A 119349-nucleotide genomic window follows, 5' to 3' on the forward strand; every position below is an offset into this window, starting at 1 on the left:
TGTGTACCAATATTCTCTTGCTTATCCCTAAAACCAACTCTGAATATTAAACAGGGTCTGTCTCATAGGGTATCTGTGAGACCAGAGCCCAGGCTCTGATTGCTGTCCCCGTATGACTCAATGGCATTATATGCAGCCAGCTCCCTAGCAGGACCTGGTGGTTTATTTCCTGCAAACAGGTATCAAAAGATCAGAAGCAGAAACCTGAGAGAGGGACCCACACATTCATCCTTGTAGGAAAACTTCTGAAAAGTGGCGGTCTTTACCCTAGCAAAAGAGCATCTGACAGATAATATGGGATAACTACTATAAATATGTATTGAGATGTCAGGAAGAACATGGGAATCAATGACATCAAATATTCAAAGAGGAAAGAAAATAATAAGGAACTTACAATAATTAAATAGGAGAAAAGCCCCCAGTTCCAAATTGACAATAGGAGATGGTTAAGAAATTAGTCAATCAACAGTGAACTAAGGAAAAAAAACATATGATACCTGTTTTTACCCCATATACTCCTCCTCCCACATGCTTCTTCCTATGTTGACCATCATTAAAATTATTTATATGTAAGCAAGAACTCTGAAAATTCAGACCATACAGTGGTTATCCTGTAATGAGACAATGCTCCCAAGATAATTTCTTAGCTAGATGGGCAAATTTGGATGTAACTTGTAAATTTACAGTAATACTGTCCAAAAGGTTTTAGTACAGCTTCATTGGAAAGTACCTCTAAATTAGAATCTGGCTGCATCTTAGAAATTCAGGGGTGCCTGCAGATAATTATTTCTGGTTCTCATTCAAGGATGGTTTCCACATGTATTTTCATACAGTTCAGGCATACTTGGTTAAAGATCGCACCAAAAATAGAATTTTGCCATTTTGGTAATCTGTGTGTGTGTAAATAACAATCTGCCCTTCTTGCAGCACCCAAATGATCTGAATCCATTGCTGTACATTTTATGCACATAGGTAAAGGTCAGCACTGGAAATGTTTTGCTACTTCTTAGGGACCCTCTCTGTAGATATCTCCAGCCCTGCAGGAATCTGATTGGGAAATCCTGGAGGAGTTTCATACCTTGCAGCTACCAAACGACCCAGTTTCTAATCTACCATCAATGACCCATTCCTTCAGACCACCCCTAGTTTGGTTTTTTTCCCCTTTTAGCTGTATGTCCCTTTGCATGTTGTGCTACTACAGCCATTTAATGGTACAGCTGTAATTATCTTTACTACTCATCAGCCTTTCAATATGTCACCTTCAGCATAGGTAGATAATGAATGCTCATGAATTTTACTCATTATGCAGCCAAGTCTGCCTGTATCTCCCAAAAATAAAATGCATGATGGCCTCTTGTCATCTGCTGCTGCACAAACTACTTTTAAGAGAAAAAAAACCCTTTTTGATATGAAGAAATCACAACTTTATGGTTAGGTAAATAGTGAAAAAGGGTAATAACAACTACTGACTTGTGACCATAAGTGTGCTGTTTCTCAGAGAAAGGCAATTAAATGATGTGACCAAATATCAGAGGCAAACTAGAAAGATGTGTAAATTAAGGCAATGGGGGGGTTTTTTTGAAAGACCACCAGTTTAACATCAGGGGAAGAGACAACTAACCAAGAAAAGCTGTATATTATGATGAATTATGTGAATAGGTTTCATAGCCCTGCTTGGTCTCACTAATTCCATTTAATGTACAGAATCATAGAATGTTTTGCATTGGAATGGACATTAAAGAGCATTTAGTTCCAATCTGCCATGGGCAGGGACACCACCCATTAAACCAGGCTGCTCAAAGCCCCATCCAGCCTGGCCTTGAACACTGAACATCCCTGGCCAGGGATGGGGAATCCACAATTTCTCTGGGCAACCTGTTCATGTGCTTCATCACCCTCAGAATAAAGCACTTTCTTCTGCATATCTAACCTAAATTTCCCCTCTTTCAGTTTGAAGCCATTACCCTGTGTCCTACCACTAGAGTTCCTGATGAAGGGCTCTTCTTCAGCCTCCTTGTAGGCCTACCCTTCAGTAGGGATTATCCTGTATTTATTAACCTATAAACACACAGGTTTTAAAAAGAAGTAGAAAGACATCTGAGGAGATAAATTGTATTTGAAGCCAAGACTGCCCTGGTTTTTTAAGATGTTTTGATGACAGCACATGGTGTTTTGCTCTTTGGAAAGCACCAGGTTTTGATGTTCCCACCCTTTCCAAGAGCAAAACCATCTCAAGGCAGGTGTCTGAGCAGATTCAATACAACATTTGAGGAGAACACTGTGGTTTTCCATGTAGAAAGTATCTCATCTTTGCTTCTTGATTTCAGACCCCTAAAGTCAATTTTCCCAGCCTGTAGCGCAGCCTAAATCCAAGCACCTGCAGGTAAAGCCCCAGTCACTGAAACCTAGCAGCCCTCTCCTCCAAAAACTCACCTTCCTCTCCAACCCAATCAGACAAAACCAAATGGAAAAAGGAGACAGCTATGATCCCAGGCTCCATAAATGACTCAGGATCCTGAGAGTTTTGCCAAGAGCAGTCAGCTCACTGTGCTGGCAGAGCCAGGGATGCTCTTGGTCATAGCTGTTCCTTTGGTCACAGTCAGATATTGTTGCTTAAAAACATCAGTCCTGGTCTTTCTGCTGTGCCATGTAGCACTGCATTACCATCCAACAGGGACAAACAGAAATTAAAAACATATCATTCTGACAAACAACAGAATAGCCCCACATTGGTCTCTCCCACTAGAAGGCTTTATTGACCAGGTAACTCATTACCAAAATACCAAGTGCTGAAGGACCCTGCCCTGCCTGCTCCATGGGCACTGAGCTTGTAGCCCCTGTACAAAGCCTTACATGACCTCATCCAGATCCCAAACAGAGGATTTGAGAGGCACCAGGTAGGCATGGACATCACACTTGGCAAGAGGGGGCATAGGCTGCCACAGGCCGCTCCTCTGGGTTCAGGTCCTGTAGGAAGTCTCCTCCTGGCAGATCTAAAAACAGTAGCCAAGTACATCCTCTGGGCTACTCATCTCTGGGGATCTGTCCCGTGTCCTTATCTTCAGCTTGCATGGAGTCAACATCTGAATAGGTGAGCCAGAAATTGCCTCTCTCTACTGCTGCCCCATTCTCTCCAGAGTTCCCCTCTCACTGTTTTTTCCTCTTAACCTCTTGGCAGGTCTCCTGCATGCTAATCAGACAGCACTGGGTGCTTACCTAGCCAGCCACTGTCTCACTTTTCATTCAGATTTCGGATATCCCATGCAGAATCTCTGTCTGATTGCTGGATTTCTGACTTGCCAGATACATAAAGTCTGGGGACTGGGGAAAATAAGCATGCAACACAGTCCTGGTATGAGAAACCACTGGCTCTGAAAGGTATTCCTTCTTGATTTCATCCCTTTGTTACCTCTAGATCTAAAGAGAAAGCAGGCAGACATTTTTGATCCTAATCTCTAGCATTAAAAAAAGTAATAAAAAAATAATAGTAGCACAATAAGTGTTTTCAGGCAGAAGAAAGTGAATAGCAACATTGTCTAAACTGTGTTAGGTAAGAGTGAAACAAGTAGATTTTATGGTCTTCAAATGCCACTGTAGTGGGCTGAGTATAAGTGATAAAATGGCTTCATGCCTCCTATGGCAAAATTGAAGCTAGAAACATGTATAAATAAAATTATTCCCAGTTTCCTAATAAAAGACAAACCTATTTTATATAAATAAGTTAAATGGTGACAATCTAAATAGATTTCAGAAAGTTCCCTGTCTTCCTTTGAACTATTAAATAAATGCAGCTTTGTCCCTTTGGAGCTCTAATGAAAATCCCATCAAAATCCAATTTACAGAATGCTGAGACGTAGGCAAGTTAGGAGTGTTAAACTAATTGTTTTACCTTAAAGAGTTATTGAGACTGGATTTGTCAGTCACATTTGGACGTGAAAGTCTGTTGTGTTTTAGCAGGAAGATGCTCCTTCTCTCACAGCACTTCAGGCTAGCCACAGTAATTTCTTTGGTAATCTCCCCATGTGCCCCTGGATGAGCTGAAGACACGGCCACACATCTCTGCAGGGAGGCTGTGGGGCACTCACCCTGCAATGAACCTCCCCCTGCCTGCCCACTGGCTCTGGCACTTGCTGCTGGGACAGCTGGGGAGGACATTTCTTCCAGCTCTCCTCTGCTCCTGTCCTGGAGAAGGAAGCTCCCAAGCAGGAATGATAGTATGTGTAAAACCAGCAATGGTATGTGGGATCTCAAGCCAGGCTTCAGGTGGAGCCAAGCCCACAAGGTACATCTGACTCTCCTCCTCTCCCCTGCTAACACAAGTCTGGGCTGTGGAATTCTTCCCCCTCCTGCTTTCCACCTGGGATGCAAGATATCACTTTCTCTAGTTACATCTGAACTGCAAGATTAAATCAAACTCCAGATTTTGCCAAAAAAAGTGAAATAAAATTCTGTAAGTAGTGTTATTGGCCTAACGAAAAAAAAAAAATTAAAAATTACGCATTGTTTGTGTCAAATTCAGCAGTGGGTTTGAAATAAGAATTGTCAGGTGAACTACAGCCAAAAAATGGAGGAGAAAGAGACAGCTTGCTATATATTTAGACTAAAGTAGATGAGAAGAGCTGGCTCAGTTTCCTGTCACCTATGAAGGGGTAAGATAAGACAGCCAGAGCTCCCTGTATTCTGAGAATGTGCTCTAAACACTGTGCTGTACCACATTCCCAAGCAAGCTGCCCTTCTCTCCTGGTAGCCTTATTTGAAGTTTTGTAGAAGAGGAATGGGGTAAGAGAAGTTGACTATCAGTGAAGGGCACCCAGGATTCGAATCAGTCCTTGAATTTAGTCTTCCTTTCCACCATCCTGGTTTGCCTGATGATGACAAACTGGAAGTGAAAACTGTTGTTTGAGCCTCAAAGGAAGGGCTTCATTCAAATAAAAAAACACATGTTATCAATATTATTACTTAGTTACTTCTAATACGTCTGGAGTGAAGACAGACCCACTTAAAATGGATTTGAGCTGAGAGCAGAAGAGTGCATTCAGTGCAAGGAACACACCTGAAGATGGACACAACTTTATAGTCATTACCCTTCAACAGATCAGAGTTCAAACCTTTTCTGCTTCCTCAGCTTCCCCAGAGACTTCATGTAATTCATTTATGTCCTCTCTGCACAGACTCTCCTTCTTTTGATGGGAACCCTTCATCTCCTACACCTCTGCCACTCTTGTCACTCTAGACTGCAATTTGTGTTCTTAAAGCTGGAGAGACCTCTCATGGCATCACAGCCATGTTTTCAAGACATACAGCACCAAGAATGACCACTCTTGGGCTTTATATGGAAGCTTGGACAAGAAAAAAAGAAGTATTAAATGCATCTTTGATGAACATAAGCCCTTTCCCCCAGGAACAGCACTGAGTTTTCCAGAGGATGCTCCCCAGTGTGCTGGGAGCACAGCAGAAAGTCCCAGCTTGCTGGGAGATGCAGTGGTCACTTATGGGCTTCCCTGAGTTTTCCTTCAATGCTTGCCTTTCCCCTTTATGCAAGTCTTTGATTGTATGATGGGAGCTGCAGAGAAGCTCCTTTTCCTCTGTCACTGACCACTCTTTAATATTCTCTGTGCAGTTCTTCCTCAGACAGCAATATTATTCCATCTCTTTTTCGTAACAAGGTTAAAACAGAAATTAATAGAGGCTTGTCAAGGTGCATAAATGCTTAGAAGATCATGTGGCTTTGCTGTCACTGAGAATGGACACCAAAATATGCATGTACACAAGGCAAGACAGTGGCAAACAGGAAAGCTGTAGTGACCATTTGTTTTTGGTGTGACAGCTTTTTTCTGCCAAGGAAGACTCGTACAGAACTGATGCTTCACACAGGAAATACATCAACTGAGGGCATTTCACAGTACTCCTCAGACACCCTACTTCTGGTAACTTTTAAATACCTCTTCACATAGCTTCTGGAAAAGAAACTAAATATGTTTTTCAATCCACTGGGAGGGAGAAGGGGCCTAATTATTTTTCAGTTTTATTTAGAAATATAATTACAATGAGCAGCATGAAACCCAAACTTATTAGCCACGGTAGGAAATAGGATTTAATACAGAAGTAAAAATAGCTCAGCTCTACTTACCCTAATGCAACAAGCATTAAGAGATGCAAACTCCTAAAACAGGCAGAGTTCTTTTTAATTTTGCTTTATTTAGGCCTGTCTTCTAAACATCTGTGCACTGATGTGAGATGAATATCTAAAACAGAAATAACTGCAGCTAGGTCTCACATGAAATGATTCATACCTATCATTACCTAGTGCTTTTTGCCCCAAAAGGATTGCACAGAATTTACAATCTATGGCTGGGATATAGAACATAAAAATGAAGTGCTTCATCCCTCACTGATAGGAACTGGTTCAGGTATGAAATGTGATAGGAGCTTAACGGCAACAACACATCAGAGTTAAAGACAAGAAGATGTCAAATCCTGTTACTGATGTTTGGGTAGGCAGAATGTCATCAAAAGAAAACTTTCCTATATTTTCCTGTTCTCAAAAGGCAAATAAACAGCTGAAAGAGTGACATAAATGCTCAAGAGCTCAATTAAAATTTTAACCTGAGAATCTAAACTTCTAAAAATCAAGTAGAATTATGCTGAGAGCTGTAGCACATTGTATCTGTGGTGCTTAAAAGGCCTGCGTTGAGTTTGTTTCTAATCACTTCTGAGCATTTCCCATTCTCTTTATGGAGGATGCTAGCCAAGTGTGGGGACATGGGAAGAGGTCAAAAATTCCTCCCAATTCCCAAAATGCTTCCAAAGGCAACAAATGTTTTCCAAGCCGGAAATATTTAGAAACTGAATTTGAGGGGCTATCACATAACACACATATGTCCTACAAGCTGAACACATGCTTTCTAGCAAAAGTGGAGCCAAGGATCCACAAAAGGGAAATATGAAAATGAGTCAGCTTTAAATTTATTTTCTTGACTTGAAAGCATTCTTCTGGATCTCTTGGTACCTGCATGACACTACTTTATACATCATAATATTGGAGATCACCAACAATGTACACCTAGCAGAGTGCGTGCTGAGCACTCAGCATGTAGTAGAGGCTCTGCTTTCTATCCACTCTAACTTATTTACATAAAATTGCCTCTAAATCAACTTTGGCATGGCTTAAACTTTATTAGGAGATGCTGTTCCTGGCGAGCTGAGTTCAGTTGCTCTTTTCAAATTAGGTGAGACTTCATGGAGTGTAAAGACAGTGGGTTTGGCTAAACTCAACCTCAGCCTCTCCAAATCAAGTTTGAAGTAAAAAACACAAACATACATGCAGTCCTGTCCCAGTCCCACACTGGACTCACATAATGTTTCACCTACAGGAAGCTTTTCTTACCTGAATGCTGACCAGAGACAGCCCTGGACTTAACTCCAGCACACTTTTAACTGAAGAAGAGATGTTTGAGGGACAACACGTAAAAAGGTAATCTCAGACTGCTTTCCTGGTGCTTTTAGGCACAGACCATTTTTCCTTTCTCCCAGGATGTCTCCTGGGTCTGATCTGACATAGATTCCTGCATCTCGTTTGAGCTAGCAATGGCAAATGACGGCGTGACCATGGATAAACTGATAGAGAGGCAGTGCTCATGAATTCTGCACCAGTTGACACTGGCCTGAGAGAAGAGGATGCTATCTACATCCCAGTCTCTTCAGTCTTCCCTTCTCCTTCACTAGCATAAATGCTGGCATAATAATTATCTTTGGTTCTTCTGCCAAGCTCGTACACATGGGCCCATCCTATAAAATCACTGCCTGGCAGCCAAGCTGCCTTAATGCACCTGTGAATGTTTCCAGCCTTTATCAGGAGGGTAACATATGATAATACATGGACTTTCAGTTTTCCATGAGGATAAGATAGGCCCTGAGGCTGGTGCCTGCAGCACAGCTCTAACTCCTCATGTAGGGCTGTGTGGCCACTTGGGACATGTCTGTGAGCTGGGTGTGGGCAGAGTCCAGTTGAATTAAAGTTCTCATTGGTTTAGTTCAGCCAACAACACAGGGCAAGCAGCAGAGCTGGTGCCTGAGAGCTGGTTTATGTGTAACACAATTAATTTGATGCAAGTGGAAATTGATATTATTTTAAATTGATGATGTGATCCTGTACACACACGTGCCTTTGTAAATCTATTTGAATTCAGAGTGTGATCTTGACTGGCAGTTTAGTGAAGTCTGTCCTGAGGAGCTGAAGTAATCCTGCATTTTAAACTAACTACACAGATAGCAGTCATAGACATCCCAAATGTCTTTGAGATACGGGAAGAGATTCCTAAGAAATAGAGGTTTCAGACATGATTGGCATGCCAGTCAATTGCCTTCCTGACCAAAAGAGGAAAAATATCAGTTCTGATCGAAGTTTGCTTCCTTTATCATTACAGACACTTGCAGATCTGGGATCATGAATGTATATACAGTACAGAAGATCTGCCTCTAGCAATTATATTACACTGTGCTGCAATGCCACTTGCAATTAGGACTGCTCCTCCAACACATCAGACAGGTGTACTTCTTGCCCAGAATTATTTTTCATCTGACAGCACTGTGAAGGAAAGTGGAAAAGACAAGTAGAGAAAGCAGCTAAAGCAAATGGGGGCATTCCCAGCCAGTGCCTGGGGAAGTGGAGAACCTGAAGGAAAAGCATGTAAGGTGCAGGAGGAGAAAGATCCCAAATCCAAACCTCAAAAAACTCAGACTAGCTTTCCAGAATGCAATTGAGGGCAAATAAAGGCTATGTTACTCCAGCATAGGTATATGTTCAGAGATGTTGCTATGAGATGCCAAACATTTCCCCCAATGGGAGAGAGGTAGAGAAAGCCAAGTTGTGGTGGGGACAACTTCCTGCAGACTGCTTTGAGGTTACATTCAGCTCAGTCTCCCCTGCACTTCAGGCTCCCTGGGTTTCTGCTACCTTTGCACTCCTCTTCTTGCAAACAACTTCCCTGCTCTCCTTGCTGGGCTGTTTGTGCTTTTGGGAATCCACATCAGCAATATTTGGTGCTTGTGTGGCATTTTTCAGAGGCAAAGCTTAGAAAGCTTAGTGCCCTGTCAGTCTCAGCAGTGCTCCTGTGGAAGCTGCCAAGCCAAATGGGGCCGTGGAGGGTTAGGGGAAGAAAAGCTCTGTCTCCAGAGATCAGAGGAATGGGATTGAGTATGCTAATGAGAAAAAATTGATGTCACTATATAGCTATCAGTATTTTGCAGACTTCAGGTGGTATCAGCAAACTTTTGATCAGGTTTATAAAGCTTCTTTTTCCAAATGGAAAAAACACAGATCAAAAGTTAAACCTCTCTGAATTTGGAACAGCACAGGCTGTTCTGCAGCCAGGTTCCTTGACTGCTCTATGGGCTGTTCCCCTTCTCCTCTTTGATACAGCCAGAAAGTTGTGAATCTTTCCCGCCTCACTCACATAACTGGGAATGGGACCCTGAGCATGTGTGCAGAGATGGTTGACTTTAAAGACCAATTCAAGTGATCTTTGACCTGGCCAGGGTTTGCCATTTTCAGAGAAGAAATAAGATAAATGTTCAGCTGCCTAGGAGATACCTCTCTTCCTCCCTTCAAACATCTTAAATACCAGCGGTGCAATGCAAGATGTGAAGTGCAAAGTGAAAATAAATACCTCATCTGTGATTTTAATTGTTAAAATAATCATCTCTTCCCTTTGCATGAGAATGTGTGAATTCACGCATTTAAATGCCATGTATTTGACAAATAGACCTAAAGAGCAAACCATCTGGCATTGAAAAAATATTGTGACAAATCTGACACCGTTTTCACATTTCTATGAATTGTTTCCCACAACACAAGCAAACAGATTAAAGGTCACTGAAAAGGGAAAATGTGTATTTGTGAGTGGTTTGCTTCCTTATGCTTTAAGTTGCTCTGTGAATGTGATATATTTTACCCTTTCTTTAGGGAAGGAGGGCAAAGAGGAGGCTGTGGGAGGACAGAGGGGCCTTTGCCTTAGAAACCGAAGGCAAATTGTTCAGCCTTCCCTGGGGACCTTGACTAATCAGGCAATCAGCATAAGCCATGAGTATGAAACCTGGCTCACTGAGAGAAGACCTGGTTTTTATTCAGCCTATTATTTATTTTAGCTAATATCCATTAAACTTCAACCTTTTTTTTTTTTTTTAAGTGTCAGCAGTTTCCATTCCACATGGAGACCTCACTGCCATCCTGAAAAGAATCTATATTGATGCTAGCATAAAGGACTGTTTTAAAGTTAGAGGCTGGAACTTGTATAACTACAGCGGGAGACGCCTTTCCTCCTTATTTCAAGTAGATAAAAGTAAAGGTACAAATATTTTTAGGCGTCTTAAGTGCCTTTTCCTGTGGAAGCCACCTCCTTTACAGAGGAGCTGTTGGTTGAGGTTGATCACTGCTGTGTGGAAATGAGGGTGTGTCCCCGATGAAGCCTACAACTCCCAAAGTTTCCTCAGACACTTTAAAAGACGCTATAAAAAGATAATCTGAAATCTCTCTGCATCGCTGTGTCTTTCCAGAGGTTAATGACTGTGTTGACCAGACTCTAATGGTTGAATACAGGCCCTTGAGATCAAGCACCACCAGCTGAATTTTAAAGCCTATCTTATGTCAAACCAGCACCAGGCCTTACTACAACAGGTAATTGATTAATTTTATCAACCCAGAACCTCCACAGAAACTTTGCTATCAGTTTAGGAGTTTTGCATATATTTTCACCAGCTACACGCAGTGAAAGGCATTTACAGATCCAAGACTCATAGAGCATAAAACCCATAAAGCCCAGGCTCAAGTCCTGGCTTTATAAAGTTTTTGACTGAGTTCTCATGGATGGTGATGATGATATAAGCAAGTTTTTATGCATGGTCCATACACACATTTATCTGTATTGATGTAGGTTACATCACCTTGTTTGTGAACTCGTTTTTACTCAGAAACACTGGCACTGAAATGCTCAAAAATAGCAGCTGCTAGTTAACAAATTTCTCCTGCAAAGCCTCACCAGGAAATAAAATTGTTCTAGAGTGTACTTTGCTGTAACAGAATAAAAATTTTAAAAATACCTTTGCAAATAGATAAATTAACTAGAGTATAATTGCTTGAGGCATTTCCTATCTTTACTTGTCAGAGGACAGATAATAAATTGGGCAGCAGTGTGTTTTAATTAACGTTTCCTGGGTTCCATTTACAAGATCTGTTTAGGCCTTTAAAATACCTAGATTTTCCATTAAAAATTCAACTTCCAAATGCTGAGGGAAATAACTAAGTGGTACATACTTAATTGCCAAGTACAGAAGCAACTACTCCCATCTGAGTTAAATCTGCAGAAATGGCACTTAGTGACCGAGGTGTGTGCATTCTGCCAGCAAGGACACAGACCTCCTGGTGACAAAGTCATTCAGGAATATGAGTAGTTGCACTCTCTCCTGTGTTTAGGAAAAAACCTAGGTTTCCATGTTCCGCTACATGCTGCATTATGTAAGAAAAACTAAAATAAACCAAACCAAAATAATATTCTTTCAATCTTGCGGCCTCTCTCCCTTTCAAACATGAGCAAGTGAATTGGTTATTTGGGCCAAGAGATTTGGCAAAAAGATGCCTTCTGCAGACCAAAGGAAAGCCTTTAGGTTAATGGTCTATTTAAACTCCTTAAATGAAAACAACAAAAGCATCTTTGGAAGCTACAGATCATGTCGGCAGCAAAGAAGTCTATCAGGACTGAATCTTACCTACATCCTGTCCAGCACAGTGTTTTGCTGTGTCCTGCCTCCTTCTGAAGATCCAGGATTCTGTCACTTTTATACTCAAGATATATTTATATAACATATTATATATAAAAATAATTTATATAATTATAATATATATAATTATAATATATATAATTATAATATATATAACATATATGTTTAAATAACATGCTATAGCATGTTATTCCAATGAGACACTTTTAAAAATGAATTTGAGAACTGGTGCCTTGAGCTACTCATTCTTCCATTTAAAGCAGCAAAAATGGGTAGAGTGATGTGGTTGTATGCACTGATAAGGCAAATCCCCTCGTCCCTTACAGAGAGATTTTAAGTATGACCAAAACACAGCCAATTTAAACACTTGCATTTGAGCAGGGGTCCAGACAGCTTTCCCATCACCAGAGGGGAAAAAAGAGATAAAGAGTGATTTTCAGCTTCAAAACTGAGGGGCAGCCTGCAGATACCCCAGTACTGGTCCTCTGTGAGTGTCCTACTTAACAGAGCCACTGTTCCTGCTGCAGCTGCAGTACTGATTTCTGAAAGCCTTCACTTCATCTCATCTCTTCAGCAAGGCAAGGAACACAGATGTACCTCAAAGAATGGTGAATATCTCAGGAATTTCTCTGCTGAACAAATGACCCACTGAGGTTTTATCCCCCAATACCAAACTAAAACCCAATGAGAAAATCTCAGAGTGGGAAAAAAGTTCATTTCACTGCAGAGGAGAACTTCTGGCTGCAAAAATAGATTAATGCAATGGTCTGTGTAGTTTGAACTATCTATGGAGATGTCATTCATCAATAGATAATGCAATTTATTCCTCAGACATTTGCCAGTATCTCTAAAGTGTTGATAAAAAGATCTGTACTGCTAGGATCTAACTGAGTTTAAAGTTTGCCTGCTTAGTAGAAGTCTTTATAACAAGAAGAGTTTGGTTCATGTTTCTGATTTGAGAAACCTTTGCTAAACACTACCAATAAAATAGTGGAATTGATGATGATAGACCTAGAAGGGTGGAATGGTCACAAAGAGAATTTGCTGCCCATTTCTAACATTTTTCTATCCCCAAAAGGTTGTACCAATAAATTTCTGTGAGGATTTTATCTTCTGTATGCACCCTGGAAAAAACTTTCTGGATTTTACTTGTCCATGTGCTCTCCCTAGAGCAACCAACAGAAGTGATCATATGGCAGCCAGTCTGCCCAACCATATGAAGGAGAGCAAAGAGAAATACAAAGGAGAAAATTAAATGAGAGCTTTCCATTTTGGAGAGAAATATAAATTACTGTGCAATAAAGGAGTGAAAATGACAAGGATTTGATATTGCTTGCTAGATTTCATCAAATCCACAAGAAAGTCTAGCCAACAGTCAAGCACTCCACATCTACATCTCACCATCAAAATCTAAGGTCAAAACAGCACAAGAGAATTTTACAGAGTCAATCCAAAGCACCTCAAATCACAGATTTTCCACACAAAGAACAGCATTTTTTTTTTTTTTTTTTTTACTCAGACAGAAATTAGGATAGAGTTGCTGAACTAGTGAAGCCACACACATAGCTGAAAAATAGAAACCCCAAAGTGCTGGACGGTGTTATGTCCTCTTGGGTATACTTGGATTTCCAAGTATTTGGATCTGGCATACCATGCTGAGGTCTACTTCGTTACTCAATCCCATGACTGGAAGTTGATCTGGTGTGATCTTTGATGTGCAAAGTACTAGGGCAACTAAAATAATGAGCAAAGGCAAAAGTCATGTTGCAATGATAGCTTTGTAGGCTAACTACTGCCACTTTCTTTTCTATGAAATATAAATTTCTATAAAATACACACACGCATGGTTTGTAAGGCTGGGCCTTAAGAGCTTTTTCATTCCTTTTTCATTGTTCTACAAAAGCATGGCTAACAGAAGAGTTTGATAGAGTGCAGGATTGTTTTGGGAGGCAGCCGAGCCAGTGAGCTAATGAAATGTAATTTAATTTGTGGTGGCTACAGAACATGCAGTCTTGGCCCAGTATAAGGATTTTCAAACTCAGAAAAATTAAACAGAGCTTTCAAAAAGTGTTTTTGAAAATCGGTCAGTAGTGGAGGGAAAGAAGATGGAACAGCTACTGTCCCATTGTGCTAGAGAGTTCCTGAAACACTCATGCAGCAAAATAGTTCTGCTGCCGGCCAAATAGAAATACAAAGCATGTAGCACAACTTGGCTGGTGCTTCAGCACAGATGATCACAAGAATAAAAGAATTGAAATGAGGCTTCAGTGAAGTCCATGTTCGAAAGTATGTTGGAACTATTTGAATTGGGAGGTACTGGAATTGTGATACAAGAAGAGCCCTTTTCTGACATGTCATCTTGACCCCTTCAGAGACAGAGACTCCAGAAAAACATGTTTCCACACAGTGTGTTGTTGATGTGAAGCTCTCCAGCTGTACTCATTGCACTGTATGGTGTCACTTGATAACCACGGAAAAGACATTTCAAATATCTCAAGAGCAAACTAGGTTTTATTGAGGAAAGGAAAGAAATAAAGGATGTAGAGCCTTGCTGTTTAAATGAGATTCCTTCTGGCAGCATTTATTAAAGTACAGTCCTCTACTTTGGAAATGTCTTCATTTTATTCTGAAGAATATTTTGATCCATTGCATCAGAGACAGTGAATTGCAAGACTATTATACTTCAGGGAGTCAAACCCAGACCCAATGAATCCTGTTTTGTAATTTATCACTCAGAGAACTGCAGTTCCTGTGGCATTTTACAACCAGTCCTTTTATTAATTATTTGCATTGCAGCAATGAGAGATCAAGAGAGAATAAAGTGGGACAAACTGACCCAGACATTGTATATTTCAAATTTATAAGAAGAAATAATTATTGCCCCAAATATCTCAAAGTTCTGCAAACCTATGCAGAGGGTTTCCTGGGAAATTGTGTTAAATAGAAGAAAATATGATTCTTGCAGCAAAATTGTCATTGCAACCCAGATCAATTGGTCCATGCAAAATAAGCAAGGAAGCAGCCCAGTATCTGGCAGGGCTTTTACCTCATGCCCCAGGGGAAGTTCTCCAGCTCAACTCCCCTCTCAGTGCTGCAATTCTGCATTGCACCCAAGAATGCAGAAACCTGTGGTAAATCTGATCCTGTAGGAGAGAATACTGATTGTCCACCCACACAGTGGTTTTGGCCAAGAGTGGAGTGTCATCCATTTAGTCCTGTCACCTGCATCCATCAGTGCAGTGAATTTCTTCCCAGTCCTTTAATCTATATTAAAGGATAAAACCACTCTTACAAGGAGCCAGTTCAGCTGAGATAATGATTCCTACATGGCACAGTTTAGTATTTAATAGACATACCACCATCTGTTCTAGCTTTAAACAATAAAACCTGAGACAACAGAACCAGAAGCTGCATTCATTAAAAAAAAAACAAAACCAAATAAAACAGCCAGAGGCAGAGGAAGGAGGTGAGTGAATACATGCAGTACATGCATAAAAAATGATTGTAGGAGAAACTTTCTCAAGGTACTCTGCAAGAGAGAGCTTGTTGCTGCCTTCTGTATTCTGCACAGCATGTATCTATATTTTGTCTTATGTTTTAGAAGCAAACCAGTGGGGGACAGAAGGGAATAGAGAGCTACCCTGAAACAGTGAATCCCCATCAGTGCCAATTTCTTCACAGCAAATGGGGATTTACAGGTCTTTTTCTTATACTGGAGAGATGACTAGACGAAATGCAATGGGGAAGACAACATTTTTCTCTCTGGGCTGCAGACAGGTCCGAGGTGGACCTAGGGTTTATTTCCTGCTAAATCCAGGGTCTGCATTTTCTACAAGACGTGTCGTTGCCAGCATTGCAGCACCAAGGGGCAGTGATGTTTCTGGAACCAAGAACAACACATTGAACAGGTGCAAGATTATGTTCCTTCTCTGCATCTTTTCTAGACACCTCTGCCAGTGACTAAAGCAACAATTTGACTATTTTCACCAACCCTCACCCAGAGTGTGTCTTGTCAGATAGTTGTAGCTTTAAGTAGATATTTAGTAGTGCTTGAAAAGGTAAAATTACATTTCACGCTATTTTTTCTATAGAAAAATTTAAAGCAGAATAAAAATCAACCAAATATCAATGTTCATGAGTGTGAATAAGAATATGACTGCAAAAAATTCTGTAAGGATATGAAGCAGAAGAACAAAGACTTTGGATCTGATTTTAAGCTTGTGTCATCTCTTTATGTTACTCCAAGGACATGTGTCAAAATCAAGAACATAGCTACCATCAGGAGAGTTGAACCCATGCTATAAAAACACAGCTGGAATCCGTCCCAGTGTCTTGATGTCTCACACATTCAGTGTACTCCTATATAAAAACAAACAAAAAAATCCTGCTCTGAACAGAAATCTTTGCCAAGGGTTTCAGAAGAATACCATGAGAGTAACACGAGGAAAAGGATATCAAGATCCCCTCTTGTCTTTACAAGGAGCTGTGAACAATATTTGGTGAAATACTTGGAAAGAAAAGCAATGAGCCATCTGAACAGCTGCCCTTTGTATGCACTACACCAAGAAATAAACTGCAAATAAATAGTTACTATACAGCCCTCAATACAGTGCAGAGACTTTGTAATAAAGTCTTATTCTACAGTTAAATAAGTCTAGCAATACTGAAAGCCCTGCAGCCAAGCCTGTTTGTACTACTTTAAGAACAGCTGAGTGTCAACCTTCATTTTATTAATAAATCAATCTAAAACAGTAGTGAAATTTCAGTTGAAGATTCTCTCGACTTGGCTCTCAAACAGTCACCTTAAGGATTTTTCTAAATCCCTCTGCACTTTCTCCTGGCAGTCCTCCCTGCCTCCTTGCTTGAAACCTGTTTTAGTGAAGAGTGTCTTGGGTCACCCCACTTGCCTAGAAGAGGTGATCATAAATCATATCCTATGACTACATCACAGAGAAATTTGAAGACCAGAAAAGATGAGTGAATACTTGCCCTATGCTGTCACTGTAAGTTATCTAGTGCAAAGACAGGTGCCCAAATCATATTCTGACAAGATGGTCCAGACATATATTTTACTTGCCTGCCAAACACTTTCTCCAATGAAGCTGTAAATTTTTTTTCACTATGTCTCTTATCTTGAAGGTTTTTCTAAATTCTTTGTTTGGTGTTCTTTGGAAACCTGAAGGGGAAGCCTCCAGCTGGAGTCAGCTTCAGCAAAATATGCTGTGGGACTCTGTAACTGACAGGATTGTGTGGAAACAACTGAGCAACAAAATTAATTAGGATATGAGCAATATAATGTAAAAAACTATGAAAGATGAGCTAATGTATCAAAACCTACATTTAAGGATGGCAAATTTTGGAAAAATTAATATAAAGTTAGAGCTGTGGCTTTTAAGATGGCAAAAGCTCAGCTGGACAGATTTATTTCACTGTTTCAACATAGTTTTTGTAGACTGAATAACCTTACCCTGTGAAGAGCTTGTCTAAGACAGATGCCAAGCTAAAACTTGGATAGCAAGTACTGGTTTTGTTTGGACATCTGCTGCTACTGCTCCTATTTACATGTTTTTGGTGAACGTTTGACTTGCTTGCAATAAACATGATTGTTACTGAAGGTCTGAAGCATATGCGTCATGTCTGTGGAACTAAGTGGTGAAGAACTTCAAGCTTGTTGGGTGTACTTTCAAGCAAGCAATGAAATCAGCTATTTCAATTCTGGATATTGCCAAAAACATTATTTTAGTGAAATAATATGTAGTCTTTTCAGGCCTTTTCAGGCACAAAAGAATAATCAGTGTATATAAACTATTTTCATTTGCTTGTTTCCTTTATGCAGTTTTAACAGGACAGATGGAAGACTTGCACTGATTAACCAAGATAAAGCCATTGATATGCTCCTGGAGGGACTTGTTATTCTGTCATGTGGAAAAGAAAATATGCCTCTGAAGCATGTTTTCTTGCCTTGTGTTGTTAAATCATTAATAAATTCTTGCCATTAATACTGACTAGATCAAGACAATGTGGTATTTAAATAGCCTTAAAATGCCACACTAGATAAATCTTATTCTGGTATTTAAATAATAACATAAATTTAGAAAGAAAATCTCTCCTCTGAGCTGCACTTGACTTGGGACAGTACTGGCAGACATGTGAGGACCATGAATGGTAGAGGAAAGATATCCCACCCTGTGGATGGGAATGTCTGTGGAACCAGACACTGAAGAGCTACCACCCCATGGCACAGAGAATGAGCAGAGTACATCCAGCATCCCAGTTCAACAACAGGTACCAGCACCAGCTCCTCTGTGCCACAGCTAACACCTAGCAGGACATAGGGAAGCATCACTGCTGACAGAAAGGAGCAGCACCTCCCCCAGGACTATCTAACCTAACCAGGCTGACATGCCTGACACGCACAAAGAGCAGACAAACCCTCTACCTAGCTACTCTTGTCTTAGGCTAAACTGTGAGTAAACATGTGAGGAGTTATCTCATCTGTCTGGGGATATCCACAAAAATTGGCAAGGTTAATAATAACCTTTAATGTTTCAAGGGGAGGGAACCTCTGTGGCTCCCTCTCTGCCCCAGTCAGTGAAGGAAGAGGAGCTCCTTTCCAAAATGGGACCAGGTCCTTCTGTTGACAATTTCAATAAACTTTTAAGGAAGGCTCCTCCCATGAGGAGAAAACCACTTTTCACAATCTTTAAAAGAAGAAAAGAAAAACAACCTGTGTACTTGATGAAAAACCTTAACTACTCTTCATAAGGGGTCAAGAAAGAATAAATGCAATATATGTAATGCACATTGAGTACAGACAAATTGTATCAAATTATGTGCTGAATAATGAATCAAATGCAATAAACTCAGAAGCTTCACTTAACAGTCTGTAGAGAGCTGGAGTTGTGTACAGAAGAGAACCTGCATGTGCACCAATGAAAAAGATATGAAAACTTCACCCTCTAGTGGGGCTGTTTTTTTATCTGTGCTCCTGTGCTCGTTTTACCAGGGGTAGACTTAATTTTCTTCACAGCAGCCATTACGAGGCTGTGTGTTGGATCTGTGCTGAACACAGGGTGGATAATGTAGAGACATTTTTGCTGTTGCTGAGCAGGGCTTACACAGAGCCAAGGCCTTTTCTGCTTTCCACACTGCCTGGGAAGTTGGGGGTGCACAGGAGGCTGGGAGGAGACACAGCCAGAACAGGTGACCCAAACTGATCAAAGGGACATTCCAGACCATGGCATCATGCTCAGTGTATAATAAAGTGGGAGGAAAAAGGAGGAAAAGGGGATGTTTGGAGTGATGGCATTTGTCTTCCCAAGTCATCGTTGTGTGTGATGGGGTCCTGCTTTCCTGGAGATGGCTGAACACCTGCCTGCCCATGGGAAGTGGTGAATCCATCCCTTGTTTTGCTTTGTTTGCATGGACAGCTTTTGCTTTCTCTATTAAACTGACTTGATCTCAGCCCATGAGTTTTCTGGGTTTTGCTCTCCTGATTCTTTCCCCAGTCCTGCTGAGGGAGGGAGTGAGTGGCTGTGTGACGCTTGGCTGCTGGCTGGGGTTAAACCATGACACCTACTAAAATAAAGCTACTCTATCACATATAAAGAAGCCTACCTGTTTGGTTATTTGTGATCAGGCTCATTTCAGCTGCCCATGTTTCTAGGAAATCTCTGGCTCAGTCTGTTGGTTCTGTGTTGCCCTTATTGTATTTTGCTATGACCTCAGTTTGGCTCTCTAATGTCAAGGTAAGACCAATGTGGTCTGTACATTCATCACGCAGACTGATAAATATATTTCTCAAAAAAGTGTGACTGTATTTGAACTCTGCTGTTGCATAAAAGGGCTAGAGGCTGGTCTGTAATACACTGACTTGCCCTCTGAAGAGCCCTCTTCTACTGCCATGACTCTATCAAAGCCCAGAAATGGAAACAAAGACAAGTTCAGACAGATACATCAAAGCTGTAGGTAGATAAACTCAGAGGATACAAACTCTGTCCACAATGTCCTGCAACTGCCTTAGAGTACCTGTCACACACTGAGGTAAACTGAGTCACCTGCTCATGACTCAGTCACTGGAGGGGTAGGTAAACTTATTCCTGATATGTAGAGATTCTCTTTGACTAGTACATAAAATACATAAAACTTCAGTGTAAAATCAAAAATGTATGCATCATGAACTAGAAAAGTTTGTCATTAAGAATGCAATTACTTATTCTAAGCTAATCCTCAGTAAAGGTCAAATAGCTAAAAAACCCCCACAGACACAGAAGTCTTCAAGAAGCAGTGCTAGATTCTGCCAAGTAACGTGGTGTCAGTAGCTGGAATTTCAGAGCATAAATTTGACAAGTGGGAATAAAACTGAGAACTCAGGGCTCAGAGATTCAATAAAGCATTGTATCTGCAGGCAAAAATAAGAAGTGGAGAACTGTTCATAACAGTAAGTGAACCTGGAAAGCAGAAGGGAAGATAATTTAAAACTAATAACTTCATGATGAATAGCCTGATCAAAAAGTGCAAAGCAGATAAAGACTGGCTCTCCAAGACTGGCTTGGAGATATGTCAAAAAGTGATGCTTGAACAACTTCCAAAATGCTTTTATGGTCGTAAAAGGCATGGTATCAGGAGAAACAAACAAACCAAAATTAAATCTGTAAACTTGGAAAAATACTCCAGGAACCTGTGAGGAAATATTTGGCAATCTTTGAGGAAAAGCAAGAAGTGCAAAGCAAGAGTGATAGAACTTTTCAGCAAAGCATAAGTGAAAGCTAATAAGAGGTTTCCTCGATCACAGAATCATTAAGGTTGGAAAAGACCTTAGACCTGAGTCCAGCCTTAGATCACCATCTTGTCAACTGGACCACAGCTTTAAGTGCCATATCAGTTGTTTCTCGAACACCTTCAGGGACAGTAGTGGTGTTTCACCTCCTCCTTGGACAGTCTGTTCCAATGCCTGACCACTCTTCCAGTGAAGAAATTCCTCCTGGTGTCCAACCTGAACCTCCCCCAGCACAGCTTGAGGCTATGTCCTCTTGTCATGTCTCTGGCTGCCTGGGAGAAGAAGTTGACCTCCATCTGGCTGCAATCTCCTTTCAGGTGGTTGTAAAGAGTGATGAAATCACCCCTGAGCCTCCTTTTCTCCAGGCTAAACACCCCGAGCTCCCTCAGTTGCTCCTTATGGGATTTATTCTGCAAACCCTTCTCCAGCTCCGCTGCCCTCTCTGGACACACTCAGCACCTCAATGTCTTTTTTGGCTGTGAAGGGCCCAGAAGTGGACACAGCACTTGAGGTGTGGCCTCACCAGTACAGGGGGACAATCACTGCCCTGCTCCTGCTGGCCACACTACTGCTTGACACAGGCCTGGATGCCATGGGCTTTCTTGGCCTCCTGGACACTCCCTGGCTCATGCTCAGCAGCTGTCAACCAGCTGGTCCCTTTCCACTGTTCAGATTTCCAGACACCCTTCCCCCAGCCCATAGTGCTACTTTGGGTTGTTGTGGTTGAAGAGCAGGACCTGGCACCTGCCCTTCATGAGCCTCTTGCAATTTGCTTCAGCCCATTGATCCAGATAATGGAAGGTAATATATGTCTGCACTTGTGTTAAGGAGAGACTGAAACACTTCCTCCCTTGGTAAAAGACTTTATAAGACAGAAAGCACAAACATCCAGCATTTTGCCGCCTCTTAGTGACTCTACTGGAAGGAGAGAAAACACAATAAAATTTGACACCAGGGAACAGTTAGCAATAAACCTTTAAGAGGACAGAAAAGCCTGGAAAGACATGGGAAACTATCTTTTTGTATGAGCTATCCCTTCTAAGAGAGCATGGACAAGGAGCTACCATGCAGGGGCACAGACATAGGAGGGAAGCTGCTGGGGAATAGCGATTTGAAACAGTTTTTACTTCTGCAATAGTCACATGTAAAATGGGGGCACTGCAGCAAGAGAAAATGCTGCTGGCAACAGCTCTGCCAGAAGAGAGGAGTGGATAGTCTCAAGTCAAATACACCCATATTCTCCCATTCCTGGGGAAGGAAGGATGGAGTGGAGGAGATGAAGCTGCCTGTTGCTAGCCCTACCCAAGTGCTCACACAATTTCACCTCAGAGGAGTCTATGCCCGCTCTCTCACAGTGCTGGATTCCCATCACTCTCACCTCACAGCACTCCAGACAGGAGCTGCTCTCCAGGAGGCAGAATAACATCTGCTTAAATTGCCAGCGTTTTACTGAGCTTGTAACACAGCAGGCAGGAGTGCAAGGGGAGGTGGCGTTTCAGTCAGAGGATTTGCTGGTTGCTGGGACAGGGCTTGGCAGGGAGCACACACACACCTTGCTGAGGAAGAGACAGGGGCAGGAAGGACACATGTCCAGGCACCAGGCTATCCTTTGCCAGGGAGATGCAGCAAAATCATTGTGGGTGCTACAGTGGGGCACATCTGGCAGATATCAAACACAGACCTGAAATACTCTGAAACTAGGATTTAAGGCTATTTGATCCTCTTTTCCAGCAGAAACTTTTGCTTTTGTATGAGTACAAAAATACTCCTAAGAGAAATTGCAACCCAGAGGCATCAATTTTGATCTGAATTTCTCAGTGTTGAAGTGAGCCCAGATTTTGTGTTCATTATAAAATTCTTGCATTTTCTTGTGTTTGCCTCCATAAGTTCCATGCAGCAAATTTCATCTTATGAAGAAAAGCAAATAGGACACAGAATAGAACACTAGAATTAATAGTTTTGTATGCCTCGAATTTGCAGGTACCAAAGTCTGAAATATCTTAAAAGGTAAATGAATGATTTTAAGAAACAGTTTTAGTGTGTCCTTTCTAGAAATCAGATTTCTTCACAGGTTTTGAAAATTAGAATAAAAAAATCATTCAAAGTTCTTTAAATTCTCGTTTTTAATGTCAACTCTGTGAAGAATAGCCTCAGTTAGCAGGTCTTTGAAACTGCAGTTTCAGTCAAAGCAAAAGTTGTTTTTTTTTTTTTTCACATTTCTGGATATTCAGTTACACTGATGTCACAAAAACTCTGTCCTGCAGACAAAAGGACTAGACCCAGGGCTGTAACCCAGGCTCCCACAGATATGTAGACAACTTTCCTGTGACTGAACTGATGACAAACCCTATCTACAGTGGTGGAACTGAGGATATCTGAGCCAAACCCACAGATTTTAGGGACCAACAGGTGCCAAAATGATGAAGTTTTTGTCTGAAGACTTCATGCAGCTTTCAGCAACCACTGTCACTACTTTGAAAACAAAGATTAGACCAGCAGTAGTGGAATAGCAGACTTAAGGCAATTACAAGATGTTGCTGATCTGGAGTAGTTCTAAAAAGCATTCAAACAGGAATGTAATGCAAGCTGCCTTTGTGCAAAATTTCATTTCAAGTGAACATAATGCTTTTGCTTCATAGCATCCTGCAGTCATACGCCCTTTCAAGCCAAGGGGCATTGGCTTTGTTTTCAGGAGACTCCAGAGGGAAAAAAAGAGGGGAAAAAAGCTTTTAAGCCTTCAATTTCACATTTTCCAGCCTCCTTTATGCATTGCATTTCACTTTGACACAGCATCAGCGATGACAAGGGACTGGCTCTCACTCTTGCTGCATGCCCAGTTCTCTGCACAGTGATGACAGTAAATATTCTGGGCTTTCCTTCCCTTCCTCCAGCAGCCCAAAACTCTGAGATCAAGAGAAAATCTGTTTCCCAAACGGTGATAAGAAATGATTTTCAATAAGGTTGCTATCTCTGAAGCAGATCCATCTCTGACAGCGTCATACAGCATTTCAAACAGAATGCGAACTAAAGTTGCTGTCAAGAGTAACCCAAAAATGGCTCTGCCTGAACCAAAATGAGAATGAGAAATGGGGCAGGAACCAGTCTCTAGACATGGTCAACACACCCCATCCAAATTCCAAGCAATCAGTGCTCAGCAGCCCTGGACAGCCAGCATCAAACTGGCCAGTTATCTGTCAGTTTAGGAGCTTAGGGTCAGTTTAATTTGACTTTACAGTTCACACATGGGCATGTCCCCATGACCAGAAGGGCCAGGCATTTGACAAGTGTTAATGTCATCCAAAGAAGAACAGAGGATCTTTCATTAGTTATCAGCAATCCCCCATCCCAATAAAAGTCCTGTGAGTAGGACATTTATCCCTGATCATGGAAACACTTAAAAAATGCAGCCAGCATATCAGAATTTTCAAATCAGGGGTGAAAATAACAGCCCCGTTTCTCTAAAGGCCTGTGAATCTAGGCTAGGGATATGCAAAACAAGAGATTCAATTGCAATACAGGATTAAATAAATACATGAAGTTCAATGTTCCAAGACAAAACTACAGTGAATGAAAATAGAATCACATCACCAAATTGCCCTAATCTGACAAATTCAACAAGTCATGCAGGCCTCAGTTAATGCTATTGCCTCTCCAAAATTAGCACGATGATATTTCACAACTCCAGAAGCCTCAAGTTAGTCTAACCACTGTTGCTACTGAGCTCCAGGAGCCTTGCCAAAAAAGCTGCGACCTTTTGTTTACTCATCACTATTGACGTGATTGATGTCATCACAGAATTGGTCTCATTTCCTGCCCTCAACAAGAGACGTTTGGCTCTTTACTGTACCCTCTGACACCTGGCATGGAAAACAACCATCTACATGCAGTGCTTCACGATAACTCCGGCTGACATAATTGCCAGGTAGTTAGAGTGACACCTTCTGCCAAGGAACTGGAGCACCTGTGAAGATCAAGTCCTGCTGTTAGGCTGGGCATGACAGTGAAGACTGTGCTTTGTGCACGACTCCCCTTGGAGGTGGGTGTCTGAATGTGAGAGCTGACAGACAGCAGAAGACGTGGGCACTGAGCCAGCAAGAGCTGATGCTCTTTTCAAGTTGGGTTTGGCACCTAATGAAGGGTTTGTGAAAGATCCACTTGGAGGAAGAAGTCTGGGATGGAGAAATCCTGAGCTGTTTCTCTTTAAAGAATCCAACAGAGAGATGGGAATCTCTTACAAAGGCACGTGTGGAAAAATAAGGAGATCTTCTGGAAATGCAAGTCCACTGAACTGAAAAGCTTGGAGCCTTTGGAATGCTAAAGGATTTCCCTATATCCAAGGGAAAAAGAAGTACTCTTTGAAGTTTCCACATGAAGCCAGGGAAGAAGCCTGTGAGAAAGCATTCCCAGAGGGAAGGAAGACAGATCATTTGGCCTGCTAAAACCAAGGATGGGATACAATGGGATAGGATTTAGAGGCTGAAAACATTAAGGAATATCTAGATTCCATCCAAAATCTAAGTTGAGATGGTTTTGTCCTTTTCCAGACAATAACGTTAAAGAGGCAAAGGCAGCAAAGTGACCTCCATCACTGGGATTTGTGCAGCAATAAGTGGGGGGAGAGCAAACACAGTTTTGATTTTTTTAAGAAAGAGATGAACAGAACTTCGAGAGCATCCTTGAGGTATAACAATCTGGTCTCACCAGCAAGTGTTCAGAAGAAAGCGGAGAAGAAAAGAGTCATTAAAGATAAAAAAGGGAGTAACATTTAGTATATACTTAGCAATTCCAGTTATGTCAGACTAGATTTTTGTTTTTCTTTGATGGAAAAGACACATTTTCTAGATGAAAGAAAATGTGGTAAATTGCATTCATTGGAACTTTGTTAAACCTCTAGGGAGTATTATGAGCTAACACAGGAAATTTCAAGTGATTAAAGTGACTGCAACCAGCTGGGCTGGAGAAAGGTTTCATCAGGCCAGAGGAAGATTATAAACAGAATTCATTAGTGATCAATCTTTTCAATTTTTTTTCTATTCATATTCATTAGTGTTTTCATTGCTTACATTGTGCAATCAGCACATTTCTTACTAAGATTTCAAAGTGAGAACTCATAGTTAGTAAAGATGACAATTTGAAAATTGTCTAAGAAAAACTAGAGAACCCTGTAGGGAGAAACAATGGAAATTTAATTATAAAAAGTACTGGATTGTGCTCTTAAATGCCATAGTGAATTAGATGCTTCTCAGCTGGATGCTGAGAAGAGTAGGAAAGAGGATGCTGGTTTACAATTGCCATCTAAAGCTTGGCTTGTTCTGTTCTAGCTGTGAGACAGGACAGAGTGGACACACAGCTGCCCTCTGTAAAGAGGGGTTGGAAGCACAGAGCTTAGTATAACAACACACGAGTATAAACTGACCAGGAATAAATGTAACTAGGGGACTAGAGCATTCTGGAATTAAAGCAGCAGCCAAAATTAGTAAAATAAGCCAAATTATTTGGACTACCATATTTTCAAATTTACAACTTTTACATGATCTATGAATATTCTATAAATCAGCAGCTGTGGGGGCTGCAACCATGCCCAGCTTGGAGTAGAGCACTGTAGTTATCTGCACCCTCTGATTTCCCCATTGAGTTGTTGGAGTTTTCCTCTGGAATTTACTGTATCTTTGCACAAGTAATCCAAACTGCCTGAAAAACAATACTGCTCTAAAGTGGAATTTGGATCCATTGATAGTGGGAATTATTCAATGTGGTAGTTTGCAGCAGTAAAGGCTCAGGCCTGTGGCTGTAGAGATGTGTTTTACATGCTAACTCAGTCTGCCAGTGTTTGTCCCCATATCTGTAGGTCAGGAAATGAAAGACATAGGAATGGCTGTGCAGGGTGGGGCCAAAGTTGACCCAGCTCATCCCAGAGGGTTTTTGCTATAAGAAGTGCCCAAGGCAGAGTGCAGAAATAGGGCAAGTCCATGGAAATGCTTCACTGCACGCTCTCCTGGGAAGCAGGGACTGAGGCAGTCTATAAAGGTGGTAAGACATGAAAGATTATCACTTTATAGAAGGTGATAATATCCTGCCCTCACTGGAGTCACTGCCTTGTCTATCAACTAAGCTGAAAAAATGCTATTGAGCACATTCTGTGTGTTAGAAAAGAGCAAATACATTTGTGACTTATAGTCACAGGATGTTGCACTGTGACTTCCCACATAATTTATTTCCCCTGTTCCTGAGGCTTTTTCCTCACAGATGCTGTTAGTAGAAATTAGAGAAACTCCTACCCTAAAACTGTGCTACTACATGGTATATAGTCACTTGAATTTCTCCATATTATTTTTTGGTAAGAAAAATATGAATAAGTGAAAACCAGTTGACTTCCTTGATAGGATACTATCAGCTTTGCCCGACCCCTGATTTTGTTAAAAATGCAAAGGGTATTTTAGATTTCGGACAGTCCTAAATACGTAATTGTATTGGGTTTGAGTAGCAAGGCCTTGGTGGTGGGAGGCTTCTGAATGACTTGTGTGAGAAGCCACTGGAAGTTTCTCCACGCCCAGTAGAGCCAGTGGCAGATGTCTGAAAGATGGACATGCCACTGCCCTTATCTCAACCCACAAGACTTTTGGTATGTTTTCTCTCCCCTGTCCAGTGGAGGAGGGGAGCAATAGAGTAGATTTGATGTGCACCTGGCATCAGGCCACAGTCAACCCACCACAAAGACAAATTCACATAGTTCTGCATTAAGATCCCATGCAGATATGAAGGAATGAGCCCTCTGCACCCTGAGCATATTTCTTTTTCCCCTGTAGGACTGCAGTGGAGCAAACTACTGCAGTCCATTCTGAAAACACATAATTCTATTTCCATAGTGATAAATGCTGCACTATGCAAATCTGAAGCATATATCCAGTGCTATTATTCTACCAGGTATGTTGGTGTTGTTCTGTAATAAAGGGGATTATTTGAAGTGCTGGCTTCCCAGGCCAACACACCCCAGTATCCTTGACTGTCCTGCCTGGTTCACCTGTTATCTTTGCTCCATTCCCTGAAGAAATTTAGATGGCAATTTCTCTAATTCACAGCAATGAAGTGGCAAGCTTAGTAGCAGCTTCTGTCAGTAGCAGGGATAGAAATCATATTGATTTAGACACAGATTTTAGATTTATAACACAGCTTTCCAGCGTGCAGGCAGCAGGAATGCAGCATGTAAGAGGAAAATCAAAGCTGATGGCCCCCAGGAATGATGCCTGCTCCAGCAACTGGCTCATTGCCAACCATCAAGACAAAGCAGAGGGGAGATCTTCAGTAAAATAAAGTATAAGGGATGCTGCAAAAGTGTATTAGAGCAAGCCAGGCTCATATTCATCATGTACACAGTAAACAGGCTCAATAACAGGAATTTCTATGAATTTCAAGTAGGTGCAAAGGTTCATCAGTGAATGACTGGAGTAACAGGGTTCATCCATCAAAGCCTCAATTACTCCCAGTTATCTGGGAGGGGGTATGGCTTAAATACAGACCAGCACTGGTTTCACGTCAGCTTTATGCCTTCTGTGTCAGAGGGTTTGTTTTTCTGGCAAGCTTGACATCTCCTGTAACATCAGAAAAACATGCTCTCCAAATAGTGTAGATGGGGGACATGTCAGTGAGGCTGTTCTGTGGCCTCACTGTCAAGGTCAGCACATCAGGAAGACCTGAGGAGGCTCAGAGGAAGCTGGAAACAAGCACATGTCCATAAAAAAAACACCAACAAACAAAGAAATAAACAAGCCAAACAAAAAAAAAACCAAAACCAATACAAAAAATAAAAAAACCAAAACAAAAAAAAACAAAAAAAGAAAACTACTCTTGATGGAAAACTAAATAAAAAATCTGAAAAATATCTGAATATATCTGAATATTCCTAGATGTGCTTTCAAAATTGGAGGGGGGGAGGGAGGGAGGAATTTTGAAATCTCTCTATCCTGTCCCTTCTAGTTTTGCAACATAGGGAGACATCTCTATCCACGCTGTTGAGGGATCCCTGTACTCTGGAGGAGAATAAGTACAATAAAACAGCTTGGTACACAGTTGTGAGACAGGATCAGACTGAGTCTGCTAAAGTCCCTTCAGTGGGATATTTATCCTTGTCCTGTTCCTCAGAAAGAGAACACCAAGATCTCCAGGAGATACTCAGCCCAGGTAGACACAGGGAACTGGAAGAAGGTGGAGATCTGCCTTTAAAGAGCTCCATCTTCTTCCAGACTGGTGGTGGTGTATTTTCTAAAATGACAAAAATTATTGTGGCTCATGATTTTCATGGCTGGTGCATCCTAATTACAGATGCCTGTTCATTTTGTATGCTCATTATACTGAATTACATCTTAGATGGAAAGTTACCATTTAATTGTCAAAAAAAAAACCAAAAAAAAAACCAGAACAAAACCCCAAATTTTTTATTTTTATTTTTTTAAATCAATTAGTTTTCCACATGTTTGAAATTTCTCAATGGTCCCTTTCTGGAAATTTAAGTAATTGTTGAAAAACAGTCTAAATCACTAAGAGCAACTGGAGATATTTCAGCTTGCAGCCCTGCTAGATGAAGGTAGATAATGAATGTGAACTCCTGACTATGAAACCAGATGTTGGAAGGGTCACCAGAGCTCTGCCCCTACAAGAAAGAAAGTGCAGGCAGAATACATTTCCCTTCAGTGAGACTGGGATGATGAATCAGTAGGAATATTCATCTTCCTTATTAAATAATCCCACTAATAAAGATAGTAAGCTAAAAACCCCCAAAATATAACCCCCCATAAAAGGGCTTCTGCTTCTAGTCACTCATCTAGAAAAAACAGATTTCTAGAGTTGTTTTGCCAGCCCAAATAAGATAGACAATTTAAAGTCATTGCTGACTTTATAAGGCTTCTAAAGATTCTCCTGATACAGATTTTCACCAGCTCAGGTGTTGTTGGCTCATGCCATGTGAAAGCTTATCTCACAGAGTTCCATCAGCCTTCAGCAGGCTGTGCAGCAGAGGAGGCCACAGCTGTCTCTGAGACACATTAATTACTTAAAACTATGACTAAAAAAGCCAGCTTGAATTTAAACTCCAATTTGCAGGCTTTGCCATTTTGTGAATTGTGTGAATTCCCCCCCAACCCTGACAAATAATTGGAGAGCAGTATATGTGATACTATACTCAATATCTCTATCACCTGCACAGTCTAAGGCCATTTTTATGGCCTTAATGTTTTGAAGATAACAAACAAACAATTTGTCAAATGTACAAAGCTTATATTTGAGCTTAACAAATTTCACAAGTTGGAAACTAACTCTCGATAGATTCACTGCCAGCCTCGTACAATTGTAGATGCCACATAAACAGTCAGACCAATCTGCAGTAAATCTGTAGAGTAAAAACCATGATGGGACTAAGACACTGAGCAGCAGCTCATATAAGGTATGTATGCATGCCCAGGCAAAGCCTTGGGAAAACAACCAGTTGTAAAATGTGTGATGATCCCATATGCTGCCATTTCCAGTGGTCTCCCTATCATAACACCCGCATCTGCACTGATACAATGATCAAATCATGTCTGCTTGGGACTCCAAGCCTTGATATCTGCCTTCCTCAAACTTCCTGTGGACAAAATAATATAGAAACAATAAAATCTATTCTCACTTTGAAAAAAAATACATTGAGAGTGTAAATGACCTCTGTGTGTGATATTGCCATCTGACAAAAAACAAAACCAAACAAAACAACCAGTATAAACAAGCTGATTATGATGGGAAGGGAAAGAAATCACTTTTTTTTTCTGAGTATTTTGGTGTTTGTTCTCAGGTTGTTGATATATTTTGTAAACTGCAGAGATTAAATAGATCCCTGGGGTTCCCAGGTGTGAAAGATCAGCACTACTGAAAGTAGCTGAGGGAGGGAATGTTCACTAACTATATCCTGTCATCATTAAATCATTTTGCTGAATACATCAAAATGCTAAACACAAATATTTACATATAAATCAATTCATCTATCTATTCATGTTGCTAACACAAATATGCAAAACATATGCAGAAATTTAACAGGTCCCTCCAAGGGCTTTCTCCCCCCCAAAAAAATAACAAAAAAGGAAATTCACAATGAGAAAAAGCTACCTCATAACCTGAGCTGTCACACCAGCAGCTTGAGTTTGTAAACAAGCAAACCCAGCAGTTCAGAGCAGCATGAATCACCTCTGCTCATCTCAGTGGGGCATTAGTGTTGTTCCCAGTAACGAGCCTCTAACGCAGTAACACCAGGAATTATTTCACTGCTGGCCAAAGTGTGCAACGGGTGGGAGCGAAAAAGAAACCTGCATGATGTGCTTGGAGCAATACCTTATTTTGGCACCATGGTGATGGAGAAGTGCCAGCTCCAGGCACATGAAGGAGCCACGTCCACAGCTCTGGGGAGTTGTGCCAGGGAGGAGCCTGGCTCAGCTATTCCCAGACAGAGTTTCCTTTCTCCATAGGGAGGGATTCAGAACTTCAGAACTGTAGGTAATTATCATAACCACCTGGCTCAAACTCAGAAACCCCTACAATATTTACATTGTGGTCTGTCTACACAGTCTTTACTGCTGCCAGCAATCTTGACCAGTTCTGGTAACCTTGCTGGAATTTTGGTTACCATTCCTTGCAGCACAGACTTTGCTCCCCTCAAATAAAGGCAAGGGTTACAGAATTAGGCCTTGAGCATGGCAGGATAAAGGCTCCATCTATTTAAATTAAGGTATGGCATTAATTCATCCCCACACAGGGCCCATGGTGGGCAGGAAACAGCACAGAGCACCCACAGAGATTTTGTTTTCTTGCAGAACCCATCATGTCCCCTCTCATAAAACCTACATGACAAAAGGGGACCAAACTCCAAACACACAGTGAAGGTTTTAGGCAATTATTGATTTTGCTATTCAAGTAGAAAGAGCAGTTCCCATGGCAACGAGCCCATCACTCCCTACCTATGGCATCGCTTCCTCTCATAATTCAAGCTCTTTATTTAAAGAAATATGTACATTCACAGAGCTGCCCCTCAGAGACTGATTTCCTTTCATTTCACCCTGGCATAAGCGATGAACCACTCTGTGTCTGGCTGCTTGAAACCACACTGCCAGCTCTTCCCACATTCCACAGTTCCCACAGGGAGAGCAATGGTTGCGGCCTGGGGGTGACCACCCAGAGGAGCTGGGGCTGATGCTGCCCCAAAGCACTTCCAGGTGAGCTGTGTCAGGGAGCAGCCCCTTGTGCTGCTGACTGGGTGCACAGTGAAACCCTACTCCTTTTGCATCAACACCAAGCAAGGACAGAGGTGCAGCCCCAATTTTTCTTAGTTGAGTTACAGTGAACCTGGCATTGGTGGGAAGAAGATTTACCTTCATTGTATTTCCTCAACAAAATAAAACAAGTAAATAAGTTAATTAATTAAAAGAGATATCACATCATGACAGAAAATTATGGCAATTCTGATTAGGAAAAGTCAAGCACTTTTGATGCTTTCATCATTTAAAATAATGCACCAGCAGGACAGGCTGGCTCCTTGGGAGGTGCAAATCAGCACAGCTACCTGCAGTTTTAAAAGCAGTCAGGTGGCACAGGCTGATGAGCAGGCTCCACGTCACAGAAAGAGAAACACTGCTCAGAAAGAGGGGACACAGCAAGCCATCTTGGGGTGGTTGGCACGGCAGCACTTGGGGAAAGCAGGTCACACCACAACCCCTGGGCTCACAGCAGGTCTTTATGTTCATAACATGGCCCTCTCTGTGCTGGGAAATGGGAGGAAAAGGTCCCACTTGCATCTGTGAGCAGCACCATGGCTGGGCATGTTGCCCCATGCAGCCACCAGGGAAAGCATTTGGGCTCGAACAAGAAATGTGAGAAGCAGCAGTGGCACTGGTTCACCTGGAAAGTTAAAGGCAAAGTCTAGTCCAGGTAAAAGATTTGCTTTCTAAAAATTAGCCATTGAAAGAGAGGAAGTGGAGATTGACAGGTTTGAGAAAAGCTGTGGCTGGGATGAAAAAGCAGCTCACTTTGCTTCTGATTACACATGGGAGGAAAACACTTACAGACCCAGAAGCTTGTGAGCAGGGTCTTTCAGGTGAAGTCCAATCTCCTGGCAAAATTTTATGAAACATAAGCTATTCCCAAACTCTTTTCTCACACATCCCCAGAGCCCTTAACTACATAACTGAGCACCCTGGCTAGAGCTACCAGTGCCTATGTGAGCAGGATGCTGGCCCTGGCTGCATTTCCAGATTGTGATACCTAACAGATTTGCAGCAAGATGCCTTGGTGGCTTTGCAGATGAAGATCAAGCCCATCCACTCATCTGAGCTACAGACAGTGGGGTGGCATTGCAAGAGGTGCCAGGAGCCTGGACAGGGGGACCCCAAACCAGGCACAGAGGAAAGAGGTGAAGATACCCGTTTTGGGAGGTGATAGGGGAAATTGTGGAGAGAATTACAGTGAGGGAGATCAGACAAGTCTTGGCTTAGAAGAAGCAAAGGCGTTAGATCTGAAAAAACAGTGGCTAGACTGAGCAGAAGAATAAATACTAAAAACAACAGCTGAAGGATATAGATCAACTGGAATAGCTGGAAGTGAAAAGGTACAAGAACATCAGATGTATTATAGTGCAGATCCTCTAGAAATACAACAAAGATTGATGAGACATTAATGGATTTTAAAAAAAAAATTAATAAAGTCCCCAAGAAATATGGATACAAGAAAAGATGAGGTAAGGAATTTTTTTTTGCTTTTCTATGCTAGTGTCCAGGTCTGTAAAATTCCACTCAATGCAAGGGAACATCTATTTCACAATTACAACTGGTTCAAGAGCATTAGCAAGCATGAGGTAAACCAAAGGGTTATAGAGGGTAGGACTTGTACTTTATCAGCCCAATAATTCAGCAAACAAAGAAAAAACTGGTTTCCCACTACTAATTTTCATTTTAGTCAGTTAATACAGCTGAAAATACAGTCCTAGGATATGATAGAATGATTAAAAATAAGACAGGAAAGAAAGTCACTGATGTCTTATATCATACACTGCTTATCTAATGCCACTGATTAATAGCAAAACTGCTTGTTTACCCTCAAGGCATAGAAGCTTAAGATTCTTGCTATTCTGCTTCCTTTCCTCTTTCCAATTTTCCACTGATTTTCATGGTGTTGAAGGCACTGTATCACATCTAAGGATCAGCCTATAGAGAGGCATTAAAAAGGGATGAGAGAATTATTTCCTTTTTTACAGCAGGATGCTTTTATAGGAATTATCAAATCTTCTTCAGTATTTGTTTTTGCACCTGCATAGAATGGCTGATGAGGAATCAGAAAGAAATTCTCTGGGAGTAACTGTGGGCATCAAGGTATTCCATACAGAGCCCCATCGCAGCACAGCCAGCTGTTGCCTACTGTAATGGAAAGGGAGCTGTGCAAGACAGATAGCCATCTACCTGAGAATTGCCATCAATTTGATGCAGCTAGTGTAGGAATAACAGAAGGCTTCTCCCTGCAAATATGATTCCTGCACTATTCACAGCAGAAAAAGCTGTGGCATGAGGGTTTGTCTTTTTTACTTCATTGCTGAGCGAGCCTGGGATAGAATAGAAAAGATGACCTTGACATCTCTTACAAAGGCACATAAACAATAATAAGCCTCTTCTTGATGTCCATTGCCTTATTCATGCCTTTATAGTGCAGAATTGAGAAAAACTTCTTTACGTATAAAGATGAGTAAATACATCTGATTCACAATCACAGCCATTAGGATAGAAAGAAAAGGATTAAAAAGTAGACTTTCCTGATATTTAATCTTAGGAGAATGGATGGCTCTTTCTCTGTCCACATAGCATTATTCCATGAATTAGTCATGATGGTTCAATTATGTTCAAATATGTAAAGCACAACCTTCTAAGTAGACTAATTTACAAGCTAGCTTCATAGCTTCTGCTTCGATTTACCACTTAGTCCTAGATTAAAGGACAATTTACCTTGGTGAGGTGGCATGAAGGATGTGACAGCAGTAATATTTGACTCTTTCCTCCTGCGGGAGCAGGGTGCTTCTTTCGTGTGTCATGGGATCAGAAAACTTGACTGCTTTTTCCATAGCACAGCTCAAAAAGAACACAATTGTCTCCTGTGTTGTCAGAGAATGAGAGAGACATGGCAGGGGGTTAAAATTTGCAAGTTTTCATCTTCTGCAAAGCTGCTCTGAGTTTAATCCATTGTTGAACAGCAGCCCCAAGCATCAGTGCCCTGTGGGGATGTTACGATTCATGTGGTGGGCAGTTTGGTCACCTAGAGGTACCCACCTGAACCAGGTCATGGTTAGCAAAAGCACTGCAGGGTTTATGTTCAAAGGCAAACCCAAGACTAAATGCACAGGTGTTTGCAAGGACCAGGGAACTGTGGAGCCATAAAGTGCTCTTGTGCTAGAGAACATCCCCAGGATGTTTCAGTGCCTCAAAGCCCAGCTCAGGCTGCCACAGCCACAGAACCTTCCCTGTGCTGCACCTTGTGCAGGGGGGGACTCCCATGCTCCTTTCCATCACAAAGCACCCGACTCGAAGGGGCCAGCAAAGTTGTGAAGAAGGTGGGAAATAATGCACTTAAAAAGACAGCAAAGGCATGTCTGGGACAGGAAAGAAGGAACACCCCAAGTTGAAATAAGCTGCAAACATTTCTATATGTACCAATGAAAGAGGCTGTAAAACAGGATGCTTCTGGATGTATTTAACAGGATACTGCTTCTGCACACATTTGAAATATGTTTTTGTTAATTGGCAAAAGCTCAGAAAATAATAATTTTTGAACTGTCAATTAGTACCTTAAATCTTTTGATGAATGCAGTTCAATCTAGAACTTTATCTGCACCTGATTTAGTAAGAATCCACTTGGCCTTACAAAGAAAAACACACATACATTTACAGATGAACCCAAACCATCAGGTAATTGAAATAAATATATTCATAACAACAAGATACATCCCAAGTAAAGTCTAAAAAGAAGGTGGAAGTTTTTTCTACAATGATTGATGGAATAAGGTGGCTTGAAATGTGCTGGATCCTAGCTGTGCAAAGTCTTTAGCTTTTCAGGAAAGAGATGCTTTAATCCAGCTAAAAATTTAGGCATTCACTAATAAGTAAAATGAAATTACTTGACCCACGTGACAGGGAAATCCAGACTGAAGGTTCATGATTGTTTGCCCAGCATTTAACTGGACTGTTGCCTGTCTTGCTGATAGTCAGGATTAGTATCTCTGCCAGAAAAAATTCTTCAGGGATGGGAGGTCCTCAGGCTCTAGCTGCAGTGGAAAACCCCCTGAATAGGGCTACAATAGGATTTTAGATTTCTTAGCACCTTCCCATTCACAGACATTAATTTACAGCATCACAATTGTAAAAACTTGTTCCCCCTTAATCATCTGGGAGCTACCTAAAGTCAGGATTTCTACCATTCCCACAGGCAAGACTTCTAAAAGCCTTCCTATGATAGGTTTATGCAGGTTTCTACAGACACATTAATTTTTTTTTCAGTCCATATATAAGTCTTCTTGTTGGAGTAGGAAACCAGATAGAAACTGATTAATAGATATTAACTGTTTCAAAGACAAGTAATGAAAATGAAGCCAGGTGTCTGTACTGTGAATGCCCCAATAAATGAACTTTTAATCATTGATCAGAAAATAAGACACCTTCTGAGACTTTCCCGAAGGCAGAGGTCAGACTACAAGAAGCAACACAGAAATTCCAAGACTGAAGAGCAGTTTCTGACACAAACTGCAAAAGCAAGAGGATAATGGGGATGGACACGCCTCTCTGGGCTCTTTGGTTCCTTCGGGATATTTGATACTGCACTTCAGGACTAAGCAACAGATTGCCACAAAGGTGCAGAAGTACAGCCCAAGACAAATTAACAGATGCTCTCTCCTTTTTCTGAGTCCCTTGGGGCAGGCAACTTTGGATTTAACTGCTGAAAACGCACTTAACCATAATCTGTTGCCGGATGTTTAAGAATTGAATGGGATTCTCGGGAAAGGGCTCCCATGGAGGACGATCAGCACACAGCTTTGTGAGTGATGTGCCAGTCAGCAGGGTAGCAGCCTCCTCCTGGGATACAGGAATTGAAGGTGGTGGGGCAGGAAGGAGGAGGCTTCTGCTAACTTCAGTCAAGAACGTCGATTAAAAAAGGAAAAAAAACCAAACCAACACATTAAGTAAAAGCATTGCTTCCTTTACATTGCAAAACACACGGGAACAGCACAGAGGGACAGTAAGAGGAACAAAAAAAATCATCTACAACTGGAAGTCAGGAGGCCAGCCAAAAACATGGTTTGTGTTTGCAGAGCTTCTTTAAATCCACGAGTCTTCCCATATTTTAAATCCACAGGGATTTTCCCTTCCCAGGGAGCTAATTAAACTACACAGCATGTTTTGTTAGCTAACAAGGAGCTTAGATCCTTTATGGGACTATGAAAAACACCAAGAAAGTCAAGCCATCACAAGCAATCACTGCACACAGAGGACTGATGTTGCCAGTGCTGTGTAATGCCAAACTCATCAGCATTTCTCAAACACTTTTCAGGCTTTCAGAGTTGCTTTTTTTCCCCACTATTTCCTGGTTTCTATCCATTTCCACCTGATGCTGACTTTTTAATTTTCCACCCAGATGACCAGTTACAGGCATAGCCAATGTTGCTCCACACACCAGGGATGTTGCCACTCCAGGAGTATTTGCGCAAAAACCAAGAGAAATAATTATGGATCTCATCTGCTTAAATGCAGGTAGAACCAGAGGAGATGGGTCTGAAGTTTGGGAGTATGAAAAATTCAGAGGGACTTCTGTCTGCCTCCTTCATTGGGGGAAAATGATGCAGTCTTGTTCCAGCAGCATCACGTGCCCAGTCCCTTGAGCTGGGTGAGCTCCCTGCAGACCATCACTCTCCAACGTCAGGAGATAACACTTAATTCACACTATTGTTTTCCTTGGCAATTTTGTCCCTCTGCATGGTCAATGTTGCATTTCAAAATCTGCACCACTTGCTTTGCTGTGCATGACCTTGGATGTTTCATCACAAGCAGCCCACATCTTGGCCCTGAGCTCAGCATCCAGACAAAGACCAGGATACAGGCAGTGCCCATGGGAAATCTGTGTGTTACAGACGAGCAGCCTGAAATCTTTACTCTATGTCCCTGCAGCCATGGGGCAGATCCTGCCCTTGTGCACCTCAGCCTGAACCGATGGCAGCAGCGGAGGCTTCACAGAGATGTTTAGATCAGACTGTGCAGTCTGTACGGCTGAGATAAGAAGGATGAAGTGGGATTTTTAAGAAATCTAGCCTTTCCAAGGTGTAGTGAAGGACCAATATACAAGGAACAGAAAAATAGCTGGTGGCTGAAAGAAGTCTTGGCTTAGGTTAATTTTGTTTCTCAGAAATCTTGTCTCTCATTTTGACCATTCTTTCTAATTAGAGATCAGAGGGCCTGGACATTAAGAGTGGTAGTAATTTTTCAAACACTGGGGGAGAGAAAGAAAGAAAACCAGCATGCAGAAGGAGTCTTCAATAATTTCATCTTTTCTTTTTCTAACCCTCAAGTTCCACATAGAAACTTCTTCTGAGAAAGAGATGTGCCTGCATTAAATGCACTGAACTATGATCAGAGGTTTGTTTTTTCTCTATTGAGAATAAGGAAGTGCCTCACAAGCCATTCTAGACAGCATGTATTTTGAAATACTGGATACTGTAATTATTTCTATCCCATTTTAAGAATAACACATCAATAGTCAAGCAGCAAATACTCCCTCCACAGTAAACTGAAGGAAGAGCCAGATAGGCTTCTTTAAAATTCAACACATCAGCCAGAAAAAGTGCAGCCAGAGAGAAAACCTTGTGTGCATTTCTGCTGTCTTGAAAGAAGACAGAAGTCAGACACAGGCCACATCAGAGGTGACAGCAGTGACCCAGAGTGAATTCTGCCCAGCCAGCTTGCAGAATCCCACATCCTCACTGCCAAGGCCCAGCCTGCCTGCACCTCATCCTGTACCACAGTGCAGTTAAGGCAGCAAACAAATACATCATCAGCTTTCCTTTCTTCTGCGAATGAAGGGACTTCCCTGCTTCACATGGTGCTGGGAAATTAATTTATTGATACTTGTAAGTGTGCTTAAAAAGAGAACTAACGCCTCCACTTTTCCAGACCATGTCCAGAGCTGATTCTTTTTGTGTTACCCCATATTTAAATTCCATCTGGGAAGCTTGACCATAGCTTTCCCTAATGCTGACAAAATGGCCTAGCTGAACTATGGACTTGAACATATGACAGCGATTCATTAATGACATCCAAAAACACTAACTGCACTCAAACCAGCATTTACTCTAACCCTGCTTTGGCCAGCACTTCTAAACTAGACATGTCTGGGGAAGTGCACAGCTAACAGAGGCAGCAGGGGTGTCTTTGGATACAGATCTGGCCAGGTTTCTAACACTGAATAGGAATGATAACAATCTTCTGCTCTTCAGTACAGCAAGATGATTTATACTTTCTGAACCTCTAGGCATCACTGAGGTTCTCATCCTTATATATGAATCACAACCTTATTTCCACATGAATGAAATATTTATATATATATGTATATACACACACAGACACACATATATATGTATATATTCACAGAGCAAGGAATCTGCAAGAACTCAGAAGAATAACCTTTCTGTTTTGCAGTTTTGTGATTCTTGAGAAGAATTTCCAAAGCATTTCACATCACAGCAAGTTGATTGAACATGTACCAGAACTCGTGATAAGAAGCTCAGGAAGAAATAAATTCAGATAAAAAGAAAATGTGTCCCACCACTATGAAACCCAAAATTTAAAATGCCCAGAGGTTTCTGGCCAGCCCACAGGACATCCTTGCATCCCTAGTACTGTACACATCCCTGTTAGTGCTCATGCTTCACATTGCAGATTTCTGAGCACTTTGTGCTCACTGTTCACTGCAGCACTCCCTGTGATGATGCACTTTCCCTGACTGCTTTCACTCCAGCATAACATTTTAATTGAGAGCAAATTAACAAAACAATACTCCAGAATATCCTTATTTCCTCCAGGTAGTACTGAGAAGCCAATAGGTGCCCCAGCATATTCTTGCCTGTACTCCAGTACAGCAGCATGATGCACAGGCTTTTGTAGCATGGGGATTGTAAATTGTAATTGGTTATTGATGGATTTGCTCATGATCAAAAACTGCCATTGATGGCTAGGGGGTGGTTCTTCATCTTCTATGATGAAGATCACAGCATATACTAGCCTTTTTCTGCTTCAGTCTTACATTAAAATTCTGGCTTGTGTTAGGCAATATAAGAATATGCATATATGCCATTTACCGTCTATTAAAACATGATGGCTTACAGATTCCTCAAGTCAAGAGTCCTATTTCCTCAAAGCAATCTTCTCTTCATCCTGCCCTGCATCTTTCAAAAAACTGACATTTAGAAACAGATTCTTTTCAAAATTTAATTTCACAGATCATCTACAAGAATCTGTTCTGATTTCACACAGGATCTCTATAGTGTATTTCAACCTCTGCTACCAATTTCCACACTTGCAATTTTTGTTTGTGAAATCACTTTGGTAAAACCATGCACAAACAGTGCTTGTGTGCCTCAAAACTGAGAGAGGTATAAAAAAAATAAAAAATCCAGCAAGTTAAACTTGTAAGAAACTCAGAGAGTGAAGAAGAGCAGCTTGAATTCCATCCTGACAGCTGTTGGTGGTGATAAACACAGCAAGGAATTTTGCTATGTGAAGAAAAGGTTGGATTTTATCAGCAGGGACCCGGGAGGGCCCTTTTGACAGGCAGACCAAGATGCTTTTTAAGGTGTGAATCTATTCAAGCAACTTTGGAGAGGCCTGAAGATTTGAAAACAAATATCTTCCTTTTATCTGGCAAATATCACAGTTTATCTTCCTTTTATCTTGTCTGAAAACTTACTCGTCTGTTAATGATACCCTAATTTTCCTTTAAAAATGCCTTGGCTGTTTGACTTCTATAGATTGATCACTACATAAGTCTGCTGTTGTAATCATTCACTCTCCTCTGCATTTATAGCCTTGCATCCATTAGATTTGCATATATATATATTCAAATAGGCACTTGAATCTCTGAGTTTCTTGACAGAGCAATCTAATTTTTATAATTTATATATTTTATTATAATAGCAACATCTCATTCCCAGTAAATTACCAAGTTGTTTTCAGTGAGTGCAGCAACACAACACTATTTCTCTGAGAAAGCAGTAAGAATCCTCCCAATGTAACAAAACCCACTTGAGACAGCATCAATTTGCAGCATCTGGGAGAGGCAGGGGTCCAAAGTGAAACCCCAGTGAAGCGGTACACTGCCATCAATGATAAGCATTTCTCAGATCCATACATCATAGTCAATATCATCTTAATTATAGCAGAATAAATTGGCTCAAATAAGCACACAGAATTAGGTTTTGTTTCATCTAGGTCTGTCTTGGTTGAAAAAGCAGTAGCTTGCCCTCCTGGGTCACTGTTTAAGCTGTGGAAATCATCAAATACCTCATGTGCCCAAGGACAGCGAGGGATCTATTGGCTGTTACTCATCTGCCCCTGCACTCAGCCCACCCAAGATACAGTCAGGAGTGACAACATGCCCCAGGCATTTGCATTTTTAGTTCACTCTACCATAACATCTCCTTTTGGTCAGCACTGTTCTCACAGAAGATGCTGCCCCTCAAAAAAGGTGCTGGGAGCCAGTGGAGTTCCTGGCCCCAAGATGATGCTTCCACATCCACTTTTCCAGATGCCTCTATGGCCACGGTCAGATACTGATAATACTGTGTTTCCAAATGAAATTTTTGCTCTACCTGGTTTGCATTCTCACCCCTGTTAACTCAGCAGGGAAATGTCTTAATCCTGGTTTTAGGAATTGAATTTTAATAAAAACAGGAATTAGGTTCTACTTGGAAACCTCTAGCAGGAGGAACAGGTGTTTGCATCACAAAGGTGAGATACAAAACCTGCAAGTAAATGTGGGTAAAAGACAAATCTGGGAATTAGAAGACCAAAGCTGAAGACCTTAATTAATGTTCTGGAATTCATAGTCTAACACCCTTCAGGCTCAGTTCCCTATAGCAAAACAAGAATTAAGCTAGATTTTTCCTGGAGCAAATTTTACTGATATTTTTCTATAGAAATACAAAATATATGAGCAGCAGTATTCTGGTAACTTTAAATGCCACACACTGAAAATTATTTCAGCATAACTTAACAGGATAAAGATTCGAGTCTTAGGCAAACCCCAGAAGGATTCCGAGTTTTGCGGGTCAAAAATGAAGGCCTTTCACATCTTTTTCATATTCATAAAGGCATGAGGTTTAAACAAAACTCTTCAAATTCCTATAAAGCCAAGAAAACAAATAGTCTGGTGTTCTGGGGAAACAGGAATAAGTTTCAGGCTGGAAGCAGCTAGTGTAACCAGCATTTCTCTCTGTCACTCAGACAGAACCCTAGCATCCTTTTTGCAAGGAAAAGGAGGGATTAAGAACTCTAGCCCAAAGTAAAGGTTTACATTATACAATCTAGGTTACACAATCTAGATTAGCAGCCCTTCCTATGCCCTACAGGGCAGTTCCCATTAGCTCACAAGTGCATGATATTTTAAAGTAAGATCATTCAGGCTGAAAGGACACCTCAGGATATCCCAAGTTCAACCCCTTGCTCAAAGAGGAGCTCAGACTAGGTTTCTTAGGACTTTGTCCATTTGGTCTTGATAGATACAGTTTGATCTCTCCCTTCAATGGCTAGAGCAAGTTAATACAGATTTTGACAAGAGTCCTGCAGTCATAGCAAGCAGCCACAAACCAGAAGGCAGGTTATTAAGGCAAAAGCATGGCTGTGTAGTGACACTGTAAATGAGCACTTGCTAGCAAATTGCCTCAGCAGCAGGCCAATGCAGTAAAAGCAAAAACAAAAACCAAAATCCATTCTGCACTCCACACAAGGGATTAATAGTTTAATCAAAAGGGTTTTGTCTTGTTTAAATAACCTATCTTTCAAATCCACTCATTTGCATCTTCATGGCAATGTAGTTCACCTGATCTCAATCTCACTCAAGGGCGACTTAACAAATAAAATAATAAGTGTCTCTGATCAGAGAAGCACAAAAAAAACTGAGCCAGTGACTATGTACTTGATAAAATTTAAAGCATCAGGCTAAATTTCCCTTTGTTACACTACCACGTGAGCCAAGTTTAGCAGCAGTGGATCAGCAGTAACATTCAGGCTGATCTGCCCAGGGAACAACAAAATATTTCTTAGGAGTTTGCCAGAAAATCTTTTCTCAGCCTGTTTCATCTTTTAGAAGATCATGAACTGCCCCAAATGGTAACACAGACCAAGATGATGGAAAAAGTTGCTTGTACACACCTGCATTCAATATTTATTTTAAAGCTTCACAAAAAAACCAGTTTCATTGTGAGTCTGGAAGCCTCAGCCACACCAGCTCAGTTTTAGTTTTAACATTTGACTTATACAACTCAAAACCTGAATCTTCCAGAAGGTAAAGGCAATGTATGTATTTGTAAGCTCAAAAGAATATGAACAGGAAGCCATGACCATACAGCAGGAGAGGCATGCAGATGTGTTTTTCGTTATACATTGTATTAATTACTATGTACACTCTATTAATGATAGCCATGAAGTTTCAGCGCATAAACACACTCAAAAACACACAATCACAAATATATAGGACCACACACATTATTAATAATAGTAACAAATTACCCTCTTCTTACTTCTCTAAGCAAAGGGAGCTAATCTGAGCATAATCTGCTACACACTCCAAGACAGCAAAGCACAGTCCTTTATCATTACATTTTTCTTAGTCACTGTTTAATAATACACATTTTTATTAGTAAGTATGGAAATAGTTAACATTTAAAAATCTTGTAACTTTTTGGTGGTCGCTACTTATTAGAAATTTACTTTGTTCATGAGACCAAACAACAAGTGTTTCTACTGAATTTAAGGAATATTTTCCTATGAATGAGAATCAAGATGTTTCTGAAGACATTCCAGCCTGTTGCCTTAAGATCTGATACTCAAAATGTATATTTAAAATGTACATTTAAATGTACTTTAAAAAGTACATTTAAAAATGAGACATCATAAAAGCAAATTGGAATAATTCAGAGAGACAGCCCGGAATTTTTCTTTAACAAGGGCTTCAGGTACCTCTAAAAAAGATTTTCCAGCATCACTAGAATTACACCAGAAATCAAAAGGGTGTCATTCTGGCCTTGTGTGCCATCAGAGACTCGGACTGGCCGAGTTTCTGAAACCATGCCTAACATAAAATATTTACATGGCAGGGCTGTACTCAGGTGAATTACTTCGCTTTTTACAGACTTGCACAGCCTTACCCCCATATCTAAATGCTTTTCTATGACTATGCTGAATTACTGACCTCAGATCCCAGGCTCAGCCCTCCTGTGTAGACTTGCTGAGCTCAGCTGTGATGGATGCCTCGTCAAACCACCCTGCTGGGAAATAACAAGTTTATTTTTTTTCCAGCCCCTCCCCCAGTAGTTTGTGGCTCTTCTTAAAGATAGTTGTGATAAATATTTTGAAAACTCTTCGGGCTAATAGTCCTAAGAGACTTTTCTGATCTGCTTTTGTTAACAAAGTAGGAATTCCAACATCACCTCTGTTCTGTTAACTACAGGAAACACAAATTTATAAAAACAGAGAAAAAAAGAAAACAGATCCTTCAATAGCAAGATATTTAGTAATAGTAGTTAAAAGAAAAAACTAAGAAAAAAAGTTAGAATAGATAGAATATAAAAAGTCTTCTATTAAGGACTTACACAATATGAAATTAATATTACAAATGGCCTGGCATGTCAGTCATGTGTGATAAATGTAAGTTCAAGCCCCCAAATCTCTCTTGCTTTCTTTACTTCTTTTCTGCTTTTTGGGGCTGTAGCTCCAATTCTGCCTGAGAGAGCAGAAGACAGCCATTTCCGATTTTAATCCAGATGAGGCTGATGTAGGAAATCCTTCGGCTGTTGGCTCCTTAGCACGCTAGGAAAAAGAAGAAATACCAGTTTCACACAGGGCTAGCCCCCATTCGTTTATCAAGCGTCCTGCCTCTGCCAGAAGAGGTGGAAAACCAGCTGAAACGGGGAATTTGCCGTGCAAAGGGGCTGCCACAAGAGGGAGGTCCCATTGCAACCAGCTGGGCTCGCTCACCTCAGCTGCAGGAGCATCACCCAGCCGGCCGGGAGAGCCACCCGCTCCTGTTCCTCCTGCTTTTCTCCAGCCCATCCCCCTGAAATTCGCTCCCTTCCCTTGAGACCTCACCTCGTCTCTCGCTGCCTGTGCAGAAGCCGTCTGTGGGCTGAAACTCGTCTCGGCTGCACATCCCTCCCGAGTGGGAATACACCGGGAATACACCGGGAGCATGTTACAGGCAAGCAATGCTGCTTTCACAGGGGCAGGGGAAGGATGCGCTTCTTGTGGGCAATATCTGCTCATCACAACTATTCATCACAGTGGCACAGAGGGAAAGAAGGATGCAGGTTACTGTAGCATGATGTAAATGTATTAAAAAAAATCCCTTAGAATGCCAAATCATTGCAGTCCTCTTCCTCAATCAAATTTGTCCTCTTTTCTCTCAGCTAGCTGTCGTGTTACGTGACTTCTGTCCTCCACCATGATGCTGCAATTTATTATTTTAAAAAAACTGATCTGAAAAATCTAATAAAAATAAATTAATCCAACACGTTTCATTAATATGGCTTTGCATTTTCAACAATGGCACAAAAGCTTATGGGTTTGGACCTTTTTATCCAGGACAAATCAACCATGTATAGGGCCTTGATATCATTTGAACAGAGATACTGGTTCTGACTTCCAGTCACCCTGTTACCTCTTCTTTTCTGACACAAGCAGCAATCTTCACAGGGACCATCTGACTCTGAAAGAGCATTATGTGGAGACCCCTCAAGATCCTGTGCATCTCTGATCGTACAATCCAGCAGAAGTCCTAGGGCTTCTGCACCACAAACCCATGGCTGGTGTGACTTGTCAAATCCTCATGAAAATCACAAAAGCTTTAAGAGTTTGTAGCAGTAGAGGGTCTGGCAAATGAAAGCAGAGCTTCTCTGGGAGCCTTTAGGAAGAGGTTAAAACACATAAGATCCTCCGGCGCAAGATCCATGAGCAGATTGTCAGGCAGCTTTCCCTCTGATTTCTAAATAAAAGAAAAAGAAACAAGTTGCTTTTCAGGCAAAGAGGTTCTAGGAAAAAATGTTATTTTTTTTTTCCCCACAGAAATCCTCTCAGACCCAGAACAAAAGAAAGGGAAATCCAGCAGCAGCAACGCTTCTGTGTCTGGAGGGACTGGACAGGAGTTAACAAAAAATGCTCAACTCCTGTGAAGGGTGTTCTTCTCCTGATCTCACACTGTGACCTTCATTTACTCCCTTTCAGGGACCTCCTTCAAAGCTGAGGGGACCATGCTGAAATTTTCCTCCAGAAGAGCAGGAGTATAAGGCAGAAAAGGAGCCCAGCAAAAATGTTCCTCAAAAAAACCCCTCCTACCTCAGAATCTGTGCAAAAAACGTGCTCTTTTCTGGTTTTGCATATATGTTCTCTAAACCACATGTCTTTTCATATAAATCCTATATGACAAAATCATTCTCCATTTAAGTCCTGCATGAGAGTGTTGACTCATTTCATGCTTTAGATTAGTCCAGAAATTTGCTGTTTTAATAATTTTCTCTTCTTGTCCTTGGAAACTTCATGAGAATTTCATTTTTGGATTTTATTTACTCTGCATTAATGGAGTAATTGCTTGGCAAAAATGTTGTGTTGCCTCCATTCCCTAAAAGGAGTGTGGGAGATGGATGGGGAGGGTCTATTTGTGTTTGTGTTTGGAAGTGATCTCTCACTTTTAAATGTCTCTCTCAGATACATTGTTAAAGGTGGCTCCAGCAATTCACAAGTTTTAGGTCCTCATCAAAATATCCACACACAGGTCAGGTATTATTATTATTATTATTATTACTCAAAAACCCTCTCAAATAAAGATTACTTATAGATGAGATGAATGTTGAATAAATGTAATCCATGGATTAATTAGCTAAAGCCCTATGTTAATCAGAAAGCAAGAAAGGAAGAAACACTAGCTCATTAAGCATTTACAAGTATGTTGTATGTGCTTCCAGGATTCAGTTACCCTCTCTCCATAACACAACTGTTTTTTATTTAACACTTGGATGTGTGTGAGACACCCAATGTCCTCGTATGCTAAAACTCAAAACTGTCAAATTATATAGTGTTAGTCATCACCGATGTGAGGAGAAAAATAATAAACTACACAGTAAAAATGTGTATGTGCCACAGCTCCATAAATTGCATACACATAATATTTACATAAGTAATAGCTGGATTTGTGGCCGTGCATTACTTATTCACACCTTGTGCAGAATAACTCAAGAGGTAAAAGACTCATCCATTAATCTCCTCCCCCCAATCTATAATCCTAAGAAATCCTAAGCCCTGCAAGACACTTGATCCTCTTAGGAAAATCAGGCTCATGAGCTGAGGATGGTGGTGTGCTTGGTGCTGTAGCACTGCTGATGAGCTCCCCATTGTACGGCTGTGCAAGCTCTGGTGGGCCCTGCACAGGTCTGCAGTCAGATGGACACACACAGACATGGAAAGTCCTCATGTGCCACCTCTCTGGCAGCCCAGGAGGCATCTTGCTGCTCTCCCAAGCCTGCCGTGCTGGCGTCTCATTGCACAATTTTTGTGTATATTTCTCCCTTAATGGAGCACCTTCTACCATCAAAGATGGGTGTCAAAAGGACGTGAAGCTCACTTTTCTTACTTCACACACAGCATTTTGTATAATATCCCACCATAAGGTTTTTTTCTCCATGGATAATTCCATGTTGCAATATCTTTTTTTTTTCCTTTACACTTTTTGGGTTTTTTGTTGTTTGTTTTTTTTTTCACCAATGCTATTCAGTGTCCACAAACTACAAGCAGACTATCACACAGGCAAAACCAGCCCAGAGGTATGGCAAGACCTCCACCAGCCTGATTCTGGGGGGGAATTACAGATCTCTCTGCACTTACCACAAAACAAGGCAAGCAAGGCTGGCAAGACAATTTAAGCATTTTGCACTTTTTCTTGGTCTCATCTTACATGACACCACTTTGTTGCATTGAATCCCACTCCTCTCCTCCCCAGGCTCTGCTGCCCAGCCTTCCTCTGCATCACAGCCTCTAGCACTGCCTGGTCCACCCCAAAAGTGACAGTGGCTCTGCAAGTCTGCCACATGCTGCCCTAAGGACGTGTTCCACAAAGAATCAAGATTCCAAGGTTTCTCATCATGCTTGTGTGGCTGCACATCACAGCCTCAGGGGGACCATCATTTCCAGAGGAGTCAGACAGCATCAGATGGAGTAGGTTATTCATTTCTCTTGAGACTCTAAGGCAAAGGGAGCAGCATGTCATATGCAAAGGGTCTGTTGCACCAGAGGCTGAGTTGGAAAGCTAATGTAGGGATTTCTCCTTAGGGGTAAGTTCTTGGGCAGACACTTTAATAACACTCTCCATTAGGAAGTAATTGCCAGGCATTATGCAGCTTCCCCTCTCCATGGGAGGGAGTCCAGTGGAGTCAGAGGTGTGAAAGATAAAGGTCCCTACCTACTCAAGAGTGAAGTGCTGCCACCCAGCCATTAAGAGTACAGTTTTATCATGGCCAGTCCTACCACCTTTGGCCATGTAGGTACAGGGGAGCAAAGCAACAGCCAAGCAGAGCTTATTGTAAATATGCTGATCCATACTGAGGTGTTGCTTCATGGGAATGATGTAAAACAGCCCCCTTTCCAGCTCTGTCCCATACACTGGCACCCCTCAGCTGTCACCCCCACTGTGGGGGGAGAGCAGGGCAGTCTTATCCCCCCATGTGGCCAGGGGTGCCCAGGGCCTGTGTGACTGCTTGGAAACACCACACCCTGCCCCCACTGCTGCAAAAATCAAAGAGCAGCTGTTTCATCTCAGGGCAGGAGACAAGTATTTCCTGGCCACAGATTTTGGTAGTAAAATGAACTAGCAGTCCCCATCACTTTTCAAAATCATGTACTTGGTACCTGTGGGCATGCCAAGTGGCACAAGCAGCTTTGGAGCCTGCGGCTGTCCCAGCTCCAGTGCAGATCATGGGTGAATCACCAACTCTCTGGTGGAGTAGAAACCAGGACACTCAACTCTGCCAATGAGATGCTTACTTAAACAGACCTTGAACATACAAAAAGCATCTGAGCGTGCCTTGGTGGGAAAGAAGGGGTAGGGTCCATGAAAGGACAAGGGGTAATTGATTTAAACTAAAAGAGGGTCAATTTAGATTAGGTACAAAGAAGTTTTTTGGCAATGAGGGTGGTAAAACAGTGGCATGAGCTGCCTAGAGAGGTGGTGGATATCTCATTCCCGGAAACATTCAAGGTCAGTTTGGACAGGACTATGAGCAACCTGGTCTACATGCAGATGTCCCTGCTCAGTGCAGTGGAGTTGGAACAGATGGCCTTTAGAGGTCAGTTCTTGCCCAAAGCATTCTGTGATTCCATGAGGCAGAAGCAGTGCTATCACTGAGTACAGTACTGGGGGGGAGGAGGGTGGGGTGTGATGAGCATCCACAGCCCTTTTGCCTCCTGCCACACGATTCTTCAGAAACTTGGTCTTCATTTAACTAGAAGGTTTCTAGATCCTCTGTTTGGGAAAGAGATGCTTGGGACTGAGGAGACTGAAATATCTTGCAGAAGATCTGTTCTAGCAGCCTCCAGCAGCTGGGAATTTCTCCTTTTCTTTTCCTGGAGCAGTATTAATGCAATGACCTAGCAATCATATTGGAAACAAACTGCATCAACATATAGAGTTACAGGTGAAACTCATTCACTGGGAGGACCTTCAAAAGGCATTATCATTGTCTTCAGACCCAGTCAAGCCCACCAGTGTGGGGAACACACAGTGAAAATGCCCTGTGCAATGAACTTGTAGGGTTAGAGCTGTTAATAATGCATGGGCATATACCATACATTATGTATTAAGCTCAGGAGAGCTGAGCTAAAGTCAAACATAGATCAAACAATCCATGGGATTAGACTTAAAGTACTTGAAAGGTGCCCCTGGACCCAAATTCAATGGGAAAAAGTAGCAGAGAGAGGTTCAGGCTGGCATCTCCTCAGTCACTACACCTGATCCAAAGCAGTAGTCATCAGCACGTGTCAATGGTGGCAACAGCCTCAAGCTGATCTCCAGAACAGCCCTCTCTTTTGGGAGGGAAGGAATAAATTAATGTTAATCCTCAGAAAAAAGTCTTTATGCCAGGTCCCTGAGGGGCAGCTGTGCAAGCCAGGGGTCTGCAGTATGTTTCATAGATGGTGTGAGGGTAAGCTCTCCTTTTGGGAAGCCAAGAGAAACCCTGCACCAGGAATGAACCCTTGGGTGCTCTCTGCAGAAGCTACAGCTGAGGCAGATGGTGCAGGTTTTGCTCTGGACATCACTCAGACAAACCTATTCTTGGCCCACTGAAAACTGCAAGCTGCAGAATGCAATACAATACTTTGTGGTTCTAAAGGACCTTCCAAATGAGGGTCTCGCATTAATTAATTAAGCCTCAGAGCACCTAGAAGGAAAATCTATCCTATTTTACCAGCAAGTGCAATGAGTATGCAAAGGTCACACAGAATAGAGGAGCAAAGGAAAGAGAGATCCTGGTATCCTGACTCCTGACTCCTTGCTGCATCTATTAGCTCATGAGTCCCCTCCAAGGGACACGCATGGAGGACAAAAGGTGACCCACAGCTGTGTCCCAAGGGGCGCTGGCTGAGAGATTTAATAAGATGCAGGAGAATGACTAACGGGGTTACACAGATTGTCAGAGGTCAGTAAAGAATATGGCATTAAGAAAATTGATCCTTTGAAAGCCTCCAGCCACATGCTTATGTCAGAACCAGACGTGACTTGTGTCTGTGTTTCATACGACACCACCAAGTACCCACCAAAGGGCTTTCCTTCATGTTTAAATAATGAAATGCAATGTAATGCCAACAGGTGCTTTTTCACAGGGAGAAGGGAGAAGAAGGGAAAGTGTTTGGGTCGGCTGAGGCAGAGCCCAGGTTTTCACTGCCTCTCTCACCCCTCCCTGTCCTCATGGCTCATGAGCAAGAGGTCACTGAAGGCTGGACGTGCCCACCTGTCTGCAATGCCAAGGAGACAAGCACATGGGCACTGGCAGAGGGAGTAACCCGCGTATGACTGGGGCGTGTGTGCAGCGTAGCAGCCACGGTGTCTGGGCAGTAGACGGGAGGCTGCCATGGGGAAGAAAAAGAAAAGTGCTCTACAGGTCATCCTGGAAGATGGTTGGTATCACTGTGAGATCATTCCACTTCACATGCTGCCAAATACTTGGCTAAACCTCTCGGGGCTTCCTCAGCACACCATTTGGCATCGCTCAAAGATCATACAATTTTAGTTTGCTTGAGAAGGGGACCGTTGTCTGTCTGCCAGACTAAAGTAAATATTAAGAACATCGCTGTAGGGAAAGAATATAATGCACAATCAATAAGGGATATGCTGCCAAGCTCAGCTGGAACTTAAGGGTCAGCTGTGTAAAGCACCACATATGTAAATTCCAGCAACAAATGCAATTACTCTTTGTTCTTTGTTTTGCAGCCGGAATAGAGTTTGATGGAGAAGTGGAAACTGACACAGAGAGTGAAGGTAATGTAGAGATTAAGAAATGTGGTCTTGTTTGAAATACAAGAGGTGATGCCTTTTCCTTTTCTCTCTGACTTATGACTTGCTCTACAACATGAACCCTTTCATGAGCTACTTGCAAGCAAGCAGATTTTTCCCTTGAGGTTTGACTTTTAACTGTGATATGTAAACACCGTTCTTAAGCAGTCCATCCTCTTTTATCCATGTTCCCAGAGCTGGAGGCTATCAGAGCCTGCATCCCTTGGGAGTCAACCCCCAGTAAATCAGGCACTGCAGTAAAGCACCACCCTGTGCAGGGCAGGGGCTGCTTCGCACTAAGCTGAAGTCGTGCTTGCCCTCCCTGTAATGCTTGCTTAGACCATAATACTCTGAGATCTTCATTAATCGTGGTCACAAGAAGATAACGATGAAAATGGATTGAAGGGAGACTTATGACTGTGAGGGAAATCAGGAAAAGCCCGTGATGGGACTAAAACCACCTTAAAATCTGCATGTATAGTATATCTAAGGTGAGAGAGAGAAGAGGTAAGATCATAACAGCACTGGATAGGTGATACAAGTGTAGCTGTTACTGCAACAACAGTTCACAACTGCATCTGTATCACTCACAGAATATGAGAAAGTAGACAGCAAACTACTGGGACTTTTTTTTTTTTTAAATCATATCAACCTTTTCCATATAGGCAAAAGAGGCAATAAGATAAAGATAACAAATTAATGCTTCATATTTAACCTAATACTTGAGAGGTTGCAAATAAAAAAAACAAACCCTAGATTATTGGCTGTCCAAAATGAACATTTTCCCAAAGAGAGCAGGTGGTCCTTTGATCTAGATGATTGACCAAAATTCAGTTTAGATGGACCATTACATAGTTACTAAAACCTGCATAATGGCTCCTGAGAAATTAGTTGGAAGCTCCTTCTCATTCTCAGTGTCAAATGTGACAACAACCACTGCCTACTAATTTTTTACCACCACAAACCAGGAGCTATTTGCTTGTCATTAATTTCTAGATTTTCACCAAACCAAAAATGTAAATACTCTAATTCTTTTTTGCTTCTATTTTTCTCACTTTTTTGGCTCCTCATTTTATACTCATATGCTTCTATCACAATTTCCTTCTTCCATTACAATATCTCCAACTCTTTGTTTTCATCAGCCAGAAATTTTGGAAAATAAGAAGCCAGAATACTCTGGAAAACTTACTGTTAATTTAATAGACTTGGTAGAGAAAGAGATGGAGACACTCGGGGGTTTTTGATAATTTTTCCCCCTTTCCATAAAATTCTGCAATTAAATCATGCTCCACTTCAATCCTTTAAGCTTTTCTGACTTCTGGAAAGAGGAGGCTTTTAGTTTGCAATGCCAGTAAGAATGAAATGTGCCTCAGAGACTATCTGGTCTTTTTCTTCCCTGAATATACACCATCCAGTATAAAAGAAAATTCAGAGAAAGAAAACCAGATACTGCCTGTGCTGTGCCTTTTCTCTCTATAAATAGAAGAACTCCATTCCCAGCCTTGAAAAGTAAACATCTTTCAAGGACATCACATCAACAAGCAAACTACACATTGTGTAACAGACTGCAATTTCTGTTTCCTTTGTTCTGCTGTGTTTACAGGTCAGGGAGATATCTGTCTGTGCTGCCTGATGGATGGGCTTTTGCATTTGTAACTAATTTCCAATTTTCTTATGGTCACATATAAGTGACCATAGTCACTGGTGTGCTAAATCGCGCTGTCTTAAATGTGAGTTGCACAACCAAAGAGTTCCACCTGGTCCTTGGGCAGGGCATAACACAAGGCCCATTGAGATCAACAGGCACCTGCTTTTTGAATTTGCCAGGGTTTGCATCAGGTGTCCTGGCTGCCCATGCTCTTCTGATTAATCTTTATTCTGCTGGCAAGAATTTCCTAATGTAATTGTTTTTTATCACTTGCAGAAGATGAAGTAAAAGACAAGAAAACTAACAAACAACCCCTCAGGGAAACTGGCAGAACAAGCAGACTTCAAAGCAAAAGGCAAGAGAAAGACAAAGAAGAAAAAGAAGACAAAGAAGAAGATGAGAGCAAAGAGGAAGACAATGGCAGCCAACAAAACAGAGCTTCTAGAAGAAAAAATTACCAAAGGAAAAATAGAGATGGAAAAAAGGCAAGAGAGGAAGAAAGCCAGAAGAAAGACAGAGGCAAAACGGCTCCTACCAAAGATCAAAAGGATTCAGAAAACAAAGAAAAGAAAACAACCAAGAGAGGGAAGGAGGGGAAGAAAGACAGGAAAAACAGGTAATTAAACAATCCCTGACTATGGCCCCTTGTTCAGACTGGCAGGAATATTGACATGCCAGTGGCATATGGATCAGAATGGCAAAACCAATAGACTGCAAATAAGTTCCTGCTCTCCTAAAAGAGACACAGTAGAAAACAACATAAAATGCCACAAAATCAAAAAACTGTTTCCAAGTCATTATAATTTCTCAGCCAGGATCAGGTCTATGCATTTAGTGGAGTCTTAGTACCTATACCCAGGGGTAGAAAAGCACCCCTAAAGAAGGTACCTTGAGAAATTTGGGCTTGGAGACCTTTTTTTGGTTGGTCTATGGAAACATTCCAGTTAAAATGGATCCATTGTGTTTTCAAGTCTCTTCCTCTTCCAAATCTTGCTTGTCCTAACCTTCGACTTCTCCCCATATCTCCCATTTTGTTATGAAGGCATGAACACCATTTCTCCGGAGCCAGCTGTAGCCCTGGTAGCTGTAGGCTATAGCTGAAATGTGGCCCAAAACATGACATTGAGTGAATTGCAGTGGGGCACATTTGCCTCCTCATTATCCTGTCTGGAAACAGCCCTGCTCTGAGTGCCATGGGCACTGGCATCGCACTGAGCCAGGGGATGTTGAGGCACTGTGACCACATCAGAGTGGAATCCCCAGGGCCAGCAGCAGTCTGCCTACCCCAAGCAAGGCCTTCCCTCTCTTACCCCTGTGAGTTTCTCTGTGTCCTTTATTTTGTGCGTCTTCCAGTACTTCTTCTGCTTCCTCCAACTCATCTGATGAGGAGTCACTGTCAGAGGAGGAGCTCGCTATGCTGAAGGAGCAGGTGGAGCAAAAGAAAAAACTGATTTCCACCATGAGGAACAAGCCCTGGAGGATGGTGAAGAAGCTGTCGGTGCTCAGGTACCCATAAAAATGGGAACCCCCACTCCTGGAGTCTCTGCTGACTGTTGCCAGATGCACTCTGTCTTTCCTTGGAATTACATATTTGATGCTGCTGTAGCATCATAGTACCAGAAAAAGTGACCAGCAGAACCTGGCCAGCCTGTCTGGGTTCAAATGATCAGAGTTAAAATGTGCAATCTGATTTTCAGCCTCTGTAACCAAAGAACAAACAAAGTGCAAATCTGTTCAACTGATACCCATAGCCAGGTCATTCTACCCTCGTGTTTAAAACCAAATGCCTCACTACAGTCAGGCTACTTGTTAAAGCAAACTCCATACCCTGGCTTGCTTATTCATGTCTTTTGTCAGACAGAAATCAGAGCAGCACAATGCCATGTTAGTGCACGGTCCTGAGATGGGGCTGATTGGAAAAAATGCTGTATTTTGAGAGGTTTATGGAGCAAAGATAAATCTGCCACACAGCCCCTGATGAAGGTGGGAACAACTCAGGCAGCAGCAGAGACCCCTTAGTGCTGGGCAAAGGGGGACAGGGGACAGAGCAGACCAGGCAAATCAAAACACATGGGTTGATAGGGAATGGCTCATAACAAACCATTCCCTTGTCAGGGCAATGATTCAACTCCCAGCTCTACTGCTTAAGGAACCTCTGAAACCCCTTTCTACCAGGAAAGATTTCAAAATAGCATTGCAAAGCACACATACATTTTCCTTTTAACTAAAAACCAAGCTATGTTAAACCATGACACAGCCCCACAGGGAGTGGTGATGCCCCTGCTCTGTGTTTGCTGAGAGGTTGCTCAGAGCTGCAGGGACTGTGCTGTGAAAGCTGACAGTCACCATGTGTCTCTGCTTCTCTCTTTTATGTCGTGAAGGCCAAGACCTGTTCCATCTTCCAATAAAATCAGGAATTGTGAACTCTGCCAATTACTTCTGGAAATCTGGATAAAGGTCTATAACAGGGAACTGTGTTAAAGTAGCTTTTCCACCTCAGCTGTACTATGAGCCTGAGGTCATAACAAATAAATTCTTATGGCCCTAAAATTCCAAATTTTTGTAAGAAAAGAAAAAAGAGCAAAGCAGAGTTATTTCTGATGCATTTTTCCGCTGTGGTATAGGATCCTGACTAAAATTCTACTTAGGATTATGTTTGACAATGTACTTCCATACTGTCATCTTATTTCTGAGCTATAGCAATCATCACTACCTACTAAATAATCTAAACAAAACTGCTGTATTGCTTGTACAGGGCTCTCCAGAAAGGCTCTCAGCACACTGCACATTCATTAGATATTTTTGGTTGCATAAACTCAACCCTGAGAGAAGAAATTATTAGCCTCGTTGCAGAGATGAGAGGTGTAAAACACAAAGAGAGAGAAACAATATGTTCAAGACTTAGAAATCTTACTTTAGGTTTGCAAATGAAGTCACAGGTGATTTTCCCAAGGTTACAGTCTTGTTACCTAGCCAACTATTTACTCCAAGTGGAAGTCCATCTTTTCCACAGGCTTAGGATGGCAAAAAACCTCACAGCTCCTGAAATTTAATCTCTTCTCATTGGCAATGCCAATATACAATATTATTTTATTCACAAGCTCAGTATACTCAGCATAACAGCATCTACCTAGACTATTTTCTCTGTATTTCTCTTAGATATCCTAGTGTAAAACTAATTTCATTTTGCAGCTTGATTTTACTCCTGACTACATGAATGAGGGCATACACTCATTCCTCTGGTACTGAGATTATCCCCTTGGGCCATTTGCACATCTCTCTTATTTTTTCTGGGAGGTGTTCATAAAAGAAAACTCTGCACCCTCTTGGAGTTTGTTTCACTAGGCAATGTTATTTTCTTCCTGACCAATGCATCAAGAGAGAGAAATTATAACAGGCATGCAGAGAGCTTGCAGTGAGAGGAACAGGCAGACTGTAAGTTTTCGCCCAGGGAGAAGTGTGACACAAGATTTGGGGCACTTAACAATACTTTAAGCTAATAAAAAACATCTCTACATGAATGTGAGTGCTTTGGGGACCCAATAGCTAGTCTTGGGTGGGTGTCTGAGCTCTACATGGCAGAGGAACTGACCAGCAGAGAGAAGCTGGGGGGAGACACTAAGTCCCCACCTTCCTACAAAGCACAGTTGCTTATCCCACTGGTGCAGGCAGGGGTGAAAAGCTAAAAACCCCTTTGCTGTTATAATAAACTTCTTGTTTATTTTACAATTAGGGAAGCACAAGATTTTGTAGAGAAGTTTGAAGGAGCTCTGGGAAAAGGAAAGGGCAAGAAGTTGTATGCATATAAGATGATGATGGCTAAGGTAAGTGCTACAGTGATGCCAGGGAAAGACCCGGATACTCAGTTATGTATTCAGAACATTTTTAGATTTATTGACCTCCATTTATATCTATGTGAAAGAGGCACAAGGAAGTCAGAATAAAGCTTCTTTCCCACTTTCAAAAAAACACTAGCTGGCTTCAAATCTATGACAATTGTAGAAAGAACAGGGGGAAATGTACCCTAACCTGGACCTCATTGTGACCTTTCCTGAAGCAAGGGAGGGTTTACAGGAGCAGGGAAAACCATGGCTTTCTGGCTGCAATCTCCAAAACCTTGATATGTGAGACAAGATATCCCTAAAGGGGAAAGAAGCCCTGCCAAATTCTTGTACTACCCCTACTCCTGTAAAATTTCATCTTCTCCAGTGATGAGGAGATAACAGGGAGAACGATGGCTGTGTTTTGAGACTGAAGTTGGTAGCCAAATTGCATGTTGTCATGGAGATTATATTGAGAAGTGCAAAACAGAGCCAGACTAGAGATTATAAAATCAATGGGAGTTTAGCTGCTGACCTGATGAGGCAAGATTCAAGCTCAGTGTTTTATCAAATAAAATTTTGTTTTAAATAGAGTTGGTTCTGAACCAATTCTTTCAATCCAGAGCCAGATCTGAATTTTCTACCCCTATATAATCTGATCAATCCATAGCACAGCTGCAGCTTTCCAAATGCCTGGAAAGGTTAGAATTCTTAAAACTCAAATCATAAATGTGAACACTTGGGAGTGGGGGGGATTTTTGGTTGAAGGGAGTTTCTGAAATAGTCCAAAACATAATACCCAGACCAGAGCTCCTGCTTTGGACCCTGCTACCAAACTCTGATATTAGAAAGCCCTGCTTCAGAGCAGACCCCCCCCTCTTCACACCTCTCTGCTCACTGCAATATTGTCTTGTTTCAGAAATGGGTGAAATTTAAGAGAGACTTTGAAAATTTTAAAACTCAGTGCATACCCTGGGAGATGAAGATAAAGGAAGTGGAGAGTAAGTTGAAATCGTTGTGTGGTGGCGGTGGGACATTTTCTAAGATAGCTTTGTCCTCATACAAACAATGTTCCAGCTTCCTGGTCCACAGTCTCCACTCGGCCTGGGCATCAGTGCCAAAAAGGAGCACACATCCCTGGCAGCTCCAGGTGTTGCTCTGTCCAGCGGTTGTGGGGACTGTTGGGCGGCTCATAGGAAACGTGCTGGGGAGACCTGAGGACAGAGGGTTGCTGAGGACAGTTTAACCCTCCTAAACTCCTGACCATGAAATGTCTTCTCTTTTAAGGTCACTTTGGCTCCTCTGTTGCCTCCTACTTCATATTTCTGCGGTGGATGTATGGAGTAAACCTTGTCCTTTTTGCGTTAATATTTGGGCTGGTTATAATTCCAGAGGTGAGTGCTTAATTCTCCTCTCAGTAATATCTTGCCCTTTGCTTGACACAAACCTGACATTGACAGGACAAATGCCTTATAACTGGCATTGCTTTAGAAAAATGAAATGCCTGAGGACAATTATTTACAAAGACTTACTGACACAGGATCAGAAGTCAGATTGATGCCAGGAGACATAAAATGCTATCAAAGATCCTGCCCATCCAGCAGCTGAAACAGGGGCTCAACAATCTATCTAATTCAAAGCTAATTTTATATTTTGACTAAAGTGAAGAACGTGTCATTCCAATCCTAGGCACAAAATCTTGTCTGCAAGAGCAATAAGAAATGGATTGTGCTCTGAAAATAATGAAATACCCTCACTTTTGGGCCATGGGGCAGCAGCCATGGCACAGCCCCTCAGGGAATGGACAATTTCCCAGCACTTTGCTAACTAACACTTGCTTGGGAAATAACCCCTTTTTGTACTCCCAATTCATATGATTCACAAGCAATTGTTTTATTTTAGTTTTTTTTTATATCTCACTCTTCTTGGAGAATTAGAAGAATCTCATAGCCTACTTTATATGATCGTTTATTGAAGAATTTTTTAATGTAGCCATTACAGCTCTGGCTAAATTACTCAGTGCAGTATTTAAAGGCTGTGCAATCCACAGACAGTGGCATCTGTTCTGTTCAATGCAGATTTTTATGGAGCAAAAATGCACTGCAGAATGTCTCCTGAGGACCATGTTTTTATTCTCCTTAATGTGCTTGCTCACACTATGGAAAGGGAAAGCTCAGTTTCCTCCCAGGACGAGGAGACATAACCATTAGCACTGAACAATACAAATGTGTTTGGTTAGGAACTATGCATATGGCAGGAGCTTTCGTCTCTGAAGTGTGCACACTGTTACTCACTGCCTACTGAGCTGTTACGATACGGAGAGTAACTGGGCAATAAACATTTAATCATAAATTATTTTGAGTGTAATTAGATAGCCCTAAAAAGTTAGTAATAGATGATATGCTAGAACCTTTCTAGGCTATGAATGCTAATGAGATATTTTGGTATAGGCACCAGTCAGCTTGTAAATATAATAATTCTCCATAGCCCTTGGCATTCTCTGTCTGGACTTCTACTGCTGCTCCAGCTGCAAGGTCTGCTTTGCATGGTGCCATCAGGACAGGCTGTGTGAAGATTATTCTTTGCATCTTTTAGTCTTTTTTTTTTTTTTTTTTTTCAAAACCTAATTGCCCTTTACCTCACCTTGAGAACATCTTTTGATTCAGGACTGAAAAATACAAATTATATTGCAAGCTTGACCCAGTGCTCTTGACTTCTCTCAGAGGAGGAGCTCTGCATAAATAGATGAAGCTAATCCCTTTACTGCATTAGACCCATGAAATTCAAGGAAAGAACTCCTTGCTAAAGTAAGGACATTTCAACTGCAGCTGTTCATTGAAAGATACAGTTTCTCAAAAAAATATTTCCTGTGCAATGTGTGTGCCATGGGAAAGGAAAGTCCTCTGGTTATTTGTGTGAAATTAATACTAAATATTAACAATAAGTTTAATTCTGTACATTAATAAATATACTTCATGCTAAATATTAATGCATATAAGTAATACTAAATAATTATAAATTAAGTAATGCTAAGAAGTTTTTAAAGACTGCTGCTCTAGCATTAAGAAATAAAATATATATCAAAATCAACAGAAAAGGAAAACCAACCAAAAGCATTAAGTTTTTTCTCATTAAAAAAAACAACAAACTGTTAAAATCTCTTTGGTGTTTTATAGTATATATGCATCACTGCTATTAATGTTCTCCAGGTCCTGATGGGAATGCCATATGGGAGTTTGCCAAGGAAAACTGTACCCCGAGCTGAACAAGAAACAGCTATGGATTTTTCTGTTCTTTGGGATTTTGAGGTAAGCACACGAGTGTTAATCATAAATGATCAGTTGAATTCCCTCAGAAGTTAGTGGTGCTACAAGGATTAATTTCTTCCAAGATAAACCAGCAGAGTATGGATTCCTTCTAGGAGAAGTCTGGAAAGCCTTTTGTTGAAACAAAATCTTTATGGATGCTGAGACTTCTGGCCAAAACAGCGTGTCCACATGCAGACACCTGCATATGGATTTGAACCCCTTCCATTATACCAGTGTGCTGCCTGGTGTACATCACATGTGTGTGTAGACACAAAAGCCATTTTGCTTCCAACTGGAAAGGCAGCAAGCACCCAGGTAAAAGGCTGGAGCTGCTCCAAACCAGGCAGCCAGACAGAGACTTCAAGCTGCAGACCCCCTTCACAGGCAGGGAGCACCTTTCCAGACCACTGAAAGTGACTGGGATGGGGATTGCTCCCCATGTGCCTGCCCTCCCTGTTCCCCTGAAATATTTACATGAGACTGAAGTGGGAACCAAAGTTTAGGACTTGCACCCAAAGGAAAATCCCAAGTTTTCAGCCATCTCTGGGTGCTTGCCTGCCATACCAATTCACCTCCCACCCCAGTTACTTTGAAGATTTAAGGCAAAGGAATTAAGTGTTTTTGGGTGACAGCCAAAGACAAGGTATATGTGCAGGGGGTGAAGGCTTTTGGATGTAACCTGTGCCTTGGGAAACCCCTTCGCAATTTCCTTAGCTAAAAAAAGAAAAAAGAAAAAGACTAAACCAACCAAAAAGCTATTTTATTCTAAACCAGATTATTTAAACTAAGTTATTAATAAGGCTTTAATACTGGTGTCCAGGAACCTACCAGGGCCAGGCCTCCTTTTACCCCACATAGTCTGCTGAGGATGCTTTCTACTCTTCCTCTCCCAGCTCTTTCCCACACTTCCAGAATCTAGAATTCAGACATGAATTAGGGACATTTTTAATAGCAGTGTAAGGAAGGAAAAGCTCATTAGAGCGGTGCACTGTAAAAATACAAGAGGTAGCATTTAAACTCATTAAGCCAGGAGATAAAAAAACCAACAAAATAAAACTCCAAATTGAACAAACAAAAAAATCTGAGGGAGTGTTGATTAAATGCAGCTACTGATTTTCCCTGGGAGACCATAAGTAATAGAGCAATCAGTAAGGAAACTTTTCTCTGGATGAGGCTGTGTGCTTCCAGGAAATGCCTACTCCCATGACCTGCCAGTCTCCTGCCTCTGGCTTGGTGCACACATCTACATTCCCCTGGTGTCACTGAGGTGTTGGTCCTCTGAGCCCCTCTGCTGTACAGGCCCCCATCCAGTATCCATTCCCTTCCTGTCTGACATCAGGGAGTTATCATTCAAGCTCGAGAAGCACCTCCAGCTACCAGGCTCCACTGTACACCAACACCCTCTGCAGCCAGGAGATGTCAAATGAAGCCCTGTGCAGAGGTTTGCCCTTAGCAAATGAAGAGAAGCTTACTCCAGCATGCTCCATGGGAGAGGTGCAGGGGGAAATATCTATCAGAGTAGGCATAAATGAAGAGTCAATACCATTACCCTGAGAAATACCTTTCAGGAGAGAGGAGCTGGGGAAATGTATGCTTCGGCAGCAAGGAGGTCACATCATGGATTTCTAGAGGAGTAGAAAGGAATAAATCTCACTTGGACACCAGACACCATGTCTCACAAATGGAGCTTAAAGGACATACTGGATGATGTGAGCAGAGAAACTCATTTTTCAGTCCTTGGCATCTGATGAATCAACAAGACAAAGGTTTGGAATTACAACCTGAGAAGCAAACTTGGCTAGCTCCTTCCAGGGACAGTATATTTTACAAGGCTTTCTTCCACCACACTTCCCCAGCAGACACTGTGTGTGACAGGCTACGAGCCTCATGCAGCCGTGCTGTGGTGTGCCAGCCCCAGGCTTGCTGCACTGGTAGAACACACAGAATGGTCCTGGACCTGTGGCACAGCGCTTTGTGTAGGGCAAAAATGCAGCTTCCGTGGCACCCCAGAGTACCAAAGCTTTTTATTAAGTTAGGAATAAAAAGCCTAGAGTTTTGGGGGAGCTTAGTTTAATTAATCAAGTGACGGTGGTCAAATGCTGGAAGAAAGGCCCAGAAAGGTCATGGAAGCTCCGTCCTTGGGGATTTTCAGAGCTCAGCTGGATGTAGCCTCGAGCCACAACACTTCCTTTTGCAATTGGCTCTGCTTTGAGCAGGTGGCTTGGCTAGACAGCTTCCAGAAGCCCCTTTACATGCAAACCCTTCAATGTCTCTAGAAAAGATCATTACACAGGCTCAGATACGAGCTTCAGATTATGTCTTTCCAAAGGCTTGATCAGAGGGGAGCTTGCTCAGCTATCATGGCCAGACTGACTAAGTACACTTCACTTAGGAGATGAAAGACAAGGGGCAAAAAATCGAGAAGCACAATGTGCAGTGATACACATAAACTTGGATGAGATATGACAGAAAAACAGGGAGAGATTGCTAATGTGGATTAGGTGATCTGCACGCTCCTTAAATGCCTAACAGATTGCACAGCAAAAAATAGATCTACTTGAGACAACATGGTTGATATTGTGTCTGAGCTCTGCATTACACAGGAAAGTAATGCTTTTATTTCTCTCTTTAGTTATATTTGCTCTGCAGGTGGCAGCCTGTAAATGGAACTAAATCTGCAAGGCACTGAGCATCAGCTGCCTCCTACCTGAAAGTAAAAGTTTCATATCATGGTGGGAAGAACCTTTGCTACAGCTTTTCTACAAGATCTGAGTGTTTCACTATTGGCTTAGAGAAGCAGGTGGGCTACAGCCACAAAGAGCAATAAGGATTTTTTTCTGGGAAGGATGAAAGCGTGATGGATCAAAACTATATTTTAGTTTTAAGCCACCATCCTCTGACATGTTCTCCCTCATCTTCCCTCTTTTAGGAAGATAAACTCTTAAGAAGATGGCTCTCAAAGGTGCTAGGGCAGCAAACAGACAAGAATAAGGCCCTAAAAACTTTTCCATGATGATTTTCCTTGTTTTAAATCTTCAGTTTTCTCTAGAAACCCCTTTCCTGCAGAGGAAAAGCTGGACAGCTTACACAGGATTGCTTTTGCTTTACCTCCAGGGCTACATCAAATACTCAGCACTCTTTTATGGCTACTACAACAACCAGAGGACAATTGGTTGGTTGAAATACAGGCTGCCAATGGCATATTTCATGGTTGGGATCAGCGTATTCGGCTACAGCCTGATGGTTGTTATAAGATCGTAAGTGCAGCTGACATCCCCCCCCCTTGCATTAGCTGACATTGCAAAATCCACCAGATGTGTCTCAAAGCTGGGTTCCCCCTCCATGGGCACCCAGACTTGGTCCAGCCTGGGCTGGATGGCTGGGGAAATGTGGGGAAATGAGTGCCTGCTGTTTTCATACACTTGGCCTCCCCATCCACCCCACTGGCTCTGGTGGGCGGGGGGGGACCTGGGCACTCCACTGCTTCATCCCTGTACTCATGTGCACTATTCTGAACCCTTCCTACTCCAGCCTCTCCTTCCCACTCCTTCTTCCTCCTCTCCAGATCTCTTTAACCCTTCCTCCAACATTACTACAGGGCCATCAATCACCTAGATTTTGTACATGGAGGAGGATTTTACTTGTGGTAAATTTCAAAGGTTCCTCTTGCATCCTTTCATTGCAAAATAAACATTCTTGAACACCAGCATGGGTCCCACAGATGATGGAACGGTTGCAGAAAAGAGACAAATTCTGCCAGACTGTATTTGTTGATTCCCTAAGTGAATCAGTGTAGTTTAAAAGCACCTCTTGTGCACTGTCCCCAAACACCAGTGAGGCTCCCACAGCATCTTCAGGGCACTCAGGATGCAGCCAAAGCACTTGTCAGTCCTTTGTGGTCTCTGCACAGTTGAAAATAAAAAAATAAGCCCCTCTATCTCTGCCTGAAGGACACACGGTGAAAAGGTGCCTTCTTTGGAAGAAAGAATAAGCCCATGGATTTGTATTGCTTGCTGAAACAGGCCATATTGCTGCACAGCAGAAAGAGCCTCTTGAGCCTTTGGCTGGAGTGGGACATGGGGATTTGCTGTACATTTGCCATGAAATTGCAGCATCTCTTGTCTTGCCTTCCTCGAGGGACTAGTACTAGGAATTCAAGGGGGCCTTACAGAAGGATTTCAGGGATCAAGTAATAGAGAGGAAACAGCAGAAGCCATATCTACTCCTATGCTGATTAACAAAAATAATCCTTTTTCTCTCCCTGCATGACTTGCTGCAAGCTCTTTGGCTCCAGCACTGTGCAGCAAGAGAAGTCTCACTAAAATTTTGTGCTGCAGTGGGTGTATTGGACAGGACATGGGGGTTTTGACTAAATTTAACTAACTAAAAGTAGCCATACCATATACTGCAACCTAGGACCCAGAAGCACCATAAATAGACTTTCTTCATCAGCTGGATGAACCAATCCTTAACCTCCTTAATCACCTATGCTATCACAGTTTTAATCTGTATCACTATTTTTAATAGAAGAGCTGTGTGGCCCTGACAGTGACAGTTCAGTCCTCCTTAGACCTAAAGTCCAGTGGCACATTTTAGTCATTCCCAAACCCCAAGAATGTTTGCTCCACTCCATCTTACCCAAGCTTTGCAGAGCTGAAGGATACGTGGTGGCTCTGTGGAACAGCATCTGACCTTGTCACTGCACACATCCTTACACAGGATGGCACGCAATGCCAACGAAAGCACAGCAGACGGGGATGATGACAACTTCACTTTCAGCTGGAAAATGTTCACCAGCTGGGACTACCTCATTGGCAATCCAGAGACAGCAGACAACAAGTTTGCATCCATCACCACCAGCTTCAAGGTAAACCTGTCCTCTGCCTGCCCCTGGAGATGCTCCCAGCACCTTAAATGGCAGAGATTTAAGGGGAAATCTGGATACCCACTCAGCATCTCCCCATATGAACAGGGCATGGTGCTGATCCAAGGCAGCTCCAGCCTCTGTGACCTGCTTCCCCTAACTCTCTTTTTTTGGCATTTAAAAGAATTTGTATTAATTTAGAGTGCAGTTCCCCTGGGATAGGTCAGGCTCTTTGCCATGTGATATCTTTCAGCCAAACCAGGATGCCTCTATGAAGCTTAGTTTGAATTTAACCAAAACTACCAAGTTGGATACAGCCAGAATAGCAGAATATTGCATCTCATAGGCTGAAAAACCTTATGGTGTGTCTTATGCTTGGTGCTGCAAGACATCCATTCCAATTTCTTGAGCACCCCTGTTTTTTTTTAGGAGTCGATTGTAGATGAGCAAGAAAGCAACAAGGATGAGAATATCCACCTGAGGAGGTTCCTGCGAGTTTTGGCCAATGTCCTCATCATATGCTGCTTGTGTGGGAGTGGCTACCTCATTTATTTTGTGGTGAAACGCTCCCAGACATTTTCCAAAATGCAAAATGTTGGGTGGTATGAAAGAAATGAGGTAAGGAAATTTTGCTTCCAGTTTTCTGCTGGGATAATTCACTTTGGACATCAGCAAATTAATTGTAATAGGTTGAGGACAGAATCCAAGGCAGGGGGATTCCCTACCAGGGCCCAGGAGTCCCATTCAGTACCTTTGCATTTGTTGTGGCTGCCATGAACACTGATCTCACTGAAAGTTTTCTAGGGAAAAATAACAACTCCTGCAGAGAAGGGAAAATACTCTTATAATAAATCACTAGAAAAGTCAATGGCTTTTCAGCACTTTCAACACCAATCACCATCATAAGAATCAAGATGCATTATAACACTTACAAACTCTGTTGCACTAGAAAGCTCTCTGGGTGATAGAAATGTCCATAATCAGACATAACTCTAAAATCAAACCATTTTCATTCACCTTGAATAATAGGAATAAAATTTTAGAACCTGCAAAAAAATTTGTCAAAGTTTTCCTGTGTCTGATTTTCAAATGAGAAGTTCAAATCTTTAAGCTCTTCACACACAGCAAAAAAATATTTCAACCTATGGAAAGGTTTGATTTCAGCATCTACTACATTTCATGTATTTATATATCAAAGCCAAATTAAAGTCAAAGCCATGCATTTTCAAAATTTCATTCAGAAAACTTTAGAAACACAGCACTTGCTTACAAAATGCTTTGATTTATCTCTACTGACTTTTTTCCCAAAGAAAAAAAATCTAATTAAAAGAAACCAAAAAGTTTAATGTCTGACCCTTTTCCTGGTGATAATGTGAGATCTGAATAAATATAGTGCTGAGTACTGTTGGAAAAGAAAAGCAGAAAGAGAATTCAGAGACTGCCTGCACCTGTATAGATACTGGCCATGGGCCTGTAGGAATATAAAAAAATTCAAAGCCTGTAAGTCATGCCTGAGCTAACCTTGACTGGCCAATGACCTCATTGACCACAGTACAACTTAGTATCTGGCATGATAAAGAGGAACAAAGATACCACTGGGTCATATTTTCTTGAGCTGCAAAACTGAGATCTTGATGTGTTTCCGTTCAAGTCTGTAAATGCCTTCTGCAAAAGCAAAGGTGCTGAACGTGGAAAATAAACATTAGCATTGATTAATTATCTTTATGCACACAAGCCAAGTCTTACGCTTCCTCTGAAACTAAAATAAAAACCTTGGAGCTGATGCAAGCAGTACTGCAAGGTACTTGAGGAACCTGAATATTCATGAGCCTGGACTGACAGGGAGCAAATTCTTTGGAGCTCATCCCTTTGAGATAAGAGCAAAAGTGCTCCTGCAAGAGCTAGTCATGCAACCCAGCCCTGAAGTCTGACACTGCGCTGCCTGCACGCTAAGCAAAGCCAGAAGCTGAGTTTGCTTTGACTCCCTCCCCTTTAGAAATACACAACCAGTTGCCGGCAGCTCCCGCTCTGCTCAAAGTAAGATAGTCACTGCTGTTACTATTAGCAGTTATCTCTTTTTCCTCATGTGGCAGGTTGAAATTGTGATGTCCTTGCTGGGCATGTTTTGCCCTCCGCTGTTTGAAACCATCGCTGCACTAGAAAATTACCATCCCCGCATCGGGCTGAAATGGCAGCTGGGGCGGATCTTCGCGCTCTTCCTGGGGAACCTCTACACGTTTTTGTTGGCCTTGATGGATGATGTCAATGAAAAAGTAAGAGCAGAGCCAAAAAGCCACAGTCAAATAGCATTTCCCAGAGTTCAGGGTGAACACAGCCTATCCCCACAGCCAGCAGGGACAACCAGCCCCTTTGCAGCAGGTGCTTGCTCTGTCCCCAGTGTGCTTGAGCAGTGCCGCGGGGAGACTCACCAAGCAGATTCTCTGGCTTCTCGCTACAGCCCTGAAAAGAGCATAGTTATTGTCTTCCTATAATCACAGCATGTTAGGCTAATTCTATTTTTTTCTCCATCTGACACTGTTTGCAATTTCTATTACTGCAGACCCTGAGGATACAGTTTATAATCCTCTTCCCCTGCCTCCCCTCTTTAACATTATCCTGGTAGCGTGTTGTGGGCAGATAACTGCAGGAAAGGATAAACGTCTAACTTATCCACAGAAAAAAAATTACTCTGTTTTAAACTGAGAAGAATTAGAGGAATCTAGGTGCTTTGCTCTGCCCTGAAAAATTATGAATAATGTGAAGGAGGAGGACTGGGTGAAGGCCACATCTGCATACAGGAGTCTTGAAGGAGGTCTGACTCCTCCATGTACAGGGAACACGTTGCTTGCTCCCAGAAACTCACAGAGTCTTGACCTGCTTTCATCTGCTGCTCCCCTGCTCCTGGCAAAAGAGGATTTTCTGTGCTATTGCCTGCACTGTAACTCTGTTGTGGACAGATGTTTATACAAGGGGTGGTAACTTCTAAGGAGGAGGGAGGAACTCAATGCCTTGGATTTCTTCATACACCTCTATGTTTTCTATTTTCTGATGGTTTTGTCGGGGGTGGGGGGGTGGGGGGTGGTCTCCTCATTGCAGCTGGCAGAAGAGGATGTGGTAAAAAACATCACGCACTGGACACTGCTTGGTCACCACAACTCGTCTGCAGGGAACGCCAGCACTGTCACCCCACCTCCCCTTGATCCTGCAGATGTGCCCAGGGGACCCTGCTGGGAGACAACTGTTGGCATCGTAAGAAATTCATTATGTAGCAAGTCTTTGTGTTGGTTTGGCATGGTCCATTTTTGTTTTCCTCACTGATGTCTTCAACATTTTCAGGCCTGATGTTTCCCTCACTCTCATACAGCATCACCAAGGCAATACAAGCCCTTGGCCATGTTTCTCAAGCCATGGTGGTGAGGTCCTCAGTTGGAAGCAGCCAGGGCATGCACAGCTCTGAGGCAGTGGCTGTGAAGGGCACGAAAGGCCAGGCAGTCTGCAGCCACGCCTGCACCATGCTCTTGTTCAGATCACAACTGTGCCTTTGAAGCAAACCTCTCTTCTCCATTCATTGTTGCACTTGCTCCAGAGAGGCTTGGGTGCAGGCATGAAGGCATGCCTCAAGGGAACTCCTGGCATGTCCCAGTCTATAATGCAGCATGAGGCCATGGGATGGAAGCAGAATTAGGCAAAAGCAATTCCCTTGAAAGGCAGGCAGGATGGCCTTCAGGCCCCCAGTTTCACCACACAAATCCTCTCTGAAACATTTACATTGCACTAAGAATATCTGCAGCCAGACTATACACAACTCAAAAACAGATGTTTACTGGCTGACAGAGATAGTTAGGGCTTGACAAACTACAAGGCTATTCATTCCTGTGCACACTCAAAGCATCTTCAAAAGCCAGGTGGTTCTCAGTCATGTGGGGAAAAAAACAGCCACTGTCACCCCTCAGAAGGAGCTGATCCTTGGTGCAGCTGAGCTGCCATTCAGCAGATGTTTGGGTTTTGTCCCTCATACTTTAAAAAACTTTCTCGTAAGGTAATAAGGTTCTTGTAACCTTTCCTTTTGAATCTTTGGGCCACCAGTTATTTCCACCCTGTGAGTCTTCCTTCTGCCTGCAATTTTCTCTTCCTTGTCTTGCCCATGTCCTTTCTCTACACTTACACACAGCTCCTGTTTACAACTGAACTATTTTCTTAGGAATCCACAAAAAAGTTACAGAGCTGAGCCGTACCAGAGCTACGCACAACCAGAACGACTGAGGGCATACATATATTTTATACCAGCACTGCTGCAGCATTAGCATTCTGATCCCACTTTCTGTGCTGCCACAGCATGCAGTACAGTCAATAATGCCAGCAGCAGCAGCTATCAGGTCTAACAGCTATAACAGAGCTCGTAGCTCCTAAGCACAGAGGTAAAGCTTAGGCACTGCACAGTGCTTGAAAACGGGCAGGGAGTTTGATCATGGCATGCTTTTGTGAAGATTACTGTCATATAAAGACAAATGGCTTAATAAAAAATACAGTCCTGAATGCGCTACTGAAATTATAGGAGTTAAATGGGGTTTTCTCCTTCTTTTTAATGCAGGAGTTTGTGAGGCTCACTGTGTCTGATATCCTGGTGACCTACATAACCATTTTGGTGGGAGATTTCATCCGAGCTTGCTTTGTCAGATTTGTGAATTATTGTTGGTGCTGGGACCTAGAGGCTGGATTTGTAAGTATCATATAACCGAGTCAGTATCTTATAGCCAAGAAGATAGAAGCAATTTAGGGCCATTTGGTCAAACTACAAATGAATTTGTTTTGAATTATTCCAGTGGCGGTCTGTTCTTGCTGGATAATTGGTATCCATAGTCTGTGCATCACTTTTCTGGGTCAATCAGCTCCATCCCAATAAGAACTCTACAAAAATGCAGTTCTCCTCCCCATCTCGGAACTTTAAAACATGAAGCTGATTTTAAAAAGAAATAATCCCATGTTCTTTCAGTTGGTATAACCGCAAAACCTTGGGCCCATCTATATCCCTTTTCAAAGCCCCAGACCTTTCAGTTCATTGCCCACCCTGGAGGCAGGAACCTGCTTTTCTCACCACAGTGTCTTCTGATTGCTCCTGGAAGCTGGCACTTCTTCTGCTGCAGTGGAACAAGGAGCATTTCCTTCCCCTCTCATGTGTGTGTAACACACAGCAGCACTGGACTCTTCCGTATTCATAAAGGTTACATTACCAAAGCAGTCAGCGCTGGAGTTGCACAAAACACAAAATAAAACAATGCAGGAATGGAGGGAAGTCCATAGATTCACTTGAGAGGAAATAAAACCAAATGGATTCAGCCAGAGATGAAAATACCTTACAAGATTATGAGCACATCAGCACAGCCCCTGCCTTGGGAGGGTTCCCAGGAATGGTTTGGAGAAGAGCAAAGAGGAGGGCTTTTGTCAAGGAAGAGCAGGTGGAACACAACAGACATTTTGCTGCTTGTGGAGCTCTTTGTGTTTCTTCTGAGGGAGACACAGGGCATTCCCCAGGGTGGCCTAGGGAGGTCCAAGCAGCATGAAACTACTTCAATTGCTTGTGCAAAGATGGTTTGCTGACAGCCATCTAACCCAGCCTAGCCAGGGACACCAGTACAATTTTATATATATCTGCATTTTTCAAATGCAAATAGCGAATAAGCTTCTTGTTTAACCCAACCTTCTCAAATAGGAATGCTCAAGGCAGAGGACAGCAGACACTGAAAGTTGGTTTTTTTTTCATCTATGAAAGAAGCCAACAGTAACTTCTAGCTAAAGATTTAAAGTAGAAATATACCAGAATCAAAAGAACAAACAGTGTTTGCACCCATCCCTTCCCAAAGCAGTGTGCAGTCAGCTAAGCAAGACTCTGACTAGGCTCCCCTTGAGTTTTCAACATAAAGCACAAACATCTTAGACTTCAACTTTATGAATTGCTGACAGTATTAAGTAAATGCAAATGGTATGAAAAACAGACATACCACATAGGGTATTCCAAAGATATAGGAGCGTCACTTACCATTTCTTAGAATTCAGTTTTCTGCATTGCAGTTAAAAAAAAAAAAAAAAAAAAAGTAGGGTTTTTTTCAAGAAAACATAACATGAAAATCTTTACACAAAGTTTCATCTGCCAAAAATCGCCTGAGTTTTGTGCACACAAAATTAGATGTCTACAGAAGAAATAGCTTCATCACAGACAAATCTAACAAAATAAGAATTTATAAATCAACAAATACCGCCAGTAGATCAGATCAGATCAGCCTATTCTGGACCTGCCACAATTAGTATCCACATCAGACAGCTAAAATACAGCTTTATATGGAGCAATATATCAGCTAGCACAGAGTAAAATGTCACCTAATACCCATCAGGTCATATATTCCCTCATATTTCTCTCCCTTTGCCCTGTGCTTCTGCTCTTCAGCAGCTTGGACCCAGGGACATGGACATAATCCAGCACAGCATTTGTCTTCCAGCTCATAATTATCACTGCTTCAAGATTCAATATTTTGCCAGGGTAGAACTGCAAGTCCATAGCCAGGCACCAGCTGGAGTTTAAACGTAATCCCGTGCCATGCTCACAGCTGGTGTCATATTAGCAGGGAGAGAGAAACACAGAGCAGCTCTAAGCACCTCCATACATCTTTCCAGTTTTCAGGAAGCCAAGAGAGAAGCAGCAGCTCCAGTTCTGTGTTCCCCACACTGCTGCTGGTCATTCAAGCAGCGTGCACACAGCAGGAGCCCTCCCAGGAATCCCTGCTTGCCAGCTTTAAATAAGCATCATGCACCCAGCAGAAAACAACAGCAGGTACCTCTAGCAACAACACACTTTTCTTTCTTTCCCATCCAGCCGTCCTATGCAGAGTTTGACATTAGCGGCAACGTTTTGGGTTTGGTTTTCAACCAGGGAATGATTTGGTAAGATATTTCCTTTTTTTTTTTTTTAATTTTTCACATTATTTGGAAAAGCTCTTAGTGGAGTTAGAAAGCTTCCAAGCCAGTGAGATAAACCTCTGGGTTCTGTCTTTCCTGACTGATTTGCTTTCTGTGCTTAACTATAAAAGTGGATCTCTCTCTCGGTTACATTCACCTCACATTTTCCAAACCATCTCCAAGAAATTTTTGTCACAACCTGAAAAGCATTCTTTGCAATCCTTGAGATGTCTGAGGCCTTGCTGGTCCTCAGTGAGGGGGGCCATACCATGGGTGCAGGTGGCTTCTCCTGCGGGAGCAGAGGGGTAGCACCTATCAACCTGCTCAGACTTGGTTTGTGACCAAACTTGTCACCACACAAACACCTCCTTTTGTGTTCTTGAAAAGAGTAAACCTTCCAAGTCTGTCAAAAAACAGTGCCTGTCCTCTTTTCCTTTTCAGGATGGGATCCTTCTATGCGCCAGGGCTCGTGGGTATAAATGTGCTGCGCTTATTAACCTCCATGTATTTTCAGTGCTGGGCTGTTATGAGTAGCAATGTCCCTCATGCAAGAGTCTTCAAAGCATCCAAATCTAACAATTTTTACATGGGATTGCTGCTGCTGATCCTCTTCCTCAGCCTCCTGCCTGTGGCTTACACCATCATGTCCCTGCCTCCCTCCTTTGACTGTGGACCTTTCAGGTACTACCAAGACACCAAAAAGGATCTTTTTTTTTTCTCTGGTACATGAGAACAAAATTTTCAATTTGTTTTGAGAACAAAATTTTCATATTTTCATGAAGTTAGAAGGACTGGACCCCAGCAGAGATGGTAAAGTGTTTAAATCCTTAGCAATGTGAGGCAAAGGGTCATGTCCAGCTATGGGGTATAAACAGTCAGCTGGGAGCACTGGACCTGCTCCTGTCTGCTGCTCTCCTCTGCTACTTGATTCCCAGTGTTTTCCCAATACACACTGAAGAAAGCACCAGAGAACAGCAGGGGTGGGACAGCAAAGTGCATCCACCAGTAAAAAAAAGCCAAAAAAACTTAACTGAAGGATCCTAAAGGCTCTTTGGAACATTGAGGAAACAAAATGAATCCAAAGGATGTATTTTACACGTTGACTTTAGCTGGCAAATAGCAGGAAATGGATAGGGGTGAGCCTGTAAAATTGCTGGGTTTTTTTGTTAGTTTGTTTTTGTTTTGGGGCATGTGTTTGTTTTTTTGGTTTTTGGGGGGGGTTGTTGTTTGTTTTTTTGTTGCTGATATTTTTTTGGGTGGTTTCTTTTTCTTGGTGTTTAGGGTATTTTTTTTTATGTAGCGGGGCTTTTTTTTTCTTTTAATTAGGACAGAATCAGCACTGCACAAAGCATTCAGCGGACTGGATTAAGATGCCAATAAAGTCTAATTTGATTGAATTACGCCATTTCCTGGGCCTGCTGAATCTGACTCAGCAAGGAGCCAGCTTGGAACAAATTGTTCTTGTAGATGCACTGTTTTAGGTTATCTGCTTGCTGACGGAGAATGACATCAGAAAGCTAAAAGACTCGGGGGAAAGGCAAGAGACCAAAATACCCTCGGTTCTATAACAAGGACAGGTGTCAACGAGTAATGTCAGAAGATCTGACAAGTAACTTGTTGCACGCACACTATCATTTGGAGATGACTAATCTGCAATGTGAAAGAGTTATTTCAATTCCCAATCAACCTTTCAAAAGCCACTCAGCCTGATTCAGACCCTTGGCAGCTCAACTGAAAGCTCAGCTCTCCTGAGCTCCTGGCAGTTGATGAGGTTGGGATACTGTTTATCTAAGTTTTTTTATTGACTCTCATCATCAAGACAGAGTCCAACACCCTCCTGACCAGAATCCTGCAAGCTCCCAGGAGGCACCAAGCCTAAATGAAAGGAATAGCACTGACAGGGTTGAATTCCCAGACCTAGAGATGCTAGGGAGAGAAGAAGGACAATTACATAATCCAGCCCTTTTTTACAGATTTGTTCTTCTTTCATACAGAATACTCTCATCTGCTTTATCAATCCCATTTGAAATTACTCTTTCACTGAGTCTCCTATTAAGCAATAATCACAGCTTGCTATTTTTGTCATTACTTAGCAGCTCTTCAAGTTGGCTCATTATATCAGAAAGCTGGAATTTGCATATGGAAAGTCATCTCTACCATGAAAAGGCCATACTTAACAAGATATTCATCAGAAAAATGTAGTTACTGCAGCCTGTAGGGTTTTATCTATTTCAGAGGGGTAAATAGTCAGGACTTATAAAAGAGTCAAGTATGGAAATAAACATATTGACTCCAGGAGCAAGTTGGCCTAGCAAAGATTATTTGTATAATCAATGAGGGGTGAGAGGGAGGGAATGAATGAACCAATAGATAAACTTGAAACTAAAAAAAAATTAAAGTTCTAAACTCCCTGGTGGCCAGCAGCAAGCTGATGTTCATTGAAAGAAAGGTGAAACATGCTGCTTAGCACCATGAGACTAGGAGGCATTGTGTCCCTCCAGAAGATATCTACACTCCTTAACTGGGCATTTGTCTTTCCAGTGGAAAGAAAAGGATGTATGATGTCATTCAAGAGACCATCGAGCTCGATTTTCCACTTTTTGTTGCCAAGATCTTCAGCTATGTGGCAAATCCAGGGCTGATCATACCTGCAATTCTGCTCATGGTGTAAGTTTTCCTTGCAGTATTACATGCCTGGCTGGGGAGAGAAGGTTGGGAAAAAAACACTCTGGGATATTAGTCGGGTCTAAATACAGCTTCTGCTGAGAAAACAGCATGGATTAGAGCAGACACATGCTCCCTACTCCCCTTACCTTTGCCTAACCCAATTTCCCAAAGTTTAATTACCTGACCCAATTAAACACAACTTTGTGGATGAAATACATTGCTGACTGAGGCCTTGTAGATATCAAAGCTGTCACAGCTTCCATATGAAAAATTTTCTGTAGCCAGCAGGAAATAAATGGACAGTCTCAGCCTGGTGCCTTTTGGAGAAGCAATTTCTGTCACAGCTGGTGGTATTTAGAGCACAGCCAAGACAGGGCATTCAAAAATTACTTGTTCCAAAAATATGAAGACTTGTGAGCTTTGTTTGGGTTTGGGGTTTTTTCACTTTTTCATTTTCCAAATAATACATCTGGTATTTGTTTTAGTGCCATTCTATCATTTCAGCTTTGAAATCAAACTTAAATCCCAGCACCTTCAGCAGTACTACAATTAGTTCTCCTTTTCTTTTTTTTTTTTTTCTTTTTTAAAGATACTTTTGGCATTGTTCTTTAGGTTTTCCAAATCTATCAAAATGAGTAGAAGGGCTGTGGCCAAATTCTTGCACTTCAGACTAATCAATGGGAGATGGGGAGAGAGCTGGGCAGCCTGTTACACACAGAGCTTCCTGTTCTGACTCTTTCTGGGGTATCCACATGCACTGGAGATAAGCCTCTGGGCTGATCCAGTACAGCTGCCCTTGGGCACTGTGATGCTTCATCCTGCCATAGCTACACCAAAGGTAATGCCAATAAATTATATCAAATACCAGTTCCATACAAAGCTTCTTATACAAACAACCTGAGAAAAATCCTAATTAAACTGAAAATGACATGTCACTCCTCTACTTGCTCATTTTAATCTAAAAAGGGTGATCAGGTACTGTAACTTGTGCAGGCAGATCCTACACCTGTACGAACCAGATCAGGTCTGTGCAGGAGATAAGAAGTCTCGCACCACATTCCTAGCATGGCCAAGCATATTATAGAATTATAAACTCTGCTCCTGTGGGATTCACAGCAGCACTGGCAGAAGCCATTGCAAACACAAAATAAAGGCTGCAAAACGCCCCAAGTGGGGCACCTTTATGAAAGGGCTGCAGGCCAAGTTTCTGAGGCTTTGATACAACCCTCAAAAAAGCTGATGGGAGAGAGTAATGCCTTTAAAAATGTTTTTTTTTTTCCAGTGACAATCTCCTGCCCTTTCCTCCACTGACAGCTGGGAAAAGTAACAGCACAAATTCATTTTATTTGTTGAAGAGACACCTTTTATCACACCTTTCCAGTGTTGGCTATTCTCACTCTACTGACTTATCATCAATCCATCGCTCAAAAAAAAAAAAAATACACTGCCTGTATGTATTAAATACTTTTGATTTCCAGCTGTTCAGCTCCCAAGAGAGTCACAGCTCTAAAGAAGTGGCTTCCCCCATGGTGCCTGGACCTGTCAGACATACAGCCCCCGGGCAGTAGCTCTCACATGCCCTGAGAGCATTGGGTGTCTTGCAGAAGCACTGCTTGTTATCTACATACTCACCTTGCCTGTGATAATCCCAGACAAAATCACAACAACCAAACAAGGTTGTTTCTTAAGGCTTTTGGCCCTTTTCTCTTCTCCTTTTTCAGCCAAGTGCCCAGTTTCCTGCCTTGTCTCTGAAAATCTTCAACTTCTGCTGTGGTGCTGAGAGGCAGACAGGGTTAAGTTGGAGTTAGTCCTTATGATGAACCCATCCAGTTTTCCAAGAGGTTGAAACCAGGAAAATGCAAAAGCCTCATTTAGTCCTGATGAGCAGAGAGCCAGAAGCTCTCAAAGCAGCAGGCAAAGCAACCTACAATCCAGCCTAACTAAAAATAGCCTCTACAAAAAGCAACAGGTGGATCGTAAATGGACGGTCTGTTGATCTTGATTGCAGCCTCTCAAAAAATGTGTTTTCCACTTTTGTGGACTGAATTAAGTAATTTTCTCTAGCCATGACAACCCCTTCTCTTTTATCCAGGTGCAATCCAAAATGCATCTTCTATTTATTTTGGTTCTTAGCTCCTGGTTCCAAACAATGATGGGGTCCAGCGAGTGGCATGGGTGTCAAGCTTACTGTCCTGCTTTTAACCACCCAAGGACAAGCGAAATAGGAAATACAGAGAAAAAAGAATGACAGATATTGTGCCCATTAGAATAATCTAATTCCACTCAGGTTGAGAGTAGGATTTCAAGCTGTGGCCTGCAGAGCTTCCTGGCAGAAGATAGAAGCATTTCACTGTATCAAGAAGGGGAAAAAGATAAAATTCCTATGCAGGCTAGAAATGGACAGTGACCCACACTCTCCCCAGAACTGGGGAAGCAATACATCAGAGAAGAGGGGTGCCAGGGTGTCATGGTTTAAACCCACATGGAAATTAGGCACTACCCAGCTACTTTCTCAGCCTCTTCTCTCACCCCAATCCTGGTGGAATGAGGAGGATAATCAAAGAAAAACTTGTAGGTGGAGATAAGAACAGTTTAATAATCAAAATCAAAGTGAAATATAGTAAAAATAGCAAATGATAAATAATAATAAAAAGGGAAAAACAAGTGACACACAATACAGTTGCTCACCACCCATTGGCTGATGCCAGACCCCCTTCCCAAAATCAGATTGGCCCCTGTTAAAGGTAACTCCCTGTTTATACACCAGGCATGATGGTCTATGCTGTGGAATATCCCTTTGGTGCGTTCAGATCACCTGTCCCACCTATGCCCCCTCCCAGTTTCCTCCTCACTGACAAGTAACTTGAGACAGAGCTTGAGACAAAAACAAAGGTCCTTGCTCAACCTAGGATAAACAAGAATCAGCAAAACAAAAACATCAGTGTGAAAACAACACCATTCTTATTCACAGCCCTGATTACAAGATAGTGTCTTTTTTAAACAGTGAGCTTGATAACATCGAAGAAATAAAACTATCACACCTTTACAGAAGAACAAAAAATAAAAACAGTTTCCAAGAGGATTTGCAGGACAGAGAGCCCAGATCACCAAGACTGAGTTTTGGGTTAATGCTAGGCAAAAGGAAGCAAATGCATTTCCTCTAGACAGACCCCTGTAAAAAACCTCAGGGAAGGCAATCCTAAGCACCACTTCCTGATCTTCCACCTGGAAACCCACATGCCAGCACATGGTGCCTTGCTGGGCCAGGGTCAGGCACTCAGTTGATGAAATCCTATAGCAGTGAACTGAACAGCTGGTACTTTGGTACTTTTCCTGGGAATGGCTTGGAGTCACTGAGCAGATGATGGTTATAATTTAGAGAAATAAAGGCACTCCACAAAAGCAGGAGGAGATATTTTTTACTACCAAAATATTACTGGCTGGTGAGTGTCAGAGGTGGTGAGACAGACCCAGACTCCTGGACATGTTTTAAAGCACAGCCTCCCTGTGTGCCAGAGGCTGGCAGCCAGCATGCCCTCTTCCCATCCCCATTTGCCTTTCAGTTCCCCCCAGCTTGGCTCAGTTTTCTGCTGGCTTTGGTGTGCCCTTTTTGGAGAAGACAGAATCGAAACAAAAGCCCACGGCTCTGCTCCAACCTGGCTTCTGCTTGCCCTCAGTTTCTGTCTCTGCTCGCTCTCAAGGGCCCTGTCCAGGGATACAGGATGCAGCTGGTCCTGGAAAAGGGGGAAGGATGACTGTTCTTTGAGCACTGCTTTTCAGGAGAGGCGTCAAGGCCCTATTCTATCACTATTTCCCTGGTTTCCCAGTTTTTACTAAGGTCCCTGTGTTACCTGGTGGCAGTTCCATCTCAAGGCTGGTGCCTGGTTTCCCCGAGGTTGGTGCGCAAAGGAAGTGGAGAGAGTCCAAGGCCAGCCAAGGTGTAAGCACAAGGGCAGGCTGGACACTGTTCTTCTGTTTGAGCACAACTGAGCCCTGCATGGGCTCAGCCTGTCTCAGCTAACCATGCCACAGGAAGCCCAAATTTTTCCTAAACCCTGAGCTTCTAAAAGAAGTTTGGAGACAGCTGGTGGGAAAATTAGGTATTAGAAGGTAAGCAAAAAATTAAATGTTCCCTCCTTGTGAAACTTTCTCTTTCCCCTGATCCCATCACTGCATGTTTTCTTTTCTAGCCTCACCATCTATTACCTGAATGCTGTGTCTAAAGCGTATCAGCGCGCCAATGCAGAGCTGAAGAAGAAAATGCAAATGGTAGGTATTGATCTGTCAAAGCCACCTTTGAAATATCATGCACTTCAATTTTGATGCATAGCATATGTTTTTAAATCACTCTGCACTTTGGTGACATAATAAGATGACATATTTTATGCTTGTTCTGTCCCCTCTGATGGCATTTAATGCCTAGCTGTGCAGAGTGGTCACGTCTCATAATAGCCTACTATTTCGTACATCAGAACTCCAGCTTTCTCATGAACTGTGCTTTTCAGCTACAAAAGTAAGTTACCTCAAAGTTCAGACCATGTTTTTGTGTCTGAGATTTCCTGGGAACAATGATAAGCCCATGAAAACCACAGCCATTTTACTGGCATAGGACAGGATCCAAGTCAAGGAAGCAGTGCCACATAAAGAAAAACATCACATCAAGTGGAGATTGGTGCAACATTAAAAGTGAGGGTGTGAGCACTGAGAAATGGGACTTCATAAATTACATTCAAATGCTCAAATTCAGAATTCATCACTTGGCCTAAAGGAAGTGTTTTGGTGCAAAGGGCATCCTCAAGTAGTACAAGAGTTGAACATGTGCTACAGCATGTTCAGATTTTGGGGCACTCTATTTCATGGTGCAAAACCTGGCTGAGATCAGGGCTAAAGGAAGGGACTCAGCACTATCCAAAAGTACAGATTCCCTCTACCATCCAGAAGAAAATCTTTTGCAGCCCTAAATGTATGCAAGTAAAGCCAAAGACAGTCCTACAGCCCATACCTGTGCTGCTGTACCCTCTTTCTCTTCCTCTGGATAAAGCCTGACACTCTCTCTCACTAGAGGTTCACATTTAAAAGTAACCAATACACCATAGAGGGCAGATTGGTAGCTGCAGCAACTCCAGCCATATTATCAGCAAGTGCTTTGCCCTAACAGGAGCAGACCCACTGTTCTCCAGTCCTGCCTGGGAAATACTTTCTTTCCTGGAAACAATTGATCACCAGACCAGGATTCAGCATCTTGGCAAAGAGATTCATTCATACCAACAAACACCTAGTTAGACAAACACAACACCAGTCCACCATTTCCCAGATTACATCTGCAGTTTTTAACTCAACCAAACGTTTTTATTGATGCAGCAACGTGAAGAGGAGAAAAACAAGAGAAACAACAAAGCCAGTACCAACCCTATGCTGCAAGATCTGGAGGATTCACTTACACCGAGTACGAAGACTGAAAGTCCCCCCAAACAAGCAGAAGGTAAAAATTATACAATCTGCCCACAACACTTCTGAAAAGGTTCATTTAGACAACAAAGTGACTGGTAGCATTGAGAAACTGGAGGGATACACCTTAGCAAGGGATTGGATGGGTATAATTAGTACAGATTTTGTCCTGTTGCAGAAGTCTACCTGCCAATGGACACCGAGGAAGGGCACATTTTTAGACTGGATTATGTCTCACACATGCTTGTCACAGTGGGAATTGTAATCCAAAATTGTTGTTCATGATTCACATCCCAGCTATTAACCATGCTGCTCACGAAACCAGCAATTTATTCTGGGAACACGGTTTAAACTCAGTGCTGTTTCAGGGCTGATGAGTTGAGAAGACTTTTTCTTCCTGAGCTGAGCTTTTCATTGGAAAATTCATCATGAATGAGGCAGAAACTTTTCACAGGATTGCATTGAATCCTAGGGTAAATAAATGCATGCTCTCAGCTCTGCTGTCCATGGCTGGGCAGAAAGAAACAGGAGGAGGCATTAGCACCTTGATCGGGTTTTTTTTAAATAAAATGGATCCTCCAGGCTCGATCTCAACCAGCCACTTCCTGGCTTCCAGAGCCTCTGGCTCTCATTTCTGAAAATCACTTGAAAGATTTTGACTTTATCCTGGTACAGGTGAGAAAAGCAGACTAGTGCCACCATAACCCCCTTGAATTTGATGGGCTGAGACAAACTGGAAGGTTCAGAGCAACCCAATACAGATCTTCTCCAAAGCAGACTCAAGGCATTCATTTAAATGGAAACAGCACTGAAAAGAAAGACTAAAATCAGGAATTACCCACGACCCCCCCATGCCTAGAAGTGTACCAGCATGGCTGGTAGGATTCTCATGTCTTATAAATGCATCAGTAAGAACCTGAAAAGAGAGGCTGGGCAGCAGAGACATGTACTGACATGTTGAGTTGTGGGGGGGAACATTCTTATTCCTGTTTTTTTCACTCAAATGCTCAAACACAAATCCCCAGACACTCCAGTTCTTGCACAGAGAAGAAACAGCAGCCACTGGGGAGAGGACAGGAGGCAGTGTTTGCTCCCAAGAAAATAACATCCATAATCTTTACTCTAGACAAGAAAACAGAGTCTCTGAATGGAAGCAGCCCTGTCAGGAAGCCAGGCAGAGGAGAAGTCCTGGCTGGCAGCCCCATGGCCGGCGGGAGAGGAGCAGCCTTCACCCCACCATCACAAGTGTTTGTCACACAGCCACGGACACTGGGCGTCCGGGCACCCTACCCTGGCCAGCCCAGGCCATGGGGACACCCTCTGGGACCAGTCCCTGGAAGAGGGAGAGGAGAGCCATGCTACCCCCCATGGGCTGCTCGGTAACCTCAGCAAAGTTTCTCCTGTCTGACATTAAAACAGAGAGAGGTGCTGCATGAACTGTTGTAGTTTTGGTAGGAAATGGTTGCTGCATGCTTGGACACCCACCTGTGGTGCTCTGTATCTATTCAACACCCTCTAACACAGATTTGTTTAGACACTTAGTAGTACTTCCAAGCTGTAACCCCCAGAAGCTGTGCTGATCTTGATCCCAAGGGAAGTGGGAGGTGGTCAGAACAAAAATCAGCCATGACACTGCTGAACTGCTTCACACAGAACACAGCCCTGTGCCCATCAACAGTCGTGAACTTGCTCTGTGGAGCAAGTGCTTGCCAGTACTTTCAAAGGCTTATTTAATTAATAAAAGTGGTGTGACTTTACCTGTCATTTAAACATTTAAGTTGTTGTGGATTTTTTCTGCTGTTCCTCTGCCTGAAGAATCTAGAATTAGAAAAAATTGAGTATCTCTGCTCAGCCACAGGCACCTGCTTCTAGAGGATACCTACCAGAGGAGGTTTTGTCTCTTGTGATAGCTTTCCTACAGTCTACCTCTTCCAAACTTCCATCTTTTTGTTTCAGCCTCATCACCACTTTCTCTAGGTTCCCACTCTACTCCTCTTTTCACAGTCTGTTGACAGCAGCTTGCACCATTATTTCAATCCCTGGATATGATTCCTTGTCTAGCAACACCACCCAGCACAACTGAGAGACTAACAGTGCCTTGGCCTAGTTTCTGATTGTAACCAGTTAGAAATTCCTGGTGCAATTTAAGAACAGTATCATCCAGATCTACAGGACTTCCCAGGACTCCCTGACAGACCTTCTAGGGGTTGACCTGCTCTATAACACCTACAGTTTCTTCCTGTGGTTGACATTAACCCACCCTGATCATCTTAGATCTGGTGTTCACACGGGTGTTGTTCTTCATAAAAATGTCTAGTAAAAAAAATTCTTCAATAAATCTAATCCATAGCCATAGAGAACTAAAACTGGGATATCTGGGTTTAAAAATGTCCTCATTGAGTTTTTTTCTACTAAATTCCATAAAACCTGTGATGTTCAGGACAGAAGACTCAACAACTTATTTTTCCTCTATGTCTTAGGAGAGCACAGAGGATTTGACCTTCAGCCTGGGAATGCCCACCTTCCAGGAGCTGGGAAAAGCAGACTAATTAGGTCAGACTGGGAAAAGTATTCAGTCTTTCAGGTCTAATACAACAAAATGTTTTAGACATCTGCTTTTTCACAGAAATTATGAGCTTAAATATTGTGCTGTGCTTATTTGTAGAGCTTATTGAGACCTAGCTTGTTTGTTGATGTCTGTGCTTTAGAGAGACCAGAGCCCTAGAGAAGTACTTGCAGGAGATGCAAGCAAGAGACAAATAAAAGGAGACTTCAGAATTTCTTCAAAAATTAAATCATTGCATTTTTCTTTCAAATACAGAAAAGTCAATGGATTGTTTCTAGAAATAGCTGTTCCTGGTGCACAGCTCAAAGTCGGTTTGGCTGTTCCCAGGACACTGCTGTGGGTAGGGTTGGTCATTCTCCCATGGAGCCTCCATGTGAGAAGCTGCTCATCAGATTTATTTCCTGAGCTTGGAAGGACATTTCTCTGATCTGGGTCCCACAGATAAGATCTTGTCTCAGCTCTTTATTGTGAGAGCTGCTGATGCAGCGCAGCTGTGGTGAACTCTCTGCAGAAACACCCATTCACTGAACTGGAGAGAAGTCAGATGAGAAGGCCTTTTCCAGAAGTGCTCATACTGGTCAGAAAGTGCTGGGGAAAGGTGTTCCCAGCCTGCTAACCCAGAAGGATGTCACAGAAACAACACAGTGCCCTGATTTCAGCCCATCCTGTCTGCCCTGCAGAGTCTGGCATCTTAGGCACTGGTTACATATCAAGGAAGAACACTCTCCTCTTCACTCCTCAGCTCACCCTGAAATACAATTTGGAAAGGGGAGAATGTGGCTTTAGATCTCACTCATCTGTGCTAGAAACAGGGGCTGGAAGTGTGTGTGGGAATACATTATCAAGAAGCCGTTAAGAAATCCAGACAAGTTTTGAAAACCAGAGCAGCAAAGGCAGACTTAGACCAGATGAGTAACTATTACAGGATTTGGAAACTCTCTGAACCAGGCCCCTGAATCAGACCAGTAATAATGTGGAGCGTTCCAAAGCACTGTGTCATCTCTGGAGCACACAACGGCCCATTAGCTAATTACTCCTTCAAGGCTTGTTTATCTCTAATTATAATACATTAGGTTCACCCATTGATCAATGTCTTTTGCCAGCTCAGAGACTCCAGGATACTAGAGTGATATTATCAGCCAGACAATTCCTGCAGACAGACAGTGGCAAATCTCTTCCCTGCCTCCAATCCACAGTGGGGTCCTCTGTTGGAGCACAAGAGTTGTGAAAGGTGTAAAAATGCCAACCCTCAGTCCTCATATTGACTGAAATGATTATTTGTCTCTTGGAGTTTTGAGTCCATTTACCAATTATTCACATGCAACTGAAGGCTAAACTCCAAAAACTCACTGGAATATTCAGTAGTGTTTGGTTTCATTCCTATTTTTCTATTGTTAGAAACAGCAAAAAACCCTTATCTGAGCATTGATTTCCACCCCCTAACATTTGTTGAAAGACTGTGTCCATCTCAATCTTCCTCCAGGGCTCAGTCAAACTTCAAGGGGAAAGAAAAAAAAAAAAAAGTGAAAAGCTCAATGGCGACTACTGGGAGCCTCCTAGTAACATCTCTCACAGCTTGCACTCACAGATGACTGGAAGAGCCCTCTGCATGGCAAATTTTTCACATCTTGTCCAGCCACTAGCTCAAATGCTGCAGCCAAGAGGTTTTGGTAAAAAACCAAGGAAATATCTAAGCTTAATTATTTTATTATTCTTGTCATCAGAGGTTTGTTTTTAAACAGGCAGCTCTCATGGGCATCAGTTTTTAGTTTGCATGGCCAGGCAAAGCATCTGCTCAGTGTTACTAATGAACAGGAACCTCAGCAAAATAAAAAAAATTTAAAGGGCAATTTTGCAAAACACATTGCTAAACATGAGCTGTGAAGGGGATTACAATGTGTACTCTTCTCTTTTAGAGTCCAAAACATAATTGAGATATTTCTATCATAATGTGCTCAGAGTTATACAAGACAAGCTGCTTTCTGTACTCTCAATGAACAAAAAATAGTAGACACGGTTTAGCAGGTTTGCTCATAAACTCAGAAAAGAATGCAAAGAATACACTGATTTTGTATTTGGTACCAAGGCACTTTGGCTTCTCCAAAGCAGAAAAATCAGCTTTTTGCTGCAGAAGAACAGTAAGTTCTTTTTAAAAAGGAACCTTGAAATACCTGAACTTGTATTTTCAGGTAGCTTTCCAAGGAGAGAAAGGGAAACAAGCACTAGATGCCACCACTACTGACAGCATTCTTTTTCCTGATAACCTCCTGTATTCTAAACAAGCGGTCAAGATCATATTGAGCTTTCATCCTCTTCTCCTACAGCTGACCCTGCACTATGAGAAAGCCATTTATCACACATTCTGAACCTCCACAGAAAGGGAATTGTCACCTTGCTTGAAAATGTGAGCTGCAGAGGTCTTGTGTGTCATCCACCTCTGTTCTTCTTTGGAATCTTTCTCTGCTCATGGACAAGGGAGAGGGTTTCCTCATACCACCTAACAAACCAGAGCTCTGGGGATGGATTTTTAATTTATTTTAGGGTGCTGAGGAGGGTTTTCAGCTGCACATCTAAGCTATAGAAACCTGTCACCTACAAACATGCTCCAGACATCACAAGAGCCATTGTAGGGACAAGGGCCCCAACCTGCACTGGCACCAGGCCCAGTTTCCAGACCTACCCTAAGAAACTTCTTCTGACAAATCCAGGCAAGAAAGACAACCAAAAAACATTTCCCAGAGAAAATTCCTGATGATGGAGACTGGGATTTTATCAGTTTATCCTGCCCCACAAACTTGAGGAGCCCTACAAGCTCCTGTCCAGCTGGGCAGGAGCTCTTCCAGCACCAGACTGGGAATGTCCACCTTCAAGGAACTGAGCAAAGGAGCCTGGTTAGATCAGACATAAGGCAAATTCAAAAAGGATTCTGCTTTAAAGGTCTAACCCAAGAAAAAAGCATTTAAGTATCTGTTTCCTCACATTAGGAATTTAGCGTTTAAATACTGTCTTGTACTCATTTGTAGAGGCCTAGCTCTTTTCTTGATATCTTTGGCTTAAAGAAGAGACCAGAACCTTAAAAAAGAACTCCAAGGAAACACAAGCAAGAGACAGATAAAAAGGAACTTCAGAATTTCTTCAAAAATGAGGTGGTAGAGTTTTGCTTTCAAATACAGAAAAACCAAGGGGTTATTTCTAGAAATAGCTGCACCACTCAAAGGAGGACATTCACAGACTGGCACTGCACCTGCCTGGCTGGGCTTCTGGTCAGGAGCACCAGAGCGGCTTCTACACTGGTGAAGATGCACTAAGAATTAATGTCATGTCTTGTGGTCCCTTGCCTTGACCCCAGCAGGCCGTGGGTACAGCAGGTCTCCCACCTTTCCTGCATGTTCAGACCCCTCTCTGCAACCACATATCAGTGCTTTCACTGGCACTGAAGCAGGTCAGACAGGGACCTTTGAGCCTCACCCCACCACCTCTCTAAAACACATCCCTTCAAAGCAGAAATGTCCTGTTTTTTTTTAAAAAAAAAAAAAAAAAAAAAAAAGGAGTGCTTGCCAAAAGGCTTTAAATTAGTGATTCTCCCCATTTTGATTCATGTTGTACGCAGTGTTATCAGCTCTCCAGCCTGACAGCCATAGGGATTTTTTTCCTCTCTGTCATAGTTTTCTTGCCATTTGCCTGAGCCCTGAGGCAGCAGCTTGTCCTTTGGCAGGTGGCAGCCCAGCTTCATCTGCAGCCAAGGCTTTATCACTCCCAAATGCTCAGACTCAGTTTTCCCCTGGGGAAAAAAGTGATTCTGAAACCCCAGGATTTCTAGGTCCTGGCCCATTTCTCACACAACTTAGTCATCAGTGCTGAATCAGAACTCAGCCTTGTGTTTTAAATGGACTGTACCAACACAATGCTGTGCTGTGTCGAGGTAATGCAGGGAGGCTTGGCTTTGCTGCAACCACAGAACCCAACTCCCCTTCCATTCTGACATCTATAAACATCCAAACCCAATTGTGAGCATTGTCTCTAAATCTTAAATTGGTACCACATGGTGCTACCCAGAGAATACCCACGTCCCCCATGACCTCAGCAAACAGAAGCCACCAAGTTCCCACATATCAGGAAACAGGCTGTGTATGCATGTATCCACACAGGCACTGAGATCAAGATGAGTGGATTTTTAAAATGTTTCAGAATTGATATTATTTTCTGCACCACTCCTCCATGATTGACAGCAAAACTAGAAAGCATTGAAGCACAGAGATTTCTCTGCAGCTGGTGCTCCAAGCATGCAGGTGGAGGAAGGAGAGCTGACAGGCACCCAGGGATGGATGGATGGATGGACAGAAGCCATTTCCCAGTCAACAAAGGCTTTACGTGCACCAGCCTCAAACCTCCATGGAAAGACCCAATGGACAAAAGTCACTTGGAAGGTGGCAAAGAAGTCAAGAGGAGGAGGGGGACAACCACTGAGAGTCTTCTCTACCTCCTGGGGACCAGACCAGGCAGGAGAGCAACAGTGGGACACAAAAATCCCCAGTGCTGATCTCAGCTGTGCTCCCCAGAGGTTCATGCCCAAGGCAATGAGAATGGGATTCAGCATCCTTTAACCCAGCTCATAGAGCTGGGAAATCAGGAGGGTAAGAAATTCAAGAGCCCTGCACCTGCCTGGGGGCCAGCATGGAGATAAGGGCACTCTATACCCACCAGTGCTACACAAAAAATGTGAAAAATCTTTGCAAGGAAACAGCTGCAGGATATAAAAGCAGCAGAGCTTCTCCATTAGGAACTGAGCAATGCTTGCAGAAGCTGCCAGTGTCATCCCTCTCCTGGCAATGTGGGAGGGAGAAAAAATAACTTCAGCTCAGTTGAAAATAAAATGAAAACAACCATAGCGGCACAGCACTGTTACCTGGAGTGCTTGAGGATAGACAAACCATCACAGTGATCAAGTCCACAGATCAGATTAGTAGGAGGTGGAACATTATTTTAAGGGAGTTACTAACTCATTTTTTCCAGGGAAGAGCAGCTGTAGAAACATCCCAAGCAGCTGTGTCCTCTCCCTTCCTCCATTCTTCCTCCCTCAAAGCAAAGTTGTTTGGGAGAGCCAAGGCTTTTACTACAAAAGCCTGCAGATCCAAACCTTCCTCTAATTAAGAAACATTTCACACATATGGGACTTCTGGGGTTTTTTTGGGTAGCAGCACAGTAAATTATTCAGTGCCTTGGCAGATGTTTAGGATCTTCAAAATATGAAAGCTATTATCAGATTTATTTTAATAAGGTACCTGGAGGGCTCAGGGCCAGGAATAGAGGGAAAAAAAAAAAATCCTAAACACCATAATGAAAACCATGCCTTCTCCATTAGCCAGAGCACTTTGCTACAGCAGCTTGGACAGAGCAGCACAAACACTGCTTTAACACCAACACTTCACTGCCACTACAGCAGCACCACTGCAGTTTGGGGTCCCTCAGCTCCATGTAGCTGTTGCACCATGGAAACAGCTCCAAGGCCAGAGCTGCAGGGCTTTTGCACAGGGCGCTGGCAAACTCAGCTTCTGCTCCCCAAGAAGCCCTGCAGTTTTTGGAGGAAAAGGCTGCAGAAGCTTTTTGATACTGAATTTGCATATATAACAAGGGAACCACTGGCAAGGTTTTCTTCACAAGTAGCTGCAGCTCTGCCTGTGGAGCTCTCCACAGCTTCTGCTCAACTTTCCACACCTCCGTCATCATGCCCACATAGGATGGGGTTGTGCCACAGCCACAGAGAATCAACAGTGGGGAAACATCTGCCTTAGCACTGCCCTGAGCATTGACCTGTGGACAAAAGTATCTCCCTTGGGCAGAAGCGGTGGAAATGTGTTGTAACCCATCTCCAGGGAAAGCCCAGTGTAATGCACATGCCCTTTCAGCACTTTATGTCCTCCTCAACACCTATGCCAGTAATATGGAGGGTAAGTAGCTTTTAAAGACCTTTAGCTGGCTCTGAGGAGCTCTACTAGTCCTACTGGAGCAGGACAAGTCACCACCTGGGTATGACACACTACCATGGTGCCACTGAAGCCAAGTACTGTATTCGAACTGGTTATCCACCAAACAGCCAAAACCTTCCCATTACTGGGGATGAACCAGACACACAGAACTGATCACAGTACTCCTCCAACCCAAAGTCCAGGAGGAAAAGCAAATCTTCACCTAAAATAAAGGGTTTCCTCTTTCGTGCCACCACTAGACCTCAAATTCAGAGGAAAGAATAGAGAAGGCAAGGCAGAGCTTCTGAAAGTAACATCTATTTAAACTGTTTGTGAGATTACTGTTCCACCTGGCCTTGCAGGTGAGAAGGGAGCCTCTGAGCAGTTTTGAGGGCTGCACAACACACAGATGCATCCTAGACAGCGTCCCTTCAATCTCATCTTACCAGAAAGACATGCCAAGCACAGGTTTGCCACAGGGATCCCTGTGAGCAGCTGCCACAACTGCTGAGCTCACCCCAGCCTAGGAGAGCAAGGAGGCAGCTGCTCTGTGCCTGATGCCCACCCCACTCCCCTCTGGTTTGCACTGCCCCATGGGAGGAACTCATTGCTCACCTCCATATTTTGTGTTGCAATTATCTTAACTGCAAAAGAGCAGTGCCTACCAAATGGACACCAGAAGGGAAGGTAAATCCAGTATTCTTGTAACTATAGAGGATTTAAAATAAAATTTAAAGAAATGCAGACACTTGACACTTACCTTAACAGAGCAAGCTGCATTCCTGCGATCCCAGGGGAGCAGAGACAGCACCGACCAAAAGAATGGCTTCACAGAGTACTCATCCCACCTGGGGACAATCCAGAGTTGATAACTTGGCATATTTAAAATCACAAGTCTCAGATTTGACATTTTAATGAAGTTCCTTCTTCTATATTTAAGGTATGGTTTAAAAATCCCAGTTCTCATTTAGAAACAATAAACACAAACATGTAGTTTTCACAGAAAAAAAAGTGAAATGAGCGCAGGCAGTATAGGAGTCAAGGAGAAATCCAAGACAGGCTTAGGGAAAACAATTATGACTTAAAACTTTTGTCTCAAAACTTTCCAAAGGACTGAACTCTTGAAATCAGAAAAACTAGTTGCTAGACTTCCTAGCCCTCCTGAAAGAGCTGGTGAAGAACCACTGCCTGCTTACAGCACACAAAGTGGCTTTGCCTCACAAAGCCAAGAAGAAAAGCTGAGACCACATTGACTCCACACCAGTCCTTGTGAGAAAATGGTAGGAGACACTTCAGCCCATGGCACCTGGGGCTCATAAAACCTTACCCAGCTGGAAGCAGGAATGAGGCTTAAAGGAGCCTTCAGAAAAGATGCTGCAGAGAGGGAAGTGGTGGTACCTTTTTAAAAAAAGCTTTCCTCTCAAATTAGAGCCTCTAACAGCAAAACAAGTGTGAGGAAATGGTTCACACCTGATTCCCTCTCCGCATATGGTGGTTAATTTTTTCATATATAAACAAAGCCAACAGGTGCAGTGAATTGTATACCTGGGAGCTTTGGGAGTCCTAGGGAGAAGACAAGCCATTTTAGAAAATGCTGGAAGCAATCAGCCAAACAGAAAAGATGAATTAGAAAGTTTCCAATATGGAGTTTCTTCAACTAGGAACACTCGCATCCCACACTTGCTGCCTTAGGGAAATTAAAATCAAGATCAATGTTTGCAGCTGAGCACGAAGGCAAAAAGTTCAACACTCAGACACTTGTAGAAAAATAGTTGTGTTTTGGCGGTTTGGGTTTTTTTAGGTATCTTATGGTCCCGGTGAGACGGCACAATTTTGGTATAGGGAAGTCAAAGAGCCAGGTGAGGGGCAGCTCAGTAGCTTCCCTCGCCGGGTGTCCGCGCTGTCCAGCCCGCCGAAAAGCGGAGACACCTGGAGCCACAGCCCCATCTACTGGGCACTGGGAAGCCAGCCCGCACTCGTATCTCGCAGCTGTGCAAGGCGCCGTCACCATCCTCCTGTCACCTGCCAGGTGGGAGAGATTCTGGGTGTTAGCCTGCTCCCGGAAAGCCTCTTCTGTCACCATGCCGGTGTCTGACTGGAAAAGGCTGGTAGCGTCTTCCTGACCTAGTTCAGACCCAAAAGGCAAATCTCCAACTCTGAGTATCCCCTAGGCTCTCTGGAGGTAAGGTGGCAAACACTTTGGAACTAGTTCCTTGGGCAATGCTAACAAATTCAGCATTCCAGGCGAGAACCTGAGCTTCACGGCAGCTTTCCAGTCGGTACGGCTGCACCCTGACATTCCCAGCTGAAGCTCAGGAAGAAGCAGTGCCAGCATGCCCTGTATGGTGAAAGCTTGCCCTGTCTTTGGCACAGCTGTCCCCTGTGGCTGAGCCAAACTGTGCAACAGCTATCATGCTGAGCTCCCTGCTTTATAAAACCCTAAACCTGACCCTGACCCACATATGCAGTGGGAGGGTGTGTAGTCCCATTGAGGAGCCAAAATGTTGTTTCAGTCCTCAGCATCCCACTCTGGCTCATGCAATAGACCCTGCTTCCCCCTTCTGAGCTGCTAAAATCCAAGCCCCATACTAAAGGTAGAAGGCACAGGCTGTGCCTGTGCACTGTGGTACTCCTTGTCCTGCCCAAAAGTCACCAGCAAGACTGTACCAAAGTGAAGAGTGAGCTGCGTGACTCAACCCCAGGAACGCTTCTGCATGTGGTGAAATGGCATTTAGCATGAAGAGAAAGATTTTCTACCTAAGCAGGTTTCTCTGGCCTTCAAAGCATGGTTAGGGAGCCATAATTTCAAATTATGCATCCTGCATCTCTTCATGATTGAAAAGAATAAAAGCAATCTCGTAGCCAGTGAAACAAACACTGACAGAAATATTTAGGACTCTGTCACATGAGAAGACATTCCAAGTAAACTCAAGTCTTTATTAACACTTTATGAACCCTTTATGAAGGTTTAAGCAGCAGCCCAGAAAAGATACATTCTTTCAGCTATAGAGAAATCAAAAAAGTATCTTCATTATGTAGTTTCATTCATCAGTGACTACTGAGTGTATAAATGAACAATGTATGAATGAAAATTACATGTTTCCAAAGTTGGACAGCAGAAAAATGGCAGTGAATATTCTTAAAATCACAAGTATTAAAAAACAAACAAAAAACCCCACAAAAAAACAAAACAAAAACCAAACCAGTTCAGAAATCAGTGTCCCATAAAGCAAGAAACTGAGAAAATCAGTGTTGTGACATAGCAAGATTGTACCCATGCCCAAGGTGTTTATCACAGTCTCCCTTTTTGCAGGGCTGATGATCAATGACATTCTTCATTCCAGTGCTACACACAACTGTAACACTGTTCTACCTTTACCTGTCATACAGACTCAATGCAGATCAGATTTTTACTGACTCTAAGGCTTTGTGGTTTTCACAAGGTTTAGGCTGCAAGGGCTGGGAGCTGGTAGTGCCAGCACTGGCTAGAGGAAATAAACTGCCTGAAATGCTGGCTGATGTCTCTCTGGAAGCTGCAGGGCAGTGGGGACAAGCTCCAGCAACACCTCAGTCCTACAGCAATGATGACATAAATCTAGAATGTTTTCTTTTTTTTCTCCCTCTGCCAGGACACATAATCAAGATGCCACGTTTCATCTGTCCTAAGGTACAAGATACACAGTTTTGGAGAGTGCTGCATTCATGACAATTGCAGATTCACCACGTGCTTTGTTCTGTGTAGAGTCTATCTGCATCAAGATGCTAGTAATCCAAGGAAAAAAAAAAGAATATGTTACAAGATCCACTGCAACTGCACGCTCACAGTCCTAGGTGGGGAGGAAGCCTCCTAAGAGGAGCAATGAGGTGAATTCATCACACAAACCTCAGTTTCCTTTGCATGCTTACTTAAACAGTACACTGATTTTAATAAAAAGCCTCACAAGATGAGTATGCCATATCCCTGAACGTCAGCATCAAACATCCTATAGCTATTTTCAGTTTCACAAAGCCAAACAAACTACAAATGCAAAGAGTGGAACATTTTTGTAGCCTGGATTTAAGCAGAGGTGAATCTCTTCAGCTGTGAATAAAACCCTTTGCTTCCTGCAAAAGGAAAACCTTGGTGCAATAATCTGACAATATGTGGATACTAATAATATCATGATTATTTGGGCAAAGAAGTGACTGGAGAGGAAAAGGAACATCTGTGAATGGTGGCATATAAATTAGGGAGGGAACTGGAAAGCCTGTATGTATGAGACATTCATGGATCTCACAGTAACATATTGGCAAGGACTGCAACAACTCATTTCTCCAGAGGGGTTCTATGATGCCCAGCAATCCCACCCAGCTCCTGTTGAGACCAACTCTGGAAGAAGGCTATCCTAAGAAGCTCACCTTAGCCTCATTTAAGTTTGATTTAAGTTCTGTCAACTCTAATCAAATACAAAGAGAAGGTCGCAGAGAAAGGAAACATTACCATGACCCCCTCACTGGAAATTGCCACTATACAGAGACCTCTGCCTAAGCCATTTTGGGTCAAATCAGATCAATACAAAACAAGAGTTACAAGTTTTTTGATGTTCTTATTCAACACCACTGCACTAGCCAAAAAAAAAAAAAAAATGCACTAATGAGCAAGCCAGTGTTTCAAGGATTTGCTCTTACCTCCTCTTCCTATTCCTCTACACTACCTCAACAGATGACATCTGCCAGATACGTGCCACAGGGGAAGCTCTGGCAGACATAGGATCTTCTACTACATCTCTGCTGCTGTCTCCACTCCAGTGCTGACACTTTTCCTACCCTGTGCCTCTGGCATGCTGAGGATCATAGCCTTCCTGCAGAGTCCTCTGCTGTCACAGCCAAGGCTGCCTGCTTTTCTAAAAGGCTGCTATTCATCCCCTCTGCAGTGCTGCAGGCAAATGAGCCCTCCCACTCCACCCATTATCCCAACAAGGTGATTCTGAATCCACATGCAGAGATCTGTCTCCTGACAAGGCTGTGCAGATCCACCTGTCACTGCCAGTCCTCGGCTCTAAGAATGACAGTCATCAAAGTCGAAGTGATACTTCAGGAAATACTTAAATGAAAACAACCACATTCCAATAACACACCAGGAATATTTCAGCAGCAAGTACTGAAAACCAATTGATTCAAAACAGCACCATCACCCACACAGGACCTGACGACTTCACTCATTAATAAGAACATATTGGCATGAAAGAAGTTACACAACAGATAAAGAAAAGGGACAAGGGGGAAACAGCAACAGTAATAGCAGAGATTCCATGTACCAAAGGGTAAGACAGTGCTCTGAGTTTGGAAATTTTTAATGTGGCAGAGTGAAAACTAAGTCCAAGCCAACAAATCTTTTGAGGCAATATCAGATCTGGGGAGTTAATCAGCAGGCGCTGTACAGGCTGTTCATAATCCAGCTCCAACATCCATACATAGTCCCAAAATGACCAGGCTCTTAACACACCTCGACAAACAAGTGACATACCTCAGGTGGCAGGAAGGAACCTCCCCCTGCTGGGTTCTGGGAAGTACTGGAGGATGTGCCACAAGTGCACCTCTGAGGAACACAGCGAACAAACAGAACAGGGAGGGCTCTTTCAGGACCAAATGGTGCTCACCTACCTCTCAGCTAAATGCTGTTCATTATTAACAAAACCTTTAGGCACCTTGCATGTAATAGGTAAAGACAAGAGGAAGAAAGATCAGCCTCCTTTGGACAGATACCAGCAGTAATATGCATAACTTGCTTTAGGATTTTTTACTGCTAATATGCACTTTTACAGCAAAATGAAATCAGCACATGTGCGAAGAGAAAACAGTTACAGGTTGATTGGCAGTGGTGAAGGTACAAGGAGCATCTGCAACCACACCAACTGGAAAAAACTATCCAATCTGAACAATCTTCGACTCCAACAAACAAAACCCCATTTCTCTTGGTGAATGGTCTACCTCCCATTATTGCTAATAATCACAGCAATATAATCCTCAAGAACTAAAGCATATGAATTAAGATGATGTTTTTTTCCTGAAGATTACTGCAGTATTTTTGAGGTAAGAATTGGCAATATCGATGCTAAAAGCTGGGATTCCATCAGAAGAGTAGCTCCCACTGAAGGGCTCTGTTCACCACACTGTGCAGCCAGGCCACCTCCAACACCTGGTTACCAGAACCTTCCTTGCCCTGCAAACTTGGGAAACCCCAGGCAGAACAACAAAAACAGCCCATTTGGGTGGACCCAGATGGGCTACTATAAAAAAAAAAGAAAAAAATGAAAGCAAACGGCCCTGCCCCATGCCACCATCCCCTCTCCCATGAGCACACACATGGCTGTCTCCATATCAGGGTGGAGCTAAGCAAGACTGGAACACGAGACCAGCCCCAGGGACTGAGAAAGACAGGAGGCGCAGCCCAGCGAATTGCTACAGCAGGGACAGAGCCCACAGCCCCGAGTTCCATTCAACAGGGTGTAACACGCACCACTTTTGCCTGAGGAGTCTGCCCCACCCCATGCTACCCACATGTCACCAGCTAACTTCACAAATGCAGTACCAGCACAGTGTGTACTAAACCAGCCTTTATTTCTCTCTCAGTACAGCAGGGCTGAAGTTAAGACCATTCTGTGGCAGTGCCAACCCACTCAGTAGCCTGGGCCGTGGGAGCTGCTGACCAGTCCTCAGTAGCAGGCTGGGCACTCCAGTCCTCTGCAATCACAAATACAAGAACACTTAGTGCTCCCCAGCTCCTTCCACCCACAACACCACCTCCCACCCCTTCCCACAGACACTTCCCCAAACTGACCTGTGGGGAACTGCTGGATGGGCACAGATGGGACCTGCACTCCCTCAGACCAATCTGCAACCTCAGGCTGAGGAGGAGCAGTGAATTCAGGTGCCGGGGCAGTCCATTCAGTCTGGAATTCTTCCTTTGTGACTGCTTTCTCAGCAGCCGCCTGCTCCTCCTTTTCAATCTGCAATGGAAGAGCCCGGCCTGAGTCTTCCAGGAACACACCCAAGAACACAACCCTTACTATCACATATCAAACAGGCACCAACTGGCAATACAATTAGCCAACCACCACAGTAGAGTGTGAAGTGTCATCATTATATTGGCAAATCCTGTCCTTGACAGCGGACACACAGGACCGTGTGACAGGAGCACAAGCAGAACATCCCAGAGACACACTCCCTGCCACGAGGCTCCTACCTCCTCAGGATCCCTGTAGAAGTACAAGTCAGGCATGACTTCCCAGGGGTGCTCACGGGAGATGGTGCCACGCATGCGCAGGACCTCCCGAGCCAGCATCCACCACATCAGGCCCACTGAGTGGGCTCCCTGGAACAGAAGAAAGTAGGTAAGAGATGCTGTAAAGCTAAACCTTTGCAAAAAGAGCAAAATACGTATTTGTACCCCATCCAAGGCTCATGCTTGGTCGAAGACATTACTTGCCAATGCCAGACTTAAGTACTTGAACTCGAAAAAAGGGCAACTTTTCAAGCTCCCAGTGACATTTTCAGGTCTCTGCAGAAATCATGACACCATTACAAGATGGCCTGAAGTAACTCTCCTGTTACTGAGTTTCATGTTGCTCACTCATGTGAATCTCATCCAAAAGACAAGGATGATATTCACCATATTCGAGAATGAAGAAATTGAAAATTTGACAAAATAAACAAAGCTTATGCACATCCTCACATGTGTCTTACACTAGTTTTCATGACTGACATCTAGACAGAGATCAAAGATAGCTTCTCATCTTTCTAGACTTTACCTTTTAGGTGATTTCTGGCAAGGTAATGTTTTCAAAGCAGTTTCCTCATCAGTTCACTTTATCTTTCATATTCATGATCTGTGGCAAGAATGACTATCAAACTCCACTCATTGGGCCACAAAGACCCTCATGGCGTCAGCGAAAAATCCTGCCAGGTTACTATAGCACACGTCCTACACTTGAGAGTTCCTTGGCCAGAAACCAGCCTCAGCTCCAAGCTCCAACTGTGTGCAGTTCATTTTCTCCTCCCCACCCACCTGCAGGAGACATTAATTAGCTCATCCTCCAAGATACAAGTGAGACACAAGCCAATCCTCCCTTGCAGAAAGCATCCATCTTGGAAGCCCAGGGCAGGCTCTGGAGGAAGCCACCTGGAATGCCACATGAAGCGGTACCTTGTTATTGCAGGGAATAGCGATATCCACGTAGCGCAGCGGGGAGTCGGTGTTGCACAGGGCAATGGTGGGGATGTTGACATAGGATGCCTCTGTCAGCGGCTGGTGATCAGCCCGGGGGTCCGTAACCACCAGGAGCCGTGGCTCACGGAAAGCTGCTTGGATCTGGTTTGTGAAGGTGCCAGGGGTGAAACGCCCGGCAATAGGAGTAGCCCCAGTGGCAGCAGCAAACTTCAGAACCGCACGCTGCAAAAGGGACACGGCAAAGGTGAAACAGTAAAAGCATTTCAACCAAATCAGAGAAGTGCATTTCAGCCAGGTCACCCAGGCACTGTCGGTGAATGTGTACGAAATTTAACTGAACTGTATTTTTCCATTCCTGTGAAATCAGGGCTCACCACCTCAGGAGGAGACAAAAATGTTACTGACAAGAGCTACACCATGAGTTTAAAAGACCATATCCACCAGCAAAGCAGTAAGTCAGAATATAGAAAAAAGCCTTCTCTTCCCCTCAAGTGACTGGCAGTCTCTACTCCAAACTCTCATAATCAAATCATGGGAAATTAAACAAAAAGCTTATGAAAAAAGCAAAGCACATTTTCTTCCATTATTTCTACATCTTTTCATTATCCAGGAACTTCAAGGAACTACACAAAAACTCAGTAATAAATACACACAAATTGTAGCTGTGTCCATTGAAATTGCAGTTGGCAGTTCTTATTCAATTGCAACAGCTTCCAGCTTCTCAGGCATGTGGCAGGGCCTACTATCAAACTCCAATCCTAGAGGGAGCCCCTCTCCTGGCGTTAGCGAAAACCCTGCCATCCTTTGCTGTCGCACACTTCCGACACTTGAGAGCTCATCGGCCAGAAACTGACCTCAGCATCAAGCTTTAACAGTGTGCACATCAAGCCCATGGGAAACCAAGCCTTTTCTTCAAAAACCCACCCCCTGAATCTCCCTAAACATTTGTGGCCCCACCTGCAGTTACCTAAACTAACCTCACAAATTCCAGTGACTAATTAAAGGTTATCACCCTCTATAACAATGTTTTTGCTAAAAATTTAGAGTCAAAATTACAAATATACCAGTTACTATACCTTGCTCAATAACTAGAAAATTTCTTCCACAGCTTTCATACCAGGTGCTTACTGTTCCCAGAAAATCAGTGCTAATTTCACACAGTAGCTCTGGGAGGAAGGGACCACGAGGGGACAGACCACTTACATGACAGAAATCCAAGAGGAAGAGGATAAGGAAAAAAAATAAGTTATCTAACACCCTGAAATGGGGAGTGGGTTTCCATTCATCTGTTTTAAGCTGCCAAGTGCCAACACAAAAACCGTGTTTACAGAAAGCATTCCTATAGTTGAAACTGGTGAAACAGGCTGTTATCACCAAGTTGCTACTGGCAGGCAAGGGAATCCTGCTCCCAAGACTGCAGGCTTCCTGATGTCCTTACCTGTCCAGTGTTCCTGGAAGAAATGACGCTCACATCAGCTGGATTCTCAATGGCAACAATGGCACGAGCTGCCAGAAGCAGCTTTTCCCAAGTCCTCTTCAGATTGATGATGTAAATACCTGTTGGCAAGAAAAGGCTTTAGAGCAACCAGCAAATACAAGATCCTATAACAGGATAACACTCCTCTGCCATTAAACCTGTCACATGGTTGACATGGCTGTGGTTACTCCAAAATTCATAGAATCATCAAGTTTGGGAGAGACCTCCAAGATCATCCCATCCAACTGTTCACCCACCACTGCTGCTGTAACCACTAAGCCTTAACACCACGCATCATATCCAGGTCCCCCTTAAAGGCAACTGGGCAACCTATTCCACTATCTGACCACCCAAGGAGTGAATTTTTTTTCTATTATTTAATCTGAATCTTCCTTTTCTCATCTTAAGACCATTTCCTCGGGTCCTCTGACTGCTGGCAGGCAGAAGAGGGTGGCCCCTCCTTTAAGGTAGCTGTAGAGAGCAGTGAGATCCCCCCTGAGCCCCTTCTTCTCAAGACTGAACAAATACAGCTCCTTCAGTAATTTTTCATGACATTTTCTAGACCTTCCAAAAACTTTGCTGCCCTTCTCTGTACATGCTCCAGCACCTCAATGTCCTTTATTAAATGATGACATCCTGGTCTCATTCTAGCTAGTGCAAAGCTATTCCAAAGAAAATTCTCCCCATATGGTTTTAATGTCATACGCTTCCAGCATCTAGTATCAAAAACCTAGCCCTGGTATGAGTTTTAATCTTTTAACACAGAGCAGCTTAGACTGAAGACCAATACAAACACGGAGAAATCATTACTGACATTCTAAAACCATTATATTCATATAGTCAGGAACTAGCAAAATTACCCAAACCATCTGTGATTGGCTTACCAAATACCAATATCGCCAAGAACTAGTCCAATTGTTCCAAAATCAGTATTTTATTCTCCTTCTATGAGTTAAGACTGTTTGGTATGCAAAGACCACGGAAAAACCATGCTAGAGAGATCAAGCACTAGCACTTTCCTGCTTTTCCCAGTTGTGCCCACAAGATCCCGACTGCCCAACCCAGGCCACCCATCCCGCCTGTTTACCATCGCTCTTCCTTTTGTAGATGTACTGCTCCATCTGGAAGTCGAGGTTGGTACCTCCCAGGTGGGTCCCGGCAGCGAGGAATTTGAGGACATCCTCCTCCTTCATCTGCAGGACATCGAGGCCTCCGGACATTGTGGGGTTTCCCTTTGGAAGCAACGACAGGGAACCTGCGGGCACAGGGATCCGGCTCAGCCCGGCGGGGACGCGCCACGAGGTCCTGCCGCCCCGGCCGCCATCTTGGGCCGCCTCCCGCGCTACAGCCGGCAGGCCTCGGCCTTCCGGGACCGCGGCCTGGCCAGGCCCGGCCCGGCCGCCGGCAGCGCGGCGGGATGCACAGTGCCCCCCGGTGTTATCGCAGGGCGGAGAACGCGCCCCCCGCTGCCCCCGCGCCCCCCGCCCGGCGGCCCCGACTCACGCTGACAACGCCGTGTGGAGGCCCGGGCGGCGCGGAGCCGAAAGAGAACCTCCCCCCGCCTGACATCTATATATAGCCTCGCCAGCCAATGGGGCGCCTTGGGGGCGGGGCTTCTCGGCGGCGGGGGCGGGGCCACGCTCCGGCGGCACCTCCCCGGGATCCCCAGGCTGGGCGCGATCCGCGCTCCGGCCGCTCCTGCGGGCCCTTCCCGACGCTGGTTCTGAACGAAATTCGTGGGATTTGTGGGATTACCAGTGCAGAGAAGGGGGAAAAAAAACTGATGAAGGGTCTGCAGTGTGAGTCCTATGAGGAGCGGCTGAGGCACCAGGGGTATTTAGCTCAGAGAAAAGGAGGCTCAGGACGGACTTTGTCGCTCTCTACAATTCCCTGAAAGAGCGTGTGGCCAGGTGGGGGTCGGCATCCTCTCCTAAGCAACCAGAGACAGCCCCAGTTTACACCGGGGGAGGTTTAGGTTGGACATTAGGAGGGATATCTTCCCAGAAGGAGTGATTGCATTGGAATGGGCGTCCCAGGGAGGTGGCGGAGTCACCGTTCCGGGAGGTGTTTAAGGACAGACTGGATGTGGCACTCAGTGCCGTGGTCTGGTTGACAGGGTGGTGTTGGGTCATGGGATGGACTCCATGATCTCAGAGGTCTTTTCTCAACCGAACTGATTCTGTGGCTCCGCCATTCAGGGGATGCTTCAGAGCATCCTGTGTCTGGTGCTCCAACATCAAGACTGGTTTTGGGGGTTCTGAAGCGAAAAGGAAGCAAAGATTTATTTTAAACGTTTCACAATTCCATTTTCCTGCTGAAAGTGAAATATATGCTCTCAGGGGGCTGATAATTATTTGATTAATTACATCTAGCCTCTAAACTGCCTGCTGTGGTGGGAAAACTTGTAAGGAGCTGTAGCATCTTCCCTACTCTCACATTCCCCCTCCCTGCAAGGGCACTGCTCTGGCACCACACGGGAGAGCTTGGGCAGCCACGGGTGTCCCTGTCCTTTGCAGAAATGACAGGAAAAACAGGTGAAATTGACACTGGACTTAAACATCCTTGTTCTGCAGCAGACATTCTTGTGTTACTTGCCCCTTTTTTTGTGTGTGTTGTTGGGTTTGGGTTTTTTTGTTGTTTGCTTTTAAGAACCAACAGAAAGTGATGAGATTTAAGAATCTTCATCAACTTTCTTATCTTCCTTGTACTATTCTGGAAGCAGATACAGGCCTGAGAATGGAATTTCTTGGGGAAAAAAAAGAAATGTTACTTTGCTATGCTTGCTGTCATCAAGATCTGGATACATTTCTGGACAGACTTCTGTACTGCACCCTCAGTACTGCCAGTGCCTTGGTCATCTTTATATCTTTCTAACAACAGTATTCATTTAGTTTTCTCTCTTTTATTTTAACCTCATATAACCACATCAGTGGGATTGGGCCTGAACTCTTCTGACAGCCCCTTTTTGATGTCTAAGCCCTGAGTTAGTCTGGGGGAGCATTGTTTAAAGTAGGCTACAACATCATCTCATGTATGTTCTTTGTCTCCTGAGAAATGTTATGCTTATGTCATGCTTATGTTAATGTCATGCTTATGTTAATTACATGGTGTTAATTAGCAAGATTACCAGATCAGCTTTAGAATATTCTGTAAGAGCTGTAATTCAAACATTTGTCACGTGGTGGTGACAAAGTAGGTAAAATGAAACTCAGCAACAGATTAGTGAACTCTCAGCAAGAGCATGAACTATTATTGCCTGAGAGATTATAGACATCTGTGGCACTTTGATAAGTGCACTGTGGGCAGTGAGAGCTGACCTGATGGAGCTATGTACAGCCTAAGGAGACAGGAGCAGTGTGAATATTAGCTTGGGAAGGAAGAGGAGAGATAATGATGATGTCACTATGGTGAGTACAGTGGATTTAGTCTGGATTTAGCTTTTCTGTACACAGCTGAATCCCAACAGTATTAAGTGTATTTGAATATAATGATTAGAAATCAAGTAATGAATATTGCAGTAAATACACTGGTATCAAAAGAATTCCACTGGAAAGCATTATAGAATTGTTTGGCATCTCCAATACTTACGTAGCTCTTGTTGTTACACGTGGCCCTTTCTGGTAGACCATGAGGCCCACAGCCCATGAGAGGGCTTGGAAAAGTCATGATAAAGCTTGACAGTGAAGTGTTTCAAATTATTTCCTTAACTAACCTAAAAGCTTGTCTTCATTTTATATCTGTGTGCTAACACAGTTTGAAATAAATCTGTTACTACTGGACATGTCCCTCAGGTGAAAGTCTATCTTATCACCTATCTTATCACCAAGGTTTCTCTGGTCTGAAGTTCACACTGAACTCTGTTACACAATTACATGCAGAGCCTCGGGCAGTCTCTGGGAACAGCCTTGTTCTGCAGCAAGCAAAGCCAGAGAAAGGGGCTGTGAGCCACTGGTCCTCCTGCAGTGCCGAGGAGACTCAGGGCCTGCAGAGAGAAGCATCACAGAGCTACCACCAGCCTTTGGGTGCTGCACTGAGGACCTCGAGCAGGTGCCTGGGGTGGTCACAAAGTCCCAGAAAAAGCATCTCCCAGAGAGCCAGCCCAGGCTGCAGCAGAGAGCAGCAGCCCTTGCCAGAAGCCTCTGAGCAGGGGGCTGTACCAGGACGCCCCTGTGCAGGGAGAGAGGGTTCCTCACAGGGCTGCAGAGGACGTGTCCTGTGCTGCCGTAACAGCTCCTGCGATGAAGGGCTTGGGTTGTGTGTCTGAGGAAGACCTTTCAGGTAATATCTTCTCCACCAAACACGACAGTGGGTGTCACCCAAGAGATGGTGTGGCACCCTTGCAGAAGGCAAAGAACTATGAAGATCAACCCACCTTCAGTGAAACTTCACTAATGTTACTGTGCTTCCCTGTAAATTCCATTTCGGCTTGTGTTTCAAATGTTTGTTATTATTTCTTACATGTTTTGGGAAAACATACTTTAGCAAATCTCTTCCCTTCTTATTTCTAGTTCTACAAAGTTAGAATTGCCTAACACGTCACAAAACTTGCAGAAGTATAATTTTAACCTCTTGCTGGGATTTTTATTAAAACTCCTTAATGCATTATGATAAAAACTCCTAAAACATTTTACGATGATAAAATCACAAATTAAGAAACTGCAATGAGGAAAATCAGCTCGATATCTTGAAATAAGCACCAAAGCCAGAAGGGATAAGTATATTCAAGAAACCCACATGGAGCTCACAAAAGCACGCATATATATGTATCTGTGTGGGATGAGGAATCTCTTCTGCTCAATTCTGGTGTCAGTGCTTGTGCAGCACAAAACTCATTAAGAACTGAAAAAGCAAGCAAAGTGTTTTCCCATTTTTAATGAGGGAGACCTGTAATTCAGTGTTTTGTTACAGCCACAGTGCCTTTAGATTTTCAATCTTCCCCACCTGCCACCCAGAAGGGCTAGGGAGCTTGTCTGCTATCTCTTCTCACAGCTGGGGCAGCTATCAGCAGCATGGACAGCAACACCCACTACACAAGAGATGATTCTTCAAGGCAGCAGGAGAGCTCTGGGGAGCCCTGAGTGCAGGAGCAGGCACTATCCCAGGCCTAACTTGCTATCAGGAACCTGCACGAGCAATTCAGGTTCAGCTGCCACAAGGCTGCACCTCAGCACTGTCTGGTAGGTCTGTTATACACAGATAACCCTCCATGAAAATTCCTCCATGTGAGAATGTATCATCTAAGCAAAAAAAGAGAAGAAGCTTGGGATCTTCACATCTGGAAGATGCACATCTCAGCATCAACAACGTTTTGCTTAGAACAACCTGCTTGCTACCAAATCCCAGGACCATACTGTGACAGCAGGAGATCCCAGCAATCCAGCATCTCCTTGCATTATACCTTGCAGGAGACAATTGTGTCCCAGGTACAATTTCTGGTCCCCTGCTGAGATCAGACTGCCTGAGCAGCAAAAACCTGATCAGCAGGAGACTGAAAACAGAGAGCTTAAAACCCCACTGACCTGAAGGTAGGTATTTAACCAACTAGTACAGGATTCAACAGCCATCTGTCTTTACACACAGCAGGCAGGCAGAGGAAGCTGTGTAAAACACAATATTCCCCAGTGCTATGTGTTTTTTCCTTTTAAGAAAAGTTGATTTAGGTTGTACTAGCACAACCTGTGCATATTATACACCACCAAAAAAGAGAATATTCCGTCCCTTTTATGGGCTCTGAACACATGCAACAGTCCTGTCATCTTCAGAAACTCCTTTTGCCTTCTTAAGCCTCTATTCCATCCAATCCCTTGTGCATTTCATTGGTTTGGGGCTTGTTTGTTTGGGTTTTTTTAAAGAAACGCTGAAGAGATTACATCCTTCATTTTAGCAACCAGTTTTTAATAGAAACATATAATACACCTTTTCAAATAAATATTTTATATAGACACATAAGCACTCACAATGCTCAAAGCTATGCAATGTTCCAAAGCTCCAGTTCTGTTTAAGACACTGAGAGAAAAAAAAAAAAACCAAACAAATCAACACACAGGAAGAGTGGAAACATAAAAGTTTCTAAAGCATGAATAATCAGACTATTTCTCTTGTCTCCTTACAATTCACTTACACACTGCCTGCCTCAACATGCCAGCCAACTGTGTTCTTAGCCACAGCTGCAGGGATAAGCAGCAACAGTGCACAATCATTAACTGTGCATTGCCAGCAACAGAGGTCAGTCCAAGAGGGATCCAACTGTGATCCCAAAGCAGACAGAGGGAGCACACCACTGCCTCTGGAATCCAAGCAAAGATGGCTTTGGAAATGATTATCTGGCAAGATTGTTTGTGTTGAATTGCTGGCATGATGCAGGTAGGTGATTAAGCAACTCTGTCCAGATCTTTTATTTGATTTACTTTACCTTTAGGCTGAATGGTGACAATTTGTTGTTAAGCAGAAGCATTAAACCTCAAGGGGAATATAGCTAAACTTCAAGTTCATGCACTTGATTGGAGTAACTTCAATACATCACTTCAGAAACATAATGTTTTTGAAGAGGGGAAAAGGGTGAAGGACAGTAAAGATCAGAGCTAAGAAATAGTCTTATGCCTGACCATGTGATAAAGCTTTCAGAACAGAGTGAAGCAGAACTTCAGGCTTTCCCTTCCCCCATATATGACAGCTGACAAAATAAATAACAAAGAGAAACATGGAACAAGCTTGCACCACAGAATTCATTCTTCACAAGTCACAAGTAGATAAGCTTTTGGATTTGCAGCACTAATGGTAGATGAAACACAGTGCAGTTTAGATTCTCTCTTTCTTAAACTCAGAGGAGCCCAGGTTAATCCACAAGCCAAAAGCCATGCAGTTTTTCACTCAACTCCAATAACAAAGGACCAAAGCCAAGTGGAAAAACTTTCCCAAAGAAAAAGCTTTAGGCTTAATTCCAGATTTCAAACAAACAACTCCACAGTAGACCTTAAAACATTAGCACATAGGAATAAATTCTCTACTTCTTCCTTTGTTACTTGACCAGGTAGGAGTACATGGACATAAAAGCTACCAAAGTGTTCCTGAAATTCAGGTTTCGGTGAGGACCTTACTTAAGTCCAGATTACCTCACATTCTTTGCTTGCCTGCCTCATTTGAAGAGTTTGTTTCTGTCTGTACAAGTTGCACATTGCTTTGCCACCGTTAAATCCGGAAAAAAGTATGTGTGAAGCACCTTGCAGGTGTCCACACACACTGCCCTTGGCTACCACAGCCCAGGATGATCAACAGATCCAACTCACATGCCAGATTTATAAAGCCCCAAATAAATTCAGGATCCCAGCACAACACTGGTTTGATTCCATACATAGGGGAATAAAGAACAAATGAGGTAACTCATCTAACTGCCACCTTATTCTGCCAGGTTAGCAATCCTAGACTTGGTTCTCCAGCTCTGTGCCAATAGTGCTCAGGATAGCAAACAAGCAGGATGTGCAGTTACCATGGTTTCATGCACTCTCAAGTTCTGCTCTCTAAGGGCAGAAGGAACAGCAAAAGAAAGGAACAGGTGTTTAGGTTTAGGACTCAGCAAATAATGTGCCACATGCCTAACTTGATGCAGGGCTGTATTGCTAGCATGTAGACATGTTCACACAGAACCCTCCACCACCATTCTTGGGGACTCCTGCACTGCAGAGCACCAGCCTCCCCCTCACAGACGGGCTGAGTCTGAAAACAAGCAGCACTTTGCAAGCCTCCAGCCTGTCCTCTTACATTTCATTCAACTTTTACATCAGTCATCAAGCCTTCTTGGAGTTGAAATCTGGTAAAGAGCACTTTTAACAACCCAAATCTCCTCTGCTCTTGTGCTCGGGAAGTTGCCTGGGCAGGCAGTGATTGTCCAAAATACACTCTAAAATTTATGATCAACAGGTAGGTAGCACTGGTTGTTCACACAGCTACAGTGTCCTATCTTCGTATTTAGAGAGAGGTGCTCTGGTTCTAAAGTGAATTGCAATATCTCTAGATATTTAAGAAAATAAAAGCCAAAGCTAAGTTTTCTGCAAGGCACACTACAGAACAGGATGCACACTTCTACGCCAGCTTCATGGCTATGCTAACAGAGCTGCAAGGGACCAAACCCATCACAGAGGCACAAGTGAAGAGGGGAGCAGGCTGTACCTGGCACACACTGTGAGGTCTGATTAACACAGTAGGAAAGAGTAAGAAGGCACAGAGGATGAAAAGTGTATTTAAACTCAGGCATACTCGAACATGACTACCTGATAAAAGAACCAGCCAGGAAAATGTCAAGGGTCTGTGTAGAGCCCTAAGGGAATTAAAGGTCACTACCAAACACCCATAGGGCTCAAACTTCGGAGAAAGCTTACAGAAATAGCAAGCTTTTCTTTCCAAATCAAAACATACTCCACATGCAATCAGCGATGCTTTAGGGGAAATCTGAAGTGCCAGTTATCTGTATCTGTTTCCATTATACATTTATGCATTATGAGCCATGGCCCTAAAAGCTACATCTAAGGACCAGTTCACACTGAGTGTTGATCAGGGATTAAAAAATAAGGAATAGGAAGCAAGTAAGTCTCTATGACAACTGCATAAAAAACCCCAACAAAACCCACTGGAGTGCTCCTTCTATAGTTAGACCAGCAGCATTTCTTTTTTTTTTTTTTTTTCCAGAGAACAAGTAGAACTTTGGTAGCAATCAATTCTAAAGTGCCTTATGCTTCTTAATTCCTGTGCAAACTCTGCTGTAGAGGCAGAAGGACATCTCGAGAGTGTTAAGATGCTCTATCACATAACACATAACACAGCAAGGCAGTTCCAGTTACTTTCTCTGCTATCATTCACAGTACAAAAGTGATGGCAGAGACCAAGTTTGTAGCTTTTCCTCTGCACTTCCTTTCTCTTCCACCCACTCCTGCAATATAAGCATTACGAGACACATCCAGTTTCCCACCAGGGCCTAGTGTTCTCCTATGAGAATAAAGCATATAAGGAAGGAGGATCTACATCAGATGGTGGTCACTGTGGCCTTTCTGGCCACAACAGCAAGAAACAGGCTGGCAGATTCTGCCATCACCATTTTCTCCTCAAACACTTGTGCTTTAATACTATCCCATTGCATAAAGGTGGTGAGGACAGAGTTATTTTCAAAAGGGGCTTCTCAGCATAGTAACCGGGCTGTGAAAACCCTGCCATTTCCCATGGCACTCTGCTAGTGCAGTCCTTCTGGAATGCATTGATTGAACAACACCAAGACCCAATCCTTCCTTTCCTCTACTTGCCAAAAGGCCTAATCCCCTGTCTCAGAACAGCTTTCTTCCTCCTGGCTGAGGAAGGCTTATTCCTCTGTGGAACTGGGAACTTCTCAGTGCCAGCTGATCACAGCAAACGGGAGAAGGAGTGAAGTTGGTCCTTTCTTGTGCAGCTCAGTCAGGACTTCAAGCCCATTTTTTCCATCATCTGTTCATACACCGTCCATGCCATTGCTGACATCAGGGTGCGCCTGAGGACTCGGGGCACACCGCCTCGGAAAAAGCCAACCAGCCCGAAATCCTGTAACAGGAAATAAACAGCAATTCATCCCAATCTGCCTAGAGGGTTTTAATTTCTCATAATTTATTACAGAGAACAGCACAAGACGTATTTCAGCTCAGACCCAGATCAGTCTCTGAAAGACCTGGGCTTAAACAGCATTTAGTGTTTAGGAAGAACCTGTAGCACTGCACTACTGCAGGGCTACTCAGGAAAGCAAGAAGAGCAGTGAGTGGAAAAAGGAAGGCCAGGATGGAGACAACAGATGGGGAAAGCCACACTCAAGTCCAACAAAGAGAAGGCAAGGGTGTAATCATTTCAAGACAGTACAGGAAAATGACTAGTCTTTGTTTTAAGGCTTCATCTTTACAAAAGCCTCTTAGTTATTCTGTAAAAACCTGACATTTCTAAGTACTGAAATAAAAAAAATATATATTTTTTAAAATTTTTAAAATTAAAAAAAATAATTTTGAGGAAAAAAAGGTACATAAAAATGCATGGACAAATAAACAGATTACTGCTTAGGAACAGAGTTCAATATGGAAAACAGAAAGAATCTGCCAAGATCTGCCCTTCTGACAGCAGGAAGGGAATGGTGAGCTTTGACTACTTCTCCATCCCATTCCTGGGATGGACCTGAGCCTTAATTTACCTTCTGATGTCTAAAGAGCAAAGAATTATTTTGTAGATGGTTTGTATCTGAAACCAGCATTTTGCACTGCACACTATAGTCTTGGTCTATCACACCATGATCCCCTTCATCATCTTGAAAATGCCAACACTGAACTGTCCAAATGCAAGAGCAGATGAAGCATTGACACTTGTTCACCTCCTTTAAGAGGCAATAACTTCCCCACCACAGCTGTGCTTTGAGGAAGGGGATCAGAATTGAGGATGTGGTTGTGCATATCAGAAGGGATTCACCTCACCTTGTAGATAAAGGCAATGGCCTGGCTTGTCCTGTGGTACTTTTGGGGTGACAGCTGCATGTGTGTCTTGATGACATCAGCAGGTTGTGTTGCCAGAGAGGCCAAGATTCCTGCAAAGATCCCACAGCCAAAATTCAGCAAGGGCATGAGCACTGGATCCAGCTGGTCTGCAACAGAGCAAAGGAAATGCACTCAGACACCATTTAGGCCAGGAACACTCAAGCTGCTTGACGAAGTGAAAGTTATTGAATGATTAAATCAACATCAGAGCCTAGAGAAGCTAAAATGCATGCAGCTAGAGAAACCTTTCAAGGGGAAAGGTGGCTACTAGTCAAAAGTTAGCACTATTGAAAAGCCTCACTTGCTGGGAAACTAAATTTGACAGAAAATCAGAAAAGAAAAAATTATACAAATGTTGCCCCAGTGAGTTCTAATATCAGAGAAGCCCAAGTTTCGTGGAAGCTGAGCAGTATGCATGACAAGCAGAAGCAGCAAGCAGTATTTAAGACAACTGTTCACTAACCAACTTTCACATTAGTCTTCATGAATCAATCAATTTAGGGCTAGTCTCCATTTCTAGACTGACCTCAGCTGCAAGTCTACAGTTCTCCACAGATAAATGCGAGTATGTGACCCAAAGCCCTACAGCCCTACAGGAGACTAATTTAACTTCTGAGGTGGAGAGCAACAAGCAGAGCATGCAGGCTGTCAGCTGCAGGGCAAGATGTGAGAAGGGACACATTTTCCACTCCAGCCTCCAACGTTCAGCCTCACCCTGAGGTGTGAGGTTTTTGGTCTGTGTGTAGAACATCAGGTAGATGCCAGAGAAGGGCGCATCCCGCAGCAGCGTTGCCGTGAGCCCACTGAACATGCCACGAAACCCTTCAGTCTGATAGATACTCTTCAGGGCTCCATACACACTCCCATAGCCAAATCTTCCACTCTGCAAGAGCAGACAAAGGTCAGTCATCCACATGCCAGCCACAGGTTGAGGAGCCCTATACACACCCTGAGGATATAATATCCAAACAAATGGTAGTGTGAACTTAATGTGATTCCCAAGATGGCAACACAGAGGACAACCCAAGGCAAAAACTGGGTTTCACCTACCCTCAGCCTTTAAAAGAATCCTTCAGGAAGGCAACATATGAAAGATGCTACACAAACATCATATACAACTGAAACTTACAAATCTTAGGGTGAATTCTATTTCATCTTCTTGCACAATGTGTGAACTGAGATGAAATCAGGACTACATTCCTGGCTGTACCCACGTGGCAGCAACCTTCTCCAGGCAGAAGGATTTATTTTGCATCACAAGGAAGGTGTATGCCACCATTAACAGGGGACTAATTGGAAAGTCATACCTCATATCGGGTCTTCACTACAGTCACTGGCAACATGCAAATCCCAGAAACTGCACGAGCAGTGGCACCCAGAAAGACAGACTCCAGGGCTGTGGGCGAACGGTCCACAAAAAACTTTTGCTTCATCACGTACAAAGTGCTGAAGTAAATCCCAACCCCAGGAATACATCTTGCAAAGGACTTCAGGAGAAACAGAAGCAGATGAAAAAAGAAAAAGCTTACATAAGACTAAATATACTACAGAATATTTCTGAAACTGTTCAACTTGACAGGAAGCTTTGTAGAAGACAAAAATACCACTAAAGCTAACATGCCATGGGGAAGAAGTTAAGGTAGAAATAATCTGTGGCACTGACAGACAAACGATTCAAATAATGCCAGGATTTAATGCATTCCTCAATGGCAGTTTTCTAGGAACAAGACATTCTAGACCAAAATGAAGTTCCTTCAGTTGTCATGCCACGTTTGCAAAAGCATTCAAGTATTCAGCTGCTCAGGACTGCCACAACCAAATCAGTGAACAACATTAACTCCTCAACATAGGATTTAATCTAAATCATGTGGTTTCACTAATAATTGTGCAAGAGCTGGCTACTTAAATTCAGGCAGACATAATTAGCAATAAACAGTTTAAAAATAAAAGTTGATTTATCTACTTATTTTTACAAGTCAGAGGTAAACCAGCCACTTACTGGAGAGACACCTTTCCAGAGCCCCAGAATACTCTCAGTACGAACAACCCTAAAGAGCAGCGTTACCATCCCAGCACGACCAGACCTGAAAGAAAGACAAGACAGGAACTGAAGAAATTACCTGCTCCTGCTCCTTGGCAGATGTATTCCCTTTTCACTCATATCTCTGTTCATTAACTCAGCACCTCCAAGGTGCTCATCCTTATCAGTCTGCTATTGTTGGTCGCACCTTCCAGGGCCTCTCCATCACCTTCTGTATCTCACAACTTGTAACCCATTAGCATTTTTAGTTGCTCATTCCCGTTGTAAGCAGCAGCAGCATATTGTAGGTTGACTAGACCAAGCTGCACACGTGAAAAATTCTCTAACAACCATCCAGAATTTTTTTTCAGGCAGAGGTTGGTAGCCACTCCAGCAACAACAGTCTCTCAGATGAGGATAAATGTTGAGGTTACAAGTTATTCCAGTAGCATTCACAACCACAGACATTTTAGCTCTTCTGGAGCAAAATAACAATCCTTCTCCATAATATAAAAACATACTTCCTATTTTAGAAAGACTGATTTCCCAAACTACAACTCTGAACTCCAAGCCCCAGCCAGCAAATAAGGCAGAAGCCTATGGCAGAGCACCTTCAAGGCCCCCCACACAGACGCATCCCCCTCCTCTCACCCATTCACAGCAGGCTGCAGAGTTTGCAGGCGGGTTTTCAGCAGGTCAAGGGGCTGGAAGAGGAGCGTGGAACAAGTGCCACTGATGGAGCCGCACACAAAGGCCTTTAGGACTGGATGCATCTGGAAGAGGAAAAACAGAACTTTAAATGGCTATTTAATTAAGAATGGTATAAAAGGAAATATTTCAGCTGATAGGTCGCATGTTACAGGAAGGAAGGTGAGCTGAACCCAGATGCTAAGGTCAGCTGCTTAGGGCACAGGAAGCTTTTCCAGACTTTTTGTGAGGCTGATCAAGTTTTACTTGTGGTTTTTGGTCCCTCTGCTTTTTCTCGGAGATTGTTCCAGAATCTCCTCGAAATTCGGTGGTTGGTAAGAGTTTTCCGAACATCAAATGTACTAGCAGCCATTTGGTTACCCTTTGCCACGACAAAGGAAATAGGCGTTCTCTTTCCCACCACCTACCTGTACCTTTGCCGCAATCCCACCCAGATCCGCTGGCAGCACTTCCAACCCTGCACACCACGGTCCTGCCAGGGGCACGGGCGAGGAACACTGCCCACACCCAAACCCGGCCCAAACGCGCTCCAAGCCCTGCACGGCCTGCTCAGCTGCGGCTTGCCTTTCCTATCCGCAGCGGCTGCCGCTGCCGGCACTTCTCGGGGAGTAACAAGGCAGGAGGCACAAAGCCCACGGCAGGGTGAAGGTTTTCTAGCATTTCGAGATTTTTTGTTTATTATTATTATTATTATTATTATTATAAACACATAACGGCGTTTGCTAATGGAGAACGAGTTTCTGCGCTCCTCGGCGCAGCACAATCACGACAGATTAGAAAGCACGGACAGATCAGAAGCAGTGTGAGGCACACTCTAAGCCAGCAGTGCTCCCCCCAGTACGCCCAGACCCACCGTCGCAGGGCTGGACTTGTCCCCCCGTCCCCCCGCTGCCCCAAGGCCGCGGAACGCGACGCAGCAGCGCAAGGGGCGCGGAGGGCGCGGCGAGCCCCCCTCGCCTCCCACCGGGGCGCTGCTCCCGGCCTCTCCTCGGCACAGCGAGCGAGGAGGGCCCGGCCCGGCCCGGCCCGGCCCGGTCGTACCTCCGCCTCTCGGCCCGGCATCCCAACGCCGCCCGCAGCCCCAGAACTCGGCGGGCGGGGCGAGGCCCAGCCCCGGGCCAGCCCAGCCCAGCCCCGAGCCAGCCCCGCTGCAGAGCGCCGCCCCGCCCGGCTCCCGTAACTCTTCGCCCGCCGCGGCACAGAGAGGCCGCGGCTGCCGTGCCGGGGCCGAGCCGCGGCCACCGCCCCCAGCCGGCCCCTCTCCAGCCATCTCTGCCCCCGGATCGCGTGTTTGTCACGGCTTTTGGACATTCTACATAGAACCGTAGAACGTTAAGGGGATCAAATGGATCTTTGAAGTTCATCTAGGTCCAGCCCCTCTGCTACAGGGAGGGACAGCAAACGCTAGCCCGTATTGCTCAAGGCTCCGTCCAGTGTGGCTTTAACCACTGCCAGGGGTGGAGCATCGACAGCTTCTGTGGACAACCCGTTCCAGTGTCCCGCCACCCACACAGAAAAAAAATAAATCTTCCTAATATCTAACCTTAATTTACTCTTTTCAGTTTATGCTCACTGCTCCCTGTCCTATCATTGCCGTTCCTGATAGAGTCCCTCTCTTCACTTCCCTGTAGGCCCCCTCCAGCTACTGGAAGGCTGCTGTGGGATCTCCACACAACCTATTCTTCTCCAGTCTGAAAAGCCTCAATGCTTTCAGCCTGTCTTCACAGAGCAGGTGCTCCAGTCCCCTGATCAGCTTTGTGGCCTCATCTGGACTTTCTCCAACAGTTCCATGGCCTGAAGTTTGGCTCACCAGAACTGTACCCAGTTCCAGCAACCATACTCTGTATTGCAGCACTGAGTGCTGTATCCAGCACTGCGCCTCAGCGTGCTCTGTCAGACATGGGCTGTGGGAAGGGTCAGTTCGTAACTCACAGCTTTCATGTCTTCCCTCAGTTCACACCTCCCACTTCCCCACAAAGCCAGCTTCCTATGGATGCCGTGTTGTTCAGAAACCTGAGATGCACACTGACACGTCCTTACCTCTATCGCTAGTGTTTCCACTTGCTCATCCACATCCTGGGCCCATAGCAGAGGAAGGCTGGCTTTCCAGAGCATTAAGGAAGTGAGGCACCAAAATTAAGTGTTCCAATACTAGACCTGTGCTAGCCCTGAGACAGTGACTTCACTGTGCCTGCAGAGCCAGACACTGCTTATCAACAACAAAACTGGAGGAGCTGGGAGGAGCAAGTTATGGCTTCGGCAAGCTGCTTTTCTAAGAATTGCCTGCTTGCTGTGCCTTGGCCAAGTAAGGAATGACACGTCCAGAACGTCATGCTCCAGGTGTTCCTAGAAGGAAAACCCTGTGTGCAGCAGTAGCCATTATGCACAAACCATTTCCTCTCCTGTGCTCGCTTTGCCTTGTGGCAGCCCCTGAAGAAAGAGAGAACATACTTCTCTAGAAAGATGTAACACATAGGCTAGCAAAAGCACTTCATTACATACTCCCCTTTGGCAAGCTCCTCTCTTGTTAATCAGTTCCCTCCTTGGGTGCCCTTTATTTCATTAACTGACTTTGCCTGCTGACCCATGGAAAAGAAGAACAGCTCGTTCCCTTCCCTCCTGGTGCTTCTTTCCCTTCCTCACATCTCGCTCCACTGTGCACCAACACAGGGGCAACACGCATCATCACAGGCTGCATGGGAATCTCTGCTCCACTGCCTGGAGCTCCTCCTTCCCTTCCATCTTCACTGACTGTGGACTCTGCAGGGCATTTCTCTCACATATTCTCACTCTCTTACAGCTGCTGTTGCACAGAGGCACGACCAGTATCACCAATGAGCTCAGCTTTGGCCAGCAGCAGGGCCATCTTGGAACTGGCTGGAACTGGCTCCTACCACCACAGGGGCAGGTTCTGGCATCTTGTCACATAAGGCAGCCCTGCAGCCCCTTTGCTACCCAAAAGTTTCCATGTAAAGCCAATGCATCATCATCTGTTATACAATTGATTATGTAAGGAAGCTGTCAGGGATATACATGTCATTTTGAAAGAGCCCCTTTGGCTATTTCTTTTGCTGTGTTTCTGGCTGTTCTGATGGGGCTGGGTAAATAGATTGTTTAGAAGAGGAAGTTTAGTAAGGCAAACAAACTCAAGTGATGCGTTTGAAATGTTTCTATATGGAGCTGGGGATGGTGTGGCTAGATCCTCTCCCTCCATATATTTGGGTGGAGCAACAATCAACATTTTTGCAATTTTCTGAAGTAAAAAGTGCTGCAACAATATTGACCAAATGGTATGCATCCCAATAAGGAGTTCATCCAGCATGAAACCCTGACAGCAACAGCAGTCTCCAGGTTCTTATCTTGCTGTGGAAGCGTTTTCCTCCTTAAAATAAGCCTCATGATGAATGAGGAGGTGAAACAGCACCGCTGATCACACACGTCTCTGCAGGGATGTGCCTCAGTTCTGCAGGAATGCCCAGCAGAGGGAGCCGCGTCCCTACATGTCGCTGTCCCTGTGTTCTCGTAGCCTGTCTTTATTTAGGAGATGAAACATGAGAGGCACGGAACTGCTAAATTCCCATTTGGTGAACACATCTTTTTCCACATCGAATAATTCCTGGTTGTATTCTTTGCCACTTTAGCACCAACAGAGTTATGAGTGCCATTTTAAACCTGCATAAGGGCAGTGCCAGCAACTGCCAGTAACACTGCCTGTAACAGAAGAGTTTGTTTCTGGTTTTAATTCCTAGTTTCAGGTATTGTAAGAGTTAATACCCAGCAGAGCTTGGCTGTCATGGCTTGACTCACACATAAAACTTTGCCCTAATGTCACACTGCCCACCACTGCCAAGGAAAACCATCCACTGCCACATATGTAATAGTTGCAGATTTTCTTGGTTCCCAGAAATTTATCCCTCTGCCTTTGGAGAGATGGTGAATGAAGGTGGACATCCAAAGGGTTTGAGAAAGACAACAGACCATTTCACATGGGGATCTCTAGTAGCACATCTGTGGGCTGGTGCCCAATGAAGTGCTGTTTGTCCAAAAATGAACAAAAAGGTGATGTGACTAGACTGCGTTTCAGTAATGGCACCAAGCTGTAGTGAGGAGCAGCATTATTTAAGAAGATAACACACTTAAACTGGAGTTATAAACTTCAGATGTTGCCTGTTGCTCAGTAGTATTACTCTTTCCCATGTATCATGTTTTGTGGGGAATTTTGGAGATGGCTCTGGGGTGGAAACTGTGTTGTGTCTGTATGAGGTCACAGTATGTATGTGGTGGAGTTGGTGGGATTTCAGAGCTGTTCCAGGCTTTATTTTAGTATTAGCCTGTGAGAGCATCCTGCAGCGTGTGTGTTCTGGGAAGAAAGGTACTTTGCAGTGTTAGGATTACAGTTGGGCTCAATGATCTTAAATGCCTTTTCCAACCAAAATGGCTATGATTCTGTGATCATTTCCCTCAGGTTTTCCTGTCTATTCTTGTGTGGGTACAGGGGGAAGGTGCCTTACAAGGAAAAATGAAATATTAAAGCAAAGATGGGGCCCTTTGCTATCGCTGGCTATTGGCAGCATTGGACTATCCCCCTCAGTCATCTTCACCAAAAGTTCATGGAGCAGAAGAGAGACACCACTACATTCTCTCTCCTAGACACCGGAACTGCAGAGCAGGGAGAGCAGGTGGGGTAGGTCAAGCAGGTAGGAGAGGTGGGAGACAGGAACACCTCAAAGACGTGGAGGAAATTGAAGATCTCTTCCACTGAAGAATATAAGTGTTCAAAATTTTGTGATCACACAGAAGATAAAGACGTTTCCATTCTGTAGGTGTTAACTACAGAGGCTGAACTCACTGGCTTCGAGTCTCATACATCTTTAATGCAACACAGGTCACACAGAGAAAAAGCTCTTTTAGGACTTACTGTAGCACTGCTACAGTAAGGACATTAACCAGCAATTTGGCATTGCAGCATAAGCCAGGATGAATGTTGCTGACCTATATATGAAAAGGTATGCCTGCTTCCTAAAAATGCATGATATAAAGACAGTTTTTGTGCACTCTTTCAGACACAGAGTTGGGTTAGACCAAGGCTCTTTTCACTGCTCCACCTAGGGTTAGAGTTACACCAAGGGTTGGGGTTATGCCAAGGGTTAGGGTTCAGAAAACCACAAAGCCCAGAGCTCCAGGGACTATACAGCTACAATAGATGTGCCAAACTGAAGAGAAAACTGCCACAAAATAGCTCTCTCTCTAAATTTTTGCCTAGCACCTGACTCAGCCCAAGGCTCTTTTGCCTGCTCCAATTACGGTGACAGTTACACCCAGGCTTAGGGTTGCACCTACGATTACGGTTCAGAAAATCACAAATCCCAGAGCTCCAGGGACTGTGCAGCTACAATAGAAGTGACAAAACAAAATACAAGACTGACACAATTAGGAGCTCTATATATCTTTTTGCTGGGCACCAGGCTCAGCCCAAGGGTCGGTTCAGAACTCAACCTAAGGATACAGTTACACCTAGGGTTAGTGTTATGCTTAGGGTTAGGGTTCAGAAATCCAAAAAGCCCAGAGCTCTGGGGACTGTGCAGGACAATAGACCTGCCAAACTGAAATGAAAACTGCCACAAAATAGCTCTCTCCATAACTTTTTGCTGGGCACCTGACTCATCCCAATGCTCTTTCACTAGCCCACCTACGGTTAAGGTTACGCCTAGGCTTAGGGTTTAGAAAACCACAAAGACCAGAACTCTGGGGACTGTGCAGCTACAAAAAACCTGCCAAACTGAAAAGAAAACTGCAACAAAATAGCACTAGCCATAAGGGTTTTTTTGCACCCTACTCTGACCAAGTCTCTTTTCACTGCTCCACCAAGAGTTAGGGTTACACCTAGGGTTAGGGTTCAGAAAACCACAAAGCCCTGAACTCTGGGGACTGTGCAGCTACAATGGACCTGCCAAACTGAAAACTGCAACAAAACAGCTCTCTCCATAATTTTTTCTTGCCACCTTACTCAGATCAATGCTGTATTCACTGCTTCACCTAGGGTTAGGGTTACGCTTAGGCTTAGGGCTACGCCTAGGGTTAGGGTTCAGAAAACCACAAAGCCCAGAACTCTGGGGACTATGCAGCTACAATAGACCTGCCAAACTGAAAAGAAGACTTCAACAAAATAGCTCTCTCCATATATTTTTGTTTGGCACCTGACTCATCCCAAGGCTCTTTTCACTGCTCTACCTAGGGTTAGGGTTATGCCTAGGGTTAGGGTTAAGAAAACCACAAAGACCAGAGCTGCAGGGACTGTCCAGCTACAATAGACCTGCCAAACTGAAAACTGCCATAAAATAGGTCTCTCCATAACTTTTTGTTTGGCGCATTACTCTGACCTAGGCTCTTTTCATTGCTCCACCTAAGGTTAGGATACCTAGGGTTAGGGTTCAGAAAACTACAAAGCCTAGAGCTCCAAGCTCACTGCAGGTAGAAGTGCCATTCAAAGTGGATCAAAAACCTGTCTTAACTGGGCTCCTTCCTTACCTTTCTACTTGGCACCAGACTCAGCCCAAGATGCCTTTAACACCTCCACCTAGGGTTAGGGTTACTCCTAGGGTTAGTGTTCAGAAAACTACAAAGATCAGAGCTCCAAGCACACTGCCTTAATACTGGGCAAGGATTAGCTGTGTTACATGGTGAGGTCGCAATTAGTGTTGTTATTATCAGGCTTACACCTCCAGACGCTGAATTGGGTGATTCAGCCTTTCAGAGAGAAGCACAGGATTTCCGCTTTTGGAATCACAGTGCCTTGGAGAACACTATCCAACATTTTTAGTAAGGTTGTATAATGACAATTTTCAGTTTAAAGTTATATCCAAAGCTCCCCAGTCCAAAGCCACCATTTCTTTTTAAATTTATCTCCCTTTAGTTGTGAGTACTGTGACTGCTAGTTGCAATGGTGTGGGCATGTTATACAGAGTGAGTAGCTCATGAGTACATGTTACAGAAACAAATAATTAGATATGAAATTTTAATATTGCCAGATGTGTTTTTATTGATATATGCCTGGGTGCATGATATATTTATACTTTAATAGGCGTTCTTCAGGGTTCAAAACTTTTTCATGTTTTTGAAGGTTCAACTGAACCTTCCTTCACCAGTCTCAAAGTTTAGATTAATTTTTACTTTGTTTGAGTTTCAAGATATTTTGTAAATGGCTTATGAATTGAAGAAAATTAAAGAAAAAGAGATCAAGTTGATGAAATTAAAGACAAAAAAACCCTGATTCAACATCATGTTTTCAAAAATGTTGTGCACCTTATCTAGGTCACAGAATCATAAAATCTATAAAGGAAGAAAAGACCATCAAGATCACCAAATACAGTCATCAGCCTTGCGCTGCTACCATATTTGTCTTTAAACCATGTCCTTAAGTGCTATAGCCAGTCATTCTTTGAACACTTCCAAGGATGGTGACTCCACTACTAGCCTGGGCAGTTTGTTCCAATGCTTTCCATGATTTTTTTTCCCCCTAATATCCAATCTAAACCTCCCCAGGCACGACTTGAGTCCATTTCCTCTTGTCGTCTCACTTCCTACCTGGGACAAGAGACCGACTCCCACCAGTCTACCTTCTAGGTACTTGTGGAGCATGATAAGGTCCCCTCTTAGCCTCTCTGGGCTAAACAACCCCAGCTCCCTTAGGCTCTCTTCAGAGGACTTGTGTTCCAGAATGTCCCCCAGCTCCGTTACCCTTCTCTGGACATGCTCTAGCACCTTAATATC

General features: G+C 43.2%; 3 protein-coding genes, 2 long non-coding RNA genes and 2 other non-coding genes across 10 annotated transcripts; 1 reads left to right on the plus strand and 6 right to left on the minus strand.

The window, feature by feature from the left end:
• Positions 1-34565: 34565 nt before the first annotated feature.
• On the minus strand, positions 34566-44650 carry LOC148185190 (uncharacterized). The gene is made up of 3 exons (XR_015774005.1): positions 44457-44650; positions 44057-44132; positions 34566-34703 (listed from the first exon to the last, which is right to left on the minus strand). It is a non-coding gene; the product is annotated as an uncharacterized LOC148185190 (long non-coding RNA).
• A 4383-nt stretch (positions 44651-49033) lies between these two features.
• TMC2 (transmembrane channel like 2) lies at positions 49034-81487 on the plus strand. Its single transcript, XM_088054033.1, has 20 exons — positions 49034-49193; positions 51335-51382; positions 53322-53661; positions 54399-54551; positions 56779-56869; positions 57786-57867; positions 58154-58260; positions 60076-60174; positions 63289-63431; positions 64894-65041; positions 65468-65656; positions 67132-67311; positions 68135-68287; positions 69630-69758; positions 71907-71974; positions 72431-72670; positions 74531-74656; positions 78847-78925; positions 80018-80138; positions 81231-81487. The coding sequence occupies exons 1-20, from the start codon at positions 49034-49036 to the stop codon at positions 81485-81487; spliced, it is 2913 nt and encodes a 970-aa protein (XP_087910159.1).
• A 1533-nt stretch (positions 81488-83020) lies between these two features.
• Positions 83021-89958, minus strand: LOC148185191 (uncharacterized). Its single transcript, XR_015773213.1, has 3 exons — positions 89833-89958; positions 89397-89484; positions 83021-83418 (listed from the first exon to the last, which is right to left on the minus strand). It is a non-coding gene; the product is annotated as an uncharacterized LOC148185191 (long non-coding RNA).
• A 5259-nt stretch (positions 89959-95217) lies between these two features.
• RPSA (ribosomal protein SA) lies at positions 95218-99878 on the minus strand. Its single transcript, XM_005519026.3, has 7 exons — positions 99826-99878; positions 99410-99577; positions 98284-98402; positions 96822-97067; positions 95862-95990; positions 95457-95625; positions 95218-95359 (listed from the first exon to the last, which is right to left on the minus strand). The coding sequence occupies exons 2-7, from the start codon at positions 99540-99542 to the stop codon at positions 95265-95267; spliced, it is 891 nt and encodes a 296-aa protein (XP_005519083.1). The 5' UTR covers positions 99543-99577; positions 99826-99878; the 3' UTR covers positions 95218-95264.
• LOC148185192 (small nucleolar RNA SNORA62/SNORA6 family) lies at positions 96503-96661 on the minus strand. The gene has a single exon (XR_015774575.1). It is a non-coding gene; the product is annotated as a small nucleolar RNA SNORA62/SNORA6 family (small nucleolar RNA).
• Positions 97571-97728, minus strand: LOC148185193 (small nucleolar RNA SNORA62/SNORA6 family). The gene has a single exon (XR_015774574.1). It is a non-coding gene; the product is annotated as a small nucleolar RNA SNORA62/SNORA6 family (small nucleolar RNA).
• Positions 99879-104196: 4318 nt separating the features above from the next.
• On the minus strand, positions 104197-113745 carry SLC25A38 (solute carrier family 25 member 38). 4 transcript variants are annotated; one of them, XM_088065250.1, is made up of 7 exons: positions 113620-113745; positions 111523-111644; positions 110851-110935; positions 110159-110338; positions 109566-109734; positions 108792-108901; positions 104197-107883 (listed from the first exon to the last, which is right to left on the minus strand). In XM_088065250.1, exons 1-7 carry the CDS (start codon positions 113692-113694, stop codon positions 107761-107763), a joined length of 864 nt encoding a protein of 287 aa, XP_087921376.1. In that variant the 5' UTR covers positions 113695-113745; the 3' UTR covers positions 104197-107760. The 4 variants fall into 4 exon arrangements, with proteins under 4 accessions (XP_087921376.1, XP_005519081.1, XP_005519082.1 ...); XM_005519024.3 differs by having other exon boundaries at positions 108792-108958; XM_005519025.3 differs by lacking the exon at positions 113620-113745 and adding an exon at positions 112621-112710 and having other exon boundaries at positions 108792-108958.
• Positions 113746-119349: the final 5604 nt, after the last annotated feature.

Source organism: Pseudopodoces humilis, chromosome 1 (assembly GCF_049639895.1).
Source record: "Pseudopodoces humilis isolate 2021_Gansu_Grassland_sample_001 chromosome 1, ASM4963989v1, whole genome shotgun sequence".
In the NCBI taxonomy this organism is placed as follows: Eukaryota; Metazoa; Chordata; class Aves; order Passeriformes; family Paridae; genus Pseudopodoces; species Pseudopodoces humilis.

Excerpts from the sequence above, each read along its gene's own strand:
- SLC25A38 (XM_005519024.3), bottom strand. The coding sequence starts at position 113,694 with ATGCTCTGGAAAGCCAGCCTTCCTCTGCTATGGGCCCAGGATGTGGAT. Across the intron at positions 110,936-111,522 it reads CTGCAGCCTGCTGTGAATGG|GTCTGGTCGTGCTGGGATGG; the intron begins GTGAGAGGAGGG and ends TCTTTCTTTCAG. Across the intron at positions 108,959-109,565 it reads CAAAAACCTCACACCTCAGG|ACCAGCTGGATCCAGTGCTC; the intron begins GTGAGGCTGAAC and ends GCTCTGTTGCAG.
- RPSA (XM_005519026.3), bottom strand. The coding sequence starts at position 99,542 with ATGTCCGGAGGCCTCGATGTCCTGCAGATGAAGGAGGAGGATGTCCTC. Across the intron at positions 95,626-95,861 it reads TCTACAGGGATCCTGAGGAG|ATTGAAAAGGAGGAGCAGGC; the intron begins GTAGGAGCCTCG and ends CTTCCATTGCAG. Across the intron at positions 95,360-95,456 it reads CATCCAGCAGTTCCCCACAG|AGGACTGGAGTGCCCAGCCT; the intron begins GTCAGTTTGGGG and ends TTGTGATTGCAG.
- TMC2 (XM_088054033.1), top strand. The coding sequence starts at position 49,034 with ATGAGGGTGGTAAAACAGTGGCATGAGCTGCCTAGAGAGGTGGTGGAT. Across the intron at positions 57,868-58,153 it reads GAAGATAAAGGAAGTGGAGA|GTCACTTTGGCTCCTCTGTT; the intron begins GTAAGTTGAAAT and ends TTCTCTTTTAAG. Across the intron at positions 74,657-78,846 it reads CCTGCAATTCTGCTCATGGT|CCTCACCATCTATTACCTGA; the intron begins GTAAGTTTTCCT and ends TTTCTTTTCTAG.